Here is a 144,179-nt window from a genome sequence, read left to right as displayed (position 1 = left end):
CATAGTTCATGTAAATTTAAAAAGGTGATGAGAATCTTAGACATGGAACTGTGCTGCATATTCTTTTCTTCTCTTCTTTCCTTAAATTTAGAACCAGAGGCCAGTTTGATGCCCCAGGTGGCATGCAGACAGTGGAACTGAGCCCCAGTACTGACCCCTGTCAGAGGCATGAATGGGAGGTAGCTATGGGAACTTGTGGCCCAGAGGAATGAGCATGAAAACCAAAGCTCACTTTACTTCTGTCCCTACTGCTTCATGGCTTTGAACAAACCCCTTAACGGCCACCTCTAATATTTTTTAGAAACCGCTTGAGGGGCACCTGGGTGGCTCAGTCATTAAGTGTCTACCTTCAGCTCAGGTCATGATCCCAGGGTCCTGGGATCCAGCCCCAAATTAGGCTTCCTGCTGGGCGGGAAGCCCGCTTCTCCTTCTCCCATTCCCCTGCTTGTGTTCCCTCTCTTGTTGTGTCTCTCTCTTTCAAACAAATAAATAAAATCTTTAAAAGAAAAAAATCTTGAAAATAAATCACAAGTAAAATTAATTTCTGAGTCTTATTTCCTTTTATTTACAAAATGAGGAAAATAATGCCGGCCTTTCCTACCTTGCAGAAGGGCTTTAAGAATCAAAGTGAAAAAAAGAAGAAGAAGAATCATCAAAGTGAAAGGAATAGGAAAATATTTATGAAAGTGTCATCATCATCATTTTAAAATGACAAATAAGCATGTTATGCAACAACATGGAAAAGTGTTTTCAAAGTAAGTGGAAAAGAACACATCACATACTTGCATTAGGATAGGACAAGAAGTGATATTCCTTTTTTTTTTTAAGATTTTATTTATTTATTTGACAGAGAGTCAGAGATCACAAGTAGGCAGAGAGGCAGGCAGAGAGAGAGGAGGAAGCAGGCTCCCTGCTGAGCAGACAGCCCGATGCGGGGCTCGATCCCAGGACCCTGAGATCATTACTTGAGCAGAAGGCAGAGGCTTATCCCACTGAGCCACCCAGGCATCCCAAGAAGTGCTATTCTTTATAGTACCTTATTGAGATATACATTACATGTGGTAAAATACATAAATCTTAAGTGTACACAATTCAGTGACTTTTTTCATGTGGATGTAACTACAGGACTTGATCAAGATATAGAACATTTCCTTCTTACAGAGTTCATTCATGCCCATTTCCAGTCAATCCTCACTCCCACCCCAGAGGTAACCAACATTCTGACCTTCAGACAGTACCATTTTAAGAATAATGTTAATGCTCAAAGTTTTTTCAAAATCCATGCAAAAATATTTGACATAGAACCTGAGGTCTGGGGTTCATACCTGAGATCTGCCCTTTACCAGCTATGACCTATGAGGAAATCACAAATGGTTTTTGTGCCTTGCATTTACCATCTGTTTAACAGGAATACTAATTCTCCCTCGGACTTTCAAGGTTGTGGGGAAATTCAAAACCCTATAAAATGAGCAGCTGTCACAGTGCTTGTTCATGGGAGGCATTTCACAAACCACTGTTGCTTGCGTATCTGTCCTGTAGTGATGAACGCTCCAGAGCTGGAAACCCCAGGATTGGATCTCTGTGCTCTCACAACCCACCTAAGTGACCTTGGTCAACTTTTAACCTACCCCTTGATTTCATCAACTGTAAATTAAATACCTTATTGTTTTCAGAATATATACTACTCTGAGAAAGACAGGGGAACCTGCCTGTTAAATATTTTGAAAGCTGGATTTAGGACATTATTCTGAACACTGGGAGGCCTTACCAGGTCATTTCAGGCTCCCAGGGCCTCAGCGAACAAGTGATGAGTGTTGCAAGTCAGGTCAGAATTTTGTCTAGGGCTCCGAGTCCCCTCCAGGTTTGACCTTCATCCCACCTGCCATCTCTCCTCATAGCCATGTGACTGAATAAAGAACAATGAAAGCATAACACATTCTATGAAAACCATTGTCACTTTTTTTTCACTCACTTAATTTTTTAAAGAGAAGTCTACTTTGTCTCAAAGACTGCATAGTTGCATTATCCTGCAGTCACATACTTTTAAGCCAACTCAGTGTTAGCTATATCCATGACAAGGGGTTCTAGAGCTGACTTCTGCCTTCACCATGGGAACATGGGAAAACAAAAGCATAAATGAGAGAAAGAGCCCCATAAAACTAGATTTAATATAAAGTGGAAAAGATCAGCACGGCAAAGTCAACAGCTACGATTACAAACAGCTTCACAGTAAGAGCAAAGTGGACAGATTTACAGAATGTTTTTAAAGGCAAAGCAGGAAAAATCATGCTCAGAAGCATTCCAAACAGAACTATTTTTTTTCAAGTCCAAAGGTAATTCTTATTCATTCTAGAAAAGAAATCAAAGAAATGGATACATTTTAAAAAATTCACTACGTGAATATTTTGGTATACATTCTTCAATCTTTTTCATGCATTCTTTTAAAAATCTTAGAATCAGTCATATTGATAAAAACTCAGTTATGCAAGAATTACAACTCCTTAAGTTCTTCTGCTTAATTAAACTTACTATTGTTTTCAAGCCCCTTCCACCTAGCAGCAGAAGTTAAATCTCACTCTCTCTCCCCAGAGCTGAGGGGAGGAAAGAGAAGACTGGCTGTGTACTCTGAGTTCATTCTCATCTATCTATACTATACTTTGTTTTTTTGACTCTTGTAAGTATTTTTCTCTTCTGTTGAAAAAAAGGATTTTTCTTGTCACGTGGTATGTACGTTTTTAAGAATTTTGAAACACACTGTCAAATTATCCATGTAAAGATGATAGGAATTTATACTTCCATCATCCAAGTAAATTCCTTATTATTTGTAAATTCCACCCACACTCACTCTTCCACCATCGAAATATATCAAAAATTAATATACGTGATTTAAAGCTGTACTAAAGTCCCATCAGTAGAAAGTGAAAACCCTATCTCAGGGTGCTGGCTCAGCTGGTAGAGCACTCAACACTCGGTCTTGGGGTTGTGGGTTTGAGCCCCGTGCTAGGTATAGAGATTACTTAAAAATAATATCTTTTTAAAAAACAACAACAAAATGACCTGTTCTCCTAACATTACTTTCCACTGTTTTGTCAATATCTTTCCAGGGTATTTTCAGATAGTAAGGTACAGATAGACAAATGTAGACAGAAAAGAAAGATTAATGTATATATTTAATATAACATCAAAAGACACGGATTTTGGGGAGCACCTGGGTGGCTCAGTGGGTTAAGCCTCTGCCTTCAGTTCGGGTCATGATCTCAGGGTCCTGGGATCCAGGCCTGCATCGGGCTCTCTGCTCAGCAGGGAGCCTGCTTTCCTCTCTCTCTCTCTGCCTGCCTCTCTGCCTACTTGTGATCTCTGTCAAATAAATAAATAAAATAAAAAAAAAAAAAGAGACACGGATTTTTTTTTTTAAAGATCTTATTTATTTGACAGACAGAGGCCACAAATAGGCAGAGCAGCAGGCAGAGAGAGACGGGGGAAGCAGGCTCCCCGCTGAGCAGAGAGCCCCATACGGGGCTCGATCCCAGGATCCTGGGATCATGACCCCAGCCGAAGGCAGAGGCTTTAACCCACTGAGCCACCCAGGTGCCCTGAGACACGGATTTTTAAAAACAAAAAATAGGAGCATGTATATACCGTCTCATAACTTTTTTTTTTACCTACTATAAATATTCATTCATTCAATAAACATTTATTGAACATCTACCATGAGCCACACATTGTTTTATACAGTAGGTATTTTCCACCTCAATAAATATAAATCTGTATAATCATTTTAATGGATGCATAGTGTTCTGTCATATAATACATCATGAAGAAGTAACCAGGGGCGCCTGGGTGGCTCAGTGGGTTAAAGCCTCTACCTTAGGCTCAGGTCATGATCCTAGGGTCCTGGGATCGAGCCCTGCATCAGGCTCTCTGCTCAGCGGGGACCCTGCTTCCCCACTCTCTCTGCCTGTCTCTCTGCCTACTTGTGATCTCTGTCTGTCAAATAAACAAATAAAATCTTAAAAAAAAACAGAAAGAAAAGAAGTAACCAGTCCTCTGTCATTATCATTTAAAGCTACATTCAATCCTTGTATCCTATGTATACATCTTTGTGTATTTAGATTATTATTATTTTTTTAAAAGATTTTATTTATCTGATAGAGAGAGAGACAGCACAAGTAGGCAGAGCAGCAGGCAGTGGGAGAGGGAGAAGCAGGCTCCCTGCTGAGCAGAGAGCCTGATGCAGTTGCTTGATGACCTGAGCAAAAGGCAGACACTTAATCCACTTAGATTATTTTAAGTTAAATTCCCCGAAGGGGAGCTGCTGAGGCAAAGGACATGCACATTAAAATGCTGATCCATATTTCTTGATTTATCTCCAGAAGAAATGGTTAATTTCACTAACAGTGTATGAGAATTGTTTCTCATTATCAATACCCAAATGGGCCCTTCTTTCCTTTTTAAATTCTTACCAGAGTATCACACAAAAACCTCAATTTGTTGTTATTTTATTTTGCTTTTAATCAGTATTTAATTCTACATACATTCGAGAAAGCCAACAAAACTTTTGAGCAGGAAAGGATTTTGCTTGTCCGTGTGAGGGCTGGACTTGAGGAAAGAGGCGTAGAGACCGAGAGACCAGGTGAGAAGTGCTCGGGTGCGAAACAGGCTCTGAGGATGGGATGGACAGGACAGCAGTGTGCGGGGCAGTCAAAATCCAATGAAGATCATCCGGATGAAATCTCAGGGCACTGTGATCTGATGCAGATCGAACTAAGACAGGTCCAAGTGAACCACTTACATTGTGGTTTCGGACAGGAATAACAGGGGGGAAATGCGTAATAAGTTTGGGTGTCTTTAACCAATTCTATGAAGGGAAGAGGGAACCTGGCCCTCATGCTCATGAATGAATGAATGCTTTGCCCTAGTGTACCTTTGGGTGGAGCTGGGGAGCTCATCTGAACTACCATTACTGGATTTTCTTCTCTTCTTTTCTCTTTTAAATCCAGCAGAATAATTCTTTTTCTCCTAGAGGAAATCATGCTCATGATATAACAACAACAACAATGAAAAATGACTGGTGTTTATACAGTGAAAAGCAAGTTTCCTTTTCACTGCTGGAGTTCTCTAATTGACCACAATAAAAATAAGCAAATTAAAAAAAAAAAAAGATTGTCAGAGACTGTTCTCCTTTCCTTGCTGGGCCTAACAATACTAATAATAATAGCTCACCTTTTTTTAGTGGTTACTATGTTCCAGAAACCAGATTTCCTGCATATATTTACTCACTCGAATCCTCTACAACTCTCTGAATATGTTCTGTTCACCATCCTCATTTCTAGACAACCTTTTATCACGGAGAAGCTCAGTAACGTGCCCAAGGTTGCGTAATTTATGAGCAGTGGACCTGGAAGTGCAACCCAGACAGCTTGGCTTTCCAGCTTGCTTAATCTGATCATGCTGTTCTCAATTCTTTTCATTGTAGTAGGGTAGAATTTTCTGGACACAAAGAGATAAGGGCCAAAGGACTGTGCATTTTTTCCTATTACAGGTGATGCTAAGCAGATTTTATCTACCAGACTCCTGAGCTGGTGTGGCCCCCTCAGCAGTAGGGGTGGCCCCAAGTGGTTTATCCACAACAGCCCACTATTACCATTTCTTATATATCCTTCCTGGGATGATGGATGGATGGAGATATATATATATGGATAGTTTTTCTGTATATCTGTATAGCTTTTTTTTTAAAGATCTATTTATTGGAGAGAGACCAAACATGAGTGGGGGGGCAGAGGGAGAGGGAGAAGCAGGCTCCCCACTGAGCAGGGAGCCCAATGTGAGTTCAATCCCAGGACCCTGGGATCATGATCTGAGCCAAAGGCAGATGCTTAACTGACTGAGCCACACAGGTGTCCCTTCTGTATAACTTTTAAACAAGTGGTTAAAAATTCACCTTGGAAGTCATTCTTCTTTGGTTTATAACTAACTTATTCTTTTGAATATCAGCTGATATTCTCTATCTTTATTTAACCAGTCCCTTGGTAATAGGCATTTAGATTTTTTCTTTTTCTTTTTTAAAATTTATTTATTTGAGAGAGAGAGAATGAAAGAGAGAAAGAGCATGAGAAGGGGGAAGGTCAGAGGGAGAAGCAGACTCCCCGCTGAGCAGGGAGCCAGATGTAGGACTCGATCCTGGGACTCCAGGATCATGACCTGAGCTAAAGGTAGTTACTTAACCAACTGAGTCACCCGGGGGCCCTAGATTGTTTCTTTTCTTTTTTTTTTTTAAGATTTTATTTATTTATTTGACAGAGATCACAAGTAGGCAGAGAGGCAGGCAGAGGGAGAGGAAGGGAAGCAGGCTCTCTGCTGAGCAGGGAGCCCAATGCGGGGCTCGATCCCAGGACCCTGAGATCATGACCTAAGCTGAAGGCAGCAGCTTAACCGACTGAGCCACCCAGGTGCCTCCTAGATTGTTTCTAAACAATACTACAATTGATATCTTTGGATGTAAGTCCTTTGCACAAGTGAAAGCGACATTACATTCCGAGTAGTGAAATTCTTATATCAAAGGATATGTGCATTTTAATGTTTAATAGATTTAACTTTAATTTACTTCCAAGGAATATCAATCTGTTATTCCCACCAAATGTGTGCCTCCATTTCGTAGATTAAATAAATACATCTTCAGTCTGACACCCCCCTCACCCTCACAATCCATACCCTGACTCCATTTTTCAAGGAAAGCTTTGGTCAATAGTTCTATCCTCTGGGAAGAAAAGGAACACAATGTATAGAGGACATGCCTATTGTCACTGGAAGGTTCTGTCCTCTCCATTTTGCATGAGAAATGACTGATTCCAGGGCTCGGGTAAAGAGACTAGAAATAAGTCTGGAACATCCTATTGTGCCAAGAAGCAATGAAGTGCTCAAAGAATTAAGGGGGCATGTCAACAGGGCATAAAGCCAGTATTAGGAGGTTCCCACTCAAATATAGTATAATTTACACTATAAAAATAATTTTGATTTACATAAGCCCTTGCATCAGATTATAACCTATTGAATAAAATAACAATCCAAGAGTCTATTATGATACAAATAAATGAACAGATAAACAAATGGCAAAATAAAGCTCTATCTTTTAGTAGTATGCCAACAAATAAATGTGGAGGGAAGGACAGAATCAGAAAATCACCAACTGACAACCACCATAATAGTAATAAATGACTCAGACAAGAATCATCAATAAATTCTAAAATGTATGGATGAAAGTTGAATGGAGAACAAGACGTCTATATAATCTAAAGTATCTCTTCACAAAAATAGTCATTGATTACCTATTAATCGGTAGTCTGAAATACTAATTAACAGTGGGAAAACTTGGGAGACCTTAGCTTAATGAAAAGCTAATGTCACCAGCAATGAAACAAATCGACATTATGTGCTTTTTTTATATGTTACACCGAGAAAAACACAGCACCTGCTTGTTTTTTTTCTGCCAACTGCATAGCTTGAATCTAATTATGAAGGATGAACAGGCAAACCCAAATTTCAGCACAATCTACAAAGTAACCCGCCTGTTCTTTTCAAAATGTCAGGGTTATGAAAGACAGACAAACTGTTCCGGATTGAAAAGAATAAAGACACATAACAACCAGGTACAATTCTGAGCTTCGATTGGATCCTGGACCAGTAAAGGACATCACTGGGACAGCCAGTGAGATCTGAAAATAGTCCGTGGATAGACGAAAATACAGGATCTCTTCATTTATTTTGTTGGTTTGATCCGATTACTCAGGAGAGTGTTTTTGTTTTTAGGTAATATATGCTAAAGTATTAAGAGGTAATGGAACTCCACATTTACAACATATTTTCAAGTTGTTCAGAAAAATGTACTGTAATGAGAATAACAAGGTAAATATGATAAAATGTTAAGAACTGGGAAATCTGGGTAAAGAATATATGGGAGTTATTTGTAGTTTACTTACAACTTTTCTATAAGCTGAAATTATTTAAAAACAAAAAGTGAAGACAATGTTTAAAATATAAAACAAATCACCATACCTACAAGAAAATTTTACTAAGCTTTCAAGGAACAGATAATTCAAATTTAATACAAGACTTCGAAGGAATATGAAAGGAAGAAACACTCCTCCGTTCACTCTGTGAGGCTAGAGCCACCGTGGTAACAAGACTAGATACGACAGATGGTACAAGAAGGAAAACAGACAGTTTCATGCCTGAACATAGGTGCAAAATCCCAAACAAAATATTAGCAAAGGGATCCAGTAATGTAGACAAAAGAAAATACAGTATAATTAAGTCCAGTTTATCCCCGGAATACAAGTTTCATCAAACATTACGTTTTATTAATTTTTTTTTAAAGATTTTATTTATTTGGCAGAGCGAGAGACCACAAGCAGGGGGAACAGAAGAGGGAGAAGGAGAAGGAGAAACTGGCTCCCACTGAGCAGAGAGCCTGATGTGGGGCTCCATTCCAGGACCCTGGGATCATGACCTGAGCCAAAGGCAGATGCTTAACCGACCGAGCCACCCAGGCGCCCCTTAATATTAAGTTTTGTAATTCATTACATTAACAGATTAAAAAAAAATAATATATTCTTAATAATTGTAGAAAAAACATTCGTGGGGATGCCTGGGTGCCCTGCATCGGGCTCCCTGCTCAGCAGGGAGTCTGCTTCTCCCTCTGCTTTTGCTACTCCCCCTGCTTGTTCTCTCTCTCCGACAAATAAATAAAATCTTTAAGGAAAAAAAAAAAAAGAAAGAAAAAGCATTTGTGAAAAATCCTTGGCAAACTGGGAACGGGGAGAAATTTCTTTAACCAAATAAACAAAAAAAAAGATGCTCTCTTACCGCCTCTATTTCACACACTAGGGGTTGTAGCCAGTGCAGTAAGAGGAGGAAGGAAGCGAAGGAAGAGGGCAGAAGGGGAAGGGAGGGAGTGAGAATGGAAAGAAGACACACAGACAAGCATCAGGAGCGGAAAAGTTAGAAACAAAATTGGTTTTATTCACAGATAACAAATGTTTTCTAGAAAACTCAAGATTTTTCAGACAAATTATAATTATAATTAAAAGTTTAGTAAGGGCGCCTGGGTGGCTCAGTGGTTTAAGCCGCTGCTTTCGGCTCAGGTCATGATCTCAGGGTCCTGGGATCGAGTCCCGCATCGGGCTCTCTGCGCGGCAGGGAGCCTGCTTCCCTCTCACTCTCTCTGCCTGCCTCTCTGCCTACTTATGATCTCTCTCTGTCAGATGGATAAATAAAATCTTTAAAAAAAAAAAGTTTAGTAAGATGGCTGGATATAAAGTCCATACACAAAAAAATGAATTACATTTAGATATTCTAGCCACAAAGAGTAGTTAATTTCCAAAATGATGCCAGTAACTATAGCAAAATAGAGAGGCTAGTAGTAAGTTTAATAAAAGATGTACAAGGAATTAAAGAAAATCTAAATAAATGCAGAGATAAGCATGTTCCTGGGTAGGAAGATGTTGTCTTAAAAATGTGGCTAAAGGGGCGCCTGGGTGACTCAGTGGGTTAAAGCCTCTGCCTTCAGCTCGGGTCATGATCTTCAGCTCGGGTCATGATCCCGGTGTCCTACGATCAAGACCCGCATTGGGCTCTCTGCTCCGCGGGGAGCATGCTTCCTCCTCTCTCTGCCTGCTTCTCTGTCTACTTGTGATCTCTATATTTATTATTTATTTATTTATAAATAAGTAAAATCTTAAAAAAAAAAAATGTGGCTTAAAAGCATTAACTTTGGATCCAGAATGCCCTGGGCTCTGCCAGCTAACAGCAGGCAAGTAACTTAACGTCTCCCTATCTCCACTTCCTTCCCCCTAAAACAGAGGGAAAAAGAGCACGTACCTCCCAGGATTAAGAGGATTATACGAAGTAATGCAGACAAGAGTACAGGGCGTGCTGCGCCGAGAACCACGTGCTGGTGTGGACACTGCAAGCCGTGCTTCGTGGAGCAACGAACAAGTCCGGTCCACTAACCAACATGCAGCAACCGCCTCTCCGTTTTCATGGGAGAGAGCGAAATACATTTCTATCTTGTCTAAACAGCATTCTTTTTTTTTTTTTAAATATTTTATTTATTTGACATAGAGAAATCACAACTAGGCAGAGAGGCAGGCAGAGAGGAGGAAGCAGGCTCCCTGCTGAGCAGAGAGCCCGATGTGGGGCTCGATCCCAGGACCCCGGGATCATGACCCGAGCTGAAGACAGAGGCTTTAACCCACTGAGCCACCCAGGCGCCCCTCTAAACAGCATTCTTGTTTGGGGTTTCCCGTCCCTTGTTGCTGAGCTTCTTCCAAACCGATGCATTGGGTAAAGCCACAGCCAAGGCCCAGCTCTGCCCGCATCTCTCGCCCACCTTCCGCCAGGTGCGGGCTCTTGGGCCTCTCCGGCAGGAGAGCCCACGTGACCCAGTCTGGGCCAATAGGCCGTCAGGGGAGTCTGCCTAGGGCTCGGCTGGGCGGCGGGGAGCCGGCCTCCCCAGCTCCGTCAGGGAAGCAGGAAGAGAGCGCTTCAGTTGCTGTCCTCATTCACGCCCTGCTCTAGTTTGAGCTCCCCGCGAAGTCGATTCTGAAACAAGCACTTGAGCATCGGGAGTTGGTTTGGGAGATGTTCCCAGGCAACACTGGTTGGGAGTGGGGAAGTGACTTTGCGAAAGGTAAGAAGCCAATAAATGATAATTACCAGGCAAGTTCCCTTGTAGGTAACTGAGGCATAATCTCACTGGGAAGCAATGTAGAGCATAACTTCACAGTGAGCCCCCGCCTCTTCAAGGGTAAAGAGTGGGATTTACTCAGCTGTTCCCATCAGCTTTGGCTTGATTGCTGATCCCAGAGGTTCCAGTGGCGAGACAAGCCTCAGCAAGGAGCGTGCGTGGGATAGGTCACCAGCAGTTTGAGGCTGGGTCCGCATTCGTGAACATGGTACATGCCAAGGGGGTTACGGGTGGGGAACGGACAGCATTGCTGCAGCCAAGATGGGAAAGCAGAAAAAACTCAGAGCTGCCCACCAGAACTCAGAACTCGACATCAAAGAGCCACTGAACCCAAAGAACAAAGCCCTACCTCAGGACTTCCTGCGGCGCAAGAAAAAAAAGAAACTCCTCTTTATTAAACCACTGATTGTTGAGACAAACACCATGTTTAATAACTATCCCTCATTCTCCTCATGTTTCACGGGGACATTTAGTTTAATCTCAGTGGGGTTAGAGTTTTGGAAACCAAAGCCAGGAGACTTAATGATATTTCTGATTTTTGTTTAGGAAAAAGAGAGAGAGAGAGAAAAGGAAAACACTGGATGGAAAAGAGGTAAAGAGTGGGACAGGAAGAACACAAGTTAATAGCTTTAAAATGTCACAGTGGTTCGTTATGGCTGCAGCTTAGAGCCAGGAGGCCAGCCCTGCATCTAGGTTAATTCCCAGGCCTGGATCTCACCCAGTGTGTAGTCCTCTGGCCTACTGTGGTTCCCTCAACACCACTCCCCAGTCCCCACCCCTGACTCCCAGGTATGGGGAGGGGGGTGGGGGGTGGAGGGAAGTTGAGAACTGACCAGAACATCCAGAAACAAGTCTAAAAAATCTGTTTCCTTAACTTTACCTGTTGGGTTTAAACTGCCAGGGAGCAAACCAACTGCCTAGATACTGCCATGTAGGAAGAGAGTGATATTTACTGGAAAGAAATTACACACAAGTGCTCATCTTTCACCCTTACCCTACCTTGGCTCCTTGTGTTTCCCTGTCGAGATTAACCCTATGTCTGCACAGACTTGGGCCTTACTGAACTTCCTCTTTTAACAACTGCTCTTTCACCAACTGGTAGAAATTAACCTTGGCCTCAACAGGACCCTGTTCTTCTGGTTCTTGTGGTTCTCACACACAACACGAGGTCCAGGCGGCCACTGTGTTCAGCCAAGGTTGGCAGAGTTAGATCTCGCCTCTGCCCTTCGAGATACTATCTGTAGTATATTGTTCTGTCTTTACATTTTTTTTTCCCCGTTTCTTGAAACGTATCACCTTTCCAGAATCTAAAGGTGTCAGACTTCTAGCTGGATCTACCTGTTACCCGGAGAAGGTGTTCTCCTCATTGCAAGATCATTGATGGAAACACTACTCGAGTGTCCCACAAGGACTGAAAGAAGGAGGTGCCTTTGAGATGCCATGAAATGCACAGGAAAGTTTCCCCAGATGGAAAGTATGTGAGTCCTCCGAGAAGGCCCATTGAAAGTTTGTTCTGATTGGTAGGAAAAAAGCGAGGCTCCCCTGAGCGGGTGCTTTGGTCCCAGACCTGCTTCCAGACTGCAGTCTAGGTAGTTTGTTCTGGTTGCACCCCACCCCTCTTACTGATCCCTGTCTGAAAGGACTGGGTGGCTGCATTTCATCTTCTGGATAGCTCAGGGATCCGGGAGGCCTGCTTAGGAAGCCGACCTCTGGAAAATGACCTCTGGACTTTACCAAAGATACCTTTTCCACCTGAAAGTTACAAGAGTGGCAGATCCTGGACTCTGAAACAAGGCATGGGTTGGTCGTAACCAGGAGATACTTCATCTGATGACCCAAGGCCTCCCTGGTGCCTTGACACTGTGTAACACTCCAGGACTTTTGCCCAACCACACGCAAGGTAGCCCCCAAAATAACAAAGACTGAATTCCCCACAAGTCAAATGAAATGGGGAACCAGAGTCAGTTGGTTGATTTGGAGAAAGTCAATATATTTCTCACACATTTCACTTTATAGAGTGACATTAACATGGGTTACTTGCAACAAATTCGAGCTCAGAGAGGTTAAATAATAAGTCCAAGCCCACACAGCTAATAAGCAGCAGAGTTAAAAAATGAATATACTTTTCCTTCCACAACCCAGGTTTTCCCATTTTAACTTGCTACATCTCAGGCATGATGAGAATGATACTCTTCTGAATTTACTGCCAAGCAATCCATGTATAGTTAACCTAGACTGCCAGTGTTGCTTTCTAAATACTTCTCCAAACTTTCTGTGTCCTCCACACTTACTGCCAACAATCTAGGCCATTATCTCCTACCTAAACATTTGTGATCATTTCTTCACTAGTCTCCTTGCATTCTCTCTTCTCCTTCCCACTCCTGTCCCCGTTCCAAATATAATCCGAGTGATCTTCTCAAAATAGAAAGCTGATCATATTTCTGTCCTATCTAAAACCTCTCACTGGCTTTATGATGTTTTAGGATTTGACCCCAAATCCCTAACCTAGCTACATATCTCTGCAGCTTTGCAGCTTTATCTCCTGTTGTCATTCCCAGCCCTGTGCTTCAGCCACAGGGCCTTTGGATATGCACACATTCCAAACACTAGGAACAATCTCCTGCATTCTTTCCCTATCCTTCTAGATCTTGTGTCAAATTCCAGATTTTCTCAGTGAAAACTTCTGTGATACCTCCAGGTCAGTTCTCTTGGTTTTTGCTATTGGAACATTTAATACTTTAACTTCACAGCACTTAACACAGGTTACACTTAATTATTAGTTTTTGTTTTTATTAGATTAACATCCGTCTCTCTTATTAGATTGTTAGCTCCATGAGAAAAGGGACAACATCTAGTGAACAAACTAGCTTGTGGACTGACACATAGTAGGTACTCGATAAATGACTCTTGAATGAATGAACAAACTTTAAGTAAAGACGAGTAGAAACCAAAGCAGGGGCAAAGGAGAGGGTAATGATCATCTATGGTTCTGGGTCTACTCTGATGGCCTTTCTTACAGAGAGGGAATTGTGGAAAACAGAGAAAGACATTCCAATATTGTTTTAAAAATAAGAAGGTAGGGAGGTGATGTTTTATAACTAAGATATTGGTATATAGCCAAAGTATATCAATGTTTCCATAGGAAAAATACTCTAGGACAGCTTGTGACTGGCTTCATCTGGTCCACACTCATTTCCAGGAAAACTGAATCACAAACAGTGAGTCTGAAGAAAGAGAAATATTCCAAATGAGCTACTGGAACAGTACAAACTGTGATTAACTTTGTTTGTCTCATTGCTGCCTCATCCAATTAAATGCTCCTTGTATTGATCACAAAAAGAATGAACATTTCTATTGTTAATTTCATTTTCTCCCAACTTGAAACTGAAACAGGCTTGCTGGATAGTAAAGTTTTTTTTCTTTTTTAAATTCTAGAAGCTAAAATAAAATAAAATTCCAGGATCAAACTATAATTTCTTTAGGGCTTGACCAAGGTATACCTGAGGAAGGAAAGAACGGACACTTGTCCTTGAATGGCTCATATCTTTGACTGGATGCAAAAGATATGGGCTGTTTGTTCTCATCTTATAAATTTGTGGATTTTTTTTTTTTGCAAGCCTCCCACTTTATGCAATAGATAACAGAGGAAAATTCCATATATCCTGCCTGTCTTCTCCAGATATATTTCTATGAAAAAAAAGTTACCCTGATGTGTTAAAAATGTAGCCAGATTTGTTTTAATCAGGTGTGGTAAGATAGCAAACATGGACATGACTGTCAGGAAGGAAGAGGTTTATATTCAGGGATCCCTTGAAACAGGAGGCACGCCATGCCATAGAGGGCCACGTGGGGAAGGACAGGAGAGGGCTGAGCATGGCCCAGAACCTTCATTGGAGCTCTCTTGGAAGGAACCACCAAGGAAGGGTAGGTCCAATGAGTCAGCTTAGGATGGAATGGTTTGAATAATTTGGGCAAACTCTGGGCTCTAGGGGTGGTCTCTAGTTGTCTAGTACCTGGTCCTGGGGTGGTTTCAAGTGAGAGGAATTCGGCTTGGTGTGGGAGAGTTTGATAAAGGATATGGTTGAGGGTGTGGGCTCTGGATTGGTGGGTTTATATATCAAATGCACACTGGCAGGGGAGTCATTTGCTATCTCCAGGAAGTAGCTAGCCGTGGGAGGAGCAGTCTCTCCAGCATCAAGAATACAGAAAATAAGAAAATATAGTCAACGCACCTTAGGATCAGCCGACTGGGTTTTTCTTGGGTTTCTTCAGTGTTTTTTTTTTCCCCCCAGTTTGCTTCCACCTTTCTTTCTTTTGCTCCTTTGTCCCCTCACCCTTTTATCCTAATGACTATTTATTGCCTGTGTTTCTGGCACTGTGTCTGGAACTGCAGAAGTCTACTGGATACAAGCACAGTCCCTGTCCTCAGGAAGCTCACAGGTTGGTGGGGAAAGTAGACATCGGCCTTGTGGTGGTGTTGGAACTTCAGGGATCTTTTCAGACTTACTTTTAAGATGTTTTTCTTGGGCGCCTGGGTGGCTCAGTGGGTTAAGCCTCTGCCTTCGGTTCAGGTCATGATCTCAGGGTCCTGGGACTGAGTCCCGCATCCGGCTCTCTGCTCAGCAGGGAGCCTGCTTCCTTCTCTCTCTGTCTCTTTCTGTCAGAGAGAGACAGAAAGCTTCCTTCTCTTTCTCTCTCTTTCTTTCTTTCTTTCAGAGCTTGTGATCTCCCTCTGTCAAATAAATAAGTAAAATCTTTAAAAAAAATAAAATGTTTTTTCTCTCTCCTTTCTGGTGTCATCCTGTCTACCTCTAACAATTCCTGCCCTTCTGTCTTCTGGGCTACCGTTTACTCAAGAATTGGCAGTAAATAAAAGGAAAAGGGGTCCGACCGAGTGTTGGGGTCTCCTCCCTGTGAGGTGATGGGCTTTAATAAGGCTTGAACATCCTTTATAATAACCGTGGAGCTTTGTTGCAGACAACTGTGCTGGCCAGAATCCTCTAGGTGAGAGGGGTGTCATTCTTCCTTATCCCGTCTCATCTGGAAAGTGTGTAACACTTTGTTCTCCAAAGATGTCAAGTTATTACAGGGGTTATTACAGAGGCAAAGGAATGTATAACAAGGAATACTGATACCTCTTTGACATTCGTGTATATCGACCACTCCCATGGCAAGGATGTTAAAGGACTAAGCAAGATGGTATACAAGAATGCAGGCCCCTGGGATACGGATTTATGGCAACTGTTTTCAGAACCAGCGTGCTTTCTCAGCAACACCTGATCTCACTGTGGACCAGAGCTTGGGTCCCCTCAGGAGCCCTGATATTTTTGTTTTGGGATAGTATGCTCTCTTCATCTTTGTATGCCTCAAATTTTGACCTCACTCTTGAATGACAGCTTAGCGAGTAAAAAGTTTAGGCTGTCGGCTCTTTTCCCTCAGCATTTCGGGTATCTGTGGCTGCGGATGAGAAGCCTATGGTCATTACTGATCATTCCTGCAACAGCTTCTTCTCTCTGGTAGCTTCCTAGATTTTCTTTTACCCCTGATGTTCTGCAGTCTCGCTTTTATAGGTCTAAGTGAAAGTTTAGTTTTCTTTTTCCTTCTTGTATTTTAAAGTACAATTTCTATCTGAAGAATCAATCATGCCTTTCAACAATGCTGGATAATTTCTAATTGTCACCGCCTGAAACATTGCTTCTCTGCCATTCAATTCAGTGACTTCTTCTGGAGCAGCGTTTGTAAGTGACTTGGAGTCTTTTGACCTATTATCCGTATCTCTTAACTGTTTCTGGGAGGCATTCTGGGCAAATGGTGCAATTACATTTTCTAGTTTAGTGATCCTTTCTTCACCTGCGTCCAGCCAGTGTTTACCTCATATGCTAAGTCTTAAACTTCACTGACTACAGTTTTCCTTTCTAAGAGTTTCAATTGATACTTTTGTCTATTCTCATTTCTCTTCTTTTTTGGATTTTTAGTTTTTCCCCTTTAATGGATATTGTTCCTTTATTTGTCTCTTTGAAGGTCCTGAGCACAGACAATGCCTTTTCCAGAGAGCTTCATCAAATGCCCATGGCATAGAGGTTAACAATAAGGGGCCATGAGAGTTTGGACATCTCAGTGGGGACCCATGGAGCCTGGAGACCTGAAGCTTCTTTAAATATTTAGTTCTGAGTAAGGCCTTTGATTCCTTTTTAGCCTGTCGGGGAGGCAGGTATTGGGTTTGGGGGGGAAGTGACCTAATGCCTGAAATCAACTTTCCCACCGACCCAGGGCAGTAGAATTTAGAGTCTAATTTATTTTCATAGACAAAATATAGAAATGGGTCATTTCTTAAAAAAAAAAAACAACACAAGGTCACAGTTGCCACTTTATACCTACCTATATGTGCCTTCTTGAAGAAAACAAATATGAAAGTGTAATTTACATACCTTTTATAAGCTGTCTTTTTTCCTTAGATCTTATATCAAGAAGTTCCTTCCATCCTTACATATTTTCTCTTACTTTTGTTAACTTCATCTGGGTCGTCGTTCAGATGAATCGCCCCCCTTCATTTACCCCATTTTCTCTTGAGCTACTTGTCTTTGTTTCTGTAGTGAACTAACTGGTGAGCACCCTAATTTTGTCCTCTGGAGGGAAGCTGGAGACTGTGCTCCTTCAGGCCTGCTGGTTGCCATGGAGACAGAGACCAGGCGCTGCTGGGGAAGGTCTGTCAAAGAGTGGTAGCGCCAGCCAAGGTATGGAGAGGAAACCACGTCGGGGGAAGCTCACAGGAAACCATTCTGAAACTGTCAAGTTGTGTGAGTTCCTGAGACATTCCTGAGACACTCTTCCAGGCCAGCTTGTATGAGGAAAGGGCCTTCTCCCGTCCAGTGACATGGCAGCAGGTGGACTGGATTGTGGTCGTCTGTCTCACGTGCTGGAGAGCAACGTGGGAGAACGTCTGGGCTGAGTCAGGGCGGAAGCTCACATGAGAAGAGACAGAGCTTCTCTTCCAATTTGCCTCTACCGCAGCAATGAATGGGAACCTCCTTGAAGTTAACCTCATGGCCAGTGGACAGGAGCATGCGACTCTTGGAGCAGGAGAGAAAGAATTGGTGATTCCAGATGGAGACGAAGGCTGGCAGGTGTACAGTTGCACATGAGGACCTATTTCGGGGCTTCCAGAGACAAGAAGGGGAGGGGTCTGGGAAGAGAGAATCTGAAGGTCTGCTCTCAAGTCGGTGACAATTCAAAGCATTGGGATTTGGACATTATTGCAGGTTTACCATTTTTAAAAAAAAACTTACAGATGGCGCTCACTTGGGGGCCTTCACTGGTGGTTATTTTAAACCCTAGTGCATCTGTAGTGCATCTGTCTAAATTAATTACCTAAGCATTTGGTTGGGATGTTGAGACTGATTATGACACATATACCCCAAAAGGGGATGAAAAGGTTTACTGCTCACTGGGGAGAGTAGGGTCTCTCCCTCGCAGGTCTCAAAAACAATTTGAAGGAGCAGGGAAAAGAAGTTGGCTTGAGGGTATTTTTATTATGTTTGGGGTAAATCCAGGTAAGGTTTCCAAGTGTGTGTCTGAACTTCCTCCTGGTGCCAAAGGGGGGAGCACCACACTTTTCTATCAGCTTGTCAAGACATGGGGTTGGAAGGGAAGAGGAAGGTGTAAGATTTAAAAGCTATCAGAAGGGGCACCTGGGTGGCTCAGTGGGTTAAGCCTGTGCCTTTGCCTGAGGTCATGGTCTCAGGGTCCTGGGGTTAAGCCCCGCATCAGGCTCTCTGCTCAGCAGGGAGCCTGCTTCTCCCCGCCACCCCCATCCCCACCTACTTGTGATCTCTCTCTCTGTCAGATAAATAAATAAAATCTTAAAAAAAAATAAAAGCTATCAGAATATATATAAAAAAGGAATCAGATTCTTATTACAGGGTGTGACCTTGTTGACATAATTATCTTGATGCAAATTAGTTGAAACTGATGTTTTGACATAACATACTTTCATGCAGACAAAATAACAAACCATTAAATTTGAGTTTTCTTTTTTAAAAAAGAGTGAGTCCTAGACACAAATTACACTACGCCCTTGCTTCATTCTACATTCTTTTCCTTGTGTCTGCTCCAGGATGCTGTTCTTGCTTCTGCTTTCAGTAATAATGATAATGATGTCACCATGACCTGTAGTAGGTTATCACTGGTGTCCCTGGGTCAAGAGGGCAGGGTGGCTTGGCGGCACGCAGGAAGCTGCATATAGGCTATATTAAATGAGAAAAAAATGCATCACTGTGCAGGAATTAATGCCATAGTCACATCCAGTCGGGACTGCAAAACATTTGCTCACAAAAGCCATTTATCCCACTTTGATGGATTCAACCAAATAAAACCAGTCATTATTGGCTCACACATGCTTCATGGGGCTGTAAAGCCAGGCTGTGTTAACCTAGGGAAAATTCTACCTGCGGTGAGTGAAGATCTTCATGGAAGTCCCCTTGCTCAAGTTCTTATTGTTGCAATTCATGCTTACGTAAAAACGCTGGGCAGGGAGATTCCTGAAGCTCCCTCTGTATCCTGCAATGATGCTTTATCAGAACTCTCAAGAGGCAGTGAGAAGAAAATTGTCAAACACTGAAGTAATGTGAAGGAGAGGCTGGGACCACTGTCGGGTCCAGCAAAACCAGAGACTCAACTTCAGTGGTGTTTTTGGGGTGCGATAGGATATAAGGGGAAGACCTCTCACACATTGGGCGCTGTGTGGCTTGTGATCTTCCCTGGGGACCTAGTCTTAGAGAATCACCAAAGCACTTCACTGGAGCCAGCAGTCTCTCATTCCCAAGAGGGAATCCGAGGAAGAGCCTTTCCCAGGAATGTCAAGAATCTACAGGACGGAGATGACACGGAACGGTCTGGGCTGGGCAAGGGACTAAGCCTCAAGGCATGCAAGGGGCATCACATTAGACCCTCTGTCTCGCTGTATTCGTCCATGCCGCATCTGCACCTGTGTGAACACTAGCCAGATCAAGAAATAGACCATGATGTCAGGTCCCTTCCGGGCACAACTTCCCATTGCTATGATTAATAATGCTGCAGATGACTTTTGACTGATTTTTATATATTCTTTTGTATTTGGCTTCTTTCCTGGAATGTTATGCTAGGAGAGTTGTCCACATCATTGTGCATAGCCATAGGTGCATTTGCTGTCAGTATTGTACGAATATGCTGCAATTCACCTCTCCCAATGTTGATGGTCATTTGGTTGTTGACAGTTTGGCGATATTATGAATAGCGTTGCTATGAACATCCCTATTCATGTTTAGTGAACATACATGTGCATTTCTGTTGAGCCTAGAGCCAGGAGTGCATTCACTGGGCCATATGGTATGCGTATGTTCAGTTTCACTACATTATACCCAAGGATTTTCCAAAATGGATCATGAGAGTTGCAGTTGCTCTTCATCAGCAGCAAAATTTAGTATTATTAGTCTTATTCTGGTAGGTAGTTTAAGCGTATATTCCTCTGAAAATTTCTGAGGCTGAACACCTTGCTATATGTTTATATGTTAATTGTTTATTTGAATAGCATCATCTGGAAAGTTCAAGACGTTGTCTATTTTCCAACTGGGCTGTCTGGCTTTCAAAAAAATTGATTTTAAGGGGTGTTTATATATTCTGGATATAAGTCCTTTTTAGATTTCACATATTCAGTATCTTTTACTCTGGTTAATTTTTCTACTCTTAGTGGTATACTTTGATGAACAGAACTTCTTAATCTTAAGGTAGTCCAACTTATCAATTGTTCTTGATGATTAGTGCTTTTTATGTCCCCTTTTTAAAAAAATATTTTATTTATTTGAGAGAGAGAGAGAGTGAAAGAGCATGAGAGGGGAGGTCAGAGGGAGAAGTAGACTCCCCATGGAGCTGGGAGCCTGATGTGGGACTCGATGACAGGACTCCCGGATCTGAGCCACCCAGGCGCCCTTTATGTCCTGTTTTAAGTCCAACAAATAGTATTCTAAATGTTCACCGAGAAGCTTAATAGTTTTACCTTTGACATCTATCATGCATCTTGAAATGATATCTCCATATGGTGTGATGGTAATTTTATTACGCACTTTATATATATATATACATACATACACACAATGTAAATATATATATATTTTTTCATAAATGTGTCCCTAACATTTATAAGTCTCTGGCCAAGTATATAATGGCAATATACATAGTGTATTTCTAAATGTTTGCAAGTTATAAATCAAGCTGATTATATGTTAAATGAAATATAACGTTAAATGAAATATAATTCTACTTTGACAGATCTACCTTTTAATGTCAAAACTGAAAAATATGTTCATAGTCATGTTTTTATGTGATTGACGTTTGATAAAATACCCAAGATGACTAAATTTAATAATTATTGGGCATGTCTGGTGTTCTGTTGATGGACTGGTGGTGTTTATATGAGGGCTAAAACAAACATTCACAATTCATAAATTATTACATATTTATCCCATAAAGTTATTTTTCTTTGATTTGACTAAATCATTAATTTTATTACTATAATGAAGATTTTCCACATTATTTGCCTTCTATTGACAGTCATGATCTAAAGAATGGAAAATAAGATGGAATTATAGTAAAAAAAATAAAAAAAAAGAAAAAAAGAAATACCAAACAAAACGAAACAAAAAACAAACCAAAAACCAACCAACCAAACAAAAATGTAATTATAGTCAAAATGACCAAAATTTGAATAGAAAGTTCCAGGTGTTTTCCAAAAGTTCCTTTTCCTTCCAAAACATTCATTATCACCTGTTAAAATTAAAAAGCAAAAACAGACCCTGAGAAGCTGGTGGAATCAGTGGCAGGAGTGGCCAGAGATACCCACCACAGGCTAAAGAGCTGAGATCCCTGTGGTGGGCAGACGGGTCCTCTCTGCAGTGATGCACATTGACTGCCTTAAGCCCTGCCTGCATACATCAAAACACTTCTCCCTGGGAGACTTCATGATTTCTCCTGGAAATGGGCCCAAGCAGACTCCCTGGGCTCTGCAGGGACTGCTGGCAAATGGGAGTCCGGAGATGAGAAGAAAGGGAACCAGCCTAGAGAGGCTAAGTGACTTGAGACTGACATGTCAGAGAGGCCAGCCAAGTCACCAGCCAAATACAACCAAGTGAATGGCCCCAGGCAACACACGGAGGGTCACCTAGCTGAGTCCTACTTGAATTCCTGACCCACAAAACCATGGGCAAAAAAGGAACCCCAAAGCAAAAAACACACATGAGAAACCAAAAAAACAAAAATAAAGGAGATACACTAAACATAAAATTTGTTAATTAAATTACTTAAATATGCTGGTACTTTTTTATTTGATTTTTTGAAAATTAATGAAATATTTAATATTTTCATACAAATAAAATTCTTCACAATTTTAATGTTCAATGCCAATTTAATTGCCACTATAAATAAGCACATTTTACCCTTGTCTATCTACACCCACATAGAAATTTAACAGCTCTTTGAATTGCTTAATATTGCAAAAACATTCTAAACTGCCACGAGCAATTGTTGCAAATACCACACCAATTCTTGATGCCTCCAAAACATGGTTTGAAATATAAGGGAAGCAAGAAAATGGATACCTGGTGCTACTGAGAAATGATACCTTGTTATGCAGGATTTATTACACTCTTATCATCTAAAAGGCAGGATTTGAGAGGTAATTAATTTGTCTGGTCTGATTCCCAAAGTTGCTCCTGTTCAAATCCTCCCTGCACTTGGAAGCATTAAGTCGATCTCTCTTTTTTAAAAGATTTTATTTATTTATTGAGAGAGAGAGAGAGAGTATGTGTATGTCTGTGAGCACAAGCGAGGGGTATGGTCAGAGGAAAAGGGAGAAGCCGACTTGCCTCTGAGCAGGTGGCCCAAAATAGGGGCTCAATCCCAGGACCCCAAGATCAGGACCTGAGCTGAAGGCAGACGCTTAACTGACTGGACCACCCAGGCGCCCCGGAAGCAGTAAGTCTCTGATGCTGGCCATGACATAACCCACAGACCCCACCACATTGTCACTTAGCTACTACCTTCACACACTGAAATGTGTTACTTGCTAAATTTTAATGCATTGAACACTATCTGGTGTTCCTGATGTGGTCAAGGTTAACTGTTAACTTATTTTGTATAGAACTCAGAATAAAACTTGATCTCCTTTCACTGCAAAAAAAGTTCAATTGTTACACATAAAGGGCATATTCTCTAGGGCCACGGAACAGGATTATACGGGTTGCACCCCCCGAACAACACTAGGGGGCGCTCTTCACAGGTTAGTAAGTTTTCACATATTTTAAAGGATAGTGTTGCAGTAAAGTGTCCTGATGAAAGAGAGCTTTTTAACAAATTCTAGTAAGGGGCTTGCAGCAGTGTTGGGGCTTTCTTTTCTCCAGAGAAAAGAATGTTTAGTTCTTTTAGACCATCTATTCACACACACACACACACACACACACACACACACACACAAACAGAACAGGTTTTACAAGCTTAAAACTTTTTTTTTTTTTTTAAAGATTTTATTTATTTATTTGACAGAGAGAGATCACAAGTAGATAGAGAGGCAGGCAGAGAGAGAGAGGGAAGCAGGCTCCCTGCTGAGCAGAGAGCCCGATGCGGGACTCGATCCCAGGACCCTGAGATCATGACCTGAGCCGAAGGCAGCGGCTTAACCCACTGAGCCACCCAGGCGCCCACAAGCTTAAAACTTCTTTTATATAAATAGTAGCACACTATATTATTTTTCACATTTCTTTTTTCTTTTTTTTAAAGATTTTATTTATTTATTTGAAAGACAGAAATTACAAGTAGGCAGAGAGGCAGGCAGAGAGAGAGAGGAGGAAGCAGGCTCCCTGCCGAGCAGAGAGCCCGATGCGGGGCTCGATCCCAGGACCCTGGGATTATGACCTGAGCCGAAGGCAGAGGCTTTAACCCACTGAGCCACCCAGGCGCCCCACACATTTCTTTTTTCATTTACTATGTCTGGAAGACCATTCAATATCAATGCATACAGACATTGCTATACGCATGTACCATGGATTATTTAAACATTCCCTTACTGGGAGACTTTGAACTTGCTTCCAGTTTTTTGCTGTCACCAACAATGCTGCAATGCCCATCCTCGCAGGTACCCACTCAGTCACATGAGTAAACCCTTACATGAGTAAGGTTTTCTGTAGCAGGGAGGCTGAGAAGTGGTATTGCTGGTCTACGGGGTATCTGCTACTTGATAGGATACGGCCAAATCGCTCTTGGGAATTCTTTTTCCAATTTACACTCCATGCGTAGACTATCAAAATATCTATGGTCAACGTGTAACACTCTCAATTACATTTAAAAAAATATATTTTATTTATTTATTTATTTATTTATTTATTTATTTATTTTTACAGAGAGAGATCACAAGTAGGCAGAGAGGCAGGCGCAGAGAGAGAGAGAGAGAGGGAAGCAGGCTCCCCGCCGAGGAGAGAGCCCGATGTGGGACTCGATCCCAGGACCCTGAGACCATGACCTGAGCTAAAGGCAGCGGCTTAACCCACTGAGCCACCCAGGTGCCCCTTATTTATTTTTTTGAGAGAGGGTGAGCGAGGGAGAGAGCCGGAGCGGGGTAAGGGGCAGAGGGAGAAGCAGACTCCCTACCGAGTAGAGAGGCCACCTCGGGGCTCCATCCTGGGGGCTCCGGGACCGTGACCTGAGCTGAAGGCAAACACTCAACCGGCTGAGCCACCCAGGCGCCCTCAATTACAATTTTTAAACTAAGCTAACTGTTGAAAATGGATTCTCCTTTTATGGTTTATTAGCTATTGGAACTTCTTTTGTGGAATTGTCTGTTCATGGCTTTAAGGCTTGCCTCTTTGTTTACATATTTTTTAATTGCTCTTTGATATTTGAAAGGTTCAGAAGGATATAGAGGGAAAGTAATCTTCCTCCCACCTTTGCTCCAGCTCCCTATTTCTCCTCACCAAAGTGTACCCTTTCAGAGATAATTCAGACAGACACACAGACTGGTTATCTTTAAAAATGGAGGCGTGTGTATGTCCATTCGCAGAAAACTGTATACGTGAGTGTAAGCACATCCTCTTCTATAGGAGTTATCACAATGAGATTTAGATATTAGGCAACCATTTATTTAGGAAGGTTGAGGTGTGCATTCGAGGCAATATCTAAGGGGTGACTGGGTGGCTCAGTCCTTAAGCGTCTGCCTTTGGCTCAGCTCATGATCCTGGGGTCCTGAGACTGAGTCCCTCATCTGGCTCCCTGCTCGGCGGGAAACCTGCTTCTCCCTCTCCCGCTACCCCTGCTTGTGTTCCCTCTCTCACTATCTCCGTCTGCCAAATAAATAAATAAAGTCTTAAAAATAAAAAAGAAGCAATATCTAAGTAATGCTTATGAAGCTCCTTTTTACTCTGTTGCAGTATCCGGCGAAGTTATTTATACGTATTATCTCAATTTCAACCCTTGGGTAGATACTAGTTTATAGATAGGAAAATTGAGACTTGGAGTGATTTGCTGGGTCACATGGCTACTAAGTAAAAGCTTTGGGATTAGAGCAGAGTTTTTGGCTCTGGAGCTGTAACCACTGCGATCTACTACCTCTGCATGGCTATTGGCTGTAATGCACCCATAATCTAGAATTAGCACCGTGTGTACAAAATAGACGCTACAGCATTTGCAGAGCAGGAACCTCTCCCAGCTCCTCCATTCAGGAGGGTGGCTTCTCTGTTGTTCTCTCGCTCTTTGGTTGACTGTTGGTGCTAATTATACACGATGCTATTTGTATCAAAGGTCTGGATGTTAGGTGTCTCAGGACTGGATTTATGTTCAAGATATGCTCAGTAATGCTTAGTTTTGTTCCTTGTTTTTGGTCAGTTCTAACCAACCAATTTATTATTTTTAGTTTGTAAAAATCTGCTAGTAAAACCAATCCTTTCAAAAATGGAGTTCTTGGGGTACATGCGTGGTGCAGTTGGCTAAGGGTCTGCCTTTGGCTTAAGTCATGATCCCAGGGTCCTAGGATTGAGCCCCATATCAGGCTCTCTGCTCAGCAGGGAGTCTACTTCTCCCTCTCCCTGCTGCTTGTGCTCTTTTGCTTGCTCTCTCTCTCAAGTAAATAAATAAAATCTTTAAAAAATAAAGAAAAAATAAAATAAAGTCCTTAATAATGCAACACTTTCTTTGGTTCTTTCTTTCCTTTTTAGGGAATGAAGCTGTTAGCTATTTTCATTGATCAAAATGACAGTATATCTCTGCAGCATACATCCATGGGTGGGTCTTGTGGAATACTAGGCAAGGTACCCAACCTGCAATTTGGTCCTATGCCAGGACCAAACCTGGTGTGCCTCTGTTGGTTGTTGTGAAATAATACTATATATATTGATAATACTATATATCATATAAATTATATATATATGGCCGAGGTTTCTGGCATAGGGCTCCCAAGATCCTTGTAATTCCTAAGTGATAAGAGCATTGGGAGATCTTTTGTTCTAATATTTGGTTTTGACCTTGGTTCATGGCAGAGAGCTCCTAAATCCCTTGGAATTTCCAAGAACCTTGGGAGTGCCTTTTGTTCTAATGGGTGGGTTCCTGGATAGCTTCAAGATGGATGCTGGTTGCCAGAAAGACCAAACCCTGGTTAGCAGCTTGGAAATTTCCACTCCGCTTCCTATCCTTTGGGAAGGGGAGAGGGAATGGTGTCACAAGAGATCATACCACATATCACTATCCCAGGAGAAGATAAAAAATCAAAATCTGAAGTATAGTTTCTGTTGAAGCTATATCACTTTTGCACCATCGGTAAGTCAAAAAATCTTCAACCGAACCATTGTAAGTCAGGAACCATCTGTACAGTGACAACTTGAACTGGCATCTGAAATCTTAACGGGACTAAGGCAATCTCATGGGACAGAAACTAGTTCCGGGGAGACAGCGTCAGAACTGAATTGAATCATAGGACACCTATCTGGTGTTGCAGAATTGCTTGGAAAACTCACACATCTGGAGTAAAGGAGAAACGAGGGTTTTTTTTCTTATACAGTTCTGTAAAGACAAGTGACCCCATAGCCTGTTGTGTGGCGATAATTCCCATTATATATATGTTAGCACCCACTGTAAATACTGATCTTCTGACCTGCATTTTCTTTTCTTTTTTTTCCTTAAAGTTTATTTGTTTATTTATTTTTAGTAATCTCTAAACCCAATGCGGGGCTTGAACATACAACCCAGAGATCAAGAGTAACATGCTCTTCTGACCAAGCCAGCCAGGAGCCCCCGACCTCCATTTTCTACTTGCAATAAGACACAAGGATGTGTTGCACTTAGTGAGTCATCTTTGAGACAAAAATATCAATTATCCCTCACTTAAATTTCTGAATAGTTTAGAATGAAGACGGTCTTAAATTGTTCATAAACTGTGACTATTTACAAACACCTAAGTCAATTAGGATTTTTTTGATACTGAGCATTCAAATACAGAAATAAATTGGATGTTGATCCTGATAGGAGATTCCAATAATTGTTCACAAATCCTTGATTTCAAATGTTGCTGTTCAACAAAGCAGCTTCCGGTGGTCCTGGATTTCTTTACGATATACAAATGTTACAAAATCAAAGTTTTCAAATACATGCATAGTAACGCAATTCTGTTTTTCCCAGTTTTGAAAAGGGGGTTCTTTTTTTAAAAAAGGATCCCTTGCTAAAAACATTGGAAAATCAATAACTTGGACCACAGTAAAGAGGCTGTTGTAGGATTCTGAGAGAGTGAAGAACTGGATAGGAGAATGGAAAGCAGAAGGTGAGGAAACACCAAGATCTGACCACAGTGAAATGCATGGGGCTTGGATCTGTGTGGACTGGGGAAGGGAACAGGTCAAAGTTGGTAGGATTGTGGCCTTTAACTCAGAGAAATATAGTCCACTAATAAAAATTAGGAAAGACAGAGTGGTGGGTAGATAGATGAGAAGTCTAAACTACTTTATCTTACAAATAGGTAATCACGCTCAAAAGTTTTCTTTAGTCATTATTTGGCAGGGGTGCATAAGAGAGGTATTTTGAAAAAAACATGTTAGGTTAATGGTCAAGAGTGGTTATTTTTATTCATGTAATCTGTCCTCATACTATTCAAAAAAGATTACGATTGTAAGAAATCAAAATCCAAATTCTTTGTGGTTTGTTTAATTTTTTTACTCATGTCCCTTATTGTTTGATGAATGATAAAAGCCATCTTCTGTACATTGTATCTACCATGACAATGTTTCTCAAGAAGGCAGGACCATTCATATACATTTAAAGATAAAGAGTTTTTAATATAATGTTCTGTTCTTTATAGTATCAGCTAATTACAATTTCTGAGCACTGGGTCCAGGCAACTTCCATTTTTACTGTCTGTAGATTTTGCAATTTTCCCGGGGATGGAGGAAGAACTCAGTATCTACTTACTGACTTTTGAGCTAGAGGCAGGGTACTGGAGGTGGCTTTCCTTAATATGGTTACTAAGGGTAGCTTGGAGATGGAAGAGATTAGAGAAGAGGATCAAATTATAATAACAGTTATGATAAAATTATAATAATGTCATCATAATAAATATATTTATTGAGCACTTATTATGTACCTAGCACAGTTCCAAGAACTTTACCTGATTATTACAAAAATTTTTTTGAAGTATTTTACCTTTTTTCTAAAGTAATCTCTATACCCAACAAGGGACTCAAGCTCATGACCCCAAGTTCAAGAGTATATGCTCTACTGACTGAGCCAGCCAGATGCCCTGTACCTAGATTACTTCACCTAATCCCCACAACAGCCCTATGTGGCTGGTGCTATTTTTACCACCCATCTTTTTTAATATGGGAAAATGAGGCCCAGAAAGTTTAAGTTCTTTTCCTAAGCTCATAAAACGAAAGGTGTTAAAGCTAGGGTTAAACTCAGTTAACAGGATCCTAGCAGCCACAGTTGAGGAAGGATTTGTCAGTTAAAACAATTTCTTCTTAAAAGCAATTTTATGATGATTTTCTCAGCTGGATAGGATTTCTTAAGCACCAGAAAGTCCTGGTTTTTCACTTGCCCACCGATGGTATAACAAAGTCAGAACCTAAAAAGGTGGTGGTCACTTAGCTCCAGCCTCTGGATTCAGCCTGCACATTACAATTCTTAAACCCGTAACACCATCCACGGAGTGGATTAAAATATTCCATTATCGCTTCATTCTATTCTGAATTCTTTTTATATTCTCCCTCTCTTTTAGGGTCATAATTCTAATAGATATTTAAATGACCTTCTATAGACTCTCCAAAGGTTTTTTTGCTATTCCGTCTATAGTTGTAAGGTTGTGCTTTGACAATAATACATTCAGAAAGATTTTAATTTTCCAGAATCTCTTGGGATCTTAGACATATGCTGCATTTTGTTTTCCACTCAATGCTTTTCTTTGTGGAGCAAAGGAATGAGATTTTGAAAATCACACTTTAATTTGATTTTCAAAAGCTTTCAACTTTACACTCACTTGTGTATTATGACTTGGGTACAATTTTAAAGAAATTAAATAGCAGGGGCGCCTGGGTGGCTCAGTGGGTTAAGTCTCTGTCTTCAGCTCGGGTCATGATCTCAGGGTCCTGGGATTCAGCCCTGCATCAGGCTCTCTGCTCAGCATGAAGCCTGCTTCCTCCTCTCTCTCTGCCTGCCTCTCTGCCTACTTGTGATCTCTCTCTCTCTGTCAAATAAATAAATAAAATATTTTAAAAAAAAAGAAATTAAATAGCAATGTTAAAAACACGACAACAGGGGCGCCTGGGTGGCTCAGTGGGTTAAAGCCTCTGCCTTCAGCTCAGGCCATATTCCCATGGTCCTGGGATCAAGCCCCACATTGGGCTCGATGCTCAGCAGGGAGCCTGCTTCCTCCTCTCTCCCTCTCTGCCTGCCTCTCTGCCTACTTGTGATATCTGTCAAATAAATAAATAAAATCTTAAAAACAAAACAAAACAAAAACAATTCAACAGGGCCCACAGGGAGTCGGTTATGCAAATTCCCACATCACCAGGCACTTCCTTACAGTTTTGGTGTCTCCCAGAAATGGAATCTTAAACCAGTTGGTCAGCAATAACCTGGTCAGCACTGGCTAGGGAATCTGCCTGATAGGCCCCAGCTGAACCCTGAAGGAAACTAACCCAGCTGCAACCAACCTGCTTTTTGTTCCTATAACTTGTCCTGTTCCCTTCTGCCTAAAAAATCTTCCCGGTTGTCCGCTCCTCAGAGCTCTTCTCTGTCTGCAAGTTGGGATGCCGCCAGATTCGTGGTCAGTGAGTAAAGTCAGTAAGATCTTTAAATTTACTCTGTTAAGTTTTGTTTGTTTTTCTCTTTTTTTAACACCAGTGCTTCAAGCTTCAGAGCTCCAAGTTCAGGATCCAAGTTAAGCCACCACTTGGTAGATACAGAACTTTTGTTAGGCAAAGTCCCTCTAGGTGTGGAGGGTTAGATAGGCACATTTCTGGTGGGCCTGGCATGGCTCTGAACGATAATCTGCAGCCGTCTGTCTAATGGGAAAATTAGTGCTTGAAAAATGAAGTATAAGGCTACTTTATTATTCTGGCCTTTAGGCATCCAGGAGCTGTTTAAGCGATTCTTGGGGTCTTCCATGCAAACAGGTGGGTGACCCTCAGGGCAGCGTGCCGTTCGGGAAAAGGTTTCCCGATTCTGGCCCCTTGGCAGATCTCATTTCTTTCCCCTAGAGGTTTTATTATGAAAAAATTCCAATATACAGCAAAGTTTAAAGAATTTTACAGAAAACACCCCATCTGTCCACCACCGAGACTACCGTTAACATTCAGTCTTCCTTTCTGATCGCACTTTCTATCCCTCTCTTCCCCATTTAGGAATCCTCCCCCTCACTAAGGGGGCGGGGTTAACAAAGTCCAGGTGGCTTTTAAGTGGTGATTCCAGAGGATGCCCCTTGCATACCTTCAGTTCCAGCGTCTCGGCAAGCTTCCCTCCGGGATTAGGCGGACGCGGAAAGCGGAATCGGGGCTCCGGGGCGCCCCCCGGCGGCTGCACCGCTTGCTGCAGTTCGGCGGGCCGAGGGTGCGCCTCATCTTCCTCCCGCGGGAGGGCGGGGCTCGCGGGCGGCGTGGGCCGCACCTGGGACTGGGCGGTGCGGTGGCGGCCAGGGCGGCGGAAGCAGGAGGCCCGGCGGCCCCACGAGATCTGCGGGTGCTGAGCGCGGGCGCGGGGCCGCTACGTGCGCGGGGCGCGCGGGGCTGCGCTCGGGTGCGCTCCTGGGCGCTCGCCGCCGCGGCCGCCGTGCCTTTGAGTCAGCAAACTCCGCCGCCTGCCAGCCGGCCGGCTCGGCCCTGCTCGGAGGAGCCGTCCGTAAGTGACGGGAGCCCAACGAGGGAGGCTTCCCCGCGCCACCCGGGTGGGGACCGCGGCCGAGGGCGAGCCTGCCGCCCCTTTCTCTCCAGAGGGCCCGCTGCCCCCAGGTGTCGCTGCCTGCGGGTTGGGAAGAGCTTGGGTGCCTGGATTGGAGCGGGGAGCTGCCACCTTCGCAGCCGGGATGTGCAGGGGAGGGAGAAATGGTCGGCCCGTTTGCCAGGGGAGGGCATGAGGGGTATTGTGTACCGGTCCAGGGGTTCGGGGCTAAAGAGACCCCCCAGGGAGAGGGTGGGGCGGGGGGGAATCCTGGATGCCAGAAAAAGTGCTGTGGCACCCTACACCAGGCCGGGTTTGGGTGGGTATTTTATTGTTGTTATTATTATTGAACCCACGAAATGCGTAGCTTTGAGTTTAGAAATTGGGAAGGGTAGGCATGGGTTTTCGTAGGATTGCGGGACTGAGGGAAGAGGCCCGAGAGAAAAATCCACGTTGAGCGATGATGATAAGCAGGTTTGGTGCCTCGGGAAAGCAACAGCCTGTTTTCCAGTTCTGATGCATCATACTTGTGTGAGGTCGCACGGGTTATTGAGGGGGATGGTCACGGGGACGTAGGGCAACCTGTCCTGCTGGAGAGGAAGGGCGTCTATTTCTGCAAGACCCGTTTACTTGTAAGAATGATGGAATTAGAAATTTAGAGCAGGAACGAGGCTTTCACGTGATTGCCTTCAAACCTTTCGTTTTAAGAACGGGGAAACTAAGGCCGAGAGCCCTTTAGCCAGATGGAAGCAGAAACAGGCCTAGAGTCCAGTGGGCTTCTGACTCCCACCCTCGGGGCGAGAAGAGGGGTCGGGGGCGGGGTGCGGGGTGCGGGGTACGGGGGCGGGCTTGGAGTGCCTGACTCGCTGTCCTCCCCGGGGCTGAGCGCGGCCACGGGCTAAGGTGGACGCCGGGGAGACCAGTGAGGACCGACCTCAGTCCGAAAAAGGAGGTACTAGGTAGGTGAGGTGAGGGCTTCTGCCCTTTCGGCAGTCGCTTCCAGGGGTGGCTATCCCTCAGGCCTCTTTTGTACTAAGCAATGGTAGATTTAAGATCGACTACTGGGGATGTTTGGGATAAAGGTACACAAATAAAATATATTTAGAAGTTAGTATGAAGATGGGAAGCAATGTGATTAGCACCCACTTGTGTTTAACTGATCATCCTGTCTCTCCTGGCAGCCCGTTTCAGAAATTCTCAGTGCCGACTGTACCTACCATTTCATTGGTGAGGAAATTGGTGTCCAAAGAGTGGGGACCTGCCCAGGTGTCCCTGCTCCTCTCAAGGGGTCTCTTGATTGGCACTCCACTTCTCTCCCCGCCACTCCGGCTTGTGGTGGGAGCTTCCTCTTATTTTACTTAGGGGAAGGCCTCCTGGAGTTTGATATCCAAAAAAAAATAGATATAAACTGTCATTCCTTTATAAATAAAAACCTGTTAATTAAAGACTGACGTTTGTGTTCTAGACTGCAATTTTTTAGGTGGCTTCAAAACCCTCTTGATAGCTGTTTTTAGCCTTAGGATCTCTACTTTCATTTTAAAGGGTTCACTTTGTTAGCAAAGCTGTTATGGGAAATGGCTTCTTTTTTCCTCTTTCGGTGTCATTGCTGTGGTTTAACAACCGCTTGCGAAAGGCTTAGAAGTGGTTGAGACAGGGGTCCAGCCACTGTAGTCTTTCATTTCTAAGAGTGGCAAAGAGGGGCTTTTTGCCAAAGACAGGGTTCACCTCCATGGAAAATACCCCAGATTTTAGACTGCCATCACCCACCTCTTTCTTTCTCTTGGTAACATAGTAGGTATGAATCAGCATTTATGCTCTCTTAGCCCTGTTCAGATAAGAGATAGTACAAGGTTGTGGTTACAAATTCTGGTTTCAGACTCCTCAGATTGAAGTCTCGAACACAGTCATTCGCTATCTGAGGTACGATCAGCAGGGCACACTGTCTAACTTATCTTTTATTCGGAAATTTTAAAAAAAAGTAGTGAGGGGCACCTGGGTGGCTCAGTGGATTAAGCTGCTGCCTTCAGCTCAGGTCATGATCTCAGGGTCCTGGGATCCAGCCCTGCATCAGGCTCTCTGCTCCGCGGGGAGCCTGCTTCCTCCTCTCTCTCTGCCTGCCTCTCTGCCTACTTGTGATCTCTCTCTCTGGCAAATAAATAAATAAAATCTTAAAAAAAAAAAAAGTAGTGATAATCCTTCCCTCTCAGAATTGTTCATAGCAACAGCTGACGTTTATTGAGCACTTACTATGTGCTAGGCATTGTGAGAGAGTTTTTATGTGACAGTCGCATTAATCCCCCCCCCCAACCAAACTGATGGAGCAGATCCCATTTACATCTGGAGAAACTAAAGCATCAAGGTATTTAAGACTTCCCTAAACTTCACAGCTCGCAATTTTAACCACTCAGCAAATGTGTTCCACCTTTCTGTAATAGCTGATAATTTAGGGCTTACTGTAGGCCAGGCCCTGTTTCAAATACTATATGTGTATTATTAACAGTCCTTGACATTGTTACTATTTCTACCCCCTTACCCTCCTGTTTCTGTTATAGATGAAGAAACTGGTACAGAGCCCAGGGCAGACAACTAGTAAATGATGGAGCCAGAATTTGAACTGGGCAGCCTGGCTCTGGAAGGGGAGGTCTCACCTAGTCCCCTGTGAATGTAGGTAAAGGGGTAAGCCAGGCATCAATCAAGGACAAGTCTCACTGGCACTTTCATTTATTTTTCCCCAAATAACTACTCCCCTCTCCTAGTATCTGCAGGGGAGATGCTCTTAGTTCTGCAAATAATTCAACTTTGCTTAAGTTTTTGTGATTCTGTGTACATTTGTGTATTTTCTGTTATTTTTAATAGCTTGCGGTAGGTCTCTGTGATCTTGACTCTAGGAATACAGATAGGCTTTAGGGGATCTGTGAACTCCCTGAAAATGTATGATTTTATACTTATGGGCAAAGGTGTGTTATTCTGGGAGAGAGAATCTGCAGCTTACTTCTGATTCTTAAAGGGTCACCTGTGGTGGAGAGCAAGGTTAGAAATGCCCACTCTCTTCCAATAATTTCATTTTACAAATGAGGCAGTGGAGGCCCCGTGGAGAGGCGGAATAACTTAATCTGAACTACACAGCTCATTCAAAGTAGAAAGGGAGCTATAACTCAGGTCCCCTGGTCTCATCTTTCCATCACACTCCTGTATCTCCTTTTGGAATAAGTGGTGCCAGGTGAATAAATTATGAGATGCCAAAGACTCCCTGCTCTCCCTTGAAGCTGCCCCAGCATAGTGAGGCCAGCAAAGCTTCCAGGAAGTGCCTCTTAAAATATAGCAGCCTTTGGCATGTCACGTTATTAATCGAACCACTTTACTATCATTCACAGTGGGCATCGGCAACTCTGAAAGTTATGAGCTGGGAGCCTAAAAATGGGGGAGAAGATGGGGAAAGATTCAGAACCTGCATTGGTTGAGTCACAAAGAGGCCATGTGGGCCTCTTGGCAAAAATGTAGTGTTAGAATATTTTTGCTGAGAGGTCTGTAAATTCAAAATTCTGTGAAGTCTGAGATTTCTGTGTAGTGTGTGAGTCACTAGGAAGTAGGGCCACCTCCTGGCCAAAGGCTGATGCTCCAATGACTAAGCAAGACTAAAAGGTCATGAGATTTTTTTTTTTTTAAGATTTTATTTATTTGACAGTGAGCGAAAGAGAGAGAGAGAGATAAAGCGAGAGAGGGAACATAAGCAGGGGGAGTGGGAGAGGGAGAAGCAGGCTTCCTGCTGAGCTGGGAGCTGGACACGGGGCTCCATCCCAGGATCCTGGGATGACCCAAGCTCAAGGCAGACGCTTAACGACTGAGCCACCCAGGTGCCCCAAGGTCATGAGATCTTTATGACTTTAAGCCAGCTCCGTGACTTCATTTAATTTTTACAAACTGATAAACTTTACCTGGAAAAGTAGCTTTGTACTGGTAAGCAATACATTTTGAAATGTACTGTTCAGCCAGATTTCAAAATATATCCTGTAGGATGAGGAGTGGGAAGTCCAGAAATAGTTCTGTTGTGAAGATAGGAATTGAAAGTATGACAGAATCGACTTCGACAAAGTCTGTTCAGATGGTTGCCTCACACCATTCATAAAAACACATTCCATTTAGAGTAAAGATTAAATGTCAAAACCAAATTATAGGCATTAAAATATATAAATAGATGAGATGGTTCTTAAAAATAACTTTGGAGTTATTTATCTATCAAAGTTTGATAACTTTAATAAAACTCAGAAACCATAAAGGAGATTATTGATTTAACTTTATGAAACATTACACTTCTGTAAGAAAAAAAATGTCAGAAACAAAGTTGAAAGGCAGATGACAAATCAGTAAAGCAAATAGTTGCAAAATATATAACAGACATGGGGTCTTAGAAATCAGTAGAAAAAAGAATAATACAAAGAAATATGGGCAAAGGCTTTAATAGGTAATTCACATATGTATATAAAAATGTTTGGGGCACCTGGGTGGCTCAGTGGGTTAAAGCCTCTGCCTTCAGCTCAGGTCATGATCTCAGGGTCCTGGGATCGAGCCCCGCATCAGGCTCTCTGCTCAGCGGGGAGCCTGCTTCCCCCTCTCTCTGCCTGACTCCCTGCCTGCTTGTGATCTCTGTCTGTCAAATAAATAAATAAAATCTTAAAAAAAAGTTTAACTTTATTAATGACCAGATAAGTGATCTGTTGCCTTGCATGTTCTTCCACGGCCCCACTGAGCCCTCCAGGTGGCAGCTCCTCGGCCCATCCTGGGTCTTCTTTCTCCACACTTTCTCCTGAGATACTGCAGTTTTCAGATGTTTCGTGCATAAGAATTATCTGGGAAAACTTGTTAAAGCATATTTCTGGGCCTTACTTCCAAAGAGTCTAATTCAGTAGGTCTGAAATGAGACCTGGGAATCTGTATCTTGATTCCCACGTGATCCAGAGGCAATGAAAACACTGGACCACCTGGTTTTATTCATTTCCAGAACTTTAAACCCCTAATTCCTGGATGCTCAGGTCTGGCTCTCTTGTGAGGTCCAGATTACACGGTTCACATTGAATCTGAGTCCTTGGATGTGTCGCAGACCTTTTAATTAACCTGCCCAACACTACTGATCATCCCCTCCCTGGTTTTGTAGGGCCAAACACTAAGGGGGCCCTCCTTAAGAAAAAGAACAAGACTTGTGAATGCAAAATATGGTACAGGACCACAGAGGTGTCTGTGTAGATTGTGGCCTCAGAAACTGGGGTTTCTCTAACTTCTTGGTCCGTCCTCCTCTGCTCCCCACACTCAACCAAGCCGTCTTCCTCCCTTGCTCACCTGAAGAAGTTATTACTGCCATCCACCTGTTTGTCCAGGCTGGCACCTAGAGCCATTTCTCCATCCCACCCCTGCCTGAGCCCTCTCAAGGTCTTGGCTGATTTTCCCATCTGTCTGTGCTCTGCTTTCTGCCCCAGCACCCCCTTAATCAGCTTCTGATCCCCTCTCTCCTTGTCCACGACTGCTTGTTTGGTTCCGTCCCAGTTTGCCACCTCTCATGGAGAGAATCTGGGTGCCACGTGAGACCCGTGGAGTGCAAGTGAAATAGGGGCGGATGTCCCTTCATGCTCTGCTCTGGGAGGTGTTCCTGTGGTGTTTCCATGTTAAGTAGGAAAATCAGACTGTTCAGTTAGTTTTGGGGAAGGAAGGCACGTTCTCTTTTAACCTAGGTGGCATCTGGGGACCTCCTGTTCCTTAGAGAATTAATAAACCTTGGTGAGAACCCACAAGCCCATGGCCTGGGGAATTCCGAAGTCCTCCCAGATGTTCTGCTAATTCCCTAGGGTGCGAGTGGGAGAGGGCCCCCCTGCACTCTCTGATTTACACTGGTGTGGGCCCTGACACGCCAGTGATGATCTGCACCACCGTGTGCCTTGCTCATTCAGGAGACTTCACTAGGTTAGGGAGAAGGCAGCCCCTGGAGCTCCTTACCTGCCCTCCCTCTGTGTCTGAGCCCTGCCCATCCCGCCCTCCTCACTTTTGTCTGACCTCCAGGCTTTCCCGTCTATGACGGTGGCTACTCCCCAGTTCCTACCTCAAACTTACAGACCCAAACAGCTCAAAGCGCAGGGCACAACAGGGCTCTTTGTGTACTGGGGGCGTGTGCTCCTTAGGACTTAGAAATACACGCAAAGAAGAGTTTTTGATTACTTAATAGTTTTCTTTCCTTTTCTTACTGACATAGCCGCTGTCCTTATTGTCAGGTGGCATTTGGGAGAGCTGGGGAGAAGGGAAGAAAGGGGGGAGGGCAGGTGTCCTAGCAGGAACCCCAGGTTCCTGCTGGCTGGAGGGTGGGGGTGGGGGGATGTGGGATGTGGTGTTATCAGGGTTCTGGGTCCTGGTATCTCAGAGCAGGAGACAGAGCCTTTTTATCAGCCACCTGTGGAGATTGGACCCTGAGAATCTGACCTCCTTCTGCTCAAACACACTTGAAAGTTCCAGTGCTAGGAAAGCAGTGCAATGATTTACAAGGAGGTGCAGACCGGATGCTAGTTTTTTCTGGTCAGCTCATTTCCCTGACAGTTGAGAAACCCTGACAACTGTGACCTCTGTTTTGAGAACTATGCTAAACCAAGCCTGTAAACAAACCTGGGTCAAACGCCCTTGGACTAATTACAGTCAGCCCTTTGGCAAATAATTTAAGGAATAATAACTTTGCTATTTTACCCACCTTGTGTATTTATTTATTTATTCATCCATTCATTCATTCACAACTCGTTTATGTTTATTATTTTTAAATCATAAGAGATATTTTCACTTATTAGTGGTATTTCACCCACTTTGAAAAGGACTTTCGATCTGGCTTATCTTCACCTTCTTGGATCAATGTCAGCCATCGGACATTCCCCGGGGCATGATTTGCGGCGTTGCCCTCACGTGGGGTTGAATTTCAGAGCAGAGATATCTAAAATTTTCTGCTTCTGTAAATATTACTATTCTATCTGACAAAACAGATACTTCAAGAGAACAATTTTTTTTTTTTAAAGGAGCGGGTGCTCTGTGATACCGAGGAAGAGACCTCAGCACTTTTTCTCCGACTTCTCGTAAGAGCCTAGGACGGCCGGGAGGGAACGGTGATGGTGGCAGACACAGCGAGCCCGAGGCACACGCCTCCACGTTTGCTCATTTGATCTTTGCCGCAGATCTACAAAGTAGGCAGGTGTCCCCTTTTTACAGTTGAGGAAACCGAGGCACAGAAAGGTTAAATGCTTGCCGTTGGCCAAGGGCAGAGTGGGAACTCGTAGTTGAGCTGCTGGGTGCTGGGTTCTCTGCTTTCCCGTTCACTGGGCCTTCCTACTCTCTTAGCAGGAGACAGAGGTGAAAGCTCCCGTCTCGCTTGGCTCTCACTTTACTGGCCAGTCCTTCCTATCAGGACTCACGTCACTTGGGGCGGATCTGAACTTGACCAGTAGATCACAGTTCCCAATGTTGCCTTCTCACAAGTGACCAAACTTCCTACGAGTAACCAAACCCAAGTGGCACTTCTCTGGGACAGAGGCAGCCGGCCCGGTGGCACGCTTGTTATTTCCAGCAGGTTTCAACGCTTTGCCTTTCTGAAAGGGACTTTGTCGTTCCATTTGAAAGAGGAGCATATAATGCTCACTTTTGTCTCCGACTTGCCTACCTGTACCCTGTTCTTTTTTCTCAGTCCCAGCTTTTCGTCAGATGCCTGAAGGTGGTTTCGTGGGGATGTCCTCCATCGTCTCAGCGCGTTGGCACCTGGCCTCCTCTTTCGTGCTCAGCTCTGAAAACAGGCGCCCTCTTTCTGACTTCTTTCTGCTGGTAACTGGTCTTTTTCCAGTCACCTGGCTGCTGAGTCATCCTTGACTCCCTTCTCCCATCATGCTCTTGTCTAGGTTTTTCTCATTATGTACATATTTTTGAATAGATTTAAATTTTTTAAAATAATCATTTTTTAGAGCAGTTTTAGGTTCACAGCAGACATGGGTAGAGCACAGAGAGAGCCTATATACTGACGGCCTTCTCTCCCCCATTATCACCTAAGGTCCACACATCAAGGTTCACTTGTGGGGCCGTTCACTCTATGAGTTTTGACAAAGGTCTGACGTGCGTCCACCATTCTAGTGTCCTGCAGCCTAGTTTCACTGCCCCCAACACCCTCTGTGTTCTGCTGCTTGTACGATCTCTCCTGCTGGCTGGAACATCCCAGCAACTGCCTGTTGAAGCTCCCAGCCTATGAATTCTCTCCCTGTCAGTCCCTCCTCCACCCCATCCCCAGATGAGTCATTGCCATCATGGCACGGCAACTCACTGGTCTCTGCCTTCCAGCAGGATCGAAGTTCAAATTCCTCTTATCCTGCAGCGACTTTCCCATCCTAGATGCTCATGGGAACCCTTCTAGACTTACTTCCTTACAATCTTCTACCAACACAGCTCCTCCATTCCTGGGGGCCTGGATTTTGGCCCTGTTTTCCTGTTTTTCTGTGCTTGTTCCAATGCAAGCATTGAGGCCTCATCAAGCCCCACCTTCTCCAGGGAGCCTCTCCATTCTTCCTGGTAGCCTTGTTACCAGTGCGATTTTTTTTTTTTTTTTTTGCACCCCATGTAGTGAGTTTTGCATTACAAGTGAACTGTTCCATAGCTGTGTCTGGGGATCTTTAGGTCATAGAACTCAGAGAGTGTGATGTGACCATTAAAAAAAAAAATTTTTTTTTTTTTTTTTTTAAGACCAAGACCAGACCTAGAATATCACACAGTAGGTGCTCAGTGATTACTTATTGAACAGAGTTGTCATTGTCTTCTGTGATTCTTAGAGGGTCCTTTATAGCCCCTGACACTAAAGAGGTCTCTCATGGGAATGTCCTACTCTTCTCTCAGTATTACTCGTTTCTGAGGATGGGAAAGGCATGTCTAGATGTTTGGCTGCTGGCTCTCTCAGGTTCATATACAGACAGAACTCTGCCTCCACTTCACCCCCCTAAAGCATTCAAGACATTGAATGCTCAATTTATTGGTTGCTGTCTTTTAAACATTTATTTCTAAGCACACAGCACGGATGCCATGATGGGCGTAGGGGGTCCTGTGCAGTGAGTGAGGGAGGGCTGGTTGTCTGTGTTCGGATCCTGGCTCCTTCACTTACCAGCCCCATGACCTTGGGCACCATCTCCTTACTTGTAAAACTGAAGTAATGACATTTGGCTACCTTGAGGGTTAGATGAGATAATTCATTGTACAAACCCCTCACACTGGCACATAGTTAGCCATCTGCTGTTTTTCCTTGGATTGCTGTTTCTGATTATTAGTGATTATTATATATTCCTGATTATTCTGATTATTAGATAACGTTACTCCTCATTCTCATCCTTTACTGTCCAGTGGAGTTAGGTCAGGAGGAAAGATAGAAAACAATAGAGGAAGATGAGAGGTCTTGAAGACATTCCCTGTTGGGCTGTTGCTGGCTAAAAGCTTTCTTTTCCCCCAAGGTGAATGATGACCCCCTGGTGTGAGGAGGAGGGCTGGCAGGGGAGGCAGGGGCCTTGGTCTCATGCCCCACCTCCCCACCCACATGGTTGGGCTGCCTCCAAACTTGATGGTGATGCAGATATGAAGAAAATTAGTTGGGACTATCTCAGTCAAATTTAATTGACTCGGTATTTATTGGGCACTGACTATATGCCAGGCACTCTGCTAAGTGTTTGGGTTATAAAGCATGAATGATTTGGACAAGGTCTCTGCCCTCATGGGACCTTTGAGAGGACAGATAATAAACAACAAAATAGATTAATAGAAAGAATAATACAGACTGTGATAAATTCTCAGGAGAAAATAAAAAGGTAGAGAATTACTGGGGGGGGGGGTTGCTCTTGTGCATTGTCAGGGGAGGCTCCTCCGAGGAGATGGCATTTATTTATTTATTATTACTTTTAAAAAGATTTTATTTATTTATTTGGGAGAGAGAATGAGAGAGAGTGTGAGAGCATGAGCAGGGGGCGGAGCAGAGGGAGAGGGAGAAGCAGACTGTCTCCCTGCTGCAGGGAGCCTGATGCAGGGCTTGATCCCAGGACTCCAGAATCATGACCTGAGCTGAAGGCAGACGCTTAACCGACTGAGCCACCCAGGCACCAGGAAAGTTCTTGGGAACTTTCACATCTCTTCTTTTTCAATTAAATTTGTGAGGTTATACAGGCACCTCTAGAACATGGAATTCTGTCCTTTGGTGAGAACATTGGCATGGGCATTTGAAGATGAGTCACTGTTTAATTGGATCACTGTGTGATCCACTTAAGTAAATACTGTTTTTTGAATGGAAAAGTTATTATTCGCTTTCTTTTGAAATCATTTAGAAATGACTTTGGAGACATCCTTTAAGATTTTAACGCATGTGGATGTGGTTCTTTTGTTAAGAGAAGCGGTATAGGGAAGAGGTGAGCACAGTTTCTGGCATTTGGGAGCCCTTGGTTTGAGTCTGGACCACATGGCATGGCTTTCGGTGGTCATTTATCCTCTCTGGGTATTGGTATCTTCCTGTGTAAAATGAGACAGATAAGTTGCCGCCTCACCAACTGTCACAGAACGGTGCTTTCTAAACTGCAGAACGTTAGAAAATAAAAGTTACTCTAAAAAACTTAAATTCCATGTGTGTGCATTTTGGTGAATAGCACTTAGGGCTATGATGTAACTCATGACCATAGGAGATAACTTGTCACTGCTTATGGATGTTTGGCTTCTGGAATAATCCAGAGGAGAATATTTTTATAACTTTGCAGTAGGAATGGGCTTTCTAAGTATGGGGCAAAACTTAGAAACCGTATGGAAACGATCGGTAAAATTCATGACCTAAAAACAGTTGGCATAACAGAACCCCCGTGGGTAAAGTAAAAGACAGTTTACAAATCAGAAAAATATATCTGCATTTCCTATTATATATTAAGGATTAATTTCCCTAATACACAAAATTCCTACAAGTCAGTAAGGAAAAGAACACACTTACTATAGAAAAATGGTCAAAGGATATGAACAAACAATCCATAGGAAATAATTTAGTGGCTCCTAACACATTAAAAATGCTGACATCACATGTAGTTTTTAAAAATCTGATTAAATTGCACTGAAATATTACCACATTTCACCTATCTGGGATTGACAAAGATAAAAACATTTTGAAAACCATCCATGTTAGGGAGTCTACGGGAGAACAGAACTCATACATATACACTTGGTGACTGTGTCTTAGTTTCCTACAAGGGCCACCTTGTCAGAGTTAATAATTCACATGGTCTGGCTTGATTCAGAAATTCACTTTAAGAAATTTGCCCTTCAGCGAAATTCACAATATTCACTGTGTTTATAACAGCAAGAGTGTCTATCAGTGGGAGCTGGTGAACATGAGTTACAGTACATTTGCACAAGGGAGTAATACACAGTCACAGAAAGAGAACAGGGATGCTCTGTGGACAGCTGGGGCGCAGTCTACATTGTTAAGTGAAGAGTGAGGTGTAGAAAGGGCATATGTGGGTCTTCCATTTACCGGAAAGGAAGGGGGGAAAGAAATAGATGTATCTGTATGGTCTCACTTATTTGTGGAGCATAACAAAGAACACGGAGGACATGGGGAGATGGAGAGGAGAGGGAGTTGAGGGAAACTGGAGGGGGAGATGAACCATGAGAGACTGTGGACTCTGAAAAACAACCTGAGGGTTTTGAAGGGGCGGGGGGTGGGAGGTTGAGGAACCAGGTGGTGGGTAATAGGGAGGGCACGTACTGCATGGCACACTGGGTGTGGTGCAAAAACAGTGAACACTGTTATGCTGTAAATAAACAAAAAAAGAATAAAAATAAATAAAAATAAAAAAAACAAAAAACAAAAAAGAAATAGATGTATGTGCCTGCATATGCACAGAACAGCTCTGGAAGGATTCTAAGAAATGACTAAGAGGTAGGAGAAAGAAGGAGAATTTTTATTATTCTATACCTTTTTGTATTTTTTTTGTTGAGAAGTGTTATATTTTAAGAATTAATATTCAATATGAAACCAAAAATGGACAATAAAACAGTGTTCGAGATGGGATCGAGCCTACCTATAGATTCATTAACGCTGTGTTTGATACCCAGATTATTAAACAACTTAAGGTGTCCACTGCTACCACAGTTTGGGGCTATGAAAAGGGGAGACATTCTTTCAAAGAGCTCTTGGCCATTTGGGGCACACTGCAATCAGAGACCAGTGGAAGGACCATGTAATAAAGCACTTAGAGCTGGTGTAGCTGAAGTCCAATGGGGATTCAGTTCCATATTGGTCAGGGAACACTGTGTTCAAGACATACCTACAAAGACTGTGGTAGAGTAATGGCCTTAAAGATGTCCATGTTCAAATGCCCAGAACCCATGAATATTTCCTTGCATTCAAGGATGGATGTGATTAAGTTAAGGGTCTTGAGATGTGATTATCCTGGGTTTTCGAGCGGGGCCCAGTCTAATCTCATGGGTCCTTAAAAGCAGAGAACCATTCCTGGCTGTGGTCAGAGGGAAATGTGCCCACAAAAGAAGGGTCAGAGATACGATATGTGGCTGGCTTGGAAGATGAAGAAAGGGGCTGGGAGCCAGGAATGCCAGCAGCCTCTAGAAGCTGGAAAAGGCAAGGGAGCAGTTTCTCCTTTAGAGCTCCCAGCCACGCAGATGCCTTGATTTTAGTCAAGAGGGATTGGTGTTGGATTTCTGATCTACAGCACCGTACGGTAGTAAATCTGTGTTGTTTTAAGCCACAAAACTGATGACAATTTGTTACAACAGCTCTAGGAAATGATCAGAGAGATAATGGAAAAAGAACCCTGAAGCCTTGCTCTCGTGGGCTTTCTAATTTAGGAGGGAAGTGATGACAAGAATCTAATCAATAGTCATGCCAAGCCAATGTGGAAAGTGGCAGGAAGATTGCAAGGAGCTGTCCACAAAAGGGATCAGGAACTCGGGGAGGAGACGCTGCTGGCTGGGTTTGTACTGTGAGAGGCAGTGCAGCTTGCTGATTGGGAAGAAGGACTCTGGTACTGACCGTGAACTTGAATCTTGTCTCTCCCTCTTTTTAATATGGTGCCTGGAGAAAGCCAATCTCTCTGTGCCTCAGTTTTCTAATCTGTAAAGTGGGGATACTAATAATGGCTCTTCAAAGGGCTGTTGTGCAGAGTCAGTAAGTTAATGTGTGTCAAGTGCTTGGGGTAGTTCCTGGCCATCCCAAGCGCGTGGAATTGTTGGCTATTGATATTTTGCCCTAACAGATGGGCAAGGCAGAGGCAGACAGAATGGTGGAGCATCTGAGGACAGCAAGCTCACGGCTCTCAGTTGAATGGTGGGAGCACTGGTGGGGAGAAGGAGCAGAAAATAAGGCTGTTTAGGAGTACAGAGCTAGATGATGGTGACCTAGGGACCTGGACTGAAGAGCCTCCCCCTAGTGCCCCAGAGGATTCAGCAGGTGGGATGGCTTGAGTAGAGCAAGGGTGCTGATCACATTTCTTTAAGTGGGGGGGCGGGTTTGGTTTCTGAGCCCTAACTCTAGAGTCGTCTTCCCACTTGCCTGTCTTTTCTGTCCCCTCACAATGAGCAGCATGACCTCTAACCAAGATGAGCATCTTCATCCCCCTCAGCGCTCCCTCCGCCGCCCTGCAGGATTTGGGTGCTGGGTCCCCCACCTAGGATCTCATCAGGGTTCAGGGTCTCTAGAGAACACTCTGGTATCGATCGTTGGCTTTCCTGTATGGATCCTCACAGTCACCTACTTTTTCAAAGCCAGCTCTCAGCCTCTTCTGTTTCCCCATAGGTCAAGGAGCAGAAACCTGACCTCTGCGGCTTCAGCAGGTCCCTACAGGCTAATGGCTGAGCCCAGGGGTGAGCCTGGGCCTACCCCTGCTGTCTTTTCAGAAGTCCAGTTCCTTTTGGCTTTTTGGGGTCTGTGTCCTCTCAACATGTAGAGCTGGTTCTTGAGCAGATGAGCCACTCCAGAACTTTCGGAGTTCTTGGAGAGAGTGATCCTGAGAAGGAGCGTTTTAAGTAGAAATGGGAATCTGAATTTTCCAGACCAGCTGCCTGGTCCCTGCTTTTTTAGAAATCCTCTTCCTCAACTCCGATTCCTCTCGCTGACTCTGGGATACCCAGGACCTCCCAGGGAGCTGTCCCTGAAATAGGGGATCCCCAGCATGTCCTTCCTTCCCTTCCCCTGAGAGCTCTGTGCTCTTAACTCCTCTCCTCCTTCTGCCCCTCCTCTCACTTTTGTTCTGTTCACTCCTAAAAATTTCGATGCTAGAATGTGCATCTTTCAAGTCCTCTTCTCTGCTACCTTCTCTGATAAGTGGACTTTTCAAAGGGACAGGTAGGTGCTAACGAATGGATTTTTTTATGATCATGTGAGGAAATGCCCAGGCCCGCTCGTCCTTGGACAAGTCATTGCCTCCATTAGGTGTCTCTTCTTCTCTGAGGAAACAGAGACCTAGCACTTTCCCCGCCTCAGGGGATTGTGTGACTAGGATATCACTCACTCATTTATTCATTCACTCATCCGTTTCGTAGTCCTTGAGTCCCTATGCAGTGGTTGGTATAAAGTAGTGATAAAACAGGCACGATGCCCGCCCTGCTCTTGTGGAGACGGGTCACAAACAAGAGACAATAGCATACGTGCTGACAGCTTATAGGTACAGAGCAATGTCTGTGACAGGATCAAGTCGTCATTGTACACGGTGGCCTTTGGGTTACCCGGACAGAGGCCTTCTGGTGAAGCGGCGGTCTGGGCTCCAGGTCTCCTGGGTTTCTGGGTGGGGGTGGGGACACATCTGTGAGCACTTTGCTCCTCCTTTCCCTCCATCCCACAGTGGAGGTTTTCCTCTTCCGGGGCTTTCAGCTCGTGTCTGCGTGGTGTTTGGACAGGCGCCTGGCGTTTCCCGTCACTGCCTTCTCAGAACCAGGCCAGGAGGAATGGTGAGCGCGCAGGTGGGCTCCCTCCTTCCCAGTCCTGTGTGCAGGAAAGGAGGGAGAAGCTGGGCTTTTGCAGCAAATGATGGAAGTTTTGGCCCCTGTTGACTTTATTATAGTTGCCAGGAGGTAAATAGCTAGAGATTTAGGACCGTCATGATAAAGCACTATGAGCTGCTTACAGTGATCTTCTGAGGAGACTCAAGAAGCTAATGGTCGTAGGTAGAGCTGGCTCTGGGCTACTTCTTTCAAAGTGGAGGCTACTCGTAGGCTCGTGCAGGGCCTTGAGAGCTTGGAGCAACTCCTTCCGCAGATGGTAGCTAACTTGGGAAACAGAACCTTTTTTATTTCTTTTTTACATGGTGCTGCCTCTTGGGGGAGGGCCAAGTGTTTATGTGAAGAAGATCCATGAAGCCCGCATAGAAATCAAGATGTAGAAGTTAGCTGGCAAAAGGGGGAAGATGCTAGTTGTGTGTAGGTGTGCGTGTGCGTGCATGTGTGTGCACGTTCACAGAAGAGGCATGAAGGGACATCTTCGTGTACAACAATTTGGGAATCCTGCAGTTTCTCTTTCTCCGTCCTTCCTGTGTGGCTAACTAGGAAACCACTTAGCAGGTATCTGATCATTTAAAAAAATTTTTTTTGTTGTTGTAGTAAGAACACTTAATATGAGATCTACCCTCTTTACAATTTTTTCCTTTTTTTTTTTTTAAAGTAGGCTCCACAGCCAGCATGGAGCCCAACATGGAGCCCAACATGGGACTTGAACTCATAACCCTGAGCTCAAGACCTGAGCTGAGATCAAGAGTCAGATACTTAACCGACTGAGCCGCCTGGGCACCCCTTAACAAGTTTTTAAGTATGCAGTGTGGTATTGTTACTGATGAGTCCCGTATTAGACAGCAGCTCTCTAGACTGGTTCTTCTAGAAGATACGTGATCACATTAGAACCTGTAAACTGATGTCTTTCCTCCCTGAGGCTGTTGTTTCACTTACCTGTGGTACTTTTCTTGGCTAAGAGGTCACGTGACTGGATTCTCCAGGACTGTTCTGCCAGGTGGGGGAGACCTGCTGTATCCGTGATGCTCTGAAAAGAATATTCAGAAGAAATTCTATACCTATAAAGATTGCAAGTTAGAAAAGGGTTAGATTGTGTAGTGCTTTCACGAATTTGGGGCTTTACCAAGGCCGTGTGGCTAAGTTTTTCTACCCACATCTTTCCTGAGCATTTGTGTAACAAAACCGCCTGCCTGGAGTGTCTCCACCTCCCCTCTCCTCTCAGAGCTCCGTGTTCACCTGCGGTATAAAAATGAAATACACTGCAAAGTTGGAGTTGTCATCAGACTGATAATCAGACTCCAAGCCCTTTAAAAACCTAATTTTTTGACAGATAGCAAATGTAGTTTTCTTTTTAAAAGTTACTCTTTTTTTGTCTTGTTGGACTAAAATTGCTTACTGTGGATGTGTTTTCAAAAATATAGTCCTTTCTCAAATACTATCTTATTTTTTTTTAATAAGGCTGCAAGGTTTTTTTTTTAAGATTTTATTTATTTATTTGGCAGACAGAGATCACAAGTAGGCAGAGAAGCAGGCAGAAAGAGAGGAGGAAGCAGGCAGAAAGAGAGAGGAGGAAGCAGGCTCCCAGCCGAGCAGAGAGCCCGATGTGGGGCTCGATCCCAGGACCCTGGGATCATGACCTGAGCCGAAGACAGAGGCTTTAACCCACTGAGCCACCCAGGCGCACCCCCCCCCCCCCCGCTTTTTTTTAAAGAAGGCTCCATACCTAACGTGGGGCTTGAACTTATGACCTTGGGATCAAGAGTTGGATGAAGCTCTACTGACTGAGCCAGCCAGGCACCCCAAATATAGTCCATTCTCGTGAAGGACTCAGTCCTTCTACTGTTTCACATTTTGATATTATGAGTGACTATAACATGGGATGGTGCTAGGGCTTGCTTAAAAGATTTTGCTTAAGGTCACCTGGCTGGCTCAGTTGATCAAGCATGTCTCTTGATGTTGGGGTTGTGAGTTTGGGCCCCACATTGGGCGTCATGCCTTCTTAAAAAAAGACAAAAAGATTTTGCTCTGAAACCCTTGGGATTTTCCTTGTGACAGTGACTTGTGAAGAAATGCCGAGATTTAATAACTATTTTTTGTTGTGAATATAGTTTCCTTTATTTCCAGTTGCTTTCAGTTTCATAGTTGAGTGTTAAGAAAATAGCCTGTGAACACCATGTGATTCTGCTTCAAGTGTTTTGAGAAAACGGATATTCAGGGAAGGGACTTAGAAAGCAGATTAAAATAGCAGAAAAAAGAATCAAACAGAAAGGCAGGGCGGGTTGGGGGGGGGCTCTCTGGCTCAGACGGTGGAGCATGAGACTCTTGATCTCGGGGTCGTGAGTTCAAGCCACACACTGGGTGTAGAGATTACTTATAAAAAAAAATTTAGAAAAAATTGTTTAATTAAAAAAAAAGGAACCGAAACAGAAATAAGCCATATGTAGGGGAAAGCATGAACCAGAATGAATCAGAAAGATGATTTATTATTCATGATGCATTGATTGCATCGATGAAGAGTCCAGCTCTTGTACTACCCTCTTCCAAATGGGAAGATGGTACTGTGTCTCACCACTGGCAGGTTTTGTGTTTGCAGTCCTTTTCCAGCTCTGCCAAGATTGTTATCTTGCCCCTGAGAATGGGCAGGTAGCATTGTGGTGCCTACACATGGATGTCCACTGGGCTGCATGTCCTTGGTGCAGTGCCCAAGTGGCTGGCTGATTTCTGAGTCCTGTTTTTCTCCATTATTCATGCAATTGGTGCAGATGTGTATGGAGAACCCATTGTGTGCCTGGTACTGTGGTAAGAGGTCAGATCCAAAGTAAATGAGCACAGTGAGGAGCTGTGCTGTCCCTGAACTTCCAGTTTGGTGGGGAGACAGACATGGATTCACTATTGACACAAGTAAGGGTAAAAATATCAATGGGATCAGAACTGTAAAGGAAGATGATAGTGCAAGGGAAGTGTGACTAGGGGATCTGTCTTTGCTGGAGGGAGTTAGGGAAGCTCCTCTGGGTTAGTGAGATGGGGACCAAGATTAGACGAGTGAGGAGAGATTAACTAAACAAGTCTGAATTCTAGCAATGCCCTTGGACCAATTGGTGACCTTGTGATGACCTTGAGCAAGCGACTTCACCTCTCTAAGCCTTCAGTGTCTTCATCTATGAAATGGGTGGTTGTGGGAATTCAGTGAGGCAGTGTGCATACCATACTCCGCACAATGCCAGCACATAGCTGACACTCAGAAACAGGAGCTATTCTGATTACTGCTGGTGTTTTCTGTTCATTTGGAAACTTTGAAAAGATACTTGTTTAAACCTTTTTTTTTTTTTCCTTTTTTTCTGGTTAGCAAGAGCTACTACATACATGAGGATACCTAACTTGGAAAATGAAAGCCTAAAGGGAGGTTTATCGATGGTCTTCAATGAGTCCAAGTGTCCTTGGCCTCTAAGACACGGGAAAGGCTCAAACAACGCCGCGCTTATGTGAAGTCATGTTCAGAATGAGGCTGCTTTGGAAGCAGTTGTCGTGTACTAGGATTCTAAGACACAGTATTTTTAGATCACATCTCCTCCATTTCTGTTTCTCATGGCAGTCAGTCATGAGTAGCTAGGCTAATGCGTACTTTCTGTACCAATACTGTGTTCTATTTGCCCAGTGATTTTTGCTACTGCGTTTTCAGTTTTGCATGGATATTTCTTACAGCTAAAGGACTGGTGGTCCCTGTGCATCCTTGGAGAATGGCAAGTTTTGCTTTTCTTTCTGTGCTCTGGGACATATACATGCCCATGTATAGGCATACAATCCAGCTTTTTACTGAAAGAATAACAATTTTTTTGTATCTTTCATTGTTCTTAGATTTTGTAGAAAAAGGAACCAAGGATTCAGACAGTGGTCACACTTAAGTTTTATTGCACACTTGGTAAGTGCTTTGAGTGCATTACGTGACTGATTTAATCCTCACCCTATGAAACAGGCACTATTAAGAATCCTGTATTCCCTCCTGCAAGATAGTGGAGGACCAGAGAAGTTAGGTCACTTGTCCAAGTTCTCACAGCCATGAGTGGCATAGTTGGAATTTGAACCCAGATGTGAATGGCTCCAAATCTGAGCTCCAAACACTTCCATCCTGCCTTTTGGGCTAGTTATTGAAGACTTTCAAACCTCTGTGTCAGGAGGGTAATATGTATCAGAAGATTAATTAGATTTAGACAGTCATGAGAAAGGCTTATGACAAATATCCGTGGCCTCTGAAGAGCATGGGGAAGCTTGTTGAATTTAGATTTATTCACTGAGTCAGTGGAAGTGGATATTGTGATGTTCTTCTGGATTAGTTTCCTGATTGTTATAAACCTTGGTTTTACAGAACGGGTCTTAAGGAGCACTAATGTATATCAACCAAAAATTAAAGATGATTATGAGTATTAGGAGTTTATACTTAAAATAACATTTTTCTTCTTCCGCATTCTTTCCCATCTGTATCACAATTCCTATGTTAATAGCTTTAGTATCTTCGGGTCACCTATTGTTTGTTGCCTTAAAGTTCTTTGAGAACTGCTTCCCGTCCATTTGGAAGCAAGGGAAGGATGAATTAGAGATAATGTATTCAGAAATGGGTGTAGGCAATATGGGTGGAGTTGGAAAGGCGTATCCGGAGACCTTTGGCCACCGAAGCTGCTGGCTGTCAGCGCCTGATACCAGCACCGACTTCCATGGAGCCTGTCTGGGCCCGGCCCAACTGGCTTCCAAACCCGCCCGCCTGTGCTCACGGTTCCTGTTTTATTTTTCTGCTAATGCGAATCCAGCCTCAAAAATTAAGCATTGTTTTTGACGGGTCAGAACCGGATACAAATACAGCCTGATGTGTCAGCTAAGGGAGGGAGAAATATCAAACAGTGCTGGTGTGGGGAGAGTTGGGGGGGGGCGAGTGGGGGAGAGGAAGTGGAGTGGTCTCTTGTGGCCTTGTTTCCTTTCCTAGTGTTGGTTTTTCCTGACTCCGCAGAGGAGGAATAAAGATGCCTGGGGGCTCTAGGTTATTTTACATATTTGTATACACTCTATGCATTTAACACATCTGTTTTATCTGTGTTTTCAAATCACAAAAGTAATGTACTTTAAAAAATAAGAGTTGTTGATGATCCAGGAGTGTATAAAGTAGAAAAAAGAATTGCTCAGTTGGATTCACTTTGGTACACATGCTCTGGAATGCTTTTCGGTGCATGAAGTGTACCCGCATGTGTATTGTTGTTGTTTTTTTTTTTTAAAGATTTATTTATTGGACAGATAGAGATTACAAGTAGGCAGAGAGGCAGGCAGAGAGAGAGAAGGAAGCAGGCTCCCAGCCAAGCAGAGAGCCCGATGCGGGGTTCGATCCCAGGACCCTGGGATCATGACCTAAGCCGAAGGCAGAGGCTTTAACCCACTGAGCCACCCAGGCGCCCCCGCATGTGTATTGTTAAAGAGCAAAAATTCAACCCATCAGCATCCCAACTAGCAAGTAGAGAGATGCTCTCGGGAGCTGTACAAAGTGGAAGGTTTTTATAGGAAGAAGGATGGGGCAGGGACGTTATTAGGAAAAAAAAAATCTTCAGGCAAGGTCATTTTCCCTTGGGAAGAGTAGGGGTATGACCAGCAGATTATCTCACCGTCCTTTGGGTGAGGGGTGTGGGGGAGTGGGATGAAGAGGGTCGTGTGACAGATTATTGTATTGGTGCTGACCAGATAATTTCTGACTGACCTGTGAAGACTACATTTCTGGGGGAGTTTAAACTGCATTTAGGTTAGGTATGACGCCCCGGTTTGCTGGCATGGTCTGGCATATGTGACTCCATTTTGGGCCTTTCATTTTCTTTGCGACAATAGACACACCCCAGCAATGGAATCACACTACAAGTCGCCGTTCCCACTCTGTGCGTCAGGGATAGCACTTACAGATTCTGCTCTCCCTTTTTTGAACCACTCAAGGTATTCCACGAATGTGTCTTACTTTATTTAATCGTTCCCTTACTAGCGGGCGTTCGGGTTGTCTCGGCATCTCCAGTTATAAACGTGGTCCCAGGGGAGCAGCCTCACAGATGTGGCTTTGCACCTGGATGCTCGTCTTTCTCCGGGATCCCTTCTTAGAAGTGGGGATGCTGGGTTGGAGGAGGTGTGAGCGCGAGACTTTGGAGTCAGTCAGCCTGTATGTAGGTCAGAGCACTGCTCCGACTCACACTCACATGGAGTCCTGTCTTCTGTGCCCGTGGGGCGGGCGGAGCAGTGCCAGCCCGGAGCCACGGGACAGACTCGTGCATGGACATGATGATTCTCCCAGCTAGCTTACCCTTTTCAAATGTGTGAAGGTAACAATCTAGCCCCGTTGAAATCCTGACTTTTGCTTCAGTCCAGATGTATTCCCGGAGAACCTGAGTCTGTCAAGTCTGCTCCTAGAACAAGGGCAGTTTGGGTTTTCTTTCCCACTCCCCAACCACCTGCATCTGTTTGCCCTTCTAGTGTTTTGTTAATCTTTGGACTTGAAATAGCTGACAAGATCACAAGATCAGCATTGTCTGAAAAACACTCCCTCTGGCTTTAATATGGTCAGTTTTGTGAGGCCCTGCCCCTGAGTCTTTTCCTAGCCAGACTCCTCAGGCCAAGGCTCCTTTCTCGGTGGACCTGAGCCCCATGGGGTCACGGATCCAACAGTGACAGCTGGCCCAGGTCATGCTGGAGCAGGACATGAACCACGTACTGGGAGTGAGCAAGGCCAGCTGACCGCTGGGCACCCTAGTGACTTTGCTGTCCTCTACCTCTCTGTGTTCAGCCACAGCTTATGTTAAGGGGCTGAACAAGTCACTTTGGTTTTTTTGTAATTTACCAGGTTTTAACATGGGACTCTGACAAGGCTTAGGGCAGGGGTTATTTCTGTCTGACGCATTGCTCACATCACTCTGCCTCTGCTTTATCTCCCATCTTCTCCCTGCTTGGCACCCCCATGGCAGAGGGCACTGGGTGATCTGATCCTGCCCCTTTCCCATGGAGCCAAACAAGCCCTTTTGAATATTTACTTTCAGAGGTCAGAGAACATTTCTTTGGGATCTTTCACTTAGTCCTGAGGTCCCTCCCCTTGACCATGAGGAATGACTGTGTTGGTCTCCTACAATTTGGGAGGCCTTGAGACTGAGTGATTATTGTTTAACCTTCTAGATTCCCATGAAGGAAGGAACTAGAATATCACTTACAGATTCCCCCAGATGATCTTTTCCAATGATTGATGAAAATAAGAATCTGAACCAGAATGACCCAAGGGCTTCTTTAGATGACTTGCAGGTCCTGTTCTCCTTTTCTTCCTGAAGCCATGTTAGAGTGAAAGGTTTGTTTTGGGATCTGCCTTTTAATTTGTTTCTACAAAAGTTTTCCTAAGAAAAATTTAGATCTCACTGATTTGTGTGTAACTTCACAGTAGGGAGGCATAAAGATGGCAATTTATTGGCTCACATTTGATGTACTGTGAAAAAAAATTTGAGATTTTTGGGTGGCTCAGTCAGTTCAACGTCCGACTCTTCATTTCGGCTCAGATCAGCATCTCAGAGTCGTGACACTGAGCCCCGTGTCTCACTTGCGCTGAGCATGGAGCCTGCTTAAAATTCTCTCTCTCCCTCTGCCTCTGCCCCTTCCCACACATGCTCGCTCTCTCTCTTGAAAAAAAAAAATAGAGATTTTAAGAATATGTGTAATCTTTTCAAACTAATACTTCATTGAAGATAAGTGCCCGTAGGTTGGGGTGCCGACACTTACCTCCATGGACAGTGTGGCAGGTTGTACCAGCAAGTTCACGGTAAGACCTCGAACACATTAGCTATTTCTGTGCCTTTTAGCTTTTCCACCTGCAGATTCAGGAGAACTAAATACGCTGGTTAAGAAAACAGAATGAACGCATACCTCTAACTGTTCACTGCCTTGTAAAAGACAGAGGCACTTTACATACCAAACAAGGCGGGCCGGTGGCCCTGGACCAGGTAACAGGAAGCTACGTGTCTGACCCCATTGTTCCTCTGGGGCCTTACTGTCTACCACCCCCTCGGTCCCAGCCACAGTGAACCACTTCCTGTTCCCACCTTTGGGCCTTGCGGCCTGTTATCATACGTTCCCTCCGCTTGGAACCACCCTCTGCCATCTTAACCTCCAGCATGAAGGCCGTGGGACAGAAGGGATGACCCACACAGAGGCTGGAGCCACACTGTCTGGGTTCAGATCCCAATTCTGTCACTTAGTAGCTTTATGACCTTTGTCAAATTACTTGTTAATTTCTTGGTATCCCTGTTTTCTTAACTGTAAAGTGGGGATCGCATTCTTGCTTACCTCGTAGGATTTTTTTTTTTTTTTTTGAGAATTTATTTATTAGAGAGAGAGAGTGGGAGTGAGGGGAGGGGCAGAGGGTGAGGGAGAAGCAAGCTCCCCAATGAGCAGGGAGCCCCAGGCAACCCAGGGCTCAATCTCAGGACTCCAGAATCGTGATCAGAGCCAAAGACAGATACTTAATTGACTGAGCTGCCCAGGTGCCCCTCATAGGATTTCTTTGAGGATATATGCAAAGTTCTTAGAATGGTGACTCTGTCAGAAGCCCTCTGTGTGTTGGCTATTATTATGATCATCTTTAGAGGTCCAGCCTATTCTGTAAGCCTGTGACCATTAACCATGATGGGATTTGGGGCCTGCAGACCTAGGTTTGAATCTGAACCCTGCCATATATGAGTTGGGTGGCCTTAGATGGTTATTTAACTCCTTCAAATGTCGTTTTCCCCATCAGAAGCACAGTATATCATATAGTTGCCAGGTGAGTCACATGTGAACTGTGTGTGAAGTACCTGGTTTAGGACTTGAGGACTGGAAGATACTAACAAGGGTTAGTCCTTGCCCCGCCTCACCCTGCCCAACCTTGCCCCTCCCCTCCCTGCCCCACCACCCCCAACACTCTGTTCATCTCCTGATGCCTTGTACTTGCTTGGTCACATCTCTCTCATTAAACTATATATTCCTTAGTTTTCTTTGTACATAACATGCATTTATTCTTTCATTTATTCAGTGATTTTCTCACTCATTGGTTCACTCAGTCAATTTGTTCATTCATGCATGTTCCTTCTCTTTTGTTTATTCAGAAGTCTACTAAATGTGCTGGGCCCTGGGAATCTATGTCATTCCAGCTCGAGTTCAGGAGAGAAATGACAAGATCCTGAACTAGTCCAGCGCCAGTGGAGGCCCACAGAAGGGAGTGGACTCAGGAGACATTCAGAGACAGGCTTGGCGGGGCTTCCCGACCAGTTGGATTTGGAACGTTAAGGGAAAGGAAGGAATCAAAGACAGTTTCTGGGATTTCCATCTGAGGCACTGTGTGGCTATTGACACGATTAATTATTAAAATGGGCAACACATGAGGTGGGGGGATTGGCAAGGCCACAGACCTGCACAGGGAAAAGGTGTCACGTTTCAGCCGGCCTGGATTGGACACAGTAAGTGAGAGCTGCCGACAGGAGGTCTGGATGGAAACATCCCCTAGGAGGTGGCCAGGCTGTCCTCAAAGACAGTTCTGATTCTGGACTTCTTTACATGTAATATGAGAGCATTGTCCAAAGCAGAATGAGTGCAGAGTGGAAAAGAAGAGGGCTGCCAGTGGCCCTTTTGGGGGAATTGTCCTGATTCAAAGTGGAAGGGGACAGTGAGTCTGTGGCTTCTGCTGAGAAGCCATGTGCGTTGTCTCACCAGAGAACTACTCATTCCCCGCCAGGAACACACTATCCACTGTGTACCTCAAGGCCAGCCCTGGGCGTGTCAGTGCAGAGGAAGGGAGAAGACCCATTCCCCCATCGTGAGCCTTATCATGGAGTGCACTTTCCCAAGACTGCCTTTTCCCTGGCTCTCTTTTGCCTTTCAGGTTCCAGTTCAAGTGTCCCTTGCTCAGAGACACCTTCCCTGATCACCCGAATGTGAAGTAGTCTCCACCAAGTACCTGTAGTCACTCTCGATTACATCATCCTGTTGTTTTCTTCATTATGCTTGCTCATTACCTTGTCCATGTATTTGCTTACGTGTGTGTTTCCTGTCTCTTCCCACTATGATGTCAGTGAAATTGGTGTCTAGTTCAGTGCCCCATCTCTGATGTTTGTGGCAGGGCCTGGTCCTTAATAGGTTGAATGGATTAACCAGGATTGCCCATCTACGCTGGGATGAGAGGAAACTGAGCTTGTTTGTTGGGGAAGGAAGCAGTCGGAGTTAGTAAGGGTGAGGGGCAGTTGAACCAATGTCTCAAAGGAAATAGGAGAAATAAGATCGTGAAGATGGGAGAGTGTGATCCTTTTCTGTGAGACTGAGGGAAGTGAGTGAATATATGGGTAGAGTTCAAGGGGACGGAGAACCAAGGTGAAGAATGTAAATCTGGTGGTCTTACTGTTTTGATGAAGTAGGAAGTAAGAGTTATTGGCTGACAGAGGGGAGCAGACCAGGAGGAGATGGGTGGCAGGAGGTGAGAGGTGAAGGTCTGAAGATGCTGGCATGACTAGAAGATTCCTGAACCCTGGAGGACTCTGCCGAAGCTGGAACTCATAACTTGGTGATGGAACCAGTCACAGAAATGAGAGGATTTTTCTTCAGTGGTAGGTGGGGTAAGAAGAAATAGAGGTGACAGGGATGATGTTGATCCGTGTTTGGAGTTTGACAGAAGTGTGTCAGTGGAACAGGAAATGAGTGGTTCTGGAGGGAGAATGTTTGAAATATTCAAGGAAATGAAGTCCAGAGGGAGAATAGGAAGGGTAGGATGAAAGTTCTGGTGGTTTTTCATTCAAGCAGAAGAGCAAATTGGGTGAGAATGAGGAAGTGAGAAAAGGAAGGGTGGGCTGTGGTAATCAGAGGAGAGTTCTAGTTTTTCATTTTAAAGAGCAGTTCCTGGGTTGGGATCTGGTCACAGGGTGAGCATTGTTGGCAAGAGCTTAGGTCACAGGAACGAATAGCCTAAGGCAAGGCCAGGAGATGTTGGGTCTTTACCCAAGAGTGATCAGGAAAAAGTGGGAAAGAACAGAGAGGAGGTTTCTAAAAATGTAGAAAGGAGAAGCAGGAAACTGGAGAGAAGGAAGTCATTCCAGGAAGTGAGCAAGAGGGAGCTGGTCATGGATTCTTAGGTTCTAGGTACTTGTCAGTAGGTTATTGTCTGGAGACTGTAGTGACTGAGGGAATTTGGTTTTCTCCTGGTCCTTAGAAATGGGAGTTCTGAGGACCTGAGCAGCTTTGACTTGAGAAGGGAAGAGTGGAGAAGCCAAGGCGCAGCCATGGTAGAGCTGTTGAGAGGAGTGTGAGTGTGGGGCACTTGTTGGCTCCAGGAGGAGAGCTCCCGAGGCTAGTGGGAGGAAGGGTTGCAAGAGGGAATGCAGAACAAGGCTGGGGTCACAGCCAAGTAGGGATGAGAGAACCCAGGATGATGCCTAGAGGGCTTTCAGCTTGGCAGACATTGTGATTTGCAGGATGAGGGACCCTGAGGGTATGAATAAAATGGGTTGAGCTCAGAGTTTCAGGTAACACTTAAAAAACAAACAAACAAACAGCTTTATTGAAATATCTGCATACAACTTGCCCAATTAAGTGTACTCTTCACTGATTTTAGTATATTTGCAGATATATACAACCATTACCACGGTCATTTTTATTTCTTTAAATTTAAAAAAAATTTAGAAGATTTTATTTTATCAGAGAGAGAGAGAGAAAGAGAAAGAGAGCACAAGCTGGGAGAGCAGCAGGCAGAAGGAGAAGCAGGCTCCCCACTGAGCAAAGGGACTCTATGTGGGACTCGAGCCCAGGACCCTGGGATCATGACCTAAGTGGAAGGCAGACAACCCACTGACCCATGCAGGCGTTCGTCCCAGCCATAGTCAATTTTAGAAAATTTTTATTCGCTGATTTCACTGCCCTTTAGCTATCACTTCCCTGAATACCTAAACTCCACCCCTCTACTCTCTACCCACCCAACCCAGTAACCCTAGCAACCAGTAATCTATTTTCTCTTTTTATAATAATTCCTGATTCTGGACTTTCATATGAATGGATTTGTGTAATATGTGGACTTTTGTCCACATATTTCTACATTTCTAACATGATATTTTCAAGGTCCATCCAAGTTGTAGTGGGTATCACTACTTCATTCCTTTTTATTATCAAATAACATTCTGTTATGTGGACATACCACAGTCCGTTTATCCATTCATCCATTGATAGACATTTGGGTTATTTCCACCTTTTGGCTCTTATGAACAATGCCAATATTTATATACTAGTTTCTCTGTGGACATTTTCCTTTCTTTTAGGTATATACTTAGGAGAATTGCTGGGTCAAATGGTGAGTCTGTGTTTAATGGTTTGAGAAACTGCCGGAGTGTTCTATGAGGTAGCCACACCTTTTCAAATCCACCAGCAGTGTATGAGGGTTCCGATTTCTCTGTATCCTTGCCCAAATTTGTTACTATCAGACTTTATGATTCTAGCCAGCCTAATGGGAGTGAAGTGAAGTGGTGTCTCACTGTGGTTTTGATTTGCTTTCTTCTGATGACTGATGATATTGAACATATTTTCATGTGCTTATTGGCCACTTCTCTATTTTCCCTGGAGGAATGTCTATTGAGGATCCTTCGCCTGTTTTTGAAATGAGTTACCAGTTATCTGTTATCTTTATTAGTTATCAAAGATCATTTTATTATTATACTTATGTATGTAATAAAATATATATTTATTTTATTATTGTTTTCCCAGCTTTATTGAGGCATAATTAGCAAACAAAATTGTAAGATATTTAAAATGTTAATGTGAAGATTTGCTAATACCTTCTTGATGCATCCATCACCTTACTTTTTTCCCTTTTTCTTTCCTTTTTTTTTTTTTTGGTGAGAATATTTTACTCCTTTAGAAAATTTCAATTGTACAAATGCAGTATTATCAACTGTAGTCACCATGTTATATGTTAGGTCCTTAAGTTTTTGTTTGTTATTATTGAGTTGGATGAGCTCTTTGTATATTCTAGCTACATGTCCCTTATCGGATACGTGATTTGCAAATTATTTTCTCCCATTCCATGCATTGTCTTTTCACTTTCTAGATGGTGTCCTTTGAAGCACAGAAAGTTTTAATTTTCATGAAGTCTAATTTGTTTTTTCTTTTGTTGCTCATGCTTTTGGTATATCTAAGAATCCTTTGCTAAATCCCTGGTCATGAAGATTTACCTCTGTGTTTTTTTCTAAGATTTTTGCAGTTTTTGCTCTTACATTTAGGTCTTTGATCCATTCCAAGTTAATTTCTTTTTTCTTTTTTTTTTTTTTTAAGATTTTTTTTATCCATTTTAGTGAGAGAGAGGGAGCACAAGCAGGGGGAGAGAGCAAAGCAGACTCCCTGCTGAGCAGGGAACCAGATGCGGGACTCTATCCTGGGATCTTGGGCTCATGACCTGAGCTGAAGGCAGATGGATGCTTAACCATCTGAGCCACCCAGTCACCCCATTTCAAATTAATTTCTGTAAATGGTATAAAGTAGGTAAACTTCTAGCTTTAATCTTTAGCTTGTGGCTATCCCCTGGTCCTGGAACCATTTGTTGAAAAGACTTTTTACCCCATTGCATTGTTTTGGCACCCTGTTGAAAATGAGTCGACCATAAAGGTATGGATTTACTTCCGGATTGTTAATTCTTTGCTGTTAATCTGTTTGTTTATCCTTCTGCCACTTGTACACTGTCTTAAGTACTATTGCTTTATAGTAAATTTTGAAATCAGGAAGTGGGAATATTTCTACTATGTTCCTCTTTTTCAGGGTTGTTTTGACTAATCTGGGTCCCTTGCAATTAAAGAGGAATTTTAGAATCAGCTTGTCAATTTGTACAGAGAAGTTGGCTGAGATTCTGATAAAGACTGCATTGAATCTATAGATCAGTTTGAGCAGAATTGTTGTCCTAACAATGTTGTCTTCCAGTCCATGAACACAGGATGTTTTTTCCATTTATTTAGATCTTCTCTGATATACATCTTCTCTAATTTCTTTCAGTGTCCTTTGGTAATTTTAAGAATATACACTTTGTATTTATTTCGTTAATTTAATCCTCGGTATTTTATCCTTTTGATGCTATTGTTCAGGTAGTATTTTGATGGGAAGTTGTGGTAGTAGTTCTGCAAAGCCCCCTTAACTAGGTGAAGGGCTAGAGAAAAAAAATGTCTTCCCAATCGTTGGCAGGAAAGAAGAGCAGGGCATTTTCTGCTCTTCTTCAAGGGGCTGTGTTCTCACGTCTTTCATGATTCTGTGACATGGCACTGAGAGATGCATCAACCTCCAAAGAACCGATGGTTTCCCCTCTTTTCCATCCTAATCCAAACTGCGTGTAGTGGGCTGGGGGAGGGGAGTGAATCATTGTAGATAGCGTTTGGTTAATAGGAATGCAATCTGATTGGATGAATTCACACTACTATTTAAATTACTGGCCCCACCCTCCATTTCAAATTTATCTGCTTTTCTAGAAGAGGAAAAGGAGTAGCCCAGACACATTACTAGGTAGAAGAACCTTAATAGCATAGAAAAAGAAGGAGACCATTTGGAAAATGTGAAAAGTATTCTTGGGTGTGATCTGGGAGGGCAGGTTTGTTTTGGGGAGAGAGAATGTTACAAGTTAGGAAGTCTAGTATTCCCTGGATGTCTGCTCAAGTTTCAGCTTCTCTCCTGCATCTGCTTTTAGTAGCTTCTTCTCTTCAATTCTCTTTCTTCCGGTCATGTTCTCCGTGCTTCCTGCAGCCCCCCAGCTGTCCCTCGGGTGGCTGTCCTGAGTTTATATATGATGGGAAGTAGAGGTCAGGCCCACCACATGCATATCTATGTGTCCAGAGTAGCTAAGTCTAAGGTAGTACCTTTCCTAAATAACACCCAAATAGTTGTGAGGCTAAAATTCGATGTGTTGTTTCTTGTTCCTGAATTCTAAACCCCCAATTTGGCCAACATCATCTTCGCAACCATTAATGGAACCCATATGCTGTTGAGAATAGCAAGTTAGTGGTTTCATTGTTTTTCGTATGATGAATCAGTATTTTTTGACTGCTAATAAGCCGTAAGAAGCAATGTCTTATCCTCTTTAATTTTTCTCTTTTGTGATAAATGGCAGAAAACTTAAATGGCAATTTTATTTATGCATCCAACTTTTATTTATTTATTTATTTTAAAGATTTAATTAATTTATTTACTTGACAGAGAGATCACAAGTAGGCAGAGAGGCAGGCAGAGAGAGAGGAGGAAGTGGGCTCGCCGCTGAGCAGAGAGCCCGACACGGGGCTCGATCCCAGACCCTGAGATCATGATTGGAGCTGAAGGCAGAGGCTTTAACCCACTGAGCCACCCAGGTGCCCTGTATGCATCCATCTTTAACTGAACCTCAGATTTCTGCTTGTTTTTCCATTTTGGTATTTAAAAAATTTATTTATTTATTATTTTCTTTTTTCATTGTTTATGTACCTCACCCAGTGCTCCATGCAGTACGTGCCTTCCTTAATACCCACCAGTAGCCTCCATACCCAGCCTGGGGCCCAGTATGGGGCTTGAACTCATGACCCCGAGATCAAGACCTGAGCTGAGACCAAGAGTTGGATGCTTAACCGACTGAGCCACCAGGTGCCCCTCAGTTTGTCTTTCTTAAGTTCTAAGTTCAGACTGAGAAGAACTTGGCGGGCTTTACAGGGGGTTCTGCACAAACTGTCCCAAAATGGAAACTGGACCGCGGTGGAGCAGCTGTGCTCTGTCAGGGAGGATATGCTTGTTTTTCCTTTTCATTTTGGATGCGCTCTTTTGATTGTCCACATTGGGATCTACCTCAGGCTACCTTGAGTAAAGGGGTACATGGGAACCCAGGAGGCGTGGAGCCTTGAGCCGCTGGGCACTCAAGGCGCTGGCTCCAGGCAGCTCCGTGGAAGCCAGCACCATACTTCAGCTTTTCTGGTGGCCCGTTTCTCTAATATCTCATGATAACTTTTATCTTCCTCATGGCTTCTGTTTAAGTGCAAGCTGTGGTCCGCAGAACTCCAGCTGTGACGTCATTACTCCTCCCTTTCTCTTTCGTCATTTCCCAGCTTCAGGACCCAGGGAACTGCCAAATCTTCCAGTGCTTCCTGGGCCAAATATGGGAGGGAGCGGGTGCCCAGCCCTTCTTTCAGTGCCAGGCTGTGCCTCAGGTGCCTCACTAACCTGTGGACTGGCCTCACTGGAGTCCGATGCTTATCACTGATGCCGTCACCTGTGTCGAGGAATTCCCCCTCCCCTGCAATGATACCTGGAGAGCTGCCTCTCCAGCAGGACCTTGGCTGACAGCTTCCTCCTCAAGGAGCTTTGGGGGGCCACAGCCCCCCTCCCAGACCTGCCCAATGCGGCATGAAGGACTTAGGTGGTACTGAGAACAAGTATGAGAAAAATTGGTATGGAGTTAAACTTTGACTCTAGAACCACCTCAAGGAGGCATATCTTTATGAGATGAAAGTAAGAAGTCTATAAGTTTTCATTTATATAGAAAAGTTGCTGAACATCGTAGGAGGAAGTAAAACACAGTGAAATTAATGTAGTTGTTTGTTTTCTTGGAAATGGGAGTATAAAGGTAACTGAGCACATAAAGTTTTACTTTTTAAAAAAGTGACATAACTTTTTCAGACTTTGAAAGTAACAAATGCATTGTAAACTTTTGGAAAAACACAGAAAAAAGTGATTAGAATTCCAGCCATTCAGAAATGACCACTGTTGGGACTCCTGGGTGGCTCAGTCATTAAGCATCTTGCCTTCGGCTCAGGTCATGGTCCGGGGATCCTGGGACAGAGAGCCCACTTCTGCCTCTCCCACTCCCCCTGCTTTGTTCCCTCTCCAGCTGTCTCTCTCTCTCTCTGTCTGTCAAATAAATAAATTAAAAAAAAAAAAAAGAAAGAAATTACCACTGTTAACTTGTCCTGTGTAGGCTCCAGTTCTCAAGTAAAGAAATAGAAACATACTGGGACACCTGGGTGGCTCAGTCGGTTAAGCATTGCCTTCAGCTGGGGTTGTGATCCCAGGGTCCTGGTATGGAGTTCCGCATAGGGCTCCCTGCTCAGCAGGGAGTCTGCTTCTCCCTCTGCCTGCTGCTTCCCCTGCCTATGTGCACTCTGGAGCTCTCTGACAAACAAATAAAATCTTAATAACAACAAAGATGCATACTTAGAAAAATCACTTGACAGTACTTCTTGAACAGACCCTATCATTTAATAATCTTCTATAACGTAATTTGTAATGGTACAAGCTGGTCTGTTACTCAGCTCTACCATCATTCACTTTTTCTAATTTACTGATGGACATTTAGGTTTCCATTTTATTTGATCTATTTTTTTTTTAACAACACTGCATTGGAAACCTTCTTTCATACAAAAGTTTTTTGCACATGTCTGATTAATTTTTTTAGGTTGAGTTCCCAGATGTGGAATAATTGAGTCAAAGAACATGAGCAATTTAAAAATTCTTTTGAAACATATGGCCAAATTGTCTTTCTGGAATATCGAAATAGCTCTCGTTCCTACCAGCAGCAATCAGTCCTATTTCTTATGATCTTTGCCAATGTGGATGTTATCATCAAAAAACCATTCTAATTTAATAGACACAAATATGGTATCTTATTTTTTATTTGCATTTCTGTTTATAGCAAGGTTAAACATTTTAAATAGATCATTGACCTTTTTTCCAAAACTTTTTAATTGTGCTAAGAATATATAAAATTTACCGGCTCGCCCATTTTACATAGTTCACTAGTAATATGTGTATTCACGTTGTTGTGTAACATCTCCAGATCGGTTTCATCTGGCCAAACTGAAACTCTGCACCCATTTACAAAAGCTCTCTATTTCCCCCGGCAACCACCATTCTACCTTCTGTTTCTATGAATTTGGATAGTTTAGAAACCTTAGGTAAGTAAGTAGAATCATAAAGTATCCAGTTTTTGTGTATGTGACTGATCATTTCATTTAGTGTCCTCAGGGTTCATCCATATTGTAGAATGTGTGAGAATTTTCTTCCTTTTAAAAGCTGACTGAGGGGTGCCTGGGTGGCTCAGTGGGTTAAGCCTCTGCCTTTGGCTCAGGTCATGATCTCAGGGTCCTGGGATTGAGTCCCGCACTGGGCTCTCTGCTCAGCAGGAAGCCTGCTTCCCCTCCCCCCGCTCCCCAGTCTGCCTCTCTGCCTGCTTGTGACCTCTCTCTGTCAAATAAATAAATAAAATCTTTTTTTAAAAAAAAAAAAGCTGACTGATACTCCATTGTGTGTACATACCAGGTCTTGCTAATTTATTTGTCAGTGGACACTTGGGTTGCTCACCCTTCTTGGCTTTCGAAACAATGCTTCTATGGACACAGGTGTACAAATATCTCCTTGAGATCCTGCTTTCAATGCTTTTGATGTAAACCCAGAAGTAGAATTGTGGACTATAGAGTAGTTCTCTTTTTAATTTTTAAAAAATTTACTTACTTAAGTCATCTCTACCCCTAATGTGGGATTCACACTCAATGACCCCAAGATCAAGAGTCTCATGCCCCTCCAACTGAGCCAGTCAGGCACCCCATTTTTAATTTTTTAAGGAACCTCCATACTGTTTTCTTTTTTCTTTTTTTTTTTTTTTTTCCATACTGTTTTCTAAGGAGCGACATGATTTTACATTCCCATGGGCACAAAGGTTCCAGTTTCCCCATATCCTCACCAGCACTTGTTTTCTGTTTCTTTGATAGTAGCCTTCCTAACTGGACGTGAGATAATAACTCATTGTGGTTTTGATTTGCATTTCCCTAGTGATTAGTGATACTGTCTTTTCATGTGCTTTTTGGTTATTTGTATATCATCTTTGGAAAAATGTCTATTCAGATCCTTTGTCCAGTTTTTAATCAGCTTGTTTTTTTTTTCATTGTTGAGTTTGACCTTTATTATTTTTGTTTTGCGAATTGATTATTGATAACTGCTTATTTTTCTTTCTTTTCTTTTAAAGATTTTATTTATTTATTTGACAGGGAGAGATACAGCAAGAGAGGGAACACAAGCAGGGGGAGTGGGAGAGGGAGAAGCAGGCTTCCCGCCCAGCAGGGAGCCTGATGTGGGGCTCCATCCCAGGGCTCTGGCATCATGACCTGAATGGAAGGTAAAGGCTTAACAACTGAGCCACCCAGGCGCCCCTAACTTCGCTTATTTTTCTACAAAAATATTCTTTGGTATGGATTTATAAGAGCTTTTCATAAATTAAATATTAATCCTTTGTCGTGTATTATAAATAGTACTATATATTTGTCTTTATATCCCTTTGAAACATACAACAGGTTTAAATTTTCATATGGTCATGTCTATCTCTGTTTTCTCAAGTTTTTTTCAATTTTTTGTGTATATGAGGGTGGGGAGGTGTTTACTAACCATCATACTAGGGGTTCCAGAGGCCTTGCTGGGGCTTTCAGCGCCCTAGGGCATTTCCCAGGCCAGCACAATGGCCACAGCATCAATCCCCTGCCATGGTGAGCCTTTCCCCAGCTGGGCAGTGAGCTGACAAGGCACAGGTATAGACAGAACCCTGCCCCGTCCGTCCGTCCTCCCTGCACACTGCAGGGGGCGTGTGGGTAGGAAGAGAGTCTCCACTGGAAGGATGGGCAATAAGGTTTTTGGAACCGCAGATCCAACACGTTCCTGGATACTCCTAAAAGCAGCCATCCTTCCGTCTCCTCTCACCTTCTTGGATACCTTTGAACCTGACCCAGATTCTTCAGGCAGCTCCTCTTGTGGTCCTTCTCCAGTACTCACTGGGATTCCTACCTCACACCCTTTCAGTACCAGGGCTTTTGTCTAACTTCCTTATAAAAGCCTTCTCTTGAGGCAGAATTCCTAACAGGAAAGGAAGTGGGGCTGGAGCTCCTGGGTGGCTCCGTGGGTTGAGCCTCTGCCTTCAGCTCAGGTCATGATCCCAGGGCTCCTTGCTCAGTAGGGAGTCTGCTTCTCCTTCTCCCTCTGCCCCTGCTCCTGCTTGTGCTCTCTTTCTCACTCAATCTCTCTCTCAAATAAACAAATAAAATCTTAAAAAAAAAAAAAAAAAAGAAAGGAAATGGGGACGGATGCCTTTCCTAAAACACAGTTGACCCAGAACAGAGTCTCTTCCACATTACAGTGGTAGCGTATTGTTGTGAAGGCCCTAAGACGAAGGTGAAAATGCGTCCGAAGAAGCCAGGTATCCAGTTGAGATGGCGACATGTGGCGACATCTAACGGAAGGGTGTTATCTTTTACTTACTTGCTCCTCCGCATACGGCTTGCCAGCCGGTCTCCAGGCTCTAGCCCCAGCTCCTGGAATCCGGCCATATCGCCAGAAGGGAGAAGAGGTTAAGTGTATTTTGTTTGAGGGTTGATTACTTCTTCTCACATAGTAGAACAAGCAAACAAACAAACAAAAACCAAGAAAGCTATAGCAGTGTTTTCCTGATGAAACCTGTCCCCTTACTATCACAAAGCTCTGCCCACTGTGAGGTCAGTTAAAAATTTCCTGCACGTTCTTCTGGGAGCACATGGCATCTCTCTTCGCTTTTGTGTGGGAAATATAGAGAAACATCTGTTCGGTTTATGAAGTTGTGCATTGTTACGGTGAATCGATAACTCTATAGATCTTCGATAAAACCAGTTTTGTTCCGTTTAGGATGTCCTTGTGGTTTTGATATAAATTCCAATCTAGTTCATGATTAACAAGTCACCTTAATCAGCCTTTGACACAGGATGGTAGGGAAATCCAAAACTATGCTGCTGAAAGCTCACCCCCCACCCTCATTTTCACTTTAGAGAATGATGTAAACTGCACTTGTGTTCCTTATTCGCCACTGGGAGAGGTACATAATCCCTTCTCTTTCCACCCACATGTATGGTCCACAGACTCAGGCAGTACTTTGCTTGTCGGAATGGAGATCGCCTTCAGGTAGACAGACCAAGTTTAACACTGTGAAAATTTTTTCCTATTGATCTAAGAGCTTTATTAAGGTAGAGACTTGAAAACACAACACTTGATTGTTCCCTAGGTAGGGTCTGCAAACGACTGCTGCCTGTTTTTGTAGATAAAGTTTTGCTGGAACACAGCCGTCTGCGTTAGATCACTGAGCATCTGTGTGCTTTCTCACTATAAATTGCAGACTTGGAGAGTTGTAACAGAGACAGTTTGGCCTGCAAAACCTCAAATATATACTATCTGACCTGTTAGAGAAAAAAATTTGCCAAGCCCCGCTCTATAGAATTCTATCTTTGTTTCATAGTCATTTTCTATTTTATAGAAGAAATATTCCAAGAGGGAAAATGAAGGCAGTTTCTTCCTGATGTTTCTGGTTTGGGCACATCATATTCTCAAGGCGGTGATAGAGTTGTGAAGATACATTGAGTCTGTCGGATGAGTCTCCTTGGCCACCATGTTTCCCAGCACGGGACAACCCCCATATCTGCCATTACTGTGTACACAGTTCTAAGCTGAACAACATTCCTGTGGTTTGCAGTGGTGGTGAAATTTAATATATTTTTTTAAGATTTTATTTATTTATTTATGGGGGGGCATGAGTTGGGGGGAGGAGCAGAGGGAGGGGGATAAGCAGACTCTGCACTGAGTGTGGAACCTGATTCAGGGCTCGATTCCATGACCCTGAGATCATGACCTGAACTAAAATCAAAAGTTGGACGACCAACCAACTGAGCCACCCAGGCACCCTGAGATTTAATAATTCTTTCTAGGAAGGTAAGTAGGAAGAGTAATGGGTCTCAGTAGGTGACTATCCAGGTTTGCTGTGGTTCCCCACTGGTGGCGGGGAGATAATGTGCTCTCTCCAAAGAAAGCCTTGTTGATGGCCACCTAGAGGCAGGGTTCCATAGTTGTTGGGAAGAAGATCTTCCAGGGAGGCAAGAGTTCCCTATGTACAGTATAATGACAGACACATGGGCTAGTTTGGGGAATTTGGAAATCTAAACAAATCTAATATAACAACCCACCAAGACGGTATTGTTTTTTCAGAGGGCAGTTTCTGGTGAGCAGCTTTGGTTTGTGTAATTATCCACAACTGACCTTTTATCTCAAATCATACTATGTGCGATCATTTAATTTCGTTCTCTCATTAGTAAATGCCATGGCAATGTGTCGCACCAAATGACATTTTGTGTTATAAAGGTAGCATCTCTTTGTAATTCGAATCTGCTATTTATTTTACATGAAATAAAAATCTTCCTTAATTTATGTTAGAATCACTATTTCTAATTGAATTATGGTGTTTCATTTTCTTTAAACAGTTGTTACTTCAAAAAGTATAAAATGAATTTGTGTTAACTAGAAAAATTCGAACAATATGGAAGTCTGTAGAGTAGACAATGAAAGTCCTCCCCCTTCTACCTCTCTCCCTGTGATTTCAGATAGTAAAGGTCGACTCTGTGGTTCTCTGTGATGTTTTGGAACTGGTTTAAACTTTCTGTTTCCTACTTCCATGCTACTTGGGCTGTAACATCTCAGGGTGGCCAGCACCCTACTGGGATTGCAGCGTCCTTCCGCCTGTGTGGGAAAAGCTCAAGCTCTTTAAGGAAGATTAAGACGCAAAGTTTGACCCATTGTTTCATATGACACAGTCATGGACGCAGCCTCAGGCAATGGAAAGAATAGCCTTGGGAAGTAGACTGGCTTGAGTTGATGAACTTGGACTGGAGTTCTCTCATGAGCTGTGTGATCTTGGGCAACTTGGTCTGTCTCTTTTCTTACCCGTAAACTGAGGAGGCTCACATCTCCCTCACAGGATGGTTTCAAAGTTTAATTACACGAGAAAATGCAGAAATGCTCTGTTGGAGAAATTGAATCACTTGGGGAGACAGAATATATAAATATTGTGGTGCAAGCAAGGTTGATGATGGCAGGGGACCTGTGATGGGACTGGGAGCAGGAGCAGGAGAGGGGAAATGATTTCTGAGCAGAATCATGGAAGAGCAGTGGGAGTTTGCAGGGGGATCTGGAAGGGGTAAAGGCAGCGGCTCAGGTGTGTGAAGCAGAACAGCATGTGTAGGAAACATGACCAGCCCTGAGATGGACACAGCCCTCCGTCTGAGGTTTATGCACTACAGGAATTCCTTCAAGAACCCATCTCTTGGGGCGCCTGGGTGGCTCAGTGGGTTAAGCCGCTGCCTTCGGCTCAGGTCATGATCTCAGGGTCCTGGGATCGAGTCCCGCATCGGGCTCTCTGCTCGGCGGCGAGCCTGATTCCCTCTCTCTCTGCCTGCCTCTCTGTCTACTTGTGATCTCTCTCTGTCAAATAAATAAATAAAATCTTAAAAAAAAAAAAATTAAAAAAAAAAAAAAGAAGAACCCATCTCTTGAGGGGCGCCTGGGTGGCTCAGTGAGTTAAAGCCTCTGCCTTCAGCTCAGGTCATGATCTCAGGGTCCTGGGATTGAGTCCCGCATCGGGCTCTCTGCTCAGCAGGGAGCCTCCTTCCTCCTCTCTCTCTGCCTGCCTCTCTGCCTAGTTGTGATTTCTCTCTGTCAAATAAATAAAATATTTAAAAAAAAAAAAAAAAAAGAACCCATCTCTCGAGCTGCTCTTCTTTCCAGCCTTTGCACACGCCAGTCCCTCTGCTGAGAACGTGTTTCTCTCTTTGCATTCCTGGCTAAATCGTCCCCTCCTTTGGGCCTCAGCTCAAGTGCCACTTGCTCAGTGAAGCCTTCCCAGCACCCCCACCCCATTTTGTCCCTCCATTTTTGCAGCAGCCGACCTTTCCCTTCCCGTCCCGTCCCTTCCACATTATAGTTCCGAAGTCATCTCACAGGCTCTGGGTGTAGGCCATGATCCGCTGCGCGGCCGTTCCTAGCCCAGCACACGGCACCTGCTAGGAGCACCGTATTTGTTGAGTGCTGCATGAATGCATGAATTCCCACCCCCTCCACAGTTACGGTGCCAGCCTAGCTCTCCTGTTGCATCCCCGCAGACCCGTTCTGCATGAGCTTGCTGTGGCTGCCCAAGGAAGTTACCATAAACTTGGTGGCTTAAAACAAGAGAAATGGATTCTTTCACAGATCTGGAGGTCAGATGTCTGAAATCAAGGTGTTGGCAGTACTGTGCTCCCTCTGGAGGCTCTACAGGAACGTTCTTCCTTGCCTCTGGTGACTCCAGGTGTCCTTGACTTGTGTCTGCAGCTCAGCAACCCTGCTTCCGTCTTCATGAGGCCTTTTCCTCTGTGTGTGGATTTTCTCCTTTTCTGTCTCTCATAAGAACATTTGTCATCACATTCCAGGCCCACACCCATAGCTTAGGGTGATCACATCTGAGATTTTTATTTATGTCTCCAAAGATCCTTTTTCCAAATAGGTTCTGGAGGTTAGGATGCAGACATATCTTTCTGGCAGCAAAAATTCAACCCAGTCCCCCCCTCCACCATCCCTTTCCCTCAGTAGAACTGACCTACCCACTGCCTCATGACTCTCCATTATGCTTTTCTCCATCCATTGTGCATGCGATTGCCCCCTCTGTTCCCTTGGAACTCCCTCTTCCTTCCACCAACACCGACATTCCTGCGTTCTCTGTGGGTCTTCCCATGCCCTCCAGGTGACAAGAACGATCTTTCCCTTGGAAATCATGCAGCCTGTCCCCACAGTTCACTCTCTCCCTGCAGGAGGTCCTTTCCTCTGTCTGCTGTGGGACATCTTAGCAGTACCATCGTGCGGGTCTGGAAGCTGAAGCTCAAGTTCTTGCTTCCTCACATTCCCTACAGTGTAAAGGACGTTAGTAGACTCAAGAAGTATTTGTGAATGGTAAAAAGTGTCCTGAAAATGGAGTCAGACTTATATTCTCAAAATAAAGACAGACAGTGACCATACAGTCACAGCTGCCTTTCAGTTTGTGAGAATCCATACGCATGGATATAGTCAGGGGATTTTGATTTTCTTGGGCATGGACCAGGTATCCACTCCAACGAGCTCATGTAATTAGTGGTGTTTAAAATACAGTGGACAACCCCAGGGACGGTCAAGGACTGGGATCGAACTTCAGGTTGGTGGTACTGACTGCAATCAAGGTGCTGACCTGCACCCCTCTTGGGGCCACATCATTTCTTGTCTGAACTCTGGAGTGGTTTAAGTTTCACAGGAATGACCTGTTTCTTAAAGTTCTGGTTGCTGGTAAAGCCATCAGTGCTGTTCTCCATGGTGAATCTCTCTGGGCATCTCTGTTCTCTCTATCTCACCACCAACCAGCCCCTCATGGCCACTCGGCCCCCCACCCTCCCACCCTCCTGTCCCGGTCCAGCCTCTGGCTCACCAGAGCTCCAACTCTAGCCAGACTTTGCCTGGCTTTCTGATCTGAGTGCCTGTCATTATTCAATTGCCTTGGATTTGCCACGTCTTGGGCTCCCACTCCCCAGGCAGCTTGAGGTTCACCTTGGTCTGGTCAGCAGTGGACAGGAGGGAAGAAGGAGCAGAGGTTCATCTTCCAGAGACTGTGGGTAGCCAGAGAGATTCGCTCTCAGAGGATTTGGGTGGGAGGCCGTGAGCAACACACCTGCTCCAGTATGGAACTTTCAAATTACTGAGTGTTGGTATCTTATTTTTCAGATTGATTGTGTCCTGTGCTGAAGATGTTTCCAGAACAACAGAAAGAGGTATGTCATCACAAATCCGAAAATAAATAGTCCATGCATTTTGACTCACTGTAGGTTAGTTCTTCATTCACTAACCATCAGTCTGTGGTGGGGAGTCAAGACACTTCAGGGCCTCCCAGAGGAGGGCTGATGAAAAAATAAAACACCTGCCTGCATCCCCCAGTGCCCCCGCTCCCCACATTCCCCAGCTGTGGTGTGTCCTCAGCCCTCATTCCTTGGTTCCAGTGACTGAGCTGGCTCTTAGCTCACTCCCACCCACTGCTTATAAAAGTATCTTGGTCCGTGACTCACATTTCTCCCAGGCTCTGACTCCCTCCCTCTGGCTTTCTTGGTTTTCTCCTCTGTTGCCTCATGTGTGAATCCCCCTACCTTTGGTAATAACCCAGGGGAACTGTCTGCCATTAGTTTCACTTTTACCTTGCTTATTGCCTCTTCGATCTGTTGGCTTGGTTCCACATAGTTCAGAGAACACTGTCCCTTCCTGAACCCAGCCCGATGGTTCTCCCAGGCCTCTCATCCCAGCTTCTGGAGCTTCACCTAACTGGGAGGAGGGCAGGACAATCACCACACCAACACTTTGCTGAGTAGCTCCCTCCCTTGAAAGTTTTGTTTGTTTGTTTGCTTGTTTTTAAGGGAGAGAGAGGTAGGGGAAGGGGCAGAGGGAGAGAGAGAATCTTAGGCAGGCTAAACGGGCTCCACGCCCACCTGACATGGGGCTCCATCTCACATCCTGAGATCATGACCTGAGCAGAAATCAAGAGTCTGACGCTTAACTGACTGAGTCACCCAAGTGCTCCTTGGAAGAACTCATTTGTCCTACCCTGCGTGCTACTGTGCCACACACATTGTCACTAGGTGAGACTAATGAAACTGAATAGTGGCAGAGGAACTTTTAGGGAGGAAACACACACACACACACACACACACACACACACACACGTACACAGCCACATGGTCCTTTGTTTGCCTTGCCCAGGTTTAAAGCACTGTACAACGCAAAAAATCCATTTCAGAGAATCCTTCCAGAAGCTTCTTTGCTAGATCCCACATCCTGTCTTTCAGCCCTGTCTCTGGGTTCAGATTCTCCTCATTGATCTAACCTACTTCTGCTGTTTAATTCTAGGTTGGGCTCTCCCATTATTTTTCTTTTTACTATTTTTTGGGGCTCCCCCATTTTCAAAGGCAGTGTTTTGGTTTTTTAACTTTGTGGGTGTAACATATATACGGTAAAATGCATCAGATGTCCTAATCTTGTGTGTATAGCTCAGCGGATTATCTTTTATGTGTACACCTGTGTAACCCCGCTTGGGTCGAGGTCATATGTTCCCAGCGCCCCAGAAGGCACTGTGCATCCTTTTCCGGTCAGTCCCCCTATCTTCCCTATAGAGCTAACCCCATGCAATACCAAGACTTTTCTCCTGTCTCTGTATTAAATAAAACTGGGATCAGACTGTTTCTTTCAGGAAATCCCTTCTCTGTGAAGTTGGCCCCACATAGGTCCCCACAAGACTTCTCTCACTTCTGACACTAATTACAGTTTCGGGGTTCCCCAAACCATCCTGTTTAACTAATTCACGAGAAGACTCACAGAACTCACGAAGACAGCTGTTATACTCACAGTTATGCTTTATTATAGGGAAAGGACACAAGTTAGAATGAGCCAAGGGAAGGGAGGCAGAGGATAGAGTTGGGGATGGGTCTGGGTCCAAATGTGGAGCCGCAGTTCGTCCTCTCCTTACAGAGTTGCTGGAGTCACGCTGCTGCCATTGTGTGTGATGATATGCACGGGGGAGCTCAGCAGGGCCTTTGGTGGCCAGTTCTTACTGGGGTTCAGTCACAAACTGACTGTGTGGCTGACTTTTAGTCTCCACTCCTCCTGGGGTCAGGCTATTATCGTTAATCTCTGGTTCCTCCAAAGGTTGAAGTAGGTACAGTGTGGTCCTAAACCCCCATCATATTTGCATTGTTGGACTGTCCAGCAGCCAAAGCCCAGGCTAGCAAAGGTACTTTTGTCAGGCAAGACATTCCAGGGACCTGGATATCACCTCCCAGGGGCCAAGGGCAGAGGCCAGACCTCCCTCTGGGTGAGATGAATTCTTCACTACACATCCAATCTACACAATGGCCTGGCCGCTGGGCAGGCTGTGCCAAGGGAGTGGGGGTGTGTGAGCACTGGCACATTCCAAAGGCACATTTTTTTTTTCCCCCCAAGACTTTATTTATTTATTTGAGAGTCAGAGAAACAGACTCCCCACTGAGCAGGGAGCACGCTGTGGGGCTCCATCCGAGGACTCTGAGATCATGAGTTCACTGAGCTGAAGGCAGACCCTTACCCGACTGAGCCACCCAGGCACCCCATCCAAAGGCACATTTTGAAAGTTGTTCTCTTGCAGGGAAAAAACTGCCAATGAAAGCAACAAAGACTTTTTTCCCCCAGTTAGAAGAAGGTTTACTTTAAATTTTTTTAATTTTTAATTTTTTACATTTTTTGCTCAGTTGGATTAATCGCTTCATTTTTATTACAAGCTCACTTTAATTAATAAAGACTATACAAATTCTAACCAACTACATAAAGTATTTTATTGATCTTGCAAAAGTCATTTAAAGGCTTTCTTTATTTATTTCTTTGGTGGGGGGAGCGGAGGGAGGGGCAGAGGGAAAGGAGAGAATCTTAAGCAGCCTCTGTGCTCAGTGTGGAGCCCGACCCGGGGCCTTATCTCAACAACCCTGACAACATGACCTGAGCCAAAATCAAGATTCGGATGCTAAACTGATTGGAGCCACCCAAGTGCCCCCAAAAGTCCTCAATTATAAATAATTATATAATAGTATTACAACATTAAGGAATTTTAAACTAGGAAGTCCTTCAACTGAAAAGGGAAACAATAGTAAGAAGAAAGAGATTAAATGTTTGGAAATTCATCCTCTGTCAGCAAGAGCTCAGCATAGTCAGGCTAGGTTCTGGATGTATTATTGTTGGTTTTTTGTTGTTGTTATTTTTTTTTTCATTTTTATTTATTTATTTGACAGAGAGAGGGACAGCAAGAGAGTGAACACAGGCAGAGGGAATAGGAGAGGGAGAAGGACGCTTCCCCCTGAGCAGGGAGCCCGAAGCAGGACTCTGTCCCAGGCCCCTGGGATCATGACCTGAGCTGGAGAAAGACACTTAACTGACTGAGCCACTCACGTGCCCCTGGTTGTATTGTAATATAGTGCTTTTTATCACATATCAGTCCATTGTCTGCCTGTGGCCAGAATGATCTCCTGGCATCTAACACGTTGCTCTTAGAACAAAGTCAAAACTCCTAAAAGTGGTTTCTAAGGCCCTGTGTGATAGGACTCTGCTTTCCCCAGACTCATCCTCTGCCTTCCCTGCTCCCCTGATGCACTTCTCACTTCTTATTCTGGACCTTGTTCTGCAGATTTGAATGCCCTGTGTACCTGGGGCCCCTGGGCTTTCACAGATGTTTCTCCCACTGCTTGGAATAATCTTTTTTCCCCCAGACTTCTTTCCCTGTTGACTGGCTAACTCCTCCTTATCCTCAGGCCTCTTCTTAGTAGTCAAGAAGAGGCCTTTCTAAAGTCTCAATTACAAAAGATATTTTTATCTCACCACCTCCCCTGTAGTCACTGCAGTTAGCAGTGGAGGAGGTTTTGGCTGAGACTTTAAATATCCTAGTGCCTGGTTATTGTTTGGTGGAAATAACTCCAGTCCCACCTGACTGCATATGGAAGGGCAGAATGCGACATCACCGATTGTCCTAACATCTAGGCCAAGGAGGCCGTGTGTGTAAACCCCTTTCTACTCGGTGCCCATAGCAGACTTTACTAATTAATCTTGACATTGGCACATGAATTGAGATCTATTTACCATCCTTGTTTAAAATTCAGACAGCCTAGGAGAGACACAGTTCCACCTAACTGGTAGTTCCAGCCTAGAAGTTCGGTTAAGTTTTTTTTTTTTTTTTAAAGATGTGGGGTGGGGGGTAACCAAATGGAGTCTCTCTTGTTAAAATAGCTTTATTATTGTAATAAATCTAGAGAGAGCAGAACAGGGAGCGAGAGTCTCCCTTGTTGGTTAAACACGTTCCATTTGCACATTGGTCTGGATTCCCAGGAGAGCAGTATCCGAGCTGATGGATCTTCCCCCATAAAAAGGCCTTGGCATTAGGCCATTGTAAAATTAAAATGAATTCAGATTCATTCATGCATGCAACTTTAATTTACAATTAAAATATTATGGTTACATATTTTAATAAGAATAATTAGATGGACCCAACTGAATCAACTCTTCTGTTTAATGAGACAGAACCCAGAATCCTAATGGAAAGGCAGGTGGCTGTGTCAGGATACACGTTTCAGGCTGTCTTTTGTGGAGTCAGGCATTTTTTATTCTCTTTATGTTCCAATGTCCAGAACAAGCAGTCTGGTTTTTGTTGTTGTTGTTTTTAAAGATTTTATTTATTTATTTGACAGACAGAGATCACAATTAGGCAGAGAAGCAGGCAGAAAGAGAGAGAGGAGGAAGCAGGCTCCCGGCAGAGCAGAGAGCCCGATGCGGGGCTCGATCCCAGGACTCTGGGATCATGACCTGAGCCGAAGGCAGAGGCTTTGACCCACTGAGCCACCCAGGCGCCCCAAGCAGTCTGGTTTTTCTGCATTGCTAAAGACCCTCGCTTTCTGCCACATTGAGCTCCTCTTCTGTGATGGGTAAATAAACAGTCACACTCTGGTCCCTCCAAGGCACTGGGTTTGTTCCTCTACCCCAGGCTCCCATGGTGTCAGTGGGATGGCCCTGCCTATGTGATAGGACCGGAGGGGTAGGCTGAAACCCCTTCTGTGTGTGTGGGTGCTGGGGGCGGGGTGTATCTCTCCCCTGCTGTCCTGGGTCATGATGGCCGAATTCTGCCTCCAGAAATCTAGGCCATTAGGATAAGGGTTTTTTCGAAGTGTGCATACTTGACACTGGACAGCAACGACCAGTTACTGACTCTTTAGGGGCAGTAAATCCCTCAGCTCTGTGGCAGCGGATATCCTGACTGGAGCAAACCCAGGTGCGCCCAGGGGAATTCCAGGCACCGTGAGGACCCTGCCACCAAGGGAGGAGACGGGACCCCGCAGGGACAGACATGAGGGAAACTTAACATTGACATGTTTGGGATATGCCTGTGCTGACTGATGGGAACCTCTTGGGCTTGCTCTAGGAAAGCCTGATTTTGTTATTGGAAACTGACTGGGCTGGAACCAATGAATATCATTAAAGACTATCCCATAAGCAAGCCTTCCCCCGGGTCCTCTGATATGGGGGACATTGAAGGGAAGTGACAAGACAGAGCACTCTCCTACTCACTATAATGAATTCCTTTTTGTTATTCCTTCCTCCTTCCTTCCTTGCCTGTGTGATGTGATATTGTAATACGGGAAACTAGATGTAGGATATATGGAGATTTTTCTGTGTATCTAAAGCTGTTCTAAAATGAACACATCTTAAACCACACTGAATTATATATGCTCACATACAGAGGTTTGTTTTTTGTTTTTGATTTGCTTTTTAATGATTTTATTTATTTATTTGACAGAAAGAGAGAGTGAGAGAGAGAACAGAAGTGGGGAGAGGGAAAGAGAGAGGGAGAAGCAGGCTTCCAGCAGAGCAGGGAGCCCAATGCGGGGCTTGATCCTAGGACCCTGGGATCATGACCTGAGCTGAAGGCAGAGGCTTAACTGACTGAGCCACCCAGGCACCCCTCATTTAGAGTTTTTTTAAAAGATTGTGCAGTAAATAAAGGTATAAAACAGTATTTATATTATGCTACCATTTGTGTTAGAAAGTATATATATAATATATAATAATATAATAATGTATATAATAATATAGCTATAATGTAACAATATGTAATGTGTAATATATAATATAATAATATACAACATATATAATAATATAGGCATAATATAAAAATATATATTATGTATGTATAATATAAAAAATATATAAAAGTCCTGGCTTAGGTGGGCAAAAAACTGGAAGTCCAGTAGGTAGGGGGCTTTGTTTTCATGGTGTACTCATCTGCTTTTGAAATTAGATATATATATCTCTCTTTCTTTAATTGCATAGATGTTTTATTTTTCTAATAATGAAAAAATCATATTTTTTAAGCTTGGTAAGAGTTGGGCTACTGTTACATTAATGGTGTCAATAAATGAACAAATGGTTAGCATTTCAGATCAGATCTATGTTTCGGACTTGCTTTCACTTTCGAGTGCCGCATTTGTTCCCTTTCATAAAGGGAACAGTCTACTTGGGAGGACCCCCCCCCCCCGCCCTTCTTCACTCCCTTCTTTCCTTTCACTTTCTCTAGTTTTAACTTTTCATTTATAAAATTTTAAACATAAAGCAGAGAGAATAGTATAAGGAACCCTTGTGTACCTAGGGATTCAACAGTTAGCACATTATTAATTTATGACCAAACTATCCCCCCACCACTATCCGTTTTCTCCTGCTATCAGACAGTGAATTCATTTTGAAACAAATTCTAGACATTGTGTATTTTTATCTGTAAATATTTCAGTATACGTGTCTAACTAATGGCCCTTCTTAGGAATAAGCCATATTATCACACCTTAAATAATTAGAGTTAATTCTTTCATACCATCAAATAGTCAGGGTTCAAGTTTTTCTGATTCTATTCGTGGGGGGGATACACACACACATACACACACACACACACACGTATATAGATTTATATTTATATTTATGTTTTATTGTTTCTAATCATGATCCAAATAGAGACCACACGTTGCACTTAGTTAATACATTGCTTAAAGTCTGTTATTCTGTTATTTTCCCCTTTTGCAACTTACTTGTTGAAACTGCATTTTTTGTTTATAGAGGTTTTCACAAACTGGAGTTTGCTGATTGTGTCCTTGTGATGTAGTTCAACACAGGTTGGCAGTTACTTCTTAGTGCACAAGATGACTCTCTCCACCACACTTTTCCTAAGGTGTTATGAGATACAAAGTTAACTCCTTAATTTGGGATGCTACTTGTGTAAAGACGCTTGCAACAGCATGAACTGTTATAAGTCACATAAAAGGCAGGTCTAAGTGACTCTCATCCACTGTTATTTCTCCTGCAGTAATGAAAAGCTTTCCTAAAAATCATCATTCAAAGCTGCCAGAGCATGGCATTTAAATACCCTCCACGCTGTAAAGTGCCAAGTTATATCCCTTGCAGTATGTCTTTTAGGTGCTTTGTCATAACTATTATTAGGAAACAGGAAGCTTACTTGATACATTCCTTCTGCCTTTCAAGCTTGTTATTTGCAAAGAATGTAGTGTGTAAAATGGGCTAAATTTTAAGATTGTTATGTGGGAGTCCTGAACAGAACCCTGGTGAATAAGACATGGGTTAAACGCTCCAGTTTAGAACAGTGCCTACAGAGTCGGCGTTCTTTCGTTGAGTGAATGAATGAACAAGTCCCTAGCTTAAAAATATAAGCATGTAAAATGTACTTCGGAATAGGGGAAAAAGAAATATCCCAAGAAAATGAACACAAAATGAAACAAGTCTTCATTTTTATGATAGAAAGTTCTCATCAAGGCTCTGAACAATTAACACTCAACACCTAGAGGTTCTGATTGCTTAGCCCTTGTACCCCCTACTCATCTTTCTGTAATCTGAGTAAATATTCTTTAAAAAAAAAGATTTTATTTATTTATTTGACGCAGAGAGAGAGATCACAAGTAGGCAGAGAGGCAGGCTGGGGAGAAGCAGGCTCCCCGCTGAGCAGAGAGCCCGATGCGGGGCTCGATCCCAGGACCCTGAGATCGTGACCCGAGCTGAAGACAGAGGTTTAACCCACTGAGCCACCCAGGCGCCCTGTAATCTGAGTAAATATTCTTATGAGGAGCACGTGGTTAGGTTTACGTTACTATAAAGCTGGCCTAGAGTGAAAAGTCGAGGAAAACACACAGCTGTCAAAGTGGCTAACATGCTAGAGCAGAACCGTCAGCAGCCCCTGTGCTGGGCACGGTGGTATCACACGATGGTGGCCAGCCGCGTTTCCCTGACGACTGATGATGTGGTGCCAGTTTTCACGGGGTTGCTTGCCATCTGTGTGTCCTCCTTGGTAAAATGGCTCTTTGGGTGTTCTGCCTCTTTTCTAATTGAATTCATTTTTTTAAAAAATGTTGAGTTTTGAGGGGAGCGTGGGTGGCTCAGTTGGTTAAGTATCTGCCTTCGGCTCAGGTCATGATCCTGGGGTCCCGGGGATAGAGCCCTGCCTGGGGCTCCTTGCTCAGTGGGGAGTCTGCTCTTTTTTAAAATGTTGAGGTTTTTTTTTTTTCAAGATTTTATTTATTTATTTGATAGAGAGAGATCACAAGTAGGCAGAGAGGCAGGCAGAGAGAGGAGGAAGCAGGCTCCCTGCCGAGCAGAAAGCCCAATGCGGGACTCGATCCCAGGACCCTGGGATCATGATCTGAGCCAAAGGCAGAGGCTTTAACCCACTGAGCCACCCAGGCGCCCCCAAAATGTTGAGTTCTGAGAGTTCTTTATAGGGTCTAGGTACAAGTCCTTTGAGGAGTGTGTGATTTGTAAGTATTTTCTTCCTGTCTGTCATTTGTCTTTTCAGCTTCTTTGCAGGGTCTTTTGCAGGGGCAACTTTTAGTTTTGGTGAGATCTCGTATATCATCATTTCCTTTTGTGGATTATCCTCTTGGCATCAAGTCCTAGAACTCTTTGTCTAGGCCCAGGCCCCAAACATTTTCTCTTATGTTTTTTCCTAACAGTTTTATGTGTGCATTTAAGTCTATGATCCATTTTGAATTAGTTTTTGTAGAAGGTACAAGTTTCAGGTTGAAGGTCATCTTGGGCCTGTATATGTCATTGCTGCAAAACCACTTGTTGCAAGGCCGTCTGTCCTTCCCTGAATTGGTTTTACACATTTGTCAGTAATCAGTTGGGCATTACTGTATGGGTCTGTTTTTTTTTTTTAAAGATTTTATTTATTTATTTATTTGACAGAGGGAGAGAGAGAGAACACGCACGTGCACAAGCAGGGGGAGGGGCAGGCAGAGGGAGAGGGAAGAGCAGACTAGCTGCCTGAACAGGAAGCCAGATGTGGGGCTCGATCCCAGGGCTCGATCCTGGGCAGGATCCAGCCAAAGGCAGATGCTTAACCGACTGAGCCACTCAGGCGCCCCAGGGCAGGGGGTCTATTTCTGGGTTTTCTGTTCTGTTCCATGGATCTGTGTACCTCTTCCAGTATCGTATGGTCTTGATTACTGTAGCTATCTAGTGAGCCTTGACATCAGGGAGAGGGATTCTTCTCACTCAGTTCTTTCCAAAGTTGTTTTGGCTATTCTAGGGTCCCTTTCCATGTAAATTTTAGAATAAGCTTATCTGTGTCTTCAGAACTCTAACTGGGATTTATATAGGAATTGCACTAAACCTACTGATCAAATTGGGGAGAATTGAACTCTTTATACTGTGTTGAGTCTTTCAATTCATGAACACGGTATAGACATATACTTACATAGATATAGACAAAGGGAGTATATGCTTTGATTTCTTTCAGCTGCATCTTGTAATTTTCAGCCTACAGTATCTGCACATCCTTTGTTTTTGAAACATCCTTGTAATCAATTGGTTGGTTAATTCTTAAACATTTCGTGAGGACTTACTACGCGCTAACACTGTGCTTGGGGCTAGAACTATAAGGATGGGATAGAAGGCCTTCGAGAAGTCCATGTTTTTTGAACTGGTATTTTAGCTAATAGCAAAGATGATAATTTTCCCCCTCCAAAATAATACAGTTTCAATGAAAATGGAAATTATCTGAAATTTGTCATTGCTTACATTAGACCACAGGGTTTGGAGCAAGGTGGGAATTTGAAACCTAGCTCAGCCTATTGGCCATTTGGCTTTGGGCCAGTTGCTTTAGCTTTAGAAGCCTTACTTTCCTTATCTGTATAATGGGATGATAATATTATTGACCCTTTAGGATTGTTGTAAAGATTAAAGAGAAACATGTGTAAAACACTTGTCACAGTGCCCTACACAATACAGCTATGTTTATGGTTAATTTTGTCTCATATCCAGGCTAGGGAAAAGAAAGAAGCCAAGGTCGAGGGATAAATGGACAAAGGTTGAAGCTGGGGTGGTGGTGTGTGTCAGGCGGGGGGTCGGGGGGGATAGGGTACACTGAAATCAAAGAGCGATGATTATGAGAGAACAGAGGAATTAGATTTTTCAAAGAGTCTAGCAGTCTCTTTCTTCAGAAGCCTTTCCCACATGGAGAACAGTAGGGATCTGTTAGTTTAAATTTTTAATTCTACTCTGCCTGGCTTCTTCCTTCATACTAGATATAGTCATTAGGCCCAAGAAGTCATTAAAGTGTTTAATAAGGTTATTAAATTGACTAACTGCTGCTGCTGAAGCAATTTTCATAGGAAATCCATATGATTCTAGGTGTGGAACTCGGAGCTGTCCTCTGTGGCTGACAGGCTGTCAACATTGCTTTGAAGGATGGTGGGCAGCTTCGTGAGGGATGTGTCTAATTAAGAGATTATAGGTGAACCTTGGCTTCCTGGGTGTGCTATTCATAGCTGGAAGCGCCGAGAAACTTCACTAATTCCTACTAATTGTGGGGTGGGGGAGGGGAGGCCCATCTGAATTATAGAATATTTTAAAATAAATGTACTTTTATTACTTTCAAGTACATATTTTAACTCCAACTAGGCAAACAAATTGTTGTCTGGTGCAGGTCTTAGGGGACCCAAGTTATTGAAGCTATCAGAATGATTTTCAATTATTTCTATGTAAATAGGTGCTTCTGGAGTTCTTCAGGGTGCTCGAAAACAGTGTGTTCCCATAGATCTTAAACATTGCTCATGGAGCCATATGCTGTTAATTGGCACACCCTTAGAGTAAGGGGTTTGTTAAATTAAGATAAACTTTAGACCAGCTGCTAAATAACTTATCGTTAATTCACGGAGTCCAAGAACCCAAGTGGATGAGGATTTTATATTTCAATTGAAGATTGATCTCATTTTTTTTTCCCTGAGGGCAGTTCATTCATTCCTGCAGGCTTTCATTTCTTCATTAAATGATATTAATGGGACCTACTGGCCATACCAGGCCGCTCCCGTCCCATGCTCCCCTGAAGGAGCTCAGCATCTGGTAGAGGAGGCCTGCAGCCCTCAGGCAGCCCAGCGAGCTGTGCTGAGTAGGGACAGTGCCGACGGTGGGCCCAGAGGCATTAGGGGTCTGGAGGAGGATCAGGTTAATCAGAGTGGGTGAATGAGAGGATTGCCAGAGACTGGGCTGCATTTTGAAAAAGGAATTGGAGTTAGCAGAAAATGAAGGCAAGAGGAAGGTGAGGTCAAAGGTGAGAAAATGTGAAGGGAATTAGGGACAGCAGTCCAGGCGGAGGAAACATGTTCAAAGGCACGGAGGTGCGAACTAGCATTTCAATGGAGGGGGACCTCTGGAGATGAGTAGAGTGAAAAACGTGAAAGACTGTTGTGCTCGCTAAGGAGTCTGAACTTGATCTTGAAGGTTATGGGACAGGCTTTGAAGGACTTTGAGCAGGAAAATGACATCACCAGATGTGTGCCTTGGGGCCATTCTTGTCTTAGTGTGGGGGATGAACTGGGGACAGGCCCAGAGATCCATCAGCAGCCCATGCATTAGTGTTGGATGAGTGGTCCTTGAACCAGAGCAGTAGCAGGAGGGATAGAGTTGTGGGGGTTTAAAGGAAGGTGAATCTTGAGAACTTGGTCAGTGTGGATTTGGGAGGTGAGGCAGAGAGAGAAGTCTGGGGTGACTGGGTTTCTGGCGGGTTTGCCGGAAAGGAGATGGAGAGCAAGATGGTGTGGATTCTGTGTTCCTGGGACCTGGAGGCAAGAGGCTGAGTAGGTACGTGGAGAGATGCCTGGACTGGGACTGGAATGAGATCCTCAGCTCATGCTGGGTGCTTGAAGCCATATGCTTGGGTGCCATCATCCCGGAGGTGCAACAGGGTGTGAAAAACAGGAGCCGGGGATGGCCCTCCGGGCCACAGCAATGTTTAAGAGAATGAGAAAGGAAAAGCTCACCACCCACAAAAGAATAGTGACATTTAGCTCTCCTACCAGGTGAAACATTTTCAAGACTGAAAAAAATATTTGCAGTCTTAGCACCGATGTTAACTGGGAGTGTGCATTTGAAATGCATTGCTGTTCATAGAAGACTGTCTTCTCCCCCAGCATAGTTTTAGAATATGTATTCCACAGACCCCTAACCTATGTAAAGATGAGACCTAATGAATAATAATAATAGTAGAGTCTGAGAATTCCAACCCACTGAAATGAAGAAAAGACTTTTACTGTAATTGGCCATTATGCTGTCCATTCCTTCTACAAATATTAGAAGGGGCTTGCTCTGAGCAAGTGCTATGAAATTTTTAGGTCAGTCTGTGTTTCACTGAGAAATGAACAGAGTTAAGAGTGTCTGCTGCTGGGTTCTTAATAGTTTGTACTTTAAAAAATACATACAGTTGGTTAGCTTAATTGCTTATTGCCAGTGTCTGTGGGAGGATCTCAATGCTTTGGGTTTATAAGCATTTTCCTTTCTTTGTGATAATACTTTATGTTCACGTAGCACTTAAACTTTTATTTATTTATTTATTTATTTATTTATTTTAGGGAGAGCATAAGCAAGGAGTGGGGGTGAAGGGTGTGGGTGGGGAGGAGAGGCAGGGGGAGAGAGAGAATCTTAAGCAGGTTAAGCAGGCTCCACGCCCAGCAAGGAGGTTGACACAGGGCTCAATCCCACAACCCTGAGATCATGACCTGAGTGAAAATCAAATCTGACGCTTAAGCGACAAGCCACCCAGGCACCTCTCCGTTCACATAGCACTAAATGAACAACTTCCCAGCATTTTCAGCAGTGTTTTATGATTTGATACTCCTAACAAACAGCTGAGAGAGGTTGGAACAGGCATTATTCCCATTTTCCAGATGTGGAAACAGAGGTTCAATGAATAAGTTCATAATTTAGAAAGTGGGTAAACGATCCTTAGTCTTGTGACTGTAAGTCAGCGCTCTTTCCGTGAACAGGGACATGTTACTCAAAGCTTCCAAGTTCACAGTTGGCCAGTTGCAACCAAACGGGGGGAAAAAAGCCCTGATTTTTTTTTTCAGAACTATTGTCATTGCCACCATTGTCAATGAATAGTGTGTCAAGTGGTCAGGGGGGTCTGTGACACTGTAGTAACTGTGGGTTTTGTAGTTTTAGTTCAGAATCTTTCTTTTTTTTTTTTATCATTATTTTGTGGCATGTTGACAAGTGGGTTTCCTTTTCTTTTCACTTTTGTCTCATCTGTGTAAAGCCCCACTGTTTCGGTAACAGGTACATGTCTTCTGCTGTTCATGTAGAACATTCAGCCGTTGGAAATACTTAATTTCCCTTTTGGTCTATTCAAGCACTCTTGCCTCTCCAGTGGAAAAATGGAGCCGCCCGCACCCTGTGAGGGCACATGGTTCCCTGTGACCTGATGACTGGGTGCCTCTGGCTGGGGGGGCGGGAAGGGGTAGCACAGGATAACCTTGGCCACTCTTACCAGCCTTCTGCCTTGCTCAGTGTGGGCTCCTCCGACTCTCCACAGGCACAGTGGTAACCAGGGCCCACTCGGCTTTTAGGGGCCCAGGAAAATGTTTTAATTTCCTTTAAAATCGGAAAAATAATATGCACTTTTAGAGCAGACTAAAGGTTTTATTATATAACATTAATATAGTCATCTTCATGTCAGTATAGGTAAAGTATGGTTTTTAATCTTTTTTTTTTTTTTTTTTGTGGTAGATAGGGCCCATGAAGGCAAAAGTACCCAGGGCCCCAGGAAGTCAGAAGGCAGCCCTGAGTGTATGCCTGGGGGGTGGATTTGGGAAGATAAGTGTGGTCTACTCTGGACTCTGGTCTTCTCTTCCTAACCTGTTTGACCTTCTGTTTATTGATTCGTTGATGACGGGGTTCATTCCTTCTAAGAACTCTAGGTGCACGCAGAGCACTTGGGGAAGGGAGTTAAACATGCACGCAGACAGGAGACGGAGATGAAATGTGCACAGACAAAGGCATCGTGCCCGGATTTTGTTCCAGTTTCTCTGGGGGGCTTCTCTTAGACTTTCATGTGCTTTTGAGAAATAATGGCCAAAAATGTTTAGAGCGTCACTATATTATTATCTCGTTTTTATTATCTATCTTCTAAATGACTTTAAACATACAGAATGAAAAGATTTTAAAGTAAGACTTTGGGGAGGATTAATTTATAATCCCTGTAGACTGAGGGCGGGCAGTGGGGCAGAAGTCTCAAATTCAAGAACAAAGTGTATGTTGCCTTAGAAGGTGACACTTGATAGGTGTCAAAAGGGAATGTAAACTACTTTTTTGCCTTAAAAAAAAAAACCCTCTGTACTGGAAAATTCCCGTTTTATGATCTGTGTGACAGAATGGAGGTGCTCTGCCTAGAAAACACCATAATCTCCCTTCTGCTTCTGCTCTGGAATGTTCATAGCCTGCCTCTCAGATGTGCTAAAACAGGGCAGTAACAAATGTCTAGAATTTCAGCTTTGATGCCCCGTTTTTAGATGAAAAGTTAAAATGGTTAAAATTAAATTCAACTGGGGGCTCTTGGCTGGCTCAGTCGGTACAGCACGCATTCTCAATCTTGGGGTATTGGGTTTGAGCCCCATGCTGGATGTAAAGGTTACTTAAAAATAAAATCTGTAGGGGTGCCTGGGTGGCTCAGTTGATTGCCTGACTCTTGATTTTGGCTCGGGTCATGATCTCAGGGCTGAGCGGGGGAAGATTGAGCCCCATGGGGTTGGGGGTGTTGGAAGAGTTGGGGGACTCTGAGCTCAGCAGGGAGTCTGCTTCTCCCTCTCCCTCTGTTCCTCCCTGCCCCCCGCACCCCTGCTCATGCTTGCGTTCTCTCATACAGTCTCTCTCTGAAATGAATAAAATCTTTAAATGAAATGATATAATTTGGTTCATTTAGCAAATTTATGATCACCCAGTGAATAAATTATACTTTAAAATTTATTATGCCATACATGATCATTTGTTGTACATGCTTTCATATTTTTAAACTAAGCTTATTTAGTAAAGAGCACTTTTTGGAAAGTATTTGTGTTTTAAACTTTATCCTGTATTGCCAAATCTTTTTTTTTTTAATTCGTTTATTTGTTTATTTACAGCATAACAGTGTTCATTGTTTGGTATCACACCCAGTGCTCCATGCAGTACGTGCCCTCCCTATTACCCACCACCTGGTTCCTCAACCTCCCACTCCCCCCCCCACCCCGCCCCTTCAAAACCCTCTGGTTGTTTTTCAGAGTCCATAGTCTCTCATGGTGCATCTCCCCTTCCAGTTTCCCTCAACTCCCTCTCCTCTCCATCTCCCTATGTCCTCCATGTTATTTGTTATGCTCCACAAATAAGTGAGACCATATGATACTTGACTCTCTCTGCTTGACTTATTTCGCTCAGCATAATCTCTTCCAGTCCCGTCCATGTTGCTACAAAAGTTGGGTATTCATCCTTTCTGATGGAGGCATAATACTCCATTGTGTATATGTACCACCTGTATTGCCAAATCTTAATTTCTTTCAAAAGGAATGAGATTATCTGCCATGAATTTTTTTTAATATCGCGAACTTTTACCTATAACAGGAAGTTATTATGAAGATGAAATGATTTACTATGTGGGAAAACATATTTTTTAAAATAGAAAAGCACGGGGTAAAATGTGTTCATCCTTCTCTTAATAAGTTATCGCTACTTATTCTCATGAAGCTTGGCTGCCTACACAGTCATTTTCATCTCCATTGCTTGCTTTTCATATGACCTTTGCTACTGTTTTATATTTTGTTTGAGGGAGTGATTTTATTTTCATGTAGAGAGGTGAAGAAAGTAAGAAATGGCTGCTTTTAAGATTTGAGAAAAATCTGAATGTATTTTTCATGATTAAAAATGACAGCCTAATTTTTGAGTATACTTTCTTACCATCCCATAACCTGTAAGACTACTGAGCAGAGCACCTAGCTTGGTTTTGCATTATTTAAAAAATTCCATTTGTGGCAAAAGTGCCTTTGGACTTCCTGTGGTGCCTGATTCATTAGCTCTACTTCTTGTTTTTTTTAAAGAATTCATAACCACAGCTCATTTCAGTTTTGTTTTTGTGCCATCACTTCCCTCTGCTCTTTCCAGCCTTGCTCACGATTCTGAAAGACATCTCTTTGTTTGTGATGCCCTTACAGGAGTTTGTAAGCGTCTGGGTTCGAGATCCTCGGATCCAGAAAGAGGACTTTTGGCATTCCTATATTGACTATGAGATATGTATTCATGTAAGTATGCAGTCAATGTTGACAGAGATCATAGCAATTTTTAGGTGGCATGCATCTGACGGGACACTCTCTTATACTTAAAATTGAAATTTGTACCAATTTTCCTAACACAACTGAATTTGAATGATTACAAGTAATGCCTGTATCTCAAACAAAGTAGTCAGAGGGCTCCTAAAGCTGGAAAATTGAGTTCCTTCTTGTACCTTCGCTAATATTAATATTTTAATGTTTATTGCCCTCATGTATGAATATGTGAATACATCTAGAATTCACAGTTAAAGAGTATTTATAGCTCATTAATGGTATTTCTTTATGATCTGTTATAGCATATTTCTGGGTAATATATTGCCTGATAAATCTTAGGTTTTGAAAGGATGTAGAGCTCTCTGGGAAACTGATGTGTGGCGGTTTTATATGGAGAATAGGAAAGTAGGAAATGAACATGTGCAATTATTTTGCCTTAGTCTAGATTCTGAGTAATTAATGTCAGTAAATAACTAGAAATGATGTACTTTATTTGGAAATAATACTTTATTATAATCTTTCAAGTAACATTGTGTGGTGTGTGGCCTTCTGTGGTCATCTTGAACAAGGGTCAGCGGACTGTTTTTATAAAGATCCAGATAGTAAATGTCTTCCGCTCTGTGGCTATATATTTGTTCTTGAAACGTCTCAGTTCCTCTGCTGCAGGGTGACAGCAACCGTACACGATACATAAATGAATACGTGTAATTGTGTTCCAGTAAGACTTTATTTGCAAAGACAAGTGGCAGGCTGGTTATAGTTTATTGGCTGCTGATCATGAAGATAGTCACTTTTCCCATCTGATTTAGTCCAGATTCTCTTGGGAGCATGGAAATAGACCTTCAGATTTTCTCTGTGACTGTTTAGTTCAAGTGAAGTAAAATTTAACCACCTTTAATTTCCCATTGGGAATGGTTAAATTGGTCTGTTGCAACCCAAGCATCAGCCATAAAACTCCCCCCCCCCCCCCGCCTTTTTTAAAGAACTGCTTTTTGTTGATTGCTTGGAAGGCCACTGCCAGGGTCTACCTTGTATTTTGATTTTGCTTTGGTTATTTACTCATAAAGTCATATGCATTCTGTGTGGAAAACTGTAACATGAGTATGTAAGACTCAGCATTGAAAATGAAATGGAATTCTTTAGTTACCTTTTTAATTTCCTCTTAAAAATGTATCGGTCCTTATCACACTTTATGGTAGATGTGAAATTTAATTATCCTCAGGGAGTTAATGAAAGCATAGATTTTTCTCTGCTACGTAAATAGCGTAAGGTGATTCCAGAAATGTCTGTCTTGTGCCAGAAATGATAGGTTCCTCCAATATTATTTGATGGTGTTGCGGCATTTCCCTGAAATGCTGATAAATTCACAAGGTATAGATCTTCTGGGCTTGGTATATAGCAGAAATAAGCAAATACATTTAGAGGAGCTTAATAAATGAGTGATCTCAACATAGTCTGGTCCTAAACTGTCCATACCTGTTTCTGAATAGGAGTGGATGGGGAATAGGCCTGGAGAGCTCTCGTGAGTCTCACTCAGATGCCATACCCATAGAGCTTTGCAGGTAGAGAAGTTGGGGGTTAACCCATTTCACCTAACCTTAAGGGAAAATGATACCATATGACTCTGAAATCTTAGCGTTATTGGAAATTTTAAACTAGTGGACAGTATATTCTCTCCTGACCTTGTCCTGCTGATGAAGGACTTACAGATGGACCTTTGTCTGGTGGAGGTACCAGATGGCTCTCTGGTTGGCTTCCATGTTATTGACATGAAATGAAAGGGAGTTGAAATGGACTGAGTCCATACCTGAGGTGTAAGGATTCCCTGCAGTGGCCTGGTCCTCTTTGGGGGCAGGAGCACTGAGAAGATGTCTGCCCAGGCCTTGTTAGGGCACTGTTCTGGTGTCAACCGACTGCAGTCTTAGTCCCCGAGGGTCTCGTTAGAGTAAGGCCCTGGTGTGCTTGGAAATCCACACATACAACATTATTGCGCCACAAACTCCATCTGGTGCATTTGCTGCCATATTGTCAAAGGTGATGGGGTTCTGACCAGTAGCTGCTTTGGAGGCAAATGTCTTAACCTCTCTGCCTTCTGAGGTTTTCTAACTTTATCAAGCTCAGGAGTAGCAGGAACCGCGCCATACGTTTCACGGGAACAGTTGAAGAACTCTGGCCCGAAGTCACTTACATTTGCCAATGAAAACAACTGCTGGGTGCTTGTTATGTGGTAGAGTAATAATGATTTTGAAAGAATATAGATCTTGGGGGCAAGCAGGTTTTTCATTTGGCAATGTAAAAGTTATGAAATAGAATTTTGAAATAAATATAGAGAATAGAGATCTTCTTGAAAAACCAGTAGACAGATTTTTGCCAGTCTCTTGTTTGCACAAAGGAGAAAGGAGAAACCTATTTTCCAGTCTTGGGTTTACTGCTGTTTTGCTTAGGATGGGGACTCTGTCATAGGTGGCTTTTCTGAAGTCCGCCGTAAGGTAGTTGTAAGGAAACCAACATCTCCTATCTAATAATAATGTTAATAGATAATATTTGCCAGGTGCTTATGAAATCGGTATGTCCTCCTCCATCCCCATTTTACCGTTCAGCAAACCGGAGTTTGAGTGTCCTGCTCTACATCAGAGCCGGGCCTGGCATGTGGGCTCCCCACACAGACGCTTGTCCCTCTGCACCATGCCTCACTCCGCCTTGCACATCCCATAGAAAAGGAGGATGCATTCTCTTGTTTAAAAGTGATTTCAGGACACTCCAGTGACCCTCTGCACTTGGAGGTCACGGGACGAATAGCTCCCCAGCATACAGACAGGCAGCCCAGCCCCCACTTACACCTGGGCTGTGTGAGGCCCCTGTGGGGGCCAGAGCGGCTGCTGTGGTAGACACAACCTCTCCTCCCTGTGGTCAGCCCCCAGCACCCACTCCCCCCAGACATCCTGATCACAGTGTCAAACAACCATGATTACACAGAGAGAATCCCATCCAGATGGGCGGGTCTGCCTTGATCCTGGTGGTTCTCCAGGGTCTGCTGCTTCCAGCGGGGCAGAGTCAGAGGAGACCCTCCCAAGATGCAGACAAAAGATAAACATAGAGAGAAGACCCACCATTCAGCAAGTTAGAACATCGGAAGTAAGATTGATGACACCGATAGGTTCTAGAAGAAAATCTGGGCATAGGTTGGGGAAGCAGTCTGCTGAGAATGTTCAGGGTATAAACATGGTTTGGGTGCAGGAAAATGTCTGGGTTGGTGCTGTGGCAGCTCTTGTGGTAATTTCACTCCTCCCTACCAACCCGATCCCCCCAAAAGTGACTTCAAGATGCCTGATGATTTGTGTGATCTGTACTGATGGCCGTATCAAGGATATGATGGCTTCTTGTGGTATCATGTCAAGGGCTGTAAGAAGGGCTCTCTAATTCCCGAAGGCTCCTGCAGCTCCACGGGCGGAATGATGGTGTTAAAATGAAAGGGATGACCCTGAGTTTTTATTGGTAATTTAAACTTCAGGATTTGTTTAATTTTTATGATTCATCTTCGAAAGCACTAATAGGTGAACGGGAGGCTACCTCGGGACTCAGGGAACAGCGGGGTCCTGCCTTGTCTCCGAACAACACTGCTCTTTGATGTCACCCCACTGGTCTTCAGAGATGTTCTTTTGGTGGGTTTTGTACAAGATGGGATGTACAAAAAAAAAAAAAAAAAAAGTACAAAAATACATATAGATTTATTTTTGGTTTTTAAAAATCCTATTAAAAAGGAATATGGGTGTATATATAGTGAGTTAGAAATATAAGAACAAACTTTTTTTTCCTTAAGTGAAGCTTAAATGTTTCTTTTTCTTTAAACAGACCAATAGCATGTGTTTTACCATGAAAACATCCTGTGTGCGAAGAAGATACCGAGAATTTGTGTGGCTGAGGCAGAGACTCCAAAGTAATGCATTGCTGGTGTAAGTGATTTAAATAAGGGATACTGAGGAGACTTTATTATTACAGCCAACATTTAAAAATTTGTTGGGCATTAAGATACATAATATGTGAAGGATTTTGTAGGCTTTCTTCTTGATTGCAATATATAACTTGAGTTAGTTTTGTAGCATCTGAATTCAACATTTACCACTTGAATTTCCCGAGCTTGATGTGTATTGACCATGAAAGGCCTAAAAAAATGTTTAAAAATGGGTTTTTCTTTAAGTTAGTTGATTTTCTCATATCCTTATTATGTAACTATATGTGCCATATTGTACATACACAACTATCTGATAGTTACACGATAATTCTCACACATAATTTGCTTTCACTTTGGTTCCACTAAACCACCTTGATTTGATGATTTAAATTTTTTTTTTCTTTCTCATAAGACAACTACCAGAACTTCCATCTAAAAACCTGTTTTTCAACATGAATAATCGCCAGCATGTAGATCAGCGTCGTCAGGGTTTGGAAGATTTCCTCAGAAAGTAAGTGCACAGAAACTCTTGTGGCCAGACAGCAGTTGTGAGCAAAGTGCTTTGCGTGAGTGAAGTGTCCTCTAATTATGTGGGGGAGAAGATCACTGTTCGGAAATGCTAATGATGATTATCTAGAGCCCGGCTCCGTAGTTCATTTCCTATATTAGAGCGCCATCTTGTGGCATACCTCGTACGGTGCACATCCGGGACCGCATCTTCTAGATGCGAAAACAATGAGCTAATTGAGTTTGGTAATAAATGTGCATACAGTCCCTGAAGCTGCAAAGAAGAGCCAAATTACTTGGGAGTTTAGCTGACAAAAGTAAAATTTGCCAGGAGGCAAACGTGCCTTATTAAGAAGGTACTTCTTAAAAACTGTCTGTATTTACCACACTTGGGACTGATGGACCAAAATCAGCTCCATGATGGGCTGCTAGTGAATACTTTCCTGGACTCTTCTAAAGAAAGCGTTTAACTGTGCTCTTTGGAGGGAGCGTTTTATAAGGGAGTAGTTACTGGTGTTTGAATAGTCTGGGTTATTAACTCCGGATTGCTTGCTGATGGCAGGTACTGTGGTTAAAGTAACTCGAATTTACACTACTGGAATTTCCCTTTTTCCCCACTCTGAAGTGCTAGAATACCCATCCCATGAAATAGCACATTGTTTGCACTCAGACGCTCAGGCCAGACTTCCTGGGTTCAAATCTTTTTTTTTTTTTTTTTTCTTTTTTTCCTGGGTTCAAATCTTGGCTCTGCTGCTTATTGGCTGGGCAAGTCTTTCACCTGCTCTGTGCTTGCATTTTTGCCATCCGTAAAATGGGGTTAATAATAGTATGTGCTTTGTAAGTGGTTGAGAGGAGTAAGCGAGTTGATGACGGGAAAGCACGCACATCGCTTTGGCACATAATGTGTGGTTTTGACTGTTATTATTTTAATCCACTTAGACATGAAATAGCTTTGAGCTAATTTTTCGAACTTCTTATTTTATAGATTGGGAAATGGACTGAGTCATATGACTACTGGTTAGAGGCAGGGCCCAGTTTCCTAAGCTCCCTTTCTTTTTCTACTGACTTCAGGATCTGAAGTAATGTCCTTTGGTGTTCACTGCATGGTCCCTTAGAGCTAACCTGAAATAATATACTGCCTTCTCCCCATATGGCTCACTCATAAAGGATTTGGGTATTAAGTATGCACATGAATATTAATATTTATTTCCATTAGTTTGATATAGTGTCTTTCTTTGGAAGGGGTCATGGAGACATACAGAAACATCCAAGATTATAAATTGAGGAAGGGCCAGAAAAGAAAAAGAAGCCAGGGGAATAAAAATGACAAGAGACGAGAAGAACCCATTAAGTGAGCCAAGTCCTCAGGATCCATTATAGTGGTATTCTCTTGGATATCACAGACATGACAGAACAATGGCCTGGTCAAGTTTTTCTGCCCATTTCCTTTGGAGACAGCTCTGACTTTAATTGTTGTCTCTCCGAGACCCAGGTGGCTGATGGCGTCTCCCTTAAGATGTGCATGAGTCCAAGTTTGCCAAGCGGCCTGTCAGTGCAGATGCTGCTCGGGGGAGCCACAGACTGGCCATTGGCAGCGAGGCCTAGACGGGGACAGCTCCATCCTGCAGTGGAAAGCTGGGAAGCTGCTTGTCTTCTGTAGAGAAGTCTCCTTATTGGAGGTCAAAGGACAGCATGTGTCTCTGTATTTATACTGTGAGTTAAGCACGGGGCATGTGTTTTTGATCAGGAATCACCTCACTGTTTTTTTTTTAAGATTTTATTTATTTATTTATTTGACAGACAGAGATCACAAGCAGGCAGAGAGGCAGACAGAGAGAGGAGGAAGCAGGCTCCCTGCAGAGGAGAAAGCCCGATGTAGGGCTCGATCCCAGGACCTTGGGATCATGACCTGAGCCGAAGGCAGAGGTTTTAACCCACTGAGCCACCCAGGCGCCCCCATTTCACTGTTTTGAAAATGACCTTTCCTTTCACAGCTGATCTACCAAATTAACTGTTGAGTGAGGCCGCTCTGCCGTAAAGCGGGCAGGCTTGGGCTTGGTAGGTTTTGCAAACTGTGCCACTTGGCTGCTTGCGACTGCATTCGTTCGATGTGGACATCCCAGCAGAAGGGATCCTGGATCAGGAGCTTGAGGGGCTGGGTTCCCAGGCTCCCATGAATCACAGCTCCTAAGTTTGTTCTGGCTATCCGACCTCAGAAAAGCCCCTTGATTCTTATGTCCTGCCTCGGGTTGCTACTGTAAAGAGTGCGATCATGAAACACAGGCGCTGCTCGACCTCATGGGTTGTGTCATTAAGATGACACTTGGAAAGGATGCTGGAAACCTATTTATTGTCTACTCGGGGCCAGGCTGGGTCCTGGGGGAATAGGACCCCACACGGTGGACCCAGATCCTTACTTTTTTGAAGCTTCCATTCTGGTGGGAAAGTACTGTATCCATGTCAGGGGAAAATTGGGTCTGGATGGTTACCCAGAAATGCAGTCATGGAGCAGACACCGAGTTCCCTGGTGGTGTTATTTGTTCCACTACAGTGTGTGAACACTAGTCCCCAAGCTGATGGGGTTCACACTGAAGATAAAAGCTTCTATAGGGAAGCTTTTGGAACTTGAAGGAAGCAAGGAGTCTATACTACCACCGTTTGGATTGAAGCCTGAACTAAATGGTGTAGACACTGTGACCGCTCCGGGTCCTCCTGACCCTCTATTCTGTGCCCCCCACATTCTGACGCCTGGCGGCCCTGTTCTCTGTCCAGTTTGTATAGAAGTAGCAACCTTGCAGGTCTTCGCTTCCCCAGGACCCCCTCAGCCCCAGCCCACTTGGGGAAATTGGATACGGCATGCAGCTCGGCCTTCTCGGCGCTGGGTCCTGACCCCAGCGTGACATACCCCCGAGGCCCCATTCGCTGCCCATTAAGGAAGGTCACTATCAATAGCCCACACTCTGATTTTTTTGTAACTTTAGGAACTTGAGAGGGAAGACACCCTAACATTAAAATGGGAAATATGCTTGTGTTGTAGATTTTTAACATGTATTTTTCATATCTGGTTTTTATGGAGGTTTTGAAGTTGTGAACCGAGAACAGTAGGTATGTTCAAACCCTTTGAAACAAAATGCTGCTGTCTCTGCCCATATGTGTGTTTATAAGTATATATTTGTTTTTTAACCTTAAGGTGAAATTATATATCTTTAATAACAAAGTACATATCCAGGCCAGTCTTTATAAAGAAGTTGGGAAGTTGTTTCTTTGACTAGGCACCAAATAATAGGTCATACCATTTATTGAACACTTGCTCTGTATTTAGCTTTTTATGTTTTATCTCCATTCCTACAATAATATTAGGAATTATGTATCATCTTGATTTTATAGACAAGGAAATTATAGGAAAGGTGGAAGCATCTATTAATTCCAGGAACTGGGAAGTTTATAATTAGTGGACCTCTTAAATGCTAGCTAAATTTGGTCAGGATGATGGTGACATTTTTCAAATACAATCATTTTCTCTCAATCTTGGCTATAATTGCCCTTTTGGATTTTTCCCCCCTGGCTAATTATAAATTGTAAGTCTCTTCTATGAATAGTTATGGAAAAAGAAAGTTATAGACTAAAATTACAAAGTGTTGGTAAGTCACCAGCTATAAATATGGCCATCCTACTAATTTATGTTTGATTCATATCATGATGGGAAACAGCTTTCCTTCTTTACTGAATTCATCCTGTTAATACAACTATACATACTTTTCAGGGTAGACTTTTGTATTACAGTTTTCTATTTCTTAAAAATTTAAGGAATATTATAGTTTTTTTTTAAAGGATGGAAACACTAGTTTCTTACACACACACACACACACACACACACACATCTTTGTAAGTCTTTGTGTTCAATAGAGGGCACCATAGCACAGATCATGAATGTCTTCAGTGAAGAGTTGTAGGTTTTATTTATTTCTTTTTTTCTCATGGTAAGAAGTAAACAGGCTGAATTATTTTTTTTCCCCTACATCCCAGTGCTAACCTTCCACACTCTATACACATGTGTATTTGTCGTTATATTGGGTTCAGTAGACAGGGCATCCTTAGTTAGGATTAAGTGGTTTTGCGTAGCTATATATTGTTCCCAACTGAACTAGTATATAACACACCTAATAAAATCATGTTGAGGAAAACCAGATTTCAACTGTGTCCAGTTCAGGTGAAAAACAGGATTTGCTTTGTTTAGTTTAAAGTTGTTTTGGGGGAAAGGAATAACTTTTGACTCATGTTGTAAATATCTTTTCAGACATTTCTTTAAAATTCTAGAGGCTGTTTTGTGCTCTTTTTATAAACCCTTGAAAATCATATACATTTACTTTTATGGAAGCTTATAAAGATGACATTTTATTGACCGTTTTACAAAGTACTCTTTATTTTAAGCTTGAATTTGATTTTATGCTATTAGATTTGTTGGTGGAAAATGTGGCACAAATATGGCTAAGGTAAAAATAGAATTTGGCAGTCACAACATTCTGTGAAATACAGTAAACCAGATATTCCTTAAAACAAACTACCTATGCTCACCGAACCAGATGGAAAAATACTTTCAAAATTTGGTATTTTTAACTGCGAGATGAAATACCCGAGAGTAAAAATTATGAATATGTTAAAAATTTACTTTGCTCATTTAAAACCCATCCCCATGGAGCACAGTAGCATAAATTTAGCCAGCCAGTCAGAAAGCCTTCCAGTAGCCAAAACCGTGCCTAGCAGGGGTCCTATTTTTGCACCCCGGGCCCCTGTGGCTGTTCAGATCTGGCCTCCCTGGGCCTTGGGCCACTGGGCCACGGTCACATCCTCCCACGTCAGAATTGTGAGCTGGGTGTGTGCGGGCTGGGCTCCCTCTTGCTTTTCACCATCATGTCCTCCAGATGGCAGCAGTAAGCAGAAAAGAAAACACTGGGAAATAATGAGTCTAATGTACAGTAAAATTGGAAATTGAATTATAGCTCAAGAAAAAGGACAGTAGCCTTGAGGTCCCGATCAGCCTGGACTCTGATCACTTTTGTTTGCTGTGCCCATGTGTTAGGTTACTAGCAAGTTAATAACCGCGCGTGAGCAGTTCAAGTCTCGGTAGAATTGCTTTAGACATGAAATAAAGCTAAAATGAATTTGTGTCCAATATCATTGGCATTAGTGCTCATTACTTTTGTGGCGTAATGCCTCGAACCATCTAAAATCAATTTTAAAGATTACCTATTATTTTATAAAGAAAATAAAACACATTTCCAACAGAAATAAAGCAGTGAGCGTAATCTTATGAGCAGTTACTTGTGCGTGGCTGGCAGGAAAACCACTCACAGGACGTGGGAAACTCCGTGCAAACTTCCCAGCGAACGCAAGTTCATATTAATGGGTTGTTGCCCTATAAATCTTCTCTTGATTTGAAGTATTTAAAACAAGAGTGGTAAACATTTGTAAATGTAGAAAATAAATCTCAAAGAGCAGTAAAAGGGATTTACTACTTTACTACCTGCACGGGGTAAATTAATCTCTACCACGTGATTTGGTCATCTTCTGGGAGAAGCCAGGGCAGAGGACATGGAGGGGAGGGGAAGTATTTAGCTGCTTTGCTGGAGATTTTGCCCTTTTAAAAGGCACAAAAGTTTAACTTTTCCTTTTAGTAGGCCAGTAAAAATATTTTCCCAAGCTACACTTGGGAAGCCTGTTGAGGCTAGATTTTTGGCTGTGATCCTATACCCGTGTAGACTTTCGCCTTCTTGAGGAAACAACTCTGTTTTATTTTGGAGAAAAGGAAATCTTCTAGTGACCTTGGATTTTAAGTAAATTGACATGAATAGCCAAAAAAGATTTACTTTTCTAATTTATTTGTGTAAAAATGCAGAATATAAGGGAAGGTTCGTTTGGTCTGAAATATATAATCTGTTTCATAGAGTTGTCTGTGCAAAATCCCACGTTGGACAAAATTATTCTCAGGCTTTCATGTTTTAGTTTTGTCTCCTCTGTCTGGTCTGAGTGCCTCATAATAGATCATTATTGAACTATTCATAGAGATGAAATGATCATACATCAAGATTTTTCCTAAAAAGGTAAAACCAGTTTTTATTTAAAAATAAGGGTGTACTTTGACTTAATTTCCTGTTCTGAGACATGCACTTCAGGGAGAAAGAGAAAAGCCCCCATTTGGTGGTAATATAAATTTGAGCAGGTACAGATTTGCTGGAGTCTTTTTTTAGTTTTCCATATAGTTCTGATGCACTGGTTGAAATCTGTACTCACTTTATAAACTTTGACCTTGAATGTGGGAAGGCTAGTATGTACTTAGCACAAAATTGTCGTATTCTAAGCGGATATATGGTAAAATCTGTTGGAGCAATTTTATTTGGTGGCTTATTTTAACAACATAGAAACACAGTGCCACAGAAGATTATGGAGATTTCTAGTCCATCTTAGGTTTTCAAAAAAAGCCACCTCTCAACTCAGCTCTTATAAACATGTACATAAGCACACTTGTAAAGTTTTAAAATGTAAAACATGCTGAGAGACGTATTGGTTTTTTAATACAGTTTTTAATAGTCGTTGAAAGTTTTGATGTTTCATGACAGCGTCGCCAATAAAGATCACAGAGCAGACCTACTGGTTGGCAGTAAAAAAAAAAAAAAATGTTTAAGTAGCATACATTTCTATGACTATAAGCAAAATCTTTCCATAATCAATCCACATGGTCATAACAGATGGTTAAATTGAAGAAATGCCCTTGAAGTTATTCTTTTAACAGATGTTCTTAACTATTAGCTTCGTGTTTTTACTCACCTAAATTTCCAAATAATTGAATAAAACTTAACATATGCTTTAATCCTTTTAATAAGCAGAGTCTGTAATTGACGCAAAGTTTCCCACAGTGGAGGGACGACTTCGGTGGCACCTTTCTAACGTTTTGCTCTCTCCTACCCTCTAATTGTCTGTCCCCGACCACCTCTCCTTGCTCCTCTCTGCTTTCGCCCAGGGTCCTGCAGAACGCACTCCTGCTCTCCGACAGCTGCCTCCACCTCTTCCTGCAGAGCCATCTGAGTTCGGAAGACATCGAGGCTTGCGTTTCCGGGCAGACTAAGTACTCCGTAGAAGACGCCATTCACAAGTTTGCCTTGATGAACAGACGTTTCCCCGAAGAAGACGAAGAAGGAAAAAAAGAGAACGATATAGATTATGATTCGGAAAGGTATTTCCTTGCATTTTGATGTGATGCATATGTGTTTGTGTAACACAGAGTGCACACACACGTGTGTCTAGAGATATACACACGCTTCACTTTTTTGTTGATGTAATACTAAGATAATGAAAAAATTAATTGACTGAGATTTTATTGAGCTGTGACAGCTCATCATAGCAGTCTTCACACACACCTCCACACTGAATTAATGAATGCAGTAGAAATTCAATTATCTGCATTCTGATTATGTGACTTTCATTTAGTCAGACTTGAATTATTCGCGTTTAAATTATCTAGCTAAAAAAATATCCAACTGCACTCCAAATGGCTAATTAAAAGTCCAAATTTCCTGTCTCTCTTTGTGACTGGAGATAATTAAAGTTCTCCTCTGTTACTCAGGCTTTGAGTGTGTTGTGAAAACCAATTTCCTCTTTTTATTATTTTCCCCCTCTCTTCTTTTCCAGTTCATCCTCTGGGTTTGGACACAGTAGTGATGACAGCAGTTCACACGGATGTAAAACGAGCACCGCCCCGCAGGAATCCTGAAAAATAATTCCAATGTTACCATCTTAGGAAGAGCAAATGGGGTCCACTCATGGAGAAGAAAGCTTGCTAATAATATATCCTTACCTAAAGCTCACTGTCATGACCTTAGGCATTTAAATTCTTGGAGACGTCAGGTTGTTTATTAGTGGTGTTTTTATGTTGTCTTATTTAGGCGAAGCTTTTGTAAAAAGCTAAAAGGCCTGTGAATGCAAGTCCCCGTTAGAGGCAACCCTTGTGGGTTAAAAACAAGATCCTGCCCTGGAATGAAATGATAGCGACGTTTAGAAAAACCTACTTGGTTTTACTCAATTTTAAAAGACAGGTATATAGGTAGCCTGCATTTAAAAATTCAGATAGCGCATTCCTTGTTGTATCAGTGGGACAGTGTTCACAGAAACGCAGCCTGTATGATCTTAACTGCTGTGAAGCCTGACGGCATAGACCAGGCCGCCTCTCTCAGACATGTGGCTGACATCTTGTGGGCACCTCCCCTGCCCTGGGAAAGACACTTTGCTTTTGGATGTTTGAAATATTCTAAGACGTCTCACCTTTCCAGTAGTTTATGTCACACTTAGATGGAAAGTGCATCTTATGAATAGAGACATGTTAAAATAATGTTGATGTCTTATACAAAAACAGAAGTAGCGCTAGTCATGTTGCTTGTATTTGCAATCTAGAGACGCAGAAATACATTTTCATGGTCCAGATTCACACATGGTTTCTGGACACAAATAGTTTTCATTATCGTTGTGTGACTAGAATTTACGGGTTAACTATTTTCTGACTAAATGTGCAATTTCTTGTCACTAGATAACTTCCAGTGTTAGTGGTGGTCACTTGTCACTTATTTTTAAGTTAGAAGTGGGATCTTCTAAAAATTAGTAAGTTTATCAATAAATATTCCCATAATTTCAAAAAGAATGTCAGCTTGCTAATTTAAGAATTCTTCATTTTTAAAAAGCCCTTTCTTTTAAGGCATCTGTCTGAGGATTGGTCATTTAATAAAACGTCTTCTTTTTTAGTGGCCCAAAAATAAAAGGTCTTAGATAAACTACACTGAACTTCAAATTTCAGATGAGGCAGCATTTTCTTGAGATAATTATCCAAGTTTCTTCTTCGTTGAATGGTACGAAATATCTCTGAAACCACTGGGAAGATATTTTTATGTAACTGGAATAACTTGTTGCTTTAATTAAATGTTACCTCACCTCATTTTATTTTAACTGGGAGTTTAAAAGTTACCATATTATTAAAAAGTCTTTGAAACACTCATAGCTAAGAACAGAAAAAAATTCAATTTAGAATAAGAATGATCTTACTTTTTCCTTCTTTTTGTTTGGTCCAGAACATTATTGAGCTTTTGTACATATTTTGACTTAGTGTATCCTGGATCTTTTTACTTTATCATCTAAGACTCATTGGTTTAGTACAGGGGAAAAAAAGAGTTAGCAATTTCTTTTTCTCTTGCTAACATGTAAAGTTTGCCATGCAGTCATTTAAGAGCGATCCCTAGCTTGCTGGGCAATATGTATTTGAATTCACATTATTTCTGTTTTACAGCAGTTACATGCATGTGCCACCGATTGTCATATTATTTTTAGATGATGTAACAGAGCCATCAAAATTGATATTAAGTATGCCTAATACTGTGGTATGTAAACTTCACAAGATCATCGTTTTCACATTAAACGTGAAAAAAACAAGTTCAGTTTGTTGGATCATTTATTTTATACAAAAGGATGTATTTCTTCTGACTTACACCTAAATTCAGTGTGTTTTTGAACAAGCCATAAATTTTAATGAGAAGCTTTGGTAGGATTTGGTTTAAGAGTCACTATAGTTGTGCACATTTGAGGCTTTTAGCCTTGGTTTGGTGGTTGTGATATCTAACCACTGGCTTCTTAACACTGATTTTCTAGAGCTGAGATTTTTAGGTGAACTTCAGCCCCCAGTGGCTTTTTGGCTTTGTCTTAGTCCCTTATATTTCTCTGGTGTATTTTTCTAAAGCTTTCTTTAGGAAAAGAACATAATTCCTAAGTAACTAAATTAAATAGATGTTTATTTAAAACTATCTTTAATGGAACTTAAATGTAAAGAATTCTAATCTTGGATGCTTTATTATTTCACATACAGCAAAACTGTATTTCCGTGGCTAATTCTGAAAGGGTAAATGATTCACCTGTAAAGCCATTTTATGCGTTTTGAGAATTGATCTTATACATAACCCAGAGGTGTCAACAATGAAAGTCAACAACCTGTTACTTAGGGCTTTTTAAAAGTCTCACTTGGAAGAAAGTGATTTAGATGGCCAGTTAAAATTTCAGGTTTTAAAAATTACTGAGGAAAACCAGAAATGTTTATCTTTAAGTAGTTGTGACCCTTAAGATATTAAGTATTTTGCAGGAGCTTTTCAAGTCTAATGAACATTTTATTGAATAATTAAATACAAACTAGTGATATGCCATAACCTGACCGTAGTAAGGTAAAAGAATAAAATTTCTTCTATGGCTATTAAGAACATAACCAATTCATTTAGCCTAGTCACAATTACCGTTATATCCAACGGCAAACTGAATGCTCTTTCGAACTCAGTATGTTTTCTTGGTGCCTTAAGGATTCATCATTATTGAGCTACTGTGGTACAAATACAGTTTTCAGTATTTCAGCTATAAAGGAGAAGATCCTTTTCCATGAAAGGCCTCTACAGTTTTAAGACAAAAACAACAAAACAAAAGCTTATTCTGTTTCTAAATAGTTTTCTTCTTAATATTTAAATTGCTTGGTCCTATGAATTCAATGTAGGATCTTTTCAATGGAGAAAACCATTTACTTCAACATAATTTTCTCTTTTGTTTGGAATATAGACCTTTTCTTACTTTATTATATATAAACACAGTTTCAAAAAGAAATGCCATCTGAAATTAATTACCCCAGTTTGACATTCAAAGCATAGATACAATTTTCTTTGCAAATAAAGGTCATAAGACATTAATACACTGTAATAGAGGGAGTTGAAAAATTGTAGAAGAATGTAAGTAAGTAACCATTTCTTCAAAATTTGAAATATTTACAAAACATTTTGCCCCTGTTCTTTGCCAGATGCATCTCACAAACGAGTCACCATTGTCCCTTCAAGTCAGACACAATTGGTCTTCACTCTTGTTGAAACTTTTCTAGATCATTCTTAAGAACACCGTATTGGACACTAATTTATTTTAGCTGCGCAAACTCTGGTAGTGAATGATCCTTCTCTCTTTCTCTAAAATTCCGAAGACTTCTTTTCCAAAGATACCGAAGAGAAGAGGGAAAAAAAGCTACGGTTTTCTGCTGAATGTCAACTCTAGTCTAACGACACTATGCAAATGGCTTATTATGCTAAAGAGGAAAATACCCTTTCTCTCCCACACAGAAGTGTAGATGCATCCCAAACCCCACGCCGCTTGTCTTTGCTGCTGTGGAGTCACAGCACGGGCATAACTTGTGGTTGTGTTTTTGTTAGTTTCTTACCTCCGGGTCTTCTTTATAGCTTTGCCCCCACCCCACTGGCGGTGGCGCTCCCGCCGCTGCACCCTCGGCCGCCCGTTGGCTGCGGCGCCTCGGCGGCTCGCGCACACTCCCCCGCGCCGCGTCCCGCACACGCGCGCTCCCGCCTCCTCCCGCCCCGGAGCTCCGGCGGCGGCAACGGCGGCGGCTGCGGCGGCGACTGGGTGGCAGGTAGCGAGCCAGCCGGCCTCGGTCCGGTAACCCATGGCAACCGCCCTGGTAACCCATAGCAACTGCGCTGCGGAAAGAAAGGGGGAAAAAAAAAAGAAAGAAAGAAAACCGGTGGAGGGGGGCGGTGGGTGGCGAGAGGGAACAACAACCGCAAAAAGACAGCGATTTACAGCGCAGACCTGCAGCGCCCGCTCCACGGCCCCACCTGCCGCCAACGTGGGCACCGCGAGGCCCCCTTCCCAATGTGAAAATGGCAACTCGGGCTGCCTGAAAAATAAGAAAATGAGAATGCAGAGGGATCTTGCTTGGGGGGGGGGGGGGGGGGACGGTTGGTGTGGCAGGGAGCGTTGAATGGCAATGCTCCCCCCGCCACGCCTCACCCCGGGGCTCCGGGCTCAGTGGTCTCCTGGGGCCCCTGGGGTTTGTGAGCGCGCGTGGAGCCTCCACCCCGCCGCTCCGGGGCGGCTGGGTCGGGGTCGGCCGGAGCCGGAGCCGGGGGAGGCGGCGGCGGCGGCGGCGGCGGCGCGTGGTTGCGAGGTCTAGACCCGAGTCTTTGTTCTGCAAATGGTCGCGGCGCTGCGGCCCCCCCACCCCCGGCCCAGCCGGCCGGCGCAGGAGGGGACGACAACAGGCTGCCCGGGCCTGGAGGCGGCGAGGCCTGGCGGGGCCGCGGCAAGGGTGGGGCACAACCCGCGCGCTCCGTGTGTGTTACTTGCGGCCGCACCGCACCCAGCAGTTAACCTCTTTCTTCTCCAGTATCCCCAGGACCTTAAAGCCTGCCAGGCGGACGCGCCGTCGCCTGAACTCGTCGCCCCCCGTTTAGAGAGGGAGGGGACCGTCGCGCTTGGTGGCGGGACTGGGCCTCGGGGTAGAAGCGCGTGCCTCCGGGTCCAGAAACGGCCCTGGGTCGGAGTTTAATGTCTGTGTGTGCGGGGAAAAGTGGGGGGGGGGGGTGAGGAACAGGCGGGGAGACACCAGTGGGCCGCCTCTTTAGGCTGCGGCCTCAGAAGCGGGGCTGTTCTTTGCCTGGAAAAAAAAAGAGGCGCACGGCCGGTGACATAACCCGGTGCAGGACCGCCGAAGGACAGAGGGGGGCGCTGCCGGGCCAGCGCCGGGGCGGCGGCTGACCACCCAAGAACGCGCTGCCTGGGGTCGAGCTAGTCGTCGGCGTGGTGGAGTGGTGTTAGGGGTTCCCGGTGGAAGGAACCTGCTCCCCACATAGATTTCAGTACGTGTTTAGGAGTATAGTCTGCTTGCTCGTGTTTTCGCAGAACCTCCCGGCCCTCAACGGGAAGATGACGCAGGAAGCATGGGGACTGGTTCCATCCAATACAGAGCACCTAGGCCCATGCAAGTCCATTCCACAAGAAAATGTACTGGGGTGTAGACCCGCCGCCCTAGGAAGGTGAAGTCCACAGCTCTAGGTCTAGTTCAAATGAGCTGTGATTCCAAACTCATTTTGATGTTTTAAAAAGAAAATCATTTGAGCCGGATGATTTTTTTTTTTTTAAGATTTTATTTATTTATTTGACAGAGAGAGAGAGAGATCACAAATAGGCAGAGAGGCAGGCAGAGAGAGAGGAGGAAGCAGGCTCCCGGCAGAGCAGAGAGCCCGATGCGGGGCTTGATCCCAGGACCCTGAGATCATGACCTGAGCCGAAGACAGCGGCTTAATCCACTGAGCCACCCAGGTGCCCCAAGCCGGGTGATTTTTGAACTCCTTGGAGTTCTTAATCCTCAATGATTTTCCCTCTGTAGATGTGTACCAGTTACAAATCCAAATAGCAAAGCCATCAGCAACATCTTTTCTGGAGGCAAAGACCTACACAAGTGTAGCACACACTCTCTTGTACAACGTGTGTTCCTGAACAGGTGATTAGATCACCGGTGTCTTACCTAATTTTGCTGGTTGACAAAAGGGAATCTGTAAAGAATCCTATTTTAATCTTTTATAAAGAAAAGAATCTTCCAAATGTATATTTTTGCTGCCACAGATCTAGGGAAACTTGGTTTATTTTCACAAATAAGCACGTTCTGAGTTCCACGGCCAGTGAAGCTCCTGGCACAGAGACCATGTGAACCTTTGGAGGTAAAAGGTGACCACTTGGCGTGCCTGGGGATTCATTCAGTACCATCCCAGCCCTCTGCATCGTGGTGTGCTGGGAGCCCTCTGGTTTAATTTAATTTTTTTTTAACAAAAGCAATTACAGAAAAGTGCAAATTTAATGTGTGACATTTAACATTTTGCCGTGGCAGGCAGCCTCCACTTAAATGGGGCCTTTCTGCAGAACAACAGGAGCCAAAAGGCCTTGTGTCATGGAGTAATGTAAGACACAATCTGGCCTGCAAACGCACAATGAATCGGGAAGGATTTATGTAATTAATTGACCAGTCTTAACCTGTTATCGTGATGTAAGGAATTTGGAACTCATTAATTTGGGCTCTGACAGATTTCATATTAGAGCTGGCAAATATGGATTGAACCTCTTATTCTTGTAGCAGCTGGAATTTCCATGACAGTGAGGATTAGTGAAGAAGACCTATTGCTGGAGTCAAACTGCCTCTTTGTAATCAGTAGCCCTGTTCTGCATTAAAAGGATAATGAAAAAAAAAAAAGAAAGAAAGAAAAGAAAAAGGTGTTTTACCTGGCTGAAGAAGCAGAAGGGGCTTGTGTTCACTCTGCTGGTATGTGTGTTGGGCTCCAGCATTTGCAGTCGAATGAAAACATTAATTTCAATCATAAAGTTAGGTGGTTTCCAAAGCACCTTGAGAGAATGAGAAGGTAGAGGGGTCTCAGGGTCAGGTTTGGTATTGTTGTCAAAGTTAAAAAGGATGAAAAGACAGAGCCTTTGAATTTCCTCTATGTGAACACAGAGACCGTATGAAGAAGGATATAGAAGTCCTCTGAGGGGCAAACGGTATTTCTTGTAATGTCATATCCACAAATGAGCAATTCAGAGCCTTGAAGGAGAGCCTGGCTTTCTCAGGAGCCACTCACTGTCTTCTGCTCAGAGCTTTTTCATGGGCCTCACAAAACCCAGGATTCACATAATGAGCCTTTCATTGATCATCTAATCTCTGTCCTCTTCACAGTATGTGATGTCTAGTGAATCACCCCTTTGGAAATATCTAATTTCTTTTTTGAGATTTCAAGAAAACCCAGTAGAAGCCCAACTTCCATTTTTCCCCCTTGACAATCAGAAAATTGCGAGGTTGAAAAAAGGGTCTCCAGATTAAACTAAATGTCTTTTCTTTTCCTTCCTTTCACAATACTTTTCCCCTATTGCTGGGCTGTGTGATAAGGTTAATGCAACAACGGCTGTAGGGATCATTAATACGGGAAGATAAGCAAAGTTGCACATTTAAAACATTTTCAAGGTATCATTTGCCTCCTTCTACCAATAAAGAAGGCTTTGGTAACAAATACAGAAGCAAACACTGAATATTTAACTTTTAGACAGAAAGCCCAGTTGATCATTCCTAATACATTATTCTTCATAAATACTCTCCAAAGTTGGGCACTGCCTGTATTCTTTCACTTGTATATTGCCGTAAAAATTTTTTCATTCAAGCAAAACTTAAATTTTTATATAACGAATATTGTTATAATATAAATCTTTGCAAAACAAAAAGATTTCCCGTCCTCCCTTTTTGTGCTGTCAGGATTCCAACTGAATTGCAAAGTAAAGCATTTTCTCTTTAATCAGTAATAATGGGATTTGATCTAGCAACAGAGTACTGGGTACAAAGATTGTTTTCTGATTATCTTGTTAATGACTGATTTCTTCAGCTTTGGTTCCATTTAAATGAATGCATAAAGATAAACACTAGAAATTGGCATCAATATATTAATGTTATCCTTCTCACTCATTGAGAGAGCAAGTAGTTGTTATTGGTATTATTATTTCAGTGGGAAGGCTGTGAAGATAAACAGTTGATATCAGCAAGACTTGGATAACTAATATAAACCATGACAAGAGCGATTAATAGTGTATATAAACACACTTCAAACTTGTATATATGATCTCAGCTCTCACCTACAGATTTCTTTGTATTTTTTTCAAGGGTAATTTGTAAGTTGACAATTACAAGGTTATCAACTCATGTGCTGTGTGTACTGTTTACGTATTGAAAGTCTGGAATGGGCATATTGAAGCATGATTTGTTAGGGAGAGTGTTGACTGGAAGGAAGTCTAGTGAACTGAGTTCTGGCTTTGCCACTAGCACATACTCAAAGGTGGTCCCCAAGCCCTCTGGACAGCTGTTTCATCATCACCGCTATGAGAAGATTGAATACAGAAAGCAGAATGTCTTTAAAGATGTTCATAAGGGTTTTTTTTTTTTTTTTTTTTAAAGGAAGTAGGGTGAAGGTTTCCACAGTCAGTTACATTTTAGACACATTGTGTCAAAAGTTAACATTAACTTTTCTGCAGATTTGTTAGTTCCTTTCATATATTAATATACACTGGGAATCTCTTAGATATTTGTGTGTAAGGGGGGCTGCAGTGGGGGTGGGGGCTTCTGTATGCAGTTTCCTTAAACTGGTTTGAAGAAGAGAGTCTAAAATTCTATGACTTTTGAGTCTGTAACACTTTGGACCTCTTCCCAGAATGAATAAGGGGCACCTGCTTTCACCCTAGGTGTTCCTGAGATAGAGTGTGAGAAATGTGTGACTATAACTAAGAAGGATTCCCCTTCAGAGAGCCAGTTCTTAGAAAGAGGCAGGGAGTGTGGTACTAAGTTGAAATCTCAGTTTCACTGCTTACAAGATAAGTGACCAGGGAATAGATCACTTAATTTTATGGAATTTGTTTCTTCATTTACAGCATGATACAACGTGAGACCAGGTATGAAGTGCTGATGAAGTCATTGCATGTTCCCTCTGCTTGGAAGGGTCTTTCCTTTTCCCCATTCCTATGCCTTTTTGCTTGGCTCATTCCTACCACTTATTCAGGACTGGTCTTCTGTCTCCTAGGCGCTGATGACTGACGTTGACTCTGACCACACCCACTACACATCAGGTGCCCTTTCGGCAGCAAGAACCCCGACCAACCTCATATCCCATGTGCCTTTCTGGCAGCACTTCTACCCCTGCTCTGCATGGTGGGTCACCCGTCTGTCTGCCCCTCTGGTCAGGCAGAAGCTCCTAGAAGGTGAAGACTGCCTTTCATCTCTGCCGCCTACTCCCTGCCACCCAGCACCAGCCTACGATTTAATATGAAGCACATTCTAGAGGCAAAGTTGAATTAACTGCCATGGGGGTGGGCGAAAGGCCTGCAGACCCTCTTGAAGCCCCTTTCCTGTGGCAGAACCAGCAAAAGAAGAAGAGCTTAGGGAGTGGGAACAGGTAATTCAGAGAAGTTTACCTCCTTGAACTTGGAAACTTTGGTTATCCTGAGGGTGTATGAGAACCCACTGGTACAGCGCCTCTGTTTCTCAGTGGGCCTTGAGATGGTACATAATTGTCCATTTGTGATGTCTGCAGGGCAGTCAAGAAATGCTTTGCTCAAGATGACTTCTTTCATTGATCAAAGAGACCATTCAATGAAACGTTTTGATAAAATATTTCTTTTGGCCAACCTGTTTCTGATAAGACACTGTGCCCAGTGCAGGGTGTATATAGTAGAGAGACCTCCAAAAACTGGTAGGTGATTTCAGGTGGAAAGATGGGACTATGTGGACATGTTAGCATTTTCTCCAAATGTCTGCTGCTTGGTCATACAGCCCTATAGAAAGCTGAAGCCCAGACTGACTTTTATTTTTTTTATTTATTTTTTTTATTTTTTTTTATATTTTATTTATTTATTTGACAGAGAGAGAGGTCACAAGTAGGCAGAGAGGCAGGCAGAGAGAGAGAGGGAGAAACCGGCTCCCCACTGAGCAGAGATTCCGATGCGGGGCTCGATCCCATGACCCTGAGATCATGACCTGAGCCGAAGGCAGAGGCTTAAACCACCGAGCCACCCAGGCGCCCCCCAGACTGACTTTTAAAGAGGAACTAAAAAGTAATTTAAAGTTTTACTGAAGTCTCCTAAAAAAACACCAAAGAAATCTAATTTAAACCCCCAAACTCTGTCTCCGTCTCTCTACACACGCGCGCGCACACACATACATACACACACACTCACACGCCCCTCACATTCCTTGTCAGTTTTTTTTAAACTTCTGACAACTTCAATGACTGTCCAGACTTCCCAGTTCCAACCCACACTGGCTCTTATCTTTCTCCCCCTCTTCTCCATCCTGTCATATCCATCCTTTGCTCTTCTGTCGTGTAAATTGGTGACGACAATCTCTGATCCTCTTGGTTCCTGCCCACGCGAATTCCAACCTGCACAGCCAGAGCTCATGTAGTCTGGCAAAGACAGACTTCTTCTGTGGAGCAGGGGCAGGGGCGGGGGGGTGTGGATGTGGGTATGCTGGGGATGAAGGTGGGGGCCGGCTGGCTCTACTCAAATTATTTTTCTCCCATCGCAGAAGTGAGCAGAGGAGCCCTGTAGTCTACCCCTGCTGACAGAGCTTCCTGAAACTCCTAATTTTTTAGGTTCAGTAATAACAAACCGTAGTTTGCATCCCCTTTTTACTTTCTTCTTCTTTTTTTAAGAATGTATTTTTAAAAATTTTATTTATTTATTCTTGAGAGAGAGAGAGGCAGAGGCAGAGGGAGAAGCAGTCTCCCTGAGGAGCAGGGAGCCTGACATGGGATTCAATCCCAGGAACCTGGGATCATGACCTGAGCCAAAGGCTGATGCTCAACCATCTGAGCCACCCAGGTGCCCCCCACCCCGCCTTTTTTACTTTCTATCTACCAATTTCATCCTCTGACCTTCAGGGGAATTCACCTAAAGCCACAATGTGAAAATCAACCTTATTTCTAAGAACCACTGGAGAAAGAGTCCTTTGGTAATCCGCCACAAGGTTTAACAACTCTTTTTAGAAAATTATTTTATTTTTAAGTTTTTTTTTTAATTTATTCATTTGACCAGAGAGAGAGAGAGAGAGATTGAGCACAAGCAGGGGGAGCGGGAGACGGAGAAGGAGAAGCAGACTCCTCACTAAGCAGGGATCCAGATGCAGGGCTCGATCCCAGGACCTTGAGATCATGACCTGAGTTGAAGGCAGACGCTTAACCAACTGAGCCACCCAGGCGCCCCATAGAATACAACCATATTTTATGTGAAAAGAAAACCAAAAAACCTTTCATGTTCTAGTTGAAATGTTATCAACGTGCCTATTTCATCCTAAGTTTTGCTGTCATAATTTATGGTCCTTTTCTGAATCAAGTTTGTCCATAACTGTGGTAAATAGTAGACCTCTAAATGCAAACATGACATTTTTGTAAGAGTTTCAACAGTGAGGTGGATTGTGAGCAGTTTAATGTAAGGTCTTAGTGCCATCAAGGAGCTCGTGTAGCCGGCCCCCCAGAGGAGCAAAGACCGTGGCCATGGTAAACACGTATTGAGTTGTGCCAACTCTTCTGACCCCGAAGAGAACCAGAAAAAGGTAAAAGAATGGTGAAGGCAGGTGAATTATACGGTCTGTTAGCGGAAAGGAGACTGTTTTGAAATAGAATGTAAGTAAATCAGGACCTGGAGTTAGGTGGAGAACACTGTCATCACAAAGAAAGCCCGAGGAGCAGTGGCTCCCATGAGCGAGAAATCGATGTCTCTTTCAGGAACTCTCCACCACAGGTAGGCAAGCCCTGCCCCAGGAAATCACTGAGGGACTCAGGCTGCTGGGGCGACCCTGCCATCTTCCACAAGTGCTTTTCCAGCATTGCCCCATTCACTCCTAGGTCTAGCTTGTAAAATAGGTGAGAATAACTGGGGCAAAGCACCTTTTAATTAATTAAGTAAATTAATGTATTGCATTTTATTTTATTTCGATTATTTGTCAATAGAAACTCTCCAGCATATACACGTGTAAAGCTAATGGAGTAAAATGGCCACAGGAAGGTGGCCATCACTCAAAGTCACCTTCCTGTGATAGAACTTATACACCATCACACCATTTACATCCTCCAAATGCACCTTCCCCCTTTGCTGGATTATTTTAAATCAAATCTCAAACCCCTTTAAGAAGCTACCTGAAGGGGCGCCTGGGTGGCTCAGTGGGTTAAAGCCTCTGCCTTCAGCTCAGGTCATGATCCCAGGGTCCTGGGATGGAGCCCCATGTCGGTCTCTGCTCAGCAGGGAGCCTGCTTCCTCCCCTCTCTCTCTCTGCCTGCCTCTCTGCCTACTTGTGATCTCTGTCAAATAAATAAATAAAATCTTAAAAAAAAAAAAAAAGCTATCTGAAAGCTGCAGACGTTGTTGCATCGCTTGGTAGGAATTCAGTCACCTGGTCGCTTCTAGCTGCAAGCAAGGCTGGGCAGGGCGTCCAAGGGGCGGTTGCGTGCCCTGGACAGAGGAGAAAATGCCACACTTGAGATCACAGGATTTGGGGGGGCGGGGGGGGGGTCCTTGAGAGAGGCCACAAAGATTGACGTGAAATCACTCGAAGGAAGACTAAGGACATTTCTAGACTGCAATAAAATCTGAATGATGACATTGCACACTGATACCCCGTGAAAGGCTACCGTGAGTCTTCTGCTCTTGAATTTTTAGCAAATGCAACATTTGCTGAACAAAAACAGAACAGCAAAATGAAGTCGTTTAGAAAGGCATCACAGAATCTTGCTTTTTTCTCACCTGTGTAAAATTAGCTGAGATAATGATTTTGGAAGAGAGTCAATATATATGTAAATTATGAAGATGGCTTATTTGCTTCTGCTGTTGGAATCTTGTCTTGTAAGGTGTTAAAAGGTGTATGTGTGTTTAAGACCTGATGTAACTTCAGGTGATAAAAAGAACGAGACACCACAGAATTTAAAATGAGCAAAAGAACTAGTTTAAACTAGTTTAATGAATCAATTCATGCCAAGAAACATTTATTGAGCTTGTACTATACTCAAGGATTGTCCTGGGTCTCGGAGATACAATGAGGCAAACAGATAGTCCTTGTTCTCAGGGGTCTCCATCTGAGGGCAGATGGACATGGAAGCATCTAACCATAACGTAAGACAGAACGTCTTGTCTGCTTTTCCACAGGAGCCGCCCCTCTCTGCTCTCAGTTCAGAGTGGAGCCCATTCAACCTCCAAGCCTGGCCGGCCAATCAGAGCAATGGTATTTCCCTGGCCCAAGTGATTGGCTCAGTAATGGGTACGTGACTCTATCAGAACCAATGATTTTTGGGCAGTCAGGGGTAAAAGAAACTCTCTTTCATGCTCTGGAGTGACTGGGCGAGGATGCAAGCCAGGAACTCCGGAACGCCGTCTTGCCCCGTAAGGGGAGCCTGCCTGAGATTGAGGCTGCACGAGAGAGACCCAGAGCTGAGAGTTAAGAGTGGCCTTGATGCCATCATGGTAAATCTCTTAAATACTTCCCACCTCAAGCACTGCCAGAAGCACACCACTCACCGATGCAGTCATTCATTCACTCACTGGCTCACTTCCCTGGCGCTGCGGCATTTCATCCCTGGAACATTAATAGAAGTAGGTACCGTTATCCCAGTGTAGAGATGAACCTACTGCTAATTAATGGGAGAGCTGGAATTGAACACAGGCCTGTTTATAAATCCCAAGTCATTTCCCTATATGATTTCCCTAGACAGCACTCCTAAGAGGAAAGTGGCTCATATTGATCAATCTGTTCTCTTAGCTCCTAGAAGAGTGCACTTGCCTGGAAGGTGTCCCTTACACATTTATCGACTGTGTATTTGTGATGTAAGCGGGGGTGGTGCTGTTAGTCAGAGCTGGGAGGAAGAGGTGGGGAGCGTGAATTTAAGAGCGGAGGTGATGACTTGGGGGTGGGGCTACAGGAAGAGACTGTGTTTGGAAGTGCCAGTGGGGGCGGGGGGCGCGGGGATTGGAATAAGCAGAGAGGTCAAGGATGGAAATTCGGAAATCATCTGCGAGGTGGTCAACAGAGGTCATCTCTGCACACATGTGTAGTCAGTGAGGCCTGCCTTGACCCCAAAATTGCAGTCTCCTGGGACTCCCTCACCCTGTCCCTCCCACCCCTCTTCTCTGCTTTATATCCCTCCCGCACTCACCACCTGTATCCATGTTACGTATCTATTTGTTTCTATCTGTCTCCTCCCCACCCACCCAACAATACAAACTGTATTTGGGCAGGCAGATGGCTCTCCATCACTGTGCTACCCCGTGTGGCTGGACGAGTGCTTCGCACAGAGGAGGTGCCTCCAAGGTACTTGTTGAGTGAATAAATGAAAGAATAGAAGTGGGTGAGATTGCTCACTGATGGTGGAAAATAAGAGAAGGGGACGGAAGGCCAAGGAAGGGGAAATCTTGGAGAAAACTGAGAAAGTCTATGAGGTAGAAGGCAAATCAATAATGAGCATTTCCCAAGAATAAAGGAAGCAGAGGGTTTCAAGGAGGCAGGGGTGGGCCGCAGGGTCAGACGTGGCTGAGAGGTTAAAAAAAAAAATGGTGGCTTCCATTACCTTTGGAATGAATTCTCTTTGGTAATGTAGCTCAGCAGCAGAGTGTGGTAGCACCTGGGGCTCAGCAGATCATGAGAATTTGAGTTCCAGTCCTGTCATTTATTAGTGATGAAAGTCTCTGAACACCTGAGCCTTGCTTTCTTTATCTGTATAATGAGTATAATACCGACCTTACCTCAGAGCATGATTGTGAAGGTGAGCCGAATTACTGCGTGTGAAATGAATATGCATGTGTGAGGTATTACTTATTCCTGATTTGCAGTGAATAGAATAAATATATAAGAATAAAGAAAGTCATGGAAACTTCTACACCAGTTATTATAATTGATTTCACGGCAAAACAATATACACGATGAGTCTTGCTGTCATTTTTCAATCACCACGCATTCTCATTTGAAAGGGAGTATTTATGAATTTGAATTTGGGGCATTTTCTTCATCATGCCTGATTCCAGTTTTTCCATGCCCCTTCTTGCTCAGGCTGCGTATGCAAATACACAGAACAAGCCAAGAAGGAACATTTCGGTTCTCTGTCAACTGGAGAGCCGCATACAACCTTTCCCTTCCCCTACCCCCTCCCAGGGCATATTGTTTCCCACCCCCTGTAGCCAGGAGGATACTTATCTCATGTCTTTCTAGAAAATCTCTGATTATATTTATGCATTTTATATTTAGCCTTTTATGTGAGGCTGTGAGTTAGATTTAGCCCTGGTGGCTGGAAGTTCAACGTTTTCTCAATATTTTCCTCCAAAACTGCAACCATAGTTGGCAGCAAAGAAGATGAGGGATGAATAGGCTTCCATGTTGCTTGGTTATAGATATGGAGATGCTGGCAGAAATTTGCAATCATTTGCATATATACAATTGTCTGTCTGATGTTTGCTTCCATGCTTGCTCTCCTCCTCTGCCCCCTGTTCTCTTTGTGCAGTGAATTACTAATACAAATACAGATAATGAAATTTCTGATCTCAGCCTGCAAAGCAGACACACATTTTGGAAGGTATCTGGGGAAAATGGATAGGCTCTCTTGATCTTGTTGCTTTATCCAGACAAGGAAACGAAGAGGAGAAAGTAATTACAGGGACTTGTCTTTGAAGGTAGAATGAGTGGCATTGACAGGATTTCTTTTCAGAGAAGCTTGTAGAGATGCTATTTTCTTGTTAATACCAATAGGTATTTCCCTGGAAATAGAGTTTACTTATTAAAATGTGTGTTCAGCAGATGGGACGCTGTCCACAGGAAGCAGAATGAGTTCTGTCCTTGGGGCTTCAGAACAGAGTGGGTTTAGGGGCAGTGAAGTTTGGCCTCAGGATAGGGCAAAGCGGGAGGAAGAAGGAGGAAAGTAAATTTACACTTGAAAGCATCTTCTGGTCAGTCTCTGCTCCTGCATACTCAGGAGCTGCCAGTTTCATAAAGCGAGAGAGTGACTTTGTTGGGTAACCAGAGGTAGTGTGCCTGGGTGGGGGGGGCCCTGATTAGGTGGCAATAGTATCAGGAACGCTTAGCTTGCCTGACTTCAGAAAATGTTCCCATTAGTGATTAGAAAATCCCCTGGAGGAAAGGGCTGAAAGCAACTTTAATTGGAAATAATTTAAAGTAACAAACACCATATTCTTATACCTATTCCTGAGAGTAGACCCAAAGTTGATAGTCCGCTAAGCGAACAACTAAAATTAAACCTATGTTTTCTTAAATAGTCAAATGAATGCACAAAATTCTCATTGTCAATGGACTATATAATTTACAGCATAACACCATCAGCTTCTGTTCCAAAAATGTGTGTCAACTCTTGACTTTTTATTTTTTATTTTTTTAAAAGATTTTATTTGTTTGACAGAGATCACAAGTAGGCAGAGAGGCAGGCAGAGAGAGAGAGAGAGAGAGAGAGGAGGAAGCAGGCTCCCTGCTGAGCAGAGAGCCCTATGCGGCTTGATCCCAGGACTCTGGGATCATGACCTGAGCCAAAGGCAGAGGCTTTAACCCATTGAGCCACCCAGGCGCCCCAACTCTTGAGTTTTTAAATAATCTTTAATTTTACCTATCGCTGACGTTTTATCATAGGTCATGTATTAAACACCAATTCCATGTGTGTGAACAAGTTTCTAAACAACCCAAGTTTGTGCTGACAGCTGTAGGAAAAGAACAAACATTTGCTTTTTATTTCATGTAAATATGTGCTTGTTGTCAAATAAGCAGGGTTAAAGACACTAGATTTTATCTTTCAGAGCTCACTACGGGACAGCTAATCTATATCAGAAATAATTTTAGATGTAGAACTGCAGTGTGGAAAATATAGACCTCCCACTGGTTGAAATGACATTAGTAGGAAAAAAAATTGGCTGAAAACAGTTATGAAATGTTTCTTTTGTCATACAACTTAAAATATGTTGGGAATAGAATTTTAAAAAGAGAAATGGTTTAGAGAACTGTTCTAATGGCTATTACTCTATTGGAAATTAGTTCAGTGGTAATATAACACTTTAAATAGACACATGTGAAATAATATCACTTTATAGTAGAACAGGGTTAAGTAAAAAACACTGATAGTATTATTTTAGATCAGGCAGATTCATTCCTTGAAATTGCTGGTCTTAAAGAACTCACTGGGCACTACCTGGGAGCTTTGCTTTCTTCCCGTTCTTTGATGACATAGCCTTCATAGCCCATAATGAGATAAGTAGAGGTACACTCTTACCATTGTGGTTTTCTGATGGAAAGGAAAGAAAATTTCTCTTAAAAATGAAAAGGGTGTTCATCCTAATGGTGCTGTTGGACTATAAACAGTGGAAATTTAAGCTAGTATGTGGAATTCATGGGCAGATATAATGGCTACCGATCTAAGTATGAAATATTAATTATGTACCATATTGCTTTTGTTTGGATTCATGCTCTCCACCGTTTTAGGTGGTGCTGTGGACTGATTTTCCCCCTGACTCATTTCCCGTTTCATGATGCCTCCCATGCAGTTTTGCTGGGATATGTCAGCTAAGGAGCTCCCTTACTGGGATGACTGTTGTGCCCACTTTCCTTATACAACGAAGAATTACTCTTCATCTACACCCATCTGCCTTATACAATGTATTGTATAACACAGAGGGAGAATTTTAATAAGACCTCCAAGGGGTCTGCTGCCATTTTTAGAGGGAAGGTCTCCTGCAAAGGAAGTGCATGGAGAGTCTCAAGAGAAAGCTGCTGAAAACACCCCCTGTGAGAGGAACGGGTGTCATCCCATTTTATTGTCTACCTGTCACCATAGCCCTTGCATGATTCTGACAGGCTGCTCTTTTCTCTTGTAGCCAGTGCTGCTTAATGTCATTTTCTTGGTTGAACATCTTTATTTCTGACTTGTTACAAACCATTAACTAGTTTCCAGGTTTCAGTGTCCTGGATACTTTTGACTAGTAAGTCATTTGGCATAACAAGGTTTCCCTTTATCTTCTTGCGAAAGGAAAATCTCTACATGAAATGATCAATGTTCCAATTTTTATGAATCCTAGCAGATAGGAAGTGCCTGTCATCAGATGCAAGGCGTCTTTTCTGAAAGCATATTCTACTTCATATAATAGAACTTGACAGACACACTAGGTAACCATTACACTGTTTGTAGAAAGCTTCAAACAATTTAGGGGGAAAGCAGAAAATTCTACAAATATACTTATCTTGTGATGGTTTCAAATAAATGTAACAATACTGTTTTTTAATTAGAATTTGTGGATGAAATGTTTTAAAATCTTTTGGATATATTTTTAAAAAGTATTCAGGGGGCGCCGGGGTGGCTCAGTGGGATAAAGCCTCTGCCCTCGGCTCAGGTCATGATCTCAGGGTCCTGGGATCGAGACCCAAATCAGGCTCTCTGCTCAGCCGGGAGCCTGCTTTCCTCCTCTCTCTGTCTGCCTCTTTGCCTACTTGTGATCGCTCTCTCTTCAAATAAATAAATAAAATCTTTAAAAAAAAGTATTCAGTAGTTTAACAGTTGTCAATCTCTATAAACACACTTTAAAAGTGTTTGTTATATGTAACATTGCTAAAATGAAGACTGGCTTCTTTGGGCGTTGATATTAAAAATAATACAGACATGGGGCTTGATGACATATTGCTAAAACACGAGGAACAACTTAGACTTTAGTTTGCTTTTGCATAAAGCTACTCACACATGAAATCAATGAAATGATCTTTTCCTAAATTACTTCATATTATTCCAGTTTTAAAACTATAGAGATGCCTGGGTGGCTCAGTGGGTTAAAGCCTCTGTCCTCGGCTCAGGTCATGATCTCACGGTCCTGGGATCAAGCCCCACATTGGGCTCTCTGCTCAGCAGGGAGCCTGCTTCCCTTCCTCTCTCTCTGCCTGCCTCTCTGCCTACTTGTGATCTCTGTCAAATAAATAAATAAAACCTTAAAAAAAAACTATACTCGTCAGAAAACATACTTAAATGTTATGTGCAAACCTATTAATGCAATGTTGTTATACCTAAACCCTAAAGAGGAATAGTTATGTATCCTTGCCTAATTAATGGATTAAGGAGATTTTAATTTAGTTTAGTTTAGTTTTGTTTTGTTTTTTAAAGTAAGCCCTATACCCAATGTAAGGCTTGAATGCATGACCTTGACATCAAGAGTCACATGCCTACTGACTGAGCTGGCCAGGCACTTTGGATCAAGGAGATTGTAAAATCAGTTACTGACCCAGCAAATGGCTAGGCACTTTTGGTGTTCTCTCTTGGTGAAATAGTTGAGCAAGTGCATAAATATGTATGTTCAGTGTATGTGGCACTGTTTTTTAATCGTGAAAAATTGGAGACAGTTTAACAATCTGTTAATGAAGGAAGGGATGAATGGACTATGTCAATTTCTAGAAAATGGAGCAGTATACTGTTGTTTAAAATATGAGCTACAAATGTATGTGTTGATACAGGGCATGTCTTCCATAGATGGTTGAGTGAAAAAAAAGCAAATCGCAACACTGTATGTAGAGTGTGATGCCATTTTTGAGGGTGGGTGAACTCTCCATTGCCTCTATCTTTACATGAACATAGAACAGTCTGGAAGGATACTTGTCAGACAACCCCTAGGTGTGAAAGCATGGGGGAAATAAGAAGAAAGCCCTGATCTTTTTGCTTTATATACGTCCATATTCCTTGAATTTAGATTCTGTAATGTTTTTAGAGGCTATGAGCTCACTTGACAATCTAATTAAATAATTTAAAGAGGAAATCTAATGTCATAGAAGGACAGGATGAAATGAGATAAATGTAGCTACTTGAAGTTTCTAACAAAGAAGCATGGCTCCCTTCCATTCCGTTAGCTCTGGCACTTAGAGCATTTGTGTCTCTTTGTGTATTTTAACGGAACCTCAAAATCCGGGTGCACACGCTGTCAACCTTGGGTGTATGTCATTCCAGGCAGTGGCAGTGGTCCTCCGTTGGTTTCTTGGTGCTGTATTTCAAATCAGCTCATAAATTATTAATAGTACATGTGTAGGTCAGAGACACACTAACCCTGACAATCATTCCATAATATTCTCTCTTTAGCATCAGAAGAGAAGAGAAGGGAGTAATCAATATGCAACATCAGAGGTACATTTCACATAGATATGGTATATGCACTTAGAAAAAAAGAGTCAGATCTTTACAAAAACCTGTCAGCCTGGCATTAATCTTGTATTATGAATAATGTGGCTATCTATGAATCTTTAATATTTTTTAAATCATGAAATTGTATGGTATGCTCTACCAAAGCAAATTTGATAAAATGTGAGAATAGTTTGATCAATGAAGATGTTGATATACTTGAATAAAAGAAATTTAAACCTAGCTCATTAAAGCAGAAAAAGCAACAGCTATACTGTGACCTCGGGGTAAATCTTCAGCCCTAGTAAATTTACTTCTACCATTATCCAGAATGGCTAGATATTATTCTTTAAACAAGTTATAAAATTATTGTGTGGTTAAAGCCATCACCTCACTAGACAAGCAGCTCTGGTAATATACTATCAGCAACCAATATGGTGCTGTCTCCTGGCTTATAATAAACCCCATATTTGAAAGTTCCTAACAAACACACAGATTAATGTTTTATATATAGGATACAGCCGTGCTTGAGAAAGATTACGAATCCAATGTCTTTCTAGAAATACCGTTATGTTCATTTTTTTTCCCCCCATGAAGTGATCCTGGAATAATTTGTTCCAGGTTTAATTTTCAGTGAAAGTAAGAAAAGTAGATCAAGAACTTTGCTTATGAAATTTGCCTAATGAAGAAATTTTAATCAGTGCTTGTTGAACTGAAGATAAAAATATAGTTTGTTTCCACAGATTTGAGGAGAATTAACATGTATCTGATTGTTAATATTTGATTCTTGTTTAATTATTTATGATATCAAGGAATGAATCTGTCAAGTAAATAATGAAATGCGTACATGCAGCATATGTAATTAGGTTAGGTGCATAAATCCAAAGTGTTCACTTTATAGTTGTCAGTGTAAAATTTATTAATAATGAGAAATGTTAAGCGAAGAAAATTCTTAACACAGTCTACCTCATTAGTGTGGATTATAGCAATTGTTGGTCAAAGAAGAAGAGGAGGCAAGGGCTATGGAGGAGAAATTAGGCTTCATTTTCTTAGCTGTATTTTAATTGTTTAAAAATATCAGTGAATTGGAGCACATTTTCTTTTCTGGTGTTTAGAAATGTACGATTTGTGGGTTTGAGTGAATGCTGCTAATGGAATAATTCTATACTGAAAAAATACGGGTCCAGGGTTTCTAAATCCAATTACTGGAGGTGGGAAAATACAACTAACGTTGAGAAACAAAAACACACTTTTATGATTGAGCTGAAAGAATCTATTTTTCAAATTCGGCTTTAAATTCAGTGTGATGGTGCTATGATGGTGAGCAACGCACTATAGCTGTGCTTCTCTGTGTGTCCCTTTCTTCTCACGGTGAGAGGGAGTGGAGGAGAGAAGCACCTTGTCAAGGAAATTCCTTGAACCCTGGGTTTGCCGGGCTGCTGGGACATGTAATGAAACAGGGACCTGAGGAGACCTTAGGTACCTGTGGGTTCGGATGTAGGTAGTACTGGGCTAGGGGTTAAGAGTACAAGTGGAGGATATAACCAGACCCTGCCCCGGCGGGGACCTGGCTGAGTGGGTGCCACCAACTCTCCCATTAAAGATTTATGTATGTATTTATTTATTTATTGGGGCGAGTGGAGAGCATGATGGAGTGAGGGGGGTGCAAAAGGAGAGGGGAAAGGGAGGGGAGAAGCAGACTTCCCACTGAGTGCCGAGCCCCATGTGGAGCTTGATCTCTTGATGCTGAGATCAGATCATGACCTGAACTGAGCTCAAGAGTCAGATGCTTAATCCATAGAGCTGCCCACTCAGGAGCCTCAGAGGCTACTCTTATTCTGGAATTTGACCTTATAACCTGGTTGGAGTTAGTTCTGTCCTTAAGGTTAATCATTAATACCATAGTGTGACATAGAGGACAGTCAACCAGAAAACAAAATGAGATCCTACTCTGCCACTGACTGACCTGGTGATTTCCAGAAAGTTCTCTGAACTCTAGGGCCTTACTTTCTTTGCTCATCATATTAGAGGGCTGTGATTCCGACTCTCATGGTCTACAATTCACAGAGATGATGCTGAAATACATCTGATTTTGTGCAAGCCGTTCCATGAGCTTCTTGAAAAAAAAATGGAGGATAGAAGTAGTATTATTATACGAACATTCATCATCTGACTGGGTATTGTTATAGAGGCAGTTATACATTTATTAGAAGATGGAAGATATCATCACAAAAGGGAGTCCATGTATTATTTTAGTAAATGATAGGAATCTAACTATAGCTGCCACTAAAGAATTTCTTGCCTCACACATATGAAAGTTAAAAGAGAATTAGAAGGCCTATTTAAGGCAAAGAAGTGACTTTACAAAACAAAGAATGTTATGTTGTGATTTCCTACATGCCCTGATTAAAAGGGGGCAATGCTTATTTAATAATTTTATCCTCACAAGCTTCTGTGATCTCCACCTTTTCAAAAGGGTAATATTCTGATGGTGAATTATCAAATTATTTGAAAAATTAAAAGAATTATTTGCTGTCCTTCTGATCTGAATTCTCAGATGTCTACAGCCTAAAGAATTTAGGGCAAAATTGGCTTAATACAGCAAGGATTAATGTTATAAATGGCAAACCCTTATGCGGAGTCCATAACATGGCTCATTATTTAGGGAAAAACAAAGCAAAAGAGCTAACATGATTTTACCGCCCACTAAGAAAATTATCAGTTGAATTAGCCAATTTGTTATTGACCAAATTAATATATGCCATTTTGAACACATATTTTGTAGAAAGAACAACCAAAAGAATAATATAAATGTGACTACATCTGACTTTCAAGTAAACCATCATAAGTTGCATGAGAGAGATACTTTCAGTTGCCTACTCACCAATCCTCCCTTCTTCTGTGGGAATCACCTCTCTCCTCACATAGTCTAGAACCTTGAGAAAAATAGTTTTTGTAAGCCAATAAGCTTTCAGAGGATTTGTATGCATCATAGATGACTGGGAGACTAGCTAAAATTTACCCTTTGTTCTGATACTGCCTGTGCTATCCCCTGCCTCTCCCCACTCTCTGGTATAACTCAGGGATAAATCCTGGTTAGTTATCAGTGATGATAATCCTATCTTCCTTGCCAGTAAAAGTTTAGAGATAGGCATAGGATCCAATTCTGGCTTGGATGACATATGACAATGACATATGAGAAGATCTTCTGAGATAATTTTCTGGTATAATTTTCCTACTCTTCAGAAGAAATTAAAGGTAAGAACAGTCCCACTTTTTCGGTTGCTCTTTAGCATGTCTTGAGGTGATGCCTGGAACTATGGTAGCCATTTTGAGACCCTGAGGAGAACTAGCTAAGGACAAGGTCAGCAAGCCCAGGATGGCTTGGGTCCCTGACAACACTAACATTATGGAGCCACTGAATTAATCAGCCTTCAGCGCCTGGCTACCTTGAGACCTTTTTCATGAGATACTACATTTTCCTTATTGCTTGAACTTGTAGGGACAGGTGTTCTATTACTTACATCCAAGTTATCCTAAAAAGAAGAGGTACAAGAAACTATTATATCACCCGGTGTCAATACACTCAAAACATATGCAAAATATTACTCAGAACAAACACTAGGTAAAGCTTTGTGTCACTAAATACAAGGAATGGGAAAGGAATTTTGGAAGAGGTGGTACTTAATCTGGACCTAGAAAGAGCAGTAGTATTTGAATAGTTGGAGATGGGGTTCAAGGGCATTCTAGACAGTGTGAGCAATGAACATATTGAAGTGCATGTCATGGAAGAAGAAATGCAAGAGCATGATTTGGGAGTACATGACGGTAAACAGATTAAGCCCGGAGCTGGTTAGGTACAGACTGCCGCCGGTCTTGAATGTCTTGCTAATGAGTCAGGGTTTCTTTTCCTCAGCAAAGGGAACTATGAGAGTTGTTGGAGTCGGTCACCATATTGATTCTGGATGGATTGTTAAAGCATATTGTATGTATTTTGTATAGGGTTCTTTTTGTGTGTGTGCATATTTTAGTGGAAAGTGTGCCTGGTTTTAATGAAACAGAAACAATAAAAATCAACTTTCCATTCTAATTTAGATTCTGTGTTTTAAAGCAGCTGCCAACGGAAACTACTAAGTGATGGGTTAAGTAGCCATTGTTTTTGAAAATGGCCAGAACCAGATACAAATTCTCTAAAGAGACTGCCTGAAGGTGAGAGGAGAACATTTCAAAGCTCAGACACCTGCAAGTGTGCTTGCAAGACAGTTAGATGGAGGGTCTAGGGAGAGAAGAGATGTCCTGCCTGCGTAGGCAAAGGAGTTAGATAGATGCTCTGGGAGAGAAGAGATGTCTTGCCTGTATAGGCAAAGGACCATTTTAAAGGCAAAGAGAGTTGGGGAAAATCTGCTTAGAGACCAAATGAGGTTGGAGGTAAGTGCCCAGGAAGATGTTCTATTTTAAGTGTCTGGAGCAGACCATCTTCAGTCATTTTGCTGATGAAGAAAGGGAAAGAGAACAGGGAAGAGACATGACCGAATTTCTGGGCTTTTTCATTTGTTGACTTCTTCATATTGTCTCTCCTTCCAAAAAGGAATTAATTTAAATAGAGCCCTGGGTAAACCTGAGGCAGCATGATTTCACTGCCTGTAGAGATGGGAATAGAATGAGACTTTCCTAAACTTTAGCTCTCTCACTGAGTGGACTGAGGTGGTCAGGAAGCTGAAGGGACTCCATTTTAGAAACACTCCTTCTCTGCTGGTTTTCTGCTAGGCCCTACTTATTCATGTTCTGTATTGTGCTTCTGGATAAGCCAAGGAAGCTATGTTCCCACTTCCAGGGGGAAGCAAGACCATTAATCATTCTCTGAGTTTTGTCCTAGGCTTCCAAACATGGAAGAAGAGACAGATCCCTAACATGCTCCCGGACATTAGCGTCAAACAACCCTCCGTTGACACTGGCATCAACATCCCTACCTTCAGTAATTTGTGGAATAACACCTATTGTTCACATGACACTAGCCTTTGATTGGACCCTGTCCCTCAGTTCCTGAAGGAACACATTTCCAGTATAAACTCCTCACCCCAAATGATGACGAGACTCACTCTCCTTTCCTTCCTGAGTCTCCCAGACACCCTGTCTGCTACCCTCTTTCACTCACGCTATTCAATAAACTGCTTTCACTTTTTCTGGCTTGCATTTGATTTCTGTCATGTAAGAAGCAAGGGACCCTCTTGGCTGATCCTGTGGGATCCATCCTCTGGGTCCTTGGACTCAGCCTGCCCGTATCACTGAATCTGGCAAATCTATCTCCACAAAGGTAGTTTTGCTGCCTGGCTATTCCATGGTTACCAGGTAGTAGAAACCATCAGAACTATACACAGCACCCAGATATCATCCAGCAGAAGAAATGGGAATCACTTCTGTGTGTCCCTTTTTTGGAGCAAGGAAGCACTTCCCAGAACCTCCCGCCAGCAGATGTCCCCTCCCATGACACTGGCCAGGACTGGTCACAGGTTCTTCTCTCAGCCAAGCCTACAACAAAAGAAGGGGTAGATTGTAACAGATTTGGGGTTTATTCCTGGGCCACAAGGGAGAGGACCGTCTTGGATGGGCTAGGGAGTTGAAAGAAGGGGGTGCAGAACAGCAGTGCCAGTTGCAAGAAAGGCACCTAAAATAAATACTGCAGAATGGTTGAGAACACAGGCTGGGGGTGGGAGGCGGGGAGGGGAGCAGGCCTACTTTTTAAAGGAGTGGGCATAATGTTTTGTGCATAATAAATCCTCAGCGGATGTTTACTATTGTTGATGTTATCAATAAAAATGACCTAGCTCCTGCCCTTGAGCTCACGAGGAGTCCACATGTAATAACTGGAGCTGTCACAAGGCCCGAGGTGACTTCTTGCTAGGGAGTGAGTTCTCCTCTCCTTCTATATACCAAAGGAGGGAGGTAGGCTCTGGACGGGCTGTTCTTCCTTCTGTGCAAGACTTGCCTCTATTCCCAAGTGAGAGTGAGAGAGGTTCCGCCCATTGAAACGGCATCGTCCCGGTGGTAGGTGCAGGCAGGTGCACCTAAGGCCTGGGGAGCAGAGAGCCGCACACTCCCTTCCCTGCTTGTTCAGTGGGCGCAAATGGGGCATTAGGGATGCTTTCGCCCAAGTTAACCACCGGCCAGGGCGGTCGGGGACCAGTTGGGTCCAACCTCTCCCATCAGGGTTCAAGGTTACGAATCCCATCCACGGAGTCCTGTTTCCCCGGCATTGCCATACATTAATTAGACGGCAGTTGAGAGGCAGGGCCTTTGCTTAACATTCACGGGCACATCTTAGCAGATCAGCAATTCTCAGCCGCCCTCTCCCCCATTTCTCTTCCCAGACCGGCCTCCCCCGCGGCCCTCGGAGCGGGCGTGGGGCGGGGGTCCCGGGTCCCGGCGGCGCGGGGGTTAGGGAGGAGGAGCGGGCCCTGCCGCGGGCCGTCGGTCAGGTCGGGCGGCAGCGGCGGCGGCTCCCGGGGCCTCCGCCCGCAGCCCCCGTCAGAGCGGAGGCAGGCGGCTGAGACCGGCGGGCCATTTGCATTCGCCGGCAGTCATTTTTATACGCGGAGGTAATGAAGTTGTCAGCGGCGCCCCGAGTGTGGCAGAGCCTGATATTCAAATAGACCTGCCCGCCTCGCCCAGCCCCCGCCCCCGCCGCAGGCCGGCTCGCGAATCCCCGGATGAGCGCGCGCAGCCCGCCCCCTCCCGACCGCCGCCGGCGCTTTGTCTGGCAGGTAGCCGCCGCCCCCGCCCCGCGCCCCGTGCCCCGCGCTCCGCGACGCTGCGCCTTGCGCGACCCCCCGGCCCCGGGCCCCCGGCCCGCGCCCCCGGCCCGGCTCCCCACCCTCGCCCTCTTCCCTTTCTTTCCCCGCGCCTTTGTCTCTGCCTCCCAACGCCCTTTGTGTCTCTGGGAAGACTCAGCCTCAGACACCAGCGACCCCACCCGGCCGGCTGTCGGGGACCCCACAGACCCCGAGACGCACGTTTGGGGCAGAAGTTAGTGGCAGTGAGGACGCCACCCTCACACTTGGCATCTTTCCTGCTCCCTTTTCCTTCCCCCCGCGCTCCCCGGTCCTCCTCATCTCCTCCAAGAAGGAGGACCTGCTGCTGACATTATCACTTTGGCCTAAAGTAGTTCTCTCCCCTTTCTGAATGCATATTTGAGGTCATTTTTATGATTACAAAACCCAAACCTATCCACCGGCTCAGGCTGCTAAGCAAAGGCTCTTCAGCAGGTGCGGCAGCACTGGTAAGGAAATGAGGGGGAAACTAGACACACGCCTGCTCTAAGATACGTCGTTGTGGGAGAACACTGAAGCTGGGGGCGGGGGGCATTCATCTTCCTGGGCCTCTAGCTGTGCTGTCCACTGGGGCAGCCACTGGTCACATGTGGCCACTGAGCCCTTGAAATGTGGCTAGTCTAAATCTAGATGTGCGGTCAGTGCAAAATAGTCTCTCTAAAAAAAAAAAAAAGAATGTAAACTCCCAATCATTTAAAAATACTGGATATTGAAAACACAGTATTTTGGGTATTTTGTGTGAAGGAAAATATATTATTAAATCTGTTAAATCTGTTTTTTACCTTTTTTTAAAAAAAGTGTTATTACAAAGACCATGTAAAATGACATTTGGGGCTCACTTTGTATTTCTTTTGGGCAGTGCTGGTTGAGAGCCTTAAGCCCCAAGGAGCTTTCCTCCAGCCACGTCCTCTCACCTGACTCTGCAGGTGCTTTGGATCAGGGCAGGGAGAGAGGGAAGGTTCTGGGATCTTAAGAATCAGACACCCAGGAAAATAATTAGAAAATCATTGGGATTATTGTTGAAACACTGAATAGAAGCAGAGGCCTAGGTTAGCATGAACTAGCTGTCCCTTTCCCTTTGTTCACGTTAAAGGGAGCCTCACACTCCCGCCCGTCATGCCACAATTCCACGGACCAGCCGTCCATGTGTCAAGTTGGGCCTCTAGGAGTGTTTTGTGCCTTTTAGGAGTTATTTGTCGTGCACTAAACTTGCTGACATGCCATTTAGAAGAGTGAATACTGTGTATGCACTGTAACTACTATTTCATAAGGATTTTTGGTGTACATTGTTCCTCAGCATGCACAGGCTGCGAGGTAAGGGCTCCCTGAGTGTGCATTGACATGATGCGCTGCAAATGATCCAGGCATGGGGGCGTCCCCGAGTGTGCACTGACTCCACACTTGGCCATGGCTCCTACAGGGCCTTTATGGTGCAGCTTGCCAATGATCCATGCATTAAAGACTCCCCAAATACACATTGACACAATAGTCTGGAGTTGTTTGGGTCTACCATGGCAATGATCCGGGGATAATGTCGGTGTCTTATGCACTTTCACTGAGATTGGAGAGCTCCTGGTTCTAGCAGCAGAGGCAGAACCGGAACTGCCCCAGTTAGGTCCCACTGTGACTCCTGGTGCAGAGTGCATGGGTCTTTGACCTCCTGCATCATGACTCTGTGGCATTGCTAACATTTGTTGATATTTGCCCTGATGTAACTGAGTTCGCTTTTTTTTTTTTTCCGCAAATGTACTTTGCAGTTCAATACCTGGATGGGGGGCGGAGTCCATGTACTGTTGGTTTCATCTGGTTAATAATAAGCCAAAGACCTTGGAAAGGTCATATTTAAAGCAGAAAAAGTGGTTTAGAGAGAGGAAATTTGGGAGATGCATATGAATTTTGAGTAAATATGGAATAAATAACTTCAGTCCTGAGAAAATCTAGTTGCCTAAACCGAAATAGATAAAACAAGAAGGTGGTTAGAAGATGGAAGACTCTTCTAGAAATCATAAAAATCATATAATTTATAGTAAAATAATTCAAACACTGCCAGAGTATGAACTAAAAAATAAAACTCTTGGGACCCGTGGGTGGCTCAGTGGGTTAAGCCGCTGCCTTTGGCTCAGGTCATAATCCCAGGGTCCTAGGATCGAGTCCTACATTGGGCTCCTTGCTGGGCAGGGAATCTGCTTCTGCCTCTGCCTGCCTCTCTGCCTGCTTGTGTGCTCTCTCTCTTTCTCTCTGATAAATAAAATCTTAAAAATAAATAAATAAATAAAAAATAAAACTCTTGTTTCTTTCTGACTTCTTTGCCATTCATTGTTATAACCTCTGTTAATATTTTGGGTATATCTTTTTTTTATTTTTATATATATATACACATATACACACACATAACAACTATATGTATCTATTGTTTGTTTACACAAATGGGATAATACTAGACAATACCCTTCAATGCTTTGAATTTTGAATTAATACATCTAAAGTCTCTTCTTAACACATTTAATCTCTTGCATTCTTTGTAATGATTCCTGGAATTCCAGGGTATGGATGTGACCATTTAAAAATTTATGTTATTTCAACCATTGCTGCAATGAATATACTTATACATTTGCAGATTTGTGCAAATATGTTCATAGGGTAAATTTTTAGCAGTGGAAATGCTGGGAAAAAGAGATGTATATTTAAAATGTTGACGCATATTTCAAGTTGGCCACTAGAATGATTGTACTGTCTTTTTTTTAAAATTTTTTTTTGAGTAGGCTCCATGCCTGGAGCCCAACACGGAGCTTGAACTTACTACCCTGAGATCAAGACTTGAGCTGAGATCAAGAGTTGGATGCTTAACAGACTGAGCCACCCAGGTACCCAATAGAACGATTATACTGTCTTATCCTCTAGCTAATAGTATGTGTGCCTATTTTCCCACACCAGGCCAATACAATGGTTTATCATGGGGGACACCTGTGTGTGAGTGAATTTTCCTCACATGTTTTCTGCACAGCTGTATGGTGAGAGCCCAGCCCTGGGGGCTGTGATAAATGCAGAAAAGTGCAGAAGTCAGACCACAAGGCAGGAAGTCCTGTTAGTCAAGATAAAAAGTGATTGCTCCACAAAACACACCAAGATCAGTTGAATTTTATAATAACCTATCAATATGAGGGAACTGGAATTAAATCATATTAATTCATCATTCAGGAACTATTTGCTGAGAAGTTGTAAGTGACTTTTCCATTGGATTTTAACCCCCTTGAGAACAAAAGCTTTGTCTTGCTATCTTTTTGGCTTCTACAGATTTATGGGGTGAGGCCTGGCCTAAGGTTGTTTTAATTGTCGTTACTGCTTATTTGCTTGCTCTAATTTGGCCATTTATTATCCACTACATACTTGACTATATACGTGGCTCTGTCTGAGACTGGGGATTCAAGATGGCGGACACTTAATTCTCTCAGCAGCTCACAGGAGGAGAGACAGGGAGATGTAAACTAGTCTGAAAATTCACATAGTATGGACAAAATGAACAATGAGCAACTAACTCTGATGGCGTAAGTAGTTTCCTTAAAGTTTATTTGAGCTGGGTCTTGGAAGATGATTAGGGAACTGTTTCCATAGCAACAGGGTAGGCCTTCTAGACAGAGGAAACCACAAAAGGAGGGTGAAGTTTTGTGGGAATGCTGGTGTGAATGGCTCACAGGGACGAAGGGAGGCAGAAAGGAAAGCAATGCCTACTTATGAGGAGGCATTGAGTCAGTCATTCTGGTCCATAAAGGGAGGGAGGTATAAGGAAAAGGTGGGGTTCTCACTCAGGCTCTAATTCTGAATTGCAGTGGGGCATTCAAAAGTCAGGGAAATCCTGTAGCTTTAAAGTGCCTCATTTGTAAAATGGAACATACAGGCTACGTAGTCTCTAAAATATTTCTAAAATTCTTTGGCCTTTGAGCTATAAGATTTGAACTTGCCTGCAAGGACTTTGTTTATCTTTTGTTCTGTGGGCCAAGGAGCGCTGAGTGATACTCCAGGGTGTTCCTTTAAGATGGTAGCCAGTGGCTCGTTATAATTGGGCTGGAACTAACTATCAGGGCCACTTACTGTGATCTCAAGACTGCATACACTTTTTAGTAGTTCCCCCCCACCCCCCCAAAAGATACTAATGAGAATGAAGAAGAAAACAAAACAATAGCAGGCAGTATAAATCTCTTGATAATTACTCTTCAGATGCAACTAAATCCTATCTTTACGGGAAGCTGCACAGACAACTGCTTAAATTGTTTCTCTGAAGTATATTGCAGAGTTAGATGTCAAGTGTTCTGTTTCTTGGATTCATACGTTGGAAAAATTTCGTAGGATTTGTTAAGCATGCCATCTATGGCCTCGTCTGTGGCAGGGGGAAACATTTGGACTGAGGCAACATCTAAAGACAGAGAGAGCCCTGTGACCTTTTGATTAGAGACCTCCCTCCAAGCTGACACCAGTGCTCTTTGAGAATTATTAGCCAGCCCATCTTGCCCAAAAGAATGACAGACTTGGTTTAAGTCTGTGCTGACTTCCAGATGAACTTTACGTAATTCCCCTAATTTTTAGGCTCAGGATTTTCCACGTTGTATCTGAGGCCATCTAGAAAAAAAAATAAACACAGGCAGACTTCCCCTAGGATCAAATATGTGGCACAATAACATCTCTGGTGACCAGGGACTAGCCCAAGATTAGGGAGTTGGATGAAATGATTGAATTATTGAAGAAGGATGTTCTGTCAGCCCTACTGGTCCCTGTTCAGTGTCTTGAATTTTACAAATGAAAGCGAGAGGTCTGAGAGGCTCTGCTGAAACCTCACAGCGCTGAGCCGGTGTCTGCTCCACATGTTGATGTTGGGGATTTCCAACATAATTTCCCATGAGATCACCTCCTCTGTGGAATCCTCTGCAATGACCTCCAAGAGGGACTCCTGACAAAACCAAATTTGCTATTGTCATTGACAGGGAACAATGCCTGGGCGATGAGAATAAATTTCCAATTTTCTCAGATATCAAACAGAAGCACAAGGTTATTGAGACTATGAAGAGAGAGAATTCTTGCTGTATAGGGGTGTAGGTGGCAATCACTAATCATTGTTGGGACTTTGGGGACATGAAATCCTCGTTCAGACAACAGTCTTTCTTTTTTTTTTTTTATTTATTTGACAGAGAGAAATCACAACTAGGCAGAGAGGCAGGCAGAGAGAGAGGAGGAAGCAGGCTCCCTGCTGAGCAGAGAGCCCGATGCGGGGCTCGATCCCAGGACCCTGACATCATGACCTGAGCCGAAGGCAGAGGCTTTAACCCATTGAGCCACCCGTGCGCCCCCAGACAACAGTCTTTCATAATGATTTACTCTCAGATTCAAGGAGGAGAGTAAACATTGTTTTGAAGGAATGTCATTGTGGACAAATGTGTCCCTTAACCAGTATGAGACAGAGCAACTGGCGGAGCCCGGCATTATGATCATCAGGTGTCTGGAGCTCATGTATTTGTATAGCAGCAAAGATCAGAAGGTCCAAAGGATGCATCTGGGAGCCATGAGCAACAGATGAATGCTAGTTGTGAGGGCCTGACTGCCAAGACATCACTCTGGAATTTTTTTATGGCCATGATTTACCAAGATTATTGATATTAGCTTTCCAGTATTTGCATAGTTCATATTTCTGAAACTCTGTTGTGATTGTGGAGTTTGATTCCTTCTTGGAGAAGCTTAGGAAAGAACAAAATTATATCACCTAGAATTGATGTCGCAAAATTTGTATGTGCTTATGGTCTAGCAAAGTAACTAGACCATATCTGGGTGGTCAGTAGGAACTAATCAAATGATGAATGAAGAAGGAAGGAAGGACTCAGTGTTAGATAAAATATAAAACGGTAACTGAACTGTTTTTAACTTCATATGACAGTACCTGCGTATGAAGAGAGAAAGGACGGCAAGCTTAAATATGTAGGTGGTAGGACCTAACTTCTTGTCACTAAAAGCTGAAAAAAGAGAAAAAAAATAATAACAACGATCAATTTCTAAGGCCCATCACATCCTTCAAAAGACCTAATTATAGGAAGATCTCTCAGAGTAGACCTCATTTAAATCCAGACATGTCAACAATTGACTTGCAATCTTAAGTTTCTATTCTGACAAAGTAGATTTGAATAAATCACACATGCCTTGTAAACTGTACTCGTGTCTCAACACTTAAAGCCCGTGAAGTTCCTAACACTGAAGTTAAAACTGAGGAGGGAACAAAGAGCCAATAGAAACTTGCAAAAGTCATTCCAAATTTGTGGGGGAGGGGTTGGGGGAAACACAGATTGTCAAGATAAAGCAGGAAAGTTCCAATAAGGAATCCAAATTTTTTTTCACCATGGTAGACATATATAGCATCTTCAGTAAATGAAATTTGAATTATATACAGAAGACTGAATTCTTACGAAGGTCGTTTAACTGCAGAAAACAGAGCCCATACTTCACATCATAGAGCTATGGAGAATACAGTGTCATACCCAGAACTGGTATTCTGGTATAAAATGTAAGAGAGCTTGAGGATAAAACCTACATAATAAGTTTTATTTGGCACCAACATTTTAACTTCAGATCTTAAGAGGCCACCCAAACCAGGAGACAGAAAAAGCAATTCTTCAATGGCCAATGGAGCTGCTTTAAGAAGCACCTGATCTTTCTTCATCTCCTGCTGAATTCAAGACAGTCGCTTAGTGTACTTTTTTGCAGGGTAAAAGGTTCTGTGATTGGAGATGCTACTATGATAGTTTTCAAAGTGAGATGAACAGGTGAGACACATCAAGATGCTTGTTAAATTTTAAGGGCAAACCGCTTTACCCCTGAAATCAGCAGTAAAACCTTGCCACGTGATTCTTAAGCACATCCAACTTTGAGACCGCCTGTGCTTAGGGTTGCCAGGGTGTGATCTAAAGTGATTGCTCGGTTCCTTTAAATATTGGAAGTTATATGCTGGAGGAAATCGGCATGGTTAAAGAAATATTTCATTTAAAATATAAAAACTGCTTTATTATTTTTCTTGGTAGAAAAATGGTGTATGTTCATTGTAAAAATACAAATGATTTTTTTGGGAAAATATAAAGAAAGGATTTTATACACTCTTTAAATTAGTGATATTAACTCTTTGCAAATCATGTTTGTTGCAAATATTTTTATTTGTCATTTGCTTTATTTTTATTACAGGGATTTTACTTTTTTTTAATGAAATAAAATGTATCAGGTTTTCCCTTTTCATTTCTGGCTTTGACTCATGATAAGAAAGACTGCCATTTTTCCTGGCAATAAAAATCTTTATTATTTTTTCCCCTCTTACTTTTACAGTTCCAATTTTTACATTTAAATTGTTGATCCCTCTGGAATTTAATTCAGTATAAAGAATGAGACTGGGATCCAGCTCTATTTATTTTTTCCAAATGGCTAGCTAGTTTTTCCAAGATCATTTCTTGAATAATTTATCTTATTCCCGCTGATATAAAATTCTGCTTTTATTATGTACTAAATGTCCATATATACTTTCTGGGCTCTACCATGGTCATTTGATGGCTCCATGCATTTCTGTGCCAGGACCACACATTTTAATATCTCATAACTATTCACTTTTAGAATTTTCCTGCCTACTTGAGCATTTATTCTTCAAGATAGATTTTAGAATCAATTTTTAAAGGTTCAGAGACAATTCTTTTGGGATTTTCATTAGAACTGCATTTTATATATAGATTAATTTGGGGGGAGAATTGGTTTTTTTCACAATTCTGTGTCTTAGGTGAGAATATTCCTCTGTGGGTGTGTATCACAGATTTTTACCTGTGTGTCTCATTATGTTTGTTTCTGTGGGTTTTGTTGGTTTTATGATTAATCATAGGGTCTTTATGTATGTGCCACCCTCTGGCATTGACTGTAAGCTCAGAGCTAGATTGTGGTGTTTCAGGGTGTCAGTATGCAATGGAAGCCTACCAAGGGAATCTTTCATGTCACTTCCAGGTTGTGATGAGGCTTTGGGCAGATTCTCCTCTCTAAGCTTCTTTTCCCCACCTGTGAAACAGGAAACCTGGCAAGAATCTGTAAGCATCAGTGATGACACCTGAATCATCTTACATAGGGCTTAGCACTTGGTGAGTCCTCAGAAATTTGAACTATTTGTGGGCCAGGTTAAGCAATTCATTTCAAACTTCTCACAATGTTGAGGTACCTTGAAGCTTTCAAAAACATATCCACAGCCGGCAGATTTTAAAAAACTGCTCTTCATGGGGTGCCTGGGTGCCTCAGTCGGTTAAGCGTCTGCCTTCGCCTCAGGTCATGATCCCAGGCCTGGGATCCAGCACTGGGTCAGGTTCCCTGCTTAGTGTGGAGTCCGCTTCTCCTTCTGCCCCTCCTGCTCCTCATGCTCTCTCTCCCTCTCTCTCTCTCTCTCAAATAAATAAATAAACTCTTTTTTAAAAAGCTCTTAATAAAAGCACTGTTTTAACATCCTTCCCTCCCAATCCCCCTCCTTCTCATGACAGCATGTTTCATGTGAATAAGAGATCTCATCCAGTGACTATTTAGTTCTGAGCAAGATCATTGCTGAAAGGTTTGGTCCCAGCCGGATTGCAACAGGAGGCCTGATTCTTTTTCTTACACTGTTAATTAATGGTCGCTTGGGGAATTGGGGGGGGCTTCAATGTGTTAATGGCTTAGAAAAATACATCTGTGGTACATAGACCATTTGGAGTACCCAGTTAAGAATGATTTGCCACCTATAGGAGAGCTTAAAGAAGACTTTCACAAACATGGGCATTCAGCTAAACCAATAGTTAGCCCCACATTCTTAATGGCACAATCACCAGCATAACCAATTCAGCATAATGGCCTGTGAATACTGAAACAATTACTTTGGATAATAAAATAACACTTTTAATTTGCTTGACACCCAATTTGACCTATGTGGATCATCTGATGGTGAGGTGAGGGGAAAGGGAGTCTGTTGAGTTCTAAATACATTATAAAGCGATAACGCTTAATGCACATAATGTACTTCAGTTCTGAGATGCTTTAAATGGCTAAGTGGAAAAATGAAACAATTATCAGAATATACAATATTGCTTTGGAATTTACCAAATACTTCATAATTTATGTACTGATTTCCATAAGTTTCTTAGGAAGAAATGGTTAAACCTTGAAGTTGATGCACTTTGATTAAATTTGCTCATTTTAAACACCTACTGTGGGAAGTGCTATGAGAGAGGAAATCAATTTTTGTTGAGTAAAAAATAATACTGTGTTCTAGGAGGAAAATGTAAACTGAATTCATTGCTTCACTATCTTTACGTCTGTTTTCAGACACTACAAACTGTTTTTATTCTGTGTTTTTAAAAAATTGATTGTTTACATCTTTTAAAAAAGTTTTATTTATTTAAGTAATTTCTACTCTCAACGTGAGCCTCTAACTCACAACCCCAAGATCAAGAGTTGCCCACTCTTGTGACCCACTCTTGCCAGCCCCTCATTGAGTTGTTTAAATTTTCATCCAGTGTTTTCAAATTCTTTTGGGAAGTAGGTGAGCTTTAAATCCTAAATAATTCAAAAGCCTCCTTATATATACCTCTTAAGCGGGTGACCAAGACAGCCATCTGTATTTTGGTCTCATAGTTTGTTGGTGTAGGCAAGGACCCTTGCTTTTTCATTTGGAAGGAGGAGAGCTGGGCATACGCTTCTGAGGCACATACCATACATATATCAGGGATTCCAGTTGGCCTCTTCAGTTGCCTGATTTCAAAGTAATATTCCTAATGCATTGCTGATTCAAATTTGACAATTAATGACTTTTTGCCGACTATGTCTCCCATTAAAAGACAAATGCTCCCTGGAAAATACTATGAGTTATTAGTCATTTACATCTTAGAATGAATTTATAACTATTTTCTTAAAATAAGTAAAGGAGATATTAGAAAGTAGGTTAAGGGAAAAAAATTGATGCTAGCTAAAGTCATCTACCAAATTATAATTAAAAGCCAGATAGTTTACAGAGTCCTTAAAAAAAAAGAGAGATAGATTTATTTATTTATTTCCTGGGGGGCGGGGGAGAGAGAGAGAGAGTGCATGCATGTGCCAGCTCAGGTGTGCAGGGGAGAGGGCCAGAGGGAGAGAGAATTCTGAGCAGACTCTGTGCTAAGTGCAGAGCATGGTAGGGGGCTTGATCCCATGACCCTGAGATCACAACCTGAGCCAAAAACAAGAGTCGGATGCTTAACCAACTGTGCCACCCAGGCTCCCCTAGTGTCCTTTTGTGACAGCAGATTTTGATGCGTTAGAGATAGTGTTATACTGTATATATCTTACTCTTGTTTTCTACTTAGCATTTTATCTCTTCCTCCAATGACTGTATACTATTCTAGTGAAGGACTTCACCAGAATTACTGTTCTGTTCTTCTACTGTTCGACAATTGCATCTTATTGACTTGTAAAAGGTCTGCACACTACCTACCTTTTTTTTTTTAAAGATTTTATTGATTTATTTGACACAGAGAGAGAGATCACAAGTAGGCAGAGCAGCAGGCAGAGAGAGAGGGGGAAGCAGTCTCTCTGCTGAGCAGAAAGCCCGATGCGGGGCTCGATCCCAAGACCCTGACATCATGATCTGAGCCGAAGGCAGAGGCTTTAACCCACTGAGGCACCCAGGCGCCCCTGCAAACTACCTTTTTATAAATGTATTTGCTTCCTTTTCCCCCCCTTTTTATTTGGATTTTTTAATGTTGGGTTTTTCTTCTCTGAGATGTACCTGTACATACAAACACGAATCATTGTTAAGTGGCCCTCTTGCCTTTTCAGGATTAGGGGGCTACACGTAAAGTGTCCTACTTCACTGCTGTTCAAAGTGTGGTCTGTGGACCAGTGCATGTCTGTGAACTGTTTGTTACTGGTCCACAATGAGAAAGATACATAAATTGAGAGGAAGTGTTTAGATCTTAAAATTTCATACTGATTTGACATTGCTGCCCCATCCAAGAAGTGGTCAGAGGATTATCTTATAGGATATTGAGCAGGTTGGGTTCTGAGTCTTGAGTGGTGGGAATCTGTAGGCATATGGAACTCTGTATTGGTCCATGGCAGATTGCACAAAATAAATAAGCCAACAAACCAGTTCTTCACTTTGCACAGGCTGAGAAGCACTCTCGTAGATCAGAGTGGAGAACGCAATTACTTAGGGTCTCAAAAGCTCGATAAACTCTCACAGTGGGGAGGATAGGACAATAGTCAGAAGACAGGCTTGGTTCCCATCCCAGTTCTAACTCCTACTTAGCAATTACTAAAATTACTGAAATGCCCTGTGCCTTGGTTTCCTCATCTATAAAAATAAAAGTAGAATTAACTTCATAAAATGATCCTACAGAGAAACAACTTCACACATTGCCTGGCATGTATTAAAGGCTTAATAAATGGAAGCTACTGTCATTATGTCACTAAACAGCACCCCAAGCAGAAGTTTGGGAAGGATTCCTTTATGCATTATTAATTGCAAAACATACAGCTCTCGAGTGAACTCCCCCTTTCTGTGTGCCTAACTGTGATCCCAGGGCTGTTTGTGTTTATCTTCTACAGAGGATGGGGCCACATCCCCTGCGGGGCAGCCTGGCTCAGAGCTGACAGGCCAGGAAATCTCAGACCCTTCAGAACCCTCATCTCCTCTCCTTCCTGCACTGCCACCAACTCATCAAAAGCTCTGAGTGCTTATCTCACAATTGCCAGATGTCTATCTGTTTGGGATTGTCCTGAATTTTACGACCTTGTCCTGTTTACAATCCACATGGGTACACAATGGCCCTGTGTCTGTCTGAGACCACGTAGGAGACATGTATCCACACCAGCACACCAGGATCTGGTGGGTGTCTTATCCTGTCCCTGCTGTTGACCCACTCGCTACCCTGCAGGCTTAATGTAGCCCAAGAGCCAGAAGAGTGTCAGGGTTGATGTTGAAGATCTGGATTTTTATCCTGACTCTGCCACTTATGATCTCTGAGCCTCAGCATCCTTATCTGCAAAATGGGGCCATAACACTAACTCCACTGTACAGTTCAAGTGACTAAATGAGATAAGCCTTTGAGAAGTGCTCTGCTGAATGATAAAAGCAACTTTCCTCCCATCCTTCCAGGGCTAGTTAGATGCCTTCTCTTTTCCCACTTTGTACTGTGCTAAGTGTGCAATGCCTCACACAATGTGAATTTCCCACTAAAGCATATGTTTATAAAAGCAGGGAATTGTCTGTTTTATTTATTGTTCTATCCCCAAGTTTTAGAACAGCGCCTAGGGCTAGTGGATGTTCAATTAGTACATGTTGAACAAATTAATTAAAGTGAATTATATAGTCATGTTTTCTGCTGTCTCCTTTAGGAGACTTTCGGCTCTGAGCAGCAGAAAACCCTGACTCAACTTGTGAAATCAGTGAGGACATCTATTATTTCATACAACTAGAAGTTAGCAAGTGGAGAGGTTCAGTGGTTGGTTAATTTGTTGGCTCACTAACATCTTGCCTGGCCCAGCTCCTTCTCATCTTTCTGTTCTGTCATTTTCAGGCTAGCTGACCTCATAGTCATAAATGGCTGCTACCATTCCAGGTACCATATCTGGACCCAGTAATATCCAATAGAAATGGAGAGAGCCTCTCCCTTCCTTGGATATCCTTTCATGCAGAAGCCCAGAAACCCTTAAAGCTGACATTTGCTCACTTACACACCTAAACCGGTCACTGGCCTGGATCAGTTAGGATTAATCCTGAGTTATGCGTGGGAGGGGCAGATGTCTGAACTGATTCTGGCCTTTGCCAAGGAGAAAGAACAGAGGGTAGACAACTGTGTTGGATATACTTGGTCTTTGGAGGCTTAGGGGAAAAAAAAAAGAATGATTAAGCAAAAATTAATTAAACAAGTGCACAAACAAGTAGCTGCTTATGTTATATGCAAATTAAGGCTGGGATAAGTGAAGAGAGAATTGCATTTTGAGAGTTGGAGGACCGCACCCTATCCAGCTTCCTGATTCAAGTACAAATATGTTTAGCATTGCCAACTGGTTATGTCAAAGCAGGTGCTTAAGTGCAAGAGGAAATCGAGTAAGATATATTCTGCAGTGTTGCAGTGTCTCATGGATTAGGTTAGAAATTAGGACCCACTGTTCTTGCTGCGGTATAATCTCACTAACGCTTCCTCAATGAATTCGAAGCACGCATTAATCCACTTGGCCAGGCTAGGCTAGTGTTGACTCTGGTGTTTTCAAGGGAAAAATGGCTTGCAAAGGAAATGAATAGTCCAGTAGGAGTATAGGGATGTGTTAAATTATTCTTAATATTCTGGCATATGAAACATTGTATGTAAATAATATATTTTTAAAAGATTTTATTTATTTATTTATTTATTTATTTATTTATTTATTTATTTGTCAGAGAGAGAGAGCATGCGTATGCACAAACAGGCAGAGTGGCAGGCAGAGGTGGAGAGAGAAGCAGGCTCCCTGCTGAGCAAGGAGCCCGATGTGGGACTCGATTCCAGGACCCTGGGATCATGACCTGAGCTGAAGGCTGCGGCTTAACTGACTGAACCACCCAGGTGTCCCTGATGTAAATAATATTTATTGGCTTATTTAAGCAGGTCCCTGGAACCTATACTTGACACATTTAATGGCTTGTGTTTGTGGGTACTATATGTATTTGGAATTAACCAAACCAGTACATTCTAAAATACTTTGTAATGCAAATGCTCTTAATTTGGCCATTGCCATCCCTGCAGTTAGGTTAGATTTGTGGATTTTTCTTGAGTTTTAAAACCTCAGATACTTAGTGGTAATTAGACTACAGGAAGCTAGCTCCTGCTTCTGGTGCTGCTATTGTGAAAGTTGCTTAGGGTCAGCTGTAGGTCCACATTTAGTGAAAGCTGTTTAGGGCACAGAAGCCAAGTGTAAAAGGCTGGGAAGCCAAGCCATCTGTATACAAATGCAAGTTTGGCTACTTATCTTTGTGACCACACAGTGAGTTCTACTAACTCTCCTTGTCTTGGTTTCCCCATCTGTAAAATGGGAATAATAGTACACATAGTGCTGTAGTGATGAATACGTGAATTAGTATATAAAATTCTTATAGCAGTGCTTGGCTTACAGAAAGTATTATAAAAATATTTTCTATTTATTATCCTATTTGAATATATGAACTCAATATGAATAGATTAAATCATATCTATTATGATTTAAAGGACAATATTTGACCAATTACAAGTCACTTTCTTTCTAGGTCCCTTGAAATGCAGCATTTTCCTCAGTGCATGTGCAAATTTTGTCTAGCATGTCTCAGATAGGGCAGTCATATTATAGCTGGGTGGCATTGGATGCAACAGACTTAAATAAAATTAACTACTCAGTTACTTCTCAAGCAGTTTTCAGTGATTTTATTCCAATGTATAGTGATGGGCATTCTCACTTTTGCCTCCCCCTGAGTTAAACATAGTAAACATTTAATAGATACTTACAGCACTGAACTAAGATAAAAATTACTGTTTAGACTTGAACCAAGTTGACTTACTTTTGTCATCTGTTTAGATATTACCATTACTTTGCCAGAGAGCCAGAAAAAAATTGCATAGCAACCTATTTTAAAGTAAAATTCTTCTACATGAATTATCCTGATTAACCCCTGATAGGGGTTAGGATGTGTCTGAATTTACCAATGAATTGAGTGATCCTCTGTTTGCCTTCATGGATCTGGGACTTTAATACTCTGTTAAGGGTGTTGGTCTAATGTGGGCATGTAAGTCACGAGTTCTTATCCATATAGTTCTGAGTAGCCTGAAGCTTATAGGTATTGGAGTTGCTTTGTATCCCATATTCGAACTGGGAGTAAAGGGAAAGCAATTGACTTCTTGTCAGTTTCTGGAATTCTTTCTATCCATCCACACAGCAATGCATTGTCTCATCTTAGGTTCTAGCTTTGTCTGCAAGAGGAAATCAGACATACTCAGAACACCATTTATGGCGTTCCCACATGGAGCTTTCTAAGAAAAGTCAGGAGCTTATTAAGTCCTTAGGAAGTTACTGAAATGGCGGTTCATCTCTAGCTCCACGTGACTCTCTGGATGTCTAGGACTCAGTCCTTTCATTGATCCTTTCCAGAGTGAATTTGAAAGTGGAATCTCCTCTATGTTCTGCCCCCAAGTTATAGTGCCCCCAAATTCTGATTCAGCATTCCTATCTGTTATAGACCTTCCATGTTTTCCTATGGTACTTATCACAAAATTAGTTGTCTATTTCTTTTCCTGAGTGTTTGCAGGAATGAGTCAGAGCCTCCTTGTAATACTGAGCCCAGAGGAAAATGCCATTATTTTAAGAGCTAGGGAGGAATTCCTTTCAGGGAGGAGACTGTGTACCACCTTAATGGGAGCATTTGGCTGAGAAGATAAGGCCTCCAGAGATAGCCTCAACAGTCTGGAGCTACAGGAGGAGAGAGCAAGTTGCTGTGTGAAAGAAGTTTACAGGGATTGTGAATGTGGGAGAGCAGAGGTGAGAGACTAAATAAGGCAGAAAGCAAGATGGTGGCATGTGATGGACCTGATGATAGACTTTTAAGGACATAAAGAGTCTGTTCCACATGAATACTGTTTCTGTGTGGTGTTTTGGCAGAAATCAAGTAAAAGGGGTTAACTTTAAAATCTTAGTTGGCATGGGGCAGCCATAGGACGTGAGAGACAGTGAGGTCAAGAATCCAGCCCAGAGAAGTCACTGGAGAGAGAAGTGACTATGTAAATATAATTTCTCCAGAATCTTCAGGGATCTAGGGGAGAGCATCAGACTTCCCACAGGATGTGGGGTGAACACTTGAGCCAGTTTTTTATTTAGATCTCAAAGGAGGTAGTGACCTCAGCTGAAAGCCTTGTTCTATTTGTACCAGGGACAAAAGTGGTTTTTAGTTAAAGAATTTCTGCAATACTGTTACAGAGATGAATGAAACCTTAAAGTAAATTGTATGACTTATGTGTCTCATAAGAAGAAAAATATATCAATAGCATTTTAGAAAGTTATTTTAAAGGATTTCCTTATTCTAATGGATAGAGGTTGTCTTTGGATAATATAAATATTCCAAATATTTAAAGAAGTTATCCGAAGCCATGTAGACATTAATTAGAGTTCTGTAATTAGAATTATAGTTACAGAAGCTTCCCACTGCAAAATAGAGGGCAATATTTCAATATTTCAGGTTCACTGTGCTGTTGGAACACGGTACCTGATGCATTTTCATATACCATGGCTTTAATAGTTCTTTCTAACTAACCATTTTGATAGATATTTAATAGTTTCTTAATTAATGTTGGAGTAAAACCCATTTATATTCGTGTTCATTCCAGTCCTTCTTCTCTCCAGGCAGTCTGTCTGCCTCCTGTACACACAACTACCCAAACCAGTAATGACACAGAATCCAATCAGAAAAGCAGCATAAAGATGAAAGGTCTAACCAATGAGAAGTGAACTTGCTAAAGTACACCTTTCAATGAATTTGGACAAAACTGAAAAATGTTGTTGATATCAGGTCCTTAGGCTGATTACTGAAGTGTTCGATTTTTCAGTATGTCAATTCATCACTGTCTACCTGGTTATATTTAACACTTTCTCCTGTTTCCAGTGTGTCTGCTGAGATAGGCAATCGCCGTCACATGATATCTACCTCTCAGGAAGGTCAGCAGACCATTTGGGGGGCCGTGGTTTCAGCTGCCTCAATTCTTTCTCAGGTAGTGCTGACAGCAGATGGAGCCTCAATGTCTTGCAGGATCTAAAATATTAATAAGATTAGGGCTTTTATCCTTCAAACAGTTTAGCCTTTCCTTTTAGAAGCTCTGCAAAAATGTCTAATCTGCTAATTTATAACACTGGCTCTTCAGGAAGACCTGCCGCTGTTCAGACATACCAAAACACCGCTTTGTACCAGAGTCCTTCCTTTTCATTTTGCGCAAGTGCTGGTTCACATATTAAATCACTCTCATTTTTCAGAGACACTTGGATGAGTTTAATTTCATTTTGAGATGAGAGGTCTTGGGGTGCATT

General features: G+C 42.9%; 1 protein-coding gene across 3 annotated transcripts; it reads left to right on the top strand.

Moving 5' to 3' along the window:
- The first annotated feature begins 30,919 nt into the window (after positions 1–30,919).
- Positions 30,920–102,190, top strand: SNX10 (sorting nexin 10). Of its 3 annotated transcripts, none has more exons than XM_046021278.1 (8): positions 30,920–31,135; positions 50,057–50,120; positions 71,810–71,856; positions 88,150–88,236; positions 92,113–92,213; positions 92,625–92,723; positions 99,738–99,950; positions 100,406–102,190. In XM_046021278.1, exons 3-8 carry the CDS (start codon positions 71,833–71,835, stop codon positions 100,485–100,487), a joined length of 606 nt encoding a protein of 201 aa, XP_045877234.1. In that variant the 5' UTR covers positions 30,920–31,135; positions 50,057–50,120; positions 71,810–71,832; the 3' UTR covers positions 100,488–102,190. The 3 variants fall into 3 exon arrangements, with proteins under 3 accessions (XP_045877234.1, XP_045877236.1, XP_045877235.1); XM_046021279.1 differs by lacking the exon at positions 30,920–31,135 and adding an exon at positions 31,228–31,245; XM_046021280.1 differs by lacking the exon at positions 50,057–50,120.
- The last annotated feature ends 41,989 nt before the right edge of the window (positions 102,191–144,179 follow it).

The sequence above is a fragment of the Meles meles genome, chromosome 10, assembly GCF_922984935.1.
Source record: "Meles meles chromosome 10, mMelMel3.1 paternal haplotype, whole genome shotgun sequence".
Lineage (NCBI taxonomy): Eukaryota > Metazoa > Chordata > Mammalia > Carnivora > Mustelidae > Meles > Meles meles.
This window is presented reverse-complemented; position numbering and strand designations above follow the sequence as displayed.

What these genes read in the sequence shown, in the direction of transcription:
- SNX10 (XM_046021280.1), top strand. Translation starts at nt 71,833, where the DNA reads ATGTTTCCAGAACAACAGAAAGAG. An exon ending in TTCCAGAACAACAGAAAGAG is followed by an intron (nt 71,857 to 88,149) that starts GTATGTCATCAC and finishes ATGCCCTTACAG; the next exon opens with GAGTTTGTAAGCGTCTGGGT. An exon ending in ATAGATTATGATTCGGAAAG is followed by an intron (nt 99,951 to 100,405) that starts GTATTTCCTTGC and finishes CTTCTTTTCCAG; the next exon opens with TTCATCCTCTGGGTTTGGAC.